The sequence below is a fragment of the Megalobrama amblycephala genome, linkage group LG1 (genome assembly GCF_018812025.1).
Source record: "Megalobrama amblycephala isolate DHTTF-2021 linkage group LG1, ASM1881202v1, whole genome shotgun sequence".
NCBI lineage: Eukaryota > Metazoa > Chordata > Actinopteri > Cypriniformes > Xenocyprididae > Megalobrama > Megalobrama amblycephala.
The window spans coordinates 75434479-75578657 of NC_063044.1; the positions used below are offsets into that span (position 1 = coordinate 75434479).

The 144179-nt window shown below is 38.9% G+C and overlaps 6 protein-coding genes and 1 long non-coding RNA gene across 10 annotated transcripts in view; 1 reads left to right on the forward strand and 6 right to left on the reverse strand.

Annotated features, from left to right (window-relative positions):
* Positions 1-16858: 16858 nt before the first annotated feature.
* LOC125247066 (zinc finger protein 501-like) lies at positions 16859-38469 on the reverse strand. 2 transcript variants are annotated; one of them, XM_048158234.1, is made up of 4 exons: positions 38250-38469; positions 21187-22607; positions 17384-17627; positions 16859-17048 (listed from the first exon to the last, which is right to left on the reverse strand). In XM_048158234.1, the coding sequence occupies exons 2-4, from the start codon at positions 22158-22160 to the stop codon at positions 17004-17006; spliced, it is 1263 nt and encodes a 420-aa protein (XP_048014191.1). In that variant the 5' UTR covers positions 22161-22607; positions 38250-38469; the 3' UTR covers positions 16859-17003. The 2 variants fall into 2 exon arrangements, with proteins under 2 accessions (XP_048014191.1, XP_048014198.1); XM_048158241.1 differs by lacking the exon at positions 38250-38469 and adding an exon at positions 23006-25384.
* A 7183-nt stretch (positions 38470-45652) lies between these two features.
* On the reverse strand, positions 45653-68942 carry LOC125246261 (zinc finger protein 665-like). Of its 2 annotated transcripts, none has more exons than XM_048157199.1 (9): positions 68775-68942; positions 68192-68371; positions 56919-58590; positions 51375-51618; positions 51125-51220; positions 50668-50898; positions 50568-50590; positions 50311-50486; positions 45653-46496 (listed from the first exon to the last, which is right to left on the reverse strand). In XM_048157199.1, the coding sequence occupies exons 3-9, from the start codon at positions 58583-58585 to the stop codon at positions 46009-46011; spliced, it is 2925 nt and encodes a 974-aa protein (XP_048013156.1). In that variant the 5' UTR covers positions 58586-58590; positions 68192-68371; positions 68775-68942; the 3' UTR covers positions 45653-46008. The 2 variants fall into 2 exon arrangements, with proteins under 2 accessions (XP_048013156.1, XP_048013160.1); XM_048157203.1 differs by having other exon boundaries at positions 50368-50486; positions 68775-68939.
* Positions 68943-75031: 6089 nt separating this feature from the next.
* Positions 75032-88769, reverse strand: LOC125246527 (zinc finger protein 252-like). Its single transcript, XM_048157474.1, has 7 exons — positions 87721-88769; positions 84037-84280; positions 83864-83959; positions 82594-82824; positions 82494-82516; positions 82294-82412; positions 75032-75880 (listed from the first exon to the last, which is right to left on the reverse strand). Exons 1-7 carry the CDS (start codon positions 88692-88694, stop codon positions 75495-75497), a joined length of 2073 nt encoding a protein of 690 aa, XP_048013431.1. The 5' UTR covers positions 88695-88769; the 3' UTR covers positions 75032-75494.
* Positions 88770-94546: 5777 nt separating this feature from the next.
* Positions 94547-96887, forward strand: LOC125248811. The gene is made up of 3 exons (XR_007180388.1): positions 94547-94889; positions 94993-95030; positions 95629-96887. It is a non-coding gene; the product is annotated as an uncharacterized LOC125248811 (long non-coding RNA).
* Positions 96888-98473: 1586 nt separating this feature from the next.
* On the reverse strand, positions 98474-110715 carry LOC125246273 (zinc finger protein 431-like). 2 transcript variants are annotated; one of them, XM_048157216.1, is made up of 7 exons: positions 105776-110714; positions 102412-102655; positions 102164-102259; positions 100847-101077; positions 100747-100769; positions 100547-100665; positions 98474-99391 (listed from the first exon to the last, which is right to left on the reverse strand). In XM_048157216.1, the coding sequence occupies exons 1-7, from the start codon at positions 107356-107358 to the stop codon at positions 98895-98897; spliced, it is 2793 nt and encodes a 930-aa protein (XP_048013173.1). In that variant the 5' UTR covers positions 107359-110714; the 3' UTR covers positions 98474-98894. The 2 variants fall into 2 exon arrangements, with proteins under 2 accessions (XP_048013173.1, XP_048013180.1); XM_048157223.1 differs by lacking the exon at positions 102164-102259 and having other exon boundaries at positions 105776-110715.
* A 4534-nt stretch (positions 110716-115249) lies between these two features.
* LOC125247646 (E3 ubiquitin-protein ligase TRIM35-like) lies at positions 115250-128363 on the reverse strand. Its single transcript, XM_048159060.1, has 5 exons — positions 124727-128363; positions 120499-120729; positions 120399-120421; positions 120199-120317; positions 115250-117961 (listed from the first exon to the last, which is right to left on the reverse strand). The coding sequence occupies exons 1-5, from the start codon at positions 124763-124765 to the stop codon at positions 117537-117539; spliced, it is 837 nt and encodes a 278-aa protein (XP_048015017.1). The 5' UTR covers positions 124766-128363; the 3' UTR covers positions 115250-117536.
* A 9654-nt stretch (positions 128364-138017) lies between these two features.
* LOC125246387 (zinc finger protein 271-like) overlaps positions 138018-144179 on the reverse strand; it is a 19883-nt gene continuing 13721 nt past the window's right edge. Inside the window, exons 5-8 of the mRNA XM_048157339.1 lie at positions 143143-143373; positions 143043-143065; positions 142843-142961; positions 138018-138833 (exon numbers count right to left, since the gene is read on the reverse strand). Coding sequence (XP_048013296.1) covers positions 138337-138833; positions 142843-142961; positions 143043-143065; positions 143143-143373 — 870 coding nt within the window. The 3' untranslated portion in view covers positions 138018-138336. The remainder of the gene's footprint in view (positions 138834-142842; positions 142962-143042; positions 143066-143142; positions 143374-144179) is intronic.

Consider the following 144179-nt stretch of genomic DNA (forward strand, 5'->3'; position numbering starts at 1 on the left):
AAACATGAAACAATCACACAAACGAACACAAAATCGCTCAGGTCTGAATGAATTCATCATATTTTCCTCACAGATCTCAAACTTTGACATTCAGTAACAGTTATTATTACTATAAAACATGAAACAATCACACAAACGAACACAAAATCACTCAGGTCTGAATGAATTCATCATATTTTCCTCACAGATCTCAAACTTTGACATTCAGTAACAGTTATTATCACTATAAAACATGAAACAATCACACAAACGAACACAAAATCACTCAGGTCTGAATGAATTCATCATATTTTCCTCACAGATCTCAAACTTTGACATTCAGTAACAGTTATTATCACTATAAAACATGAAACAATCACACAAACGAACACAAAATCACTCAGGTCTGAATGAATTCATCATATTTTCCTCACAGATCTCAAACTTTGACATTCAGTAACAGTTATTATCACTATAAAACATGAAACAATCACACAAACGAACACAAAATCACTCAGGTCTGAATGAATTCATCATATTTTCCTCACAGATCTCAAACTTTGACATTCAGTAACAGTTATTATCACTATAAAACATGAAACAATCACACAAACGAACACAAAATCACTCAGGTCTGAATGAATTCATCATATTTTCCTCACAGATCTCAAACTTTGACATTCAGTAACAGTTATTATCACTATAAAACATGAAACAATCACACAAACGAACACAAAATCACTCAGGTCTGAATGAATTCATCATATTTTCCTCACAGATCTCAAACTTTGACATTCAGTAACAGTTATTATCACTATAAAACATGAAACAATCACACAAACGAACACAAAATCGCTCAGGTCTGAATGAATTCATCATATTTTCCTCACAGATCTCAAACTTTGACATTCAGTAACAGTTATTATCACTATAAAACATGAAACAATCACACAAACGAACACAAAATCACTCAGGTCTGAATGAATTCATCATATTTTCCTCACAGATCTCAAACTTTGACATTCAGTAACAGTTATTATCACTATAAAACATGAAACAATCACACAAACGAACACAAAATCACTCAGGTCTGAATGAATTCATCATATTTTCCTCACAGATCTCAAACTTTGACATTCAGTAACAGTTATTATCACTATAAAACATGAAACAATCACACAAACGAACACAAAATCACTCAGGTCTGAATGAATTCATCATATTTTCCTCACAGATCTCAAACTTTGACATTCAGTAACAGTTATTATCACTATAAAACATGAAACAATCACACAAACGAACACAAAATCACTCAGGTCTGAATGAATTCATCATATTTTCCTCACAGATCTCAAACTTTGACATTCAGTAACAGTTATTATTACTATAAAACATGAAACAATCACACAAACGAACACAAAATCACTCAGGTCTGAATGAATTCATCATATTTTCCTCACAGATCTCAAACTTTGACATTCAGTAACAGTTATTATCACTATAAAACATGAAACAATCACACAAACGAACACAAAATCACTCAGGTCTGAATGAATTCATCATATTTTCCTCACAGATCTCAAACTTTGACATTCAGTAACAGTTATTATCACTATAAAACATGAAACAATCACACAAACGAACACAAAATCACTCAGGTCTGAATGAATTCATCATATTTTCCTCACAGATCTCAAACTTTGACATTCAGTAACAGTTATTATCACTATAAAACATGAAACAATCACACAAACGAACACAAAATCACTCAGGTCTGAATGAATTCATCATATTTTCCTCACAGATCTCAAACTTTGACATTCAGTAACAGTTATTATCACTATAAAACATGAAACAATCACACAAACGAACACAAAATCGCTCAGGTCTGAATGAATTCATCATATTTTCCTCACAGATCTCAAACTTTGACATTCAGTAACAGTTATTATTACTATAAAACATGAAACAATCACACAAACGAACACAAAATCGCTCAGGTCTGAATGAATTCATCATATTTTCCTCACAGATCTCAAACTTTGACATTCAGTAACAGTTATTATCACTATAAAACATGAAACAATCACACAAACGAACACAAAATCACTCAGGTCTGAATGAATTCATCATATTTTCCTCACAGATCTCAAACTTTGACATTCAGTAACAGTTATTATCACTATAAAACATGAAACAATCACACAAACGAACACAAAATCACTCAGGTCTGAATGAATTCATCATATTTTCCTCACAGATCTCAAACTTTGACATTCAGTAACAGTTATTATCACTATAAAACATGAAACAATCACACAAACGAACACAAAATCACTCAGGTCTGAATGAATTCATCATATTTTCCTCACAGATCTCAAACTTTGACATTCAGTAACAGTTATTATTACTATAAAACATGAAACAATCACACAAACGAACACAAAATCGCTCAGGTCTGAATGAATTCATCATATTTTCCTCACAGATCTCAAACTTTGACATTCAGTAACAGTTATTATTACTATAAAACATGAAACAATCACACAAACGAACACAAAATCGCTCAGGTCTGAATGAATTCATCATATTTTCCTCACAGATCTCAAACTTTGACATTCAGTAACAGTTATTATTACTATAAAACATGAAACAATCACACAAACGAACACAAAATCACTCAGGTCTGAATGAATTCATCATATTTTCCTCACAGATCTCAAACTTTGACATTCAGTAACAGTTATTATCACTATAAAACATGAAACAATCACACAAACGAACACAAAATCACTCAGGTCTGAATGAATTCATCATATTTTCCTCACAGATCTCAAACTTTGACATTCAGTAACAGTTATTATTACTATAAAACATGAAACAATCACACAAACGAACACAAAATCGCTCAGGTCTGAATGAATTCATCATATTTTCCTCACAGATCTCAAACTTTGACATTCAGTAACAGTTATTATTACTATAAAACATGAAACAATCACACAAACGAACACAAAATCACTCAGGTCTGAATGAATTCATCATATTTTCCTCACAGATCTCAAACTTTGACATTCAGTAACAGTTATTATCACTATAAAACATGAAACAATCACACAAACGAACACAAAATCACTCAGGTCTGAATGAATTCATCATATTTTCCTCACAGATCTCAAACTTTGACATTCAGTAACAGTTATTATCACTATAAAACATGAAACAATCACACAAACGAACACAAAATCACTCAGGTCTGAATGAATTCATCATATTTTCCTCACAGATCTCAAACTTTGACATTCAGTAACAGTTATTATTACTATAAAACATGAAACAATCACACAAACGAACACAAAATCACTCAGGTCTGAATGAATTCATCATATTTTCCTCACAGATCTCAAACTTTGACATTCAGTAACAGTTATTATCACTATAAAACATGAAACAATCACACAAACGAACACAAAATCGCTCAGGTCTGAATGAATTCATCATATTTTCCTCACAGATCTCAAACTTTGACATTCAGTAACAGTTATTATCACTATAAAACATGAAACAATCACACAAACGAACACAAAATCGCTCAGGTCTGAATGAATTCATCATATTTTCCTCACAGATCTCAAACTTTGACATTCAGTAACAGTTATTATCACTATAAAACATGAAACAATCACACAAACGAACACAAAATCACTCAGGTCTGAATGAATTCATCATATTTTCCTCACAGATCTCAAACTTTGACATTCAGTAACAGTTATTATCACTATAAAACATGAAACAATCACACAAACGAACACAAAATCGCTCAGGTCTGAATGAATTCATCATATTTTCCTCACAGATCTCAAACTTTGACATTCAGTAACAGTTATTATTACTATAAAACATGAAACAATCACACAAACGAACACAAAATCACTCAGGTCTGAATGAATTCATCATATTTTCCTCACAGATCTCAAACTTTGACATTCAGTAACAGTTATTATCACTATAAAACATGAAACAATCACACAAACGAACACAAAATCACTCAGGTCTGAATGAATTCATCATATTTTCCTCACAGATCTCAAACTTTGACATTCAGTAACAGTTATTATCACTATAAAACATGAAACAATCACACAAACGAACACAAAATCACTCAGGTCTGAATGAATTCATCATATTTTCCTCACAGATCTCAAACTTTGACATTCAGTAACAGTTATTATCACTATAAAACATGAAACAATCACACAAACGAACACAAAATCACTCAGGTCTGAATGAATTCATCATATTTTCCTCACAGATCTCAAACTTTGACATTCAGTAACAGTTATTATCACTATAAAACATGAAACAATCACACAAACGAACACAAAATCACTCAGGTCTGAATCAATTCATCATATTTTCCTCACAGATCTCAAACTTTATAATTTGTCTTGACATTCAGTATCAGTTATTATCACTATAAAACATGAAACAATCACACAAACGAACACAAAATCGCTCAGGTCTGAATGAATTCATCATATTTTCCTCACAGATCTCAAACTTTGACATTCAGTAACAGTTATTATCACTATAAAACATGAAACAATCACACAAACGAACACAAAATCACTCAGGTCTGAATGAATTCATCATATTTTCCTCACAGATCTCAAACTTTGACATTCAGTAACAGTTATTATCACTATAAAACATGAAACAATCACACAAACGAACACAAAATCACTCAGGTCTGAATGAATTCATCATATTTTCCTCACAGATCTCAAACTTTGACATTCAGTAACAGTTATTATCACTATAAAACATGAAACAATCACACAAACGAACACAAAATCGCTCAGGTCTGAATGAATTCATCATATTTTCCTCACAGATCTCAAACTTTGACATTCAGTAACAGTTATTATCACTATAAAACATGAAACAATCACACAAACGAACACAAAATCGCTCAGGTCTGAATGAATTCATCATATTTTCCTCACAGATCTCAAACTTTGACATTCAGTAACAGTTATTATCACTATAAAACATGAAACAATCACACAAACGAACACAAAATCGCTCAGGTCTGAATGAATTCATCATATTTTCCTCACAGATCTCAAACTTTGACATTCAGTAACAGTTATTATCACTATAAAACATGAAACAATCACACAAACGAACACAAAATCGCTCAGGTCTGAATGAATCCATCATATTTTCCTCACAGATCTCAAACTTTGACATTCAGTATCAGTTATTATCACTATAAAACATGAAACAATCACACAAACGAACACAAAATCGCTCAGGTCTGAATGAATTCATCATATTTTCCTCACAGATCTCAAACTTTGACATTCAGTAACAGTTATTATCACTATAAAACATGAAACAATCACACAAACGAACACAAAATCGCTCAGGTCTGAATGAATTCATCATATTTTCCTCACAGATCTCAAACTTTGACATTCAGTAACAGTTATTATTACTATAAAACATGAAACAATCACACAAACGAACACAAAATCGCTCAGGTCTGAATCAATTCATCATATTTTCCTCACAGATCTCAAACTTTGACATTCAGTAACAGTTATTATCACTATAAAACATGAAACAATCACACAAACGAACACAAAATCACTCAGGTCTGAATGAATTCATCATATTTTCCTCACAGATCTCAAACTTTGACATTCAGTAACAGTTATTATCACTATAAAACATGAAACAATCACACAAACGAACACAAAATCACTCGGGTCTGAATCAATTCATCATATTTTCCTCACAGATCTCAAACTTTATAATTTGTCTTGACATTCAGTAACAGTTATTATCACTATAAAACATGAAACAATCACACAAACGAACACAAAATCACTCGGGTCTGAATGAATTCATCATATTTTCCTCACAGATCTCAAACTTTGACATTCAGTAACAGTTATTATTACTATAAAACATGAAACAATCACACAAACGAACACAAAATCACTCAGGTCTGAATGAATTCATCATATTTTCCTCACAGATCTCAAACTTTGACATTCAGTAACAGTTACTATCACTATAAAACATCGAAACAATCACACAAACGAACACAAAATCACTCAGGTCTGAATGAATTCATCATATTTTCCTCACAGATCTCAAACTTTGACATTCAGTAACAGTTATTATCACTATAAAACATGAAACAATCACACAAACGAACACAAAATCACTCAGGTCTGAATCAATTTATCATATTTTCCTCACAGATCTCAAACTTTATAATTTGTCTTGACATTCAGTAACAGTTATTATCACTATAAAACATGAAACAATCACACAAACGAACACAAAATCACTCAGGTCTGAATGAATTCATCATATTTTCCTCACAGATCTCAAACTTTGACATTCAGTAACAGTTATTATCACTATAAAACATGAAACAATCACACAAACGAACACAAAATCGCTCAGGTCTGAATGAATTCATCATATTTTCCTCACAGATCTCAAACTTTGACATTCAGTAACAGTTATTATCACTATAAAACATGAAACAATCACACAAACGAACACAAAATCACTCAGGACTGAATGAATTCATCATATTTTCCTCACAGATCTCAAACTTTGACATTCAGTAACAGTTATTATCACTATAAAACATGAAACAATCACACAAACGAACACAAAATCGCTCAGGTCTGAATGAATTCATCATATTTTCCTCACAGATCTCAAACTTTGACATTCAGTAACAGTTATTATCACTATAAAACATGAAACAATCACACAAACGAACACAAAATCGCTCAGGTCTGAATCAATTCATCATATTTTCCTCACAGATCTCAAACTTTGACATTCAGTAACAGTTATTATCACTATAAAACATGAAACAATCACACAAACGAACACAAAATCGCTCAGGTCTGAATGAATTCATCATATTTTCCTCACATGCTGCACTAAATGTTTATTTCAGCAGGAAGATGACAGAAAAGAAGCACAAGTATCGCTGTGCTCGATGAAAACAACACAGAAATGAGCCTGTCGCTTGATCAAACTGTATAAAGTGTGTTTGATGATCATGTAAATATGAGAAATACTGCTCGTACGGTGTTCATATTAGGACTTCCTCACACCTCAGTCATACAACAAAAAGCCGTCACACTGAAAGGCTTCAGGTCTCAGGAAAAACGACGTCAGGTGTCAGTTCTTGTACAATTAGTCATCGAACTAAACGGCCTCAGACCAAAAGGCATCAGACTAAAATGCATCAAACTCAAAGGCATCAGACGAAACGGACTTAGAAAGAAGCGAATTGCCCCACCTCAATGTGATGTCACGTGCACACAGTTTTCTGTTAAATGTTACACTAAGTTGTATAAAACATATCCTACTGAGATTATTTTGTAAATTTGTATTATTCACTAGTTTTATTTGCATGTAGGCTATAAAAAGTTAGCAAAATAACACATTGCAACTATAGTAGTGGTCACCAACCCGTCGATCGCGATCGACTGGTCGATCTTTATCACTGTTCTAGTAACTCGCGAAAATAACAGAAATATGAGTACAAAAATACATTAGGCTACATTTCTCCTGTCTTTGTACTGTATTTTTGTATTTGTTTTTCTGTTATTTTCAGGAGTTACTGGGACAGTGATAAAGGTGAATAGCCCACATCATGTCCGAGTCTGTAAACGGCCGTTAACAAGAGGCCAGAAACAATTCCAGCAGGCAAAGCAGCTCTCTGTTCACGATGCTCGAAATATAGGAATAAAGTATAAATATTGAATTGGGGGTGAGGGGTTATATGAATGCATCTCTAAAAGGAGATCAGTCTTCAGAAAGATTTCGATGGCAATGGCATTTATTTTCCTCTTACCTCCGAATAAAGTAGCCAATAATTAGGCCTAGTGCATTTCAGCTTTATTTACAGCGGTAACCAAGGAAACACTGTATCACTGCTGCTCCATAAGCACCACATGCTGTCAGAGAGTGAATTTACATCCCATTCAGCCTGCTGGTTTATTTTATGCTTTTTGTGTGTGTGTGTAGCATTTATAATTTCACAAAGATAAAGTCAGACCGTTCTGTTTTTGCTTTAAATCTTGAAATTAAATCTAATTCAAATAAAAAAACAACTGCTCATGCAACATGTGTAGCATCTTTGTTTGGATTGTAATTACTAATTACTATGTATTTTTGTTTATTATAATAATTTTAATAATAAATATCTGCAACCAGTATCAGAATCGGCCAATGTGCTTGTAAAAATAAATAAATAAATAATCATAATCTACATTGGCCACGAAAAAAAAAAAAAATACTAAATACAATCTGGGCTGTCTTTTTCTATCAAGTAGATCTTTTCTTGGGCTTAAAAAGGTTGGTGACCACTGAACTATAGCTTGCATTGCAAACTATTGTGAACACATACGAAAATTAATCATGGTTAAAAGTGTGTTAACTATGATTTTTTTTTTTTTTTTTTTTTTGTCGGATTGATAGGCTACCATTTAATTTTACTACAAATACCTTAAACTATAGTGTAGCAAAACCATGGTTAATTTGTGGTTACCATGGTTAACTACAATAACCATTTTGTTTTATTTGTAGTAAAACCATGGTTCATTTTTATGAGAGGTATAAAAAAAAAATCTTTCGAGCTATTTGAATGCGTTGTTATAAGCACAGCTGATCTGTGTACAGCGGTTACCAAGGAAACGGCAAGGCAATTTTATTTATTTAGCACATTTCATACACAATGGTAATTCAAAGTGCTTTACATAAAAAAGGAAACAAATACATAAGAATAAAAATGGAATGCATAAAAAATAAAAATAACAATAAAAACAGAATACCACTATCTGGATGGAAGAGTCACATTTACATTTTCATTCAGCCCGTTTTTCTGCAGACCAATGTGAAAATCGCCATGTTCTTTTCTTTTCTTAGTCGCCAAGGGATTATAAATAGCCTACATGAATACCACCAACAGATAGATTCTACATAATTAACATGCACACACACACACACCTTACATCAATTTGAGAATAGTAACAGTAAAGAAAAAGACAACCGAAGGACGACATTCTGATGTGATAAAAGCCAATAGAAAGTTAGGCTATACAAAAAAAACAAAAAAAACAACATGATGCCGTGCTCGACTCACCTCAGAAGACTTGAAACTGAAACTGAATGAGGGAAGAAAACGCGCAAGCTGTGCTGTATTCAGCCGACAAAGATAGATGATCAAATCGCTCCTCAATCTGAAGGCTGCGTCCTTTTTTTTCTCAATTTCTCTGCTGTGTCCTAGCAAAGGTGCATATCTGCTCAATCATCAATCATCAAGCGCCGCTGAAGGCAGAGTGGAGCTTGAGTTGAAGAAAAAGGAAAAAAAAGGCTTGAGTGGATTCTTGATGGATCCTGTTCAATTCAAGCTATTCATAATAACAAAGTAAATGCAAACACACACACACACAGCAGATTTTATTTTGATTCAATATTTCATTTCTAAATATCAGGCACATTAGATACATGTTATTTTTTCCAAGTAAAAAGATCTCTCAACTAATGCTGTAAATGCCAGCTGGTATTATTAAAGGTTAAAATTAAGAACTTAAATTAATATAATGTGTTTTTTATAATAATAACTTTATAATATTTGTAATATAGTGCATATATACTCGTCTCTGTAGTTAATTTTACTAACATGCTATGGTTATTATGGCTTTCCTGAGGTAAATATGACATCACGTGACATATTGTAAAATAATTAGCGTCCCGAGGCGTGCCTCATCTCAGTCCTCTCAATTAGCAATTGAATGAAGCTCAGCTCTGAGGGAGAGTATAAAAGACTCGTCTTTGTTGTGTTTGTCTTGAGATCATTTAGATGGAATACAAGATGAGTAACATGGATTTAACCAATGAGAGATATATAACCTCAATTGTAGATATATAATTGTACATTGCAACTGTTTTGTGGTGTGTCTTTAAAAGCCTTTATTCTTTATTATTCTCAGGTTAGGTAAGTGAGTCAAATCTGATCTAAATTATAAGCATTTTAAGATACTCACAATCAGACAGAAGACTTCTCCGTGGTCTGTTCAGGCTCAGCGACTTAAATGAATGCCACATATATTCTACAAACATTCTATACAAAATCAAAAAGTTCTTTCAAAAAGAACAGATACCTCAGACTCCAGAGTGTTAAATAACTATAAATGTCTCTCTCTTTTTTTTTTTTTTTTTAACCACAGTAAGCTGCTTCATTTTAATGTCTATGTTTGAAAAAATAAATGTTACATATGAAAAGGAACTAAAGTATCTTGGCTCAGCACCAGCCAGCGTGAAAGCAGGTTTGAATTCCAGTAGGAGTAAAATCTAACATTCTAATCACACCGGTGTGATCATACGCGTCAAAGGGTTTAAATCAATCGCGTTTCGGCGGTGGAGGGGAGATGTTACTGGAAATAATATATATATTATGCTAACTAATAAATTATTTCTTATTAAACATTAAAAAAAAAAAAACATTTTTAACACATATAGTAAATAAATGTATTAATTATAAATTATAGAGACAATCAAATTCATTAATTAATTAATAGTTAATAATAAAATTATTGTATTGTAAAATCCAGAGTATTGTATCTAATAGATGAAGATCAGAATATACAGAAAGAAAGAACAATAATCAAGACATTTGCAGATAGGAGAGAAGAAGCAGAAGAGCAAAGGAGAAAAAGCCCCACTATCAACGACTCAGTCCATTTTACACCATAAGAATAGGAAAATTTACATCCCACTCAAACTTATGTTTTGTTCTAATCAGAAAAGGTCAAATGGATTTACCCAGTATGTCATAGACTGGTCAAGTGTCAAAATAGATGAAAATAGATATAGGGGATGTTTTGACACTCTTCAGGGAATTTTGCAGATCTTACATTATTACATGTCGGCAGAAATAATAACAGACATATTTTACACAAACGTATCAACATGACCTGTCACATCGGAACACTTTAAAAAAATAATTGAATATAACAAGCATACATGCTCTTGATATAGATTAGGAATTAAAGAAATCAAAATAAAATAAAAATAACCATAAGGGTACAATAACAAGTAAATACTTGATACTTGATATAGATTAGGAATACATGAATATATGAAATCAAAAGTAATAGCTTCTGTTTAACACGAAAACCAGAACCAGATAAATCATAAGCCAAAGAAATATCTCCCTTCCTCTGGTTTGAATTATCAACATAAAATAGTGTGTTCCTGAATGAACCAGAACACAGAAAACAGAAAATGCATGATCCCGCTGTATATGAATATTGACAGGACGAGACTTGGATTTGCAGTGTTTGGATTCACAGGAGCTTGGATCCAGATGATTTTACCAGGGGCCCAAAATTACTCGTTCTGTTGATCAAACAACTCTTGCTGTAAATGTAAATACTCAGTTATGTATATGTAACCCCTTGAATAGGGAATTAAAACGCCTCTGCTGTTGAAGCACATATGGCATTTAGGGGGGCAATGGGGTCCCTGCCTACAAGAGTAATGTTTACTGACTAGCGGTTTGTTGACTGCTCGAGACGCAAACAGAACTTCGGCTCTGCCGATTCTCAGATAGGGATAACTATAGAAGAATGGAAAGAGTGTGTGAGAACAAATACATGAAGGTGGCGATTTATGTGGCAAGAGTGAATGTCACCTTTATTTATATGCTTTTTACAATGTAGATGTGTGTTAGTTACATTTTGGCTGGATCAGAGAATGACACCGTTCCTCCATCATAAGCAAGCCAAAGGCAACAGCGGCAAGAACCCAAACTCAACAGGTGACATCAGGTGGCAAACAAGTGGCAAATAGGTATTAAAATGGAGAAAAAAACCTTGGAAGAAACCAGGCTTAGTCGGGGGACCAGTTCTCCTCTGGCGAACAGTGCTTTGTTCATTCAGGTTGCTATCATAAGAGAGATGATGGTTCTGCCATAGACCCTGAGCAGAGCAACCACTCATGATCGCCCCCTAGCCCGTGAGTGATGCATCTGTCGTTAGCATGACGCAACAACCGAGAGCTCCCAACACAGGTCCCTGGGACAGAAACCATGACCCTGATCACACAAAAAGGATTTCCCCTCTGTGAGAACCCCTTGGTTTTGAGCCACCACTGCAATGTCTCATGTTCAGCAGGCCAAAAAGTATCACATTGGATGCTGCTGCCATCAGACAAGTCTCTGAAACTGTTTGACAGTGAGTGACTGGCCTAGCTTTATGTCTGTAACAGCTGAGATAATTGATGCTATCCGAGCAGGCTACAGACGAGTACGCATGACATTCGAATCCCATTCCACACCTAGATAAGTGGTTCTCTGAGCAGGAGAAAGTACACTTTTCTTCACGTTTAGCCTCAACACCAACTTCTTCATATGAGCGAGAGCAACATCTCGATGTTGAACGGCCATATGCTGTGATTGAGCCAGAATCAACCAATCGTCTATGTAGTTTAAGATGCAGATACCCTGCATGCGCAAGGGTGTCAGAGCCACTTCTACACATTTGGTGAAGGAGCGGGGTGACAGTGCTAGGCCAAAGGGAAGAACCCGATATTGGTATGCTTCGCCCCCGAAAGCAAACCTCAGGAAATTCCTATGTTGCGGGAGAATTGATACATGGAAGTATGCGTCTTTTAGATCTATTGTGACAAACCAGTCCTCGGACCTGATCTGTGACACAATGTGTTTGATTGAATCTTAAATTTGAGCTTTGCTACCATTCGGTTTAGTTGATTTAGATCTAAAATTGGACACAACCCCCCATCTTTTTTTGGAACAATGAAGTACCGGCTGTAAAATCCTGACTCCCTGCTGAGAGGAGGGACCATTTCCATAGCCTCCTTTCACAGCATGCTTAGGGACCACAACTGTGGATAGAATCCTGCTGAATCAGGGTGGCTGTGTTCTGAAATGAATTGGATACCTGTTTTATATCATGTGTAGGACCCACTGAGATACAGTGGTGCTCAGAATTATTGGCACCCTTGGTAAATATGATCAAAGATGACTGTAAAAATAAATCTGCATTGTTTATCCTTTTGATCTTTAATTCATAAAATTAGCAAAAATCTAACCTTTCATTGAAGAAAAAGAATTGGAAGTGGGGGGAAAGTCACATTATGAAATAATTCCTTCATTCAGAATATCTCCAGATCCTTCAGATTTCCAGCTCAATGTTGATGCTTCTTCTCTTCAGTTCACTCCACTCATTTTCTTTAGGTTTCAGGTCAGGGGACTGGGATGGCCATGGCAGAAGCTTTATTTAGTGCTCAGTGACACATTTTTGTTTTGCTTTTGATGTTTGTTTTGGATCATTGTCCTGATGGAAGATCCAACCATGGCCCATTACTGGATTTCTAGCAGAAGCGGTCAGTTTTTGATTTTTTTTATCTGTTGATATTTGGTAGAATGCATGATACCATATATCTGAACAAGATGTTGAGGACTTCCAGCAGAAAAATAGGCCCACAACATTAAAGATCCAGCAGTATATTTAACCGTGGGCATGGGGTACTTTTTATCCACGTGTGCACCAAACCCATCTGGTGGGTTTGCTCCCAAAAAGCTCTTTTTTTAGTTTCATCTGATCATAGAAGCCGGTCCCGTTTTAAGTTCCAGTCATGTCTGACAACTGAATATGCTGGAGATTGTTTCTGGATGAGAGCAGAGGATTTTTCTTGAAACCCTCCTGAACAACTTGTGGGGATGTCGGTGCTGTTTGATCATTTCTTTTAGGCTTTCTGAGACTCAAGACTCAACTAATCTCTGCAATTCTCCAACTGTGATCCTTGGAGAGTCTTTGGCCTCTCAAACTCTCCTCCTCACTGCGCATTAGGGCGATTTAGATACATGTTCTCTTCCAGGCAGATTTGTAACATCTTTAGTTAACTGGAACTTCTTAATTATTGCCCTGATAGTGGAAATGGGGATTTTCAATGCTTTAGCTATTTTCTTACACTTTCTATATTGTGAAGCTCAACAATCTTTTGCTGCACATCAGAACTATATTCTTTGGTTTTACTCATTGTGATGAATGATTAAGGAAATTTGGCCTTTGTGTTTCCTCATGTTTATACTCCAGTGGAACAGGAAGTCATGGCTGGACAATTTCATGTTCATGATCACCCTGGTGTGCTAAAAAAAATGTAAATATCAATGGGAATATACTTCAGAGATATTTTACTCATAAAAATTCTAGGGGTGCCAATAATTGTGGCCAACATGTTTTGGAGAAAAACATTTATTTCATAATGTGATTTTCCCCTCACTTTCAATTCTTTTCCTTCAATGAAAGGTTAGATTTTTGCTCATTTTATGAATTAAAGATAAAAAGGATAAACAATGCAGATTTATTTTTAAAGTCATCTTTCATCATATTTACCAAGGGTGCCAATAATTCCCTCTTAGCAGCAATGACGGTCCTCAGATCCATCTTGCCTTTTGAGGACTTCACCTGCGAACATTCCCCCGCCTCCCAGCTCCCCGGAGGGGGTGTACGGGTGCGAGGAGCTCGTACTCAGCTTTGGCTGCTCCCGCCCAGCAGCCGCAGAGACCTGGGTTCGGCGGGGGAAGAAACTGCTGCAGCACTGCAGTCTGTTTCTTCGATTCTAGGAACCTCTCGGTGAAAGATGTAATGGCGTTACCGAAGAGGCCGGAAAGACTAAGTGGGGCATCCAGGAGGAATGTCTTATCCTTGTCTTTGATATCAGTCAGATTTAACCATAGATGTCTCTCCGTTGCCCCCAGGGCTGCCATTGATCGGCCGATGGATTTGGCAGTCTCTTTGGTGGCACGGAGAGCTAGGTCAGCTTACTGACAATTCCTGGAGGAGATCTGCCCCACTTCTTCACTGACATCCAAGTCTCTCAACAGGTCATCTTGGTACGCTTGCAAGATGGACATCGTATGCAAGCATGCCGCTACCTGACCTGCAGCCGAGTACACTTTGCCCACCAATGCCGATGTAGCTTTTAGGGGCTTGGTGGGCAATATTGAGTTTTTAAGGGACGATGCCAATTGTGGAGAGATATGGCTTGCAAGCGTCTCTTCCACTTTTGGCATCGCCCCATAACCATGTCTCCTCATACCCAACACATTACTGTAGGTGGAAGTTTGTGGGGTATAGACACGGTAGGAAACCTCTTCCGACACCTCGTGTGGAGGTTGGGAAAAAAAACGGTAAGCCCTGACGTGGAGGTTGAGCCAATCTAGATGGAAGGAAGCGCTGCTCTAGTTTGGTTTTAACCTGTAGCTCTTGTTTCTTGGCCGGCCAATCAATGTTTAATTTAGCCACAGCACGAGTCAACACCTCCACTAGGTCTTCACAAGTGAGAGAGTGAAGTGGCGAGTCTTCAGTCTCTCCATTTGTTACACTAACGACGTCCAATTCCTCAGAACTGGACACCATCAATGTAACTGCATCACCCGGAGCGGAAGAAACCACAATGCGTGCTTCCTGACTGTGAATTGACACATTGGATGCAGGAGGTGAAGGCTGAGATAGGGCAGCGCCCGTCTCTAACTCCTATCCCACATCCATTTGTGAACCCCACGACCTGAGGCACCACTCTGCCTCAGCAGAAGCGGGACCCGAGCCATGAGGAACGTGAGCCGAGCCACCCTCCTCTAAGAGGGCTCCGCTGTAGCGCAGCCTTCTTAATGGTAGCTGCTCACAGTCCTTTGAGAGCTGCCTGGGCATGCTGCACTCCCAAACAAACAACACACAATTGGTGTGTATCCCCACCCATAATGAAGCGAGGACAGGGATGAACACACTTCTTGAAATGCAGTTCGCTTGCCATTATAATAATATATATAATCAGACAGACAACAATAAATAGGACAGACAAGTTCACAGATAGCGCTGTGGTTTCCTGGTCGGTGACGTCACCCGACTATGACATTCTGTCACTCTATTGGACTGATTTCATACGTGCTTCATGACGCAATCATGCAGAGGTGTTCCCAAAAGCATTTGACGCAGTGCAAGTTCCCTTGAAAGAGAACTGTTAGTGTGTTTATGATCTTCAGCAGCATCTGATCATCTTCATTTTATTGATTCTTAGAGTCTGAGTACTGCTTTAAAATTGTTTATTCTTACTGTCTGTTGTGTTTGACATATTATGTTGGCTTGAAAAATTATTAATATTCTCTGGCTGCTTTATCTTTTATAACTGATTGGACTTCAGATTTACCTGAAAATGGTGATCAAAACTTCAAAAGTTTAAAACTGTTAAACTGACACAAATTTTAATCTAAACAGACAGAATCCGATTAGACTCAAATAAACTGCCATTATATCTAATATTTGTAATTATTCTCATTCTATCTATCTATCTATCTATCTATCTATCTATCTATCTATCCATCTATCTATCAGTTTGTGTCATTAAGCACCTTTAACTCTCCACCCATCCCTCATTTCCAGCTCAGATCTTCTGCAGTCAGACTCACTGTTTTGGACGATGTCCTGCATCTTCTTCCAGACTCTGAACGGCAGGTTGCCCAAGTAACGTGGCACATGAATCAAAGCTCCAGAAGCCATCTGTGGATCCGGCTGTGAGCTCTGGACTCTGGAAGAACATTCAGGAGTCAGAACTGCAGTGGCTTTGGATCAGAACCAGAGAGACCAGAGACAGGAGCAGATCACTCACCTTTCCATTGAGACTGGAAACTCCTGCAGAACAAACACACCATTTATCATCAAGAACTCAATCAATGAACCAATGATCAACCAATGATCTGAAATCAGACCTTCAGAAAGCAGACGTCATTGGCTTTCATCATCTCCTCCATGTCTTTGATTGTGTGTGAAAGAGTTGAGTGTCTGTTCATCTCCTCCAGTTTCTCCTTCATCATATGCTTCTTCTGCTCCTCTTCCTCCCTCAGAGCAGTGATTGTAGCTTCTTCTTCATCTCTGAGAAACTGATGAAGCTTCTCAAACCTGCTGTTTAATCTGACGCTCTGTGTGCTCAGCTTGAGACTGAAATCAGATCACATTCACTTCAATCATCTCAATCAACACACATCAACACTTCACATCATTAATATCAGAGATAAACTCAGATACCGACATATAACAGATCCAGAAGCAGATTGATGCTCGTCATTTACAGAAATAATAAACTGGAATCCATTATATTAAATATATCAGATCATAACTGTATATAGTGATCCTACAGCTGTAATGAAAATGACTGATTCTGTTTCCTCACCTTGATGACAATACAGTGAACTATGAAAACGTTTATTTGGTGTGAAAGCCCCCTTTATGACTCATTTTTATTTGACATGTGAAATAAGAGTCAGTTGTCTTACCTTATGTGATGAAACCACTTCACTGATGGGTCTGAATTTATGATTTTCATGTTTCTGTGAATCCCTGCACACTAAACACACAGGCTGTTTGTCCTCCAGACAGAAGAGTATGAGTTTCTCACTGTGTAAACTGCAGATCTCCTCAGATCCTGATGAACGCCTCTCATTTCTCTCCTTCAAGAACAACTCACACAAGTTTTGTGACGCTGGATTAAAGGGAGGTTCATCTCTTGAGGATCTTCTCCTGCAGAGAGGACATTCTTTGGTTTTCTTGGTTCTCCAGAACTGTTGAAGACACTCTTTACAAAAACTGTGACTACATGATAAAATAACAGTCTTGAAGATTTCACAGCACACAGGACAAATATAATCATCTTCAGCTGCTGAAGCCATTTTCACTGTTTGAAAAAATTTTCATTAGTGGAATTGCATTGTCATGGTTCAAATCATACTAATCTGACCGTAATCAGTTTGTAGTAGTAAACGAAGAGATGTCATATTGATCACGAGTTCAATATGGAGTACCGCAAGGCTCAGTACTAGGACCGTTGCTTTTCACTCTGTACATGCTACCCTTGGGAGATATCATTAGGAAGCATGGCATTAGTTTTCACTGATACTCAGCTCTATATTTCTTCGTGCCCTGACGAAACGTAGCAATTCACAAAATTAACAGAATGCATAGCTAATATAAGAAATTGGATGATCAGTAATTTCTTACTGCTAAATTCAGAAAACAGAGATTGTAATTTTTGGACCAAAAACTTCTTCACGTAATAATCTAGAATACTGTCTAACACTTGATGGCTGCTCTGTTAAGTCTTCGTCGTCAGTTAGGAACCTGGGTGTGCTCTTTGATACCAAACTTTCATTTGAAAGCCATCTATACCTAGAATATCAAAATCAACTGCAGGCAGCTGCAGTACCTATTTAGCACCTAAACTTTGGAACAGTCTTCCTATAGTTCAGGAAGCAAACCCTGGACTAAAAACACATCTGTTTAAACTTACATACCCATAAACCATTATCCACTTCTATAATTTAAATCATGTTAATTGTTAGACTGCACAGATTAGGTCAGCCGGAAATGGGAACACTTCCTAAAACACTTGATGCCTGCCAGATCCAGGCCGTATCCAGATGAGATGAAGGACCTGCATCTAGACATGATTATAACGCAGTCCTGAAAATTTCAGTCAGGATTCAGATCTCATCATAGCACAGAAACTGCACTCGTTAAAATTACAAACGACTTACTTCTAGCTTCTGACCAGGGTTGTATCTCAATACTAGTGTTGCTTGATCTCAGTGCTGCGTTCGACACTATAGATCATGAAATACTCCTAGACTACAACTATTACACTACGACTACAAAATTACTCTGGTATTCAGGGACAGGCATTACGGTGGTTTAGGTCATACCTATCAGACCGTCACAATTTAATCTATTTAAACGGGGAAAAATCTAAGATAACGATAGGAAATTATGGAGTGCCGCAAGGATCTGTGTTAGGCCCTCTGTTATTTTCAATCTACATGCTGCCACTCGGCAATATTATAAGAAAACATGGAATTTGTTTCCACTGCTATGCCGATGATACTCAGTTATATATTTCAACAGAACCAGACGAAATCTCTAAATTATCCAATCTGACAGAGTGTGTTAAAGAAGTAAAACATTGGATGACTAGTAATTTTCGTCTGTCAAATTCAGATAAGACTGAAGTATTACTTATTGGGCCAAAAACCTGTACACAGAATCTCTCAGGCTACAATCTGCATTTAGAAGGATGTACTATTACTCCATCCTCGACAGTTAAAGACCTGGGTGTTATATTACACAGCAACTTGTCCTTTGAAAATCATATTTCATATGTTACAAAAACAGCCTTCTTCCACCTCAGAAACATTGCTAAGATACGGAATATGTTATCTATTTCTGATGCAGAAAAGTTAGTTCATGCTTTCATGACGTCTCGACTAGATTACTGTAATGCATTATTAGCTGGTTGTCCTGCTTCCTCAATAAACAAGCTACAATTAGTACAAAATGCAGCTGCTAGAGTTCTTACCAGGTCAAGAAAATATGATCATATAACACCAATTTTATCATCTCTACACTGGTTACCTATTAAGTTCCGTATCGATTATAAAGTATTGCTAATGACCTATAAGGCTCTAAATGGTTTAGCTCCTGTGTACTTAACCGATCTTCTATCACCCTACAATCCTCCACGCTCTTTAAGATCACAAAACTCTGGACTTCTGGTTGTACCTAGGATAGTTAAGTCCACTAAAGGAGGGAGAGCGTTTTCACATTTGGCTCCGAAACTCTGGAATAGCCTTCCTGATAATGTTAGGGGCTCAGACTCGCTCACCCAGTTTAAATCTAGATTAAAGACGCATCTCTTTAGCCAAGCATTCACATAATGCATCTCATATCAGATCAATTGCACATGACTATCTTTGCTTAATGTTATGAACAGCAGCTACGCTAACTATTCTCCATTTGCTTTTCAGTTTTACCTTGGGACACCTGTCCCGAGGTGACTAGAGAGTACATTAGATATGTATCGTGAAAAGCGCTATACAAATAAATGTTAATTGAATTAAAATGAATTTTCAAGATATCTGAAACCCCACTCCACTCCCCCCAAAACAGGTGTTGGTGTAGTAAATATTTTCAACCCTTTTTTTCTGGTCTGTGTATATAAGGTAAAGCGTAAAGCAGTCATGTGGGATCTTCTGTGGTCAGAAACCTCATGCAGAGATTACATTAGTAAACTCTGCACCCTCTAAGAATCAGAACTGGCGAATTTGTGTCTGTGAGATCCACGCAAACCTGGGGCGTGTGATATGGGTCCATAATGAATGAATAATTGAAAGTATGGTATACCCAGAATAATCAAATATCTAAATGAATACATAACCAATGATTAATTTTTAATTGTGAACACAACCTAAGAGTAATAATCAATTGAAATTGATTATTCGCCCAAGCTTGTTGGATTCTACTTTTGGGCTGAAGGGGGTTTCCTACAACAATACTCTTGCACTCAACCATACATTACATTCAAATCAACTTCACTTGTGTGTAGCTTTTTTGCCATCTCATCAGCCTCTTCATTACCCTGGATCCCTATATATGCTGGAACCCACATAAAACCCACAGTGTATCCCATTTTTATCACCCGATTCAATGCAACAAGAATTTCTTATACTAAATTTGATCTGGTCTCACTCTTCCTACCCTTTATTGCCATTAGTGCAGCAGTGGAATCCAAACATAAAACATTTTTCCCAGGTCTTTGTCCCTCCACACACCCAGGGGCCCACAAAATTGCTACTAGGTATGTAAAAAGACTGACATGTCATCTGTTAATCGCAGTCCGAGTTTAATACGTAATTGAGGTATCCTGCTAAGTGTTGGAAGAGGGTGTAGTTTATGATCACATGGGTGATCACATGCACATCAAACAATATGCACACTCCCAAATGTCTATATATCCTAATTATTGTTAAAATGCAATTCATTTTTTTCCAGGAGCTCATTGCTTCTACCTTAAATTAAACTGCTAACAGTGATTGTAAATGAATTGCCTAAATTATTACATTATTAGCTAACTGCATTCTCTAAATTGTAATGTTGACATGCATTCTCTATGTATCGTGAAAAGCACTATACAAATAAAAGTGAAAGAAAAGAAACAACTGGAACTGTGCCTTATCAATCTATGAACCATTCAGCCTGGACGATGTAAAAGTAGGTTTTGTTTCTCAGCACATAAAGATTAACTACTTACTGTGATTTCAGACTGTTGTGATGTGGTTTCTCCACTGCATGGTTCTTCATGTGTATCTTCAGGTCACTTTTAAAAGAGAAACTCTTTCCACACTGATCACACGTGTGCAGCTTCTCTCCGCTGTGGATCATCTCATGTGTTTTCAGAGCTGCTAACTGACTGAATCTCTTGTCACAGTGTAAACACTTGTAAGGTTTTTCTCCAGTGTGAATTCTCTCATGTGATTTCAGAGGTCCTGACCGACTGAATCTCTTGTCACACTGTAAACACATGTAAGGTTTTTCTCCAGTGTGGACCCTCTCATGTCTTTTCAGATATGATAAATGACTGAATCTCTTGTCACAGTGTGAACACTTGTAAGGTTTTTCTTCAGTGTGGATCATCTCATGTGTTTTCAGATTTCCTGACTGAGTGAATCTCTTGTCACAGTGTGAACACTTGTAAGGTTTTTCTCCTGTGTGGATCCTCTCATGTGATTTCAGATTTGCTAACAGACTGAATCTCTTGTCACAGTGTGAACACTTGAAAGGTTTTTCTCCAGTGTGGATCCTCTCATGTGTTTTCAGATGTCCTGACAGACTGAATCTCTTGTCACAGTGTGAACACTTGAAAGGTTTTTCTCCAGTGTGGATCCTCTCATGTGTTTTCAGATGTCCTGACAGACTGAATCTCTTGTCACAGTGTGAACACTTGAAAGGTTTTTCTCCAGTGTGAATTCTCTGGTGCAGTTTTAAACGGCTTCCTGAAGTAAAAGTCTTCTCACACTCAAAGCACATGTACTCTCTCACATCATTATGAATTTTCTCATGCTCTTGTAAACTACACAGCTGCAAAAAACTCTTTCCACACACAGAACATGAATGTGGCTTCTCCTTCGTATGAACTGTCAGGTGTTTCTTCAGGTTTGATGCCCTAAGAAATATACTTCCGCAGTCATGGCATGTGTACGTCTTCTCTCCAGTGTGGATCTTCATGTGAAGCTTAAGATATTCTTTGGTCTATGAATCTCTTCCCACACTGATGACATACGAATAGCTTTTCTCCGGTGTGGATTCTCACGTGTATCGTTAGTTGTGTTGATTGACTGAAACTCTTCCCACATTGATGGCATACATAAGGCTTCTCTCGAGTGTGAATTCCCACGTGTTGATTAAGAGATGCTTTTTGGATGAAGCTCTTCCCACATTGATCACATGTGAATGGCTTCTCTCCTGTGTGGATACTCATGTGACGTTCAAGATTATGTTTGTATGTGAAACTCTTTCCAAACTGAGTGCAGGTTGTAGAGGTCTTGGCTCTTCTTTTCTCTAAAAATGTCTTTTTAGTCTTTGAGTGACTTAAATGTTTTTTTCCAGGTTTGACATGATGTTTCTCCTCCACTTCACTCAGTTCTTCATTCTCCTCGTTCTCTTCCATCAGGACTGAAAAGAAAGAAAAAAATGTCAATTTCATTTTCAGTACATCAAACCAATTCACAGAGAGGAATATTAAGAGAAAGGGCATAGAAGTGAAAGGACAATGTCAACCAGATCAAACTCAAGTTGGTGTCAACTCAATCTATGATTTCATTCAGGGATATAAATATAAACAAATTCCTATGATCGAACCTTGTTTAAATTAATCAATTAATGGTTAGCCTTAAAACACTGCTTCAAGAAGCTTCAAAGCTTTAAGAATCTTTTGTTTGAAATAAGTGGTTCAGTGCACCAAAATGCCATTATTTCCATAAACAAGGCTTTGTTATTATCATACCCCCCCTCCCCCCATTTCTGGAGAAGAAGTCAGCCACAGCCATCTGCACACCCGGCCTGTGGACCACCTGGAATTTAAAGGGCTATAATGCTAGATACCAACGAGTGATCCATGCATAGGTATCCTTCCTGTCTTGGAGCCACTGCGGAGGGGTGTGGTCCGAACAGAGGGTGAACTCCCGTCCCAGGAGATAATAGCAAAGGGTGAGGACAGCCCACCTGATGGCCACCTGATTCTCTATGGTGCTAAAGCGGTCCACCACATAGAGCAGCCTTCACTTGGATAAAAGTCTGATTACACAGCTCCATCCACTGGACCAGCTCTGGTGCTTCCTTTTTAGTGCAATCAGTCAGCGGGCTGGTGAGGTCAGAATGATTAGGCACAAACCTTCTTTAATATCCTGCCAGCACCAGGAACTATCTTACCTCCTTTTCGGTCTTAGGTTTTGGACAAGTTCCAACTGCTGCCATCTTATATATTTGGGGATGCACTTGTCCGTGACTCAAGTGGAAACCCAGATTCCTGACCTCCACACGCCCAACCGCACGCTTCTTCGTTTGCGGTAATCCACACTGAATCGAATCGAGCCATCTGTTTTAGGAACTAAAACTATCGGGCTCGCCTAATCACTGTTGGATTCTTCTATTACCCCCATTTCTACTTTTTTCTTGTGTTCAGGTAAACGATACGGCCGACTTCGTATTGCCAGGCTCGGTCTCAATATGGTGCTCAATGAGATTCGTTCGACCAGGTAGGAGCGAGAACACATCAGCAAATTCTGCTTGCAACTTGGACACATCAGAGAGCTGGGAGGGCGAGATATGATCTCCTCCCTGGGCCAATGCGAGAGATTGAGTTTTGGTGCTTACTTCTGGCCCAAGATCCTCTTCTCCACTCACTACCGTCGTCAGCACCACTGATTGCACCTCACTCCATGTTTTTAGGAGGTTGAGGTGATAAATTTGACATGCCCCGCTCCTATCTGACCGCACCACCTCATAATCGAGATCCCCGAATTGCTGTGTAACCTCAAACGGTCGTTGCCACTTTGCAAGTAATCTAGAATCCATCGAAAATGGAAGTAATACAAGCACTTTATCTCCCAGAGAAAATTTATGTAAATTGGTTCCGCTGTTGTACAGCAGGCTTTGTTTGTCCTGAACCTGTAACAAATTCTCCATAGATAGCTGCCCCAAAGTGTGGAGTTTTGTTCTCAGTTCCAGTACATAATAAATTTCATTTTTACTCTGTGAAGTTCAAGTCACCTTTATTTATATAGTGCTTTTTACAGATGTCTTTACTTGCGTGCTTGCCTCTTCGGTCAGCCCTTGTTAGACCAGGTGATTCCATGTGTTGGGTTCCCCTCTTGATCCCACGTGTGTATTCCACTTTAAGTCTCCTTTGGAGAGTATGTCTTCTCTTGGCAAGCCACTTTCCATCTCTGATGTGTAACTCCACCCTGTGGGTTGGTTCCCTCCGATTCTTATTACCGCTATGCGGTGCTGGAGGAACCCAGGGTTCTAACAGTGGAACTCATCTAAGGAAATAGCGCACGCATCCAATCTGTAGAGTGGAACGGTGCAGTAAGCGAATGACACAGAGCAGATCCAGCTAATGGCCCGAAGGGGTGAGTATACAGGAGAATACTCGCTCTACACTGAGATTATAAAATCTCGCAAATGTGTTAGGTGTCGCCCAGCCCGCAGCTCTACAAATATCTGTTAGCAAGGCACCGTGCGCCAACGCCCAGGAGGAGACTACACTCCTAGTGGAGTGAGCTTTCACCCCCAGGGGACATGGCAAGTCTCGAGCCTGGTAGGCTATGACAATAGCATCCACTAACCAGTGGGCTAACCTCTGCTTGAAGACAGCCTTCCCTTTCTGCTGACCTCCATAACAGACAAAGAGCTGGTCTGAGGTCCTGAAGCACTGAGTTCTGTCTATGTAAGTGCAGAGAGCATGTACTGGACAAAGCAGCACCAGGGCTGGGTCTGCCTCTTCCAGGGGCAGTGCTTGCAAGTTCATCACCTGATCCCTGAATGGAGTGGTGGGAACTTTGGGCACATATCCAGGCTGGGGTCTGAAAAACAGCCGGCCTGAATTCCAGGCACACTTCGTCAATGGAAAAAGCCTGTAGGTCCCCAACAATTGAAGTCAAGACCATCAGGAGCGCAGTCTTCAAAGATAGAAACTTCAGCTCAACTGAAAACAAAGGTTCAAAGGGAGCTCTCTGGAGAGTGGATAGAACCAGCGAGACGTCCCAAAAGGGAACTTGTGAAGGGCAAGGTGGATTAAGTGGATTGACCTACTCAAGGTGGATTGACCTACTCTCGTCACATTGGGCTTTCCTCACTCTCAACTCTTATTTGTATACGTAAACGCTGCTCAACGCTGCTGCCTGCTGTCTGACCTACGTTTGGAGCTTCGTGGAGTTTATCCTAAATCCTTCTCTTTATTCCTATTCACATAATATAACTTTCTTATTTTTCACTAGATTACCTATTGCATAATATTACTAAACGGAACGATTTATTACTAGTAATCTACCAGCGTAATCACCTAGTGTTAGCCATAGCCCGCTAGCCTGCTAGCTACCGTCTACTTTCTTTTTTCCTCTAAACCAACCTTCCTTGTCGATTTAATGGCGGATTTATCCGATGTATGTTATTCTGATCTGTCCTCGCCAGATCGGGAAGCGGTGGAGACGTTGCTGCCCGGCATTCATCGATCCACCGCGAGGTACAGCGTCCCGCACATCACCCTTGCCCCAGGCACCGGCAAGCGACCGAGACATCCAGCCAGCGAGTCCCGTGTGCGTTGCAGTTTTTCGGACGGCGTTCATCAAACACACGGTCAGTCATGTCCGACGATTATCATGTGTATTAAATGTAACATGTACAGCTTAGCTCTTTCTGTCAGCAGTGAGACTTACACATGTGATAAATGCAGGGATATTGTCAGGCTGACAGAGAGAATCTCAGAATTAGAGACACGCATCCAAACTTTAATTGAGGATAGTGAGAATGAAAGGGCCTTAGATACTGCTTTGGATGCGACTAGCCTAGTAAACACTGCACATTCGGTTCCGGTTGTAGAAGCCACGCAGCAGGCTAACTGGGTGACTGTGAGGCGGCATAGTGGCAAGAACAAACACCACTCTTCCGTTCCGATTAGAACATCAAACAGGTTCTCCCCACTCAGTGACGCACCCACTGAGAATCCTGTTGAAAGTGCCCTAGTTATTGGCGATTCTATTACACGGAACGTGAAAATAGAGACACCAGCCACCATAGTCACATGTTTGCCGGGGGCCAGAGCACCTGACATCAAAGCAAATTTAAAAGTGCTGGCTAATGCTAAACGTAAATATTCTAAAATCATTATCCACGTCGGCACAAATGATGTTCGACTTCGCCAGTCGGAGATCACTAAAATTAACATTAAAGAGGTGTGTGAACTCGCAAATTCAATGTCAGCAGAAGTAATTTGTTCTGGCCCTCTTCCTGTTCGTCGGAGTGATGAGATAGTTAGCAGGTTATCATCACTCAATGGCTGGCTGTCTAAGTGGTGTCCGCAGAATAATATAGGTTTCATAGACAATTGGAAAAGCTTTTGGGGCAGACCTGATCTGTTGAAAAGAGATGGTATTCATCCCTCCCGGGATGGTGCTGCTCTTCTATCTAGAAATTTGGCAAATAGTCTTAGAGCTAAACCATGACAAACCAGGGCCCAGATCAGGACGCAGACAAACTGGCTAAACCGACCGTCTGCTAGCCGCCTCACGTCACAGAACTCAGATAATTCACAGCACATAGAAACTCTTTCACCTAGATATTATCACATAGAGACTGTGTCTGTACCTCGAACTAGTAAATACAAAAAACTTCCGAAACCTTTTAAGGGTAAAAATTTAATTGATGTTCAAAAAATGAAAATCACAGATAAATCAGATAAACAAATGATAAAGCTTGGGTTACTGAATATTAGATCTATTTCTTCAAAAGCACTTATTGTAAATGAAATTATCACAGACAATAAACTAGACTTGCTGTGTTTGACAGAAACCTGGCTAAAACCAGACGATTACATTACTTTAAATGAATCTAGTCCTCAAGGTTATGATTATCGACACAATCCTCGACAGAAAGGCAAAGGGGGAGGTGTTGCTGTAATTTATAGTAATATATTCAGAATCATTCAAAAGAATTTCAAATATAATTCCTTTGAAGTGATGGTGCTTTATGTAACATTATGTAAGTTGACATTTGTGCTGGCTACTGTATACAGGCCACCAAGGCACCATACTGACTTTATCAAAGAATTTGCTGATTTTCTATCAGAGTTAGTACTGGCTGCGGATAAAGTCCTTGTTGTTGGTGATTTTAATATCCATGTAGATAATAATAAAGACGCATTTGGATTGGCATTTGCAGACATTTTAAACTCTATTGGAGTTAGACAACACGTGTCAGGACCCACTCATTGTCGTAATCATACCTTAGATCTAATACTGTCGCATGGAATTGATATTGATGCTGTTGAAATCCTACCGCAGAGCGATGATATATCAGATCATTATTTAGTCTCGTGTATAATACAATTAGCCAAGGCTACAAAACCACCACCCAGCCATAAATATTGTAGAACCATCACGTCTACCACTAAAGATTGCTTTATAAATAATCTCCCCGAGCAGTTTCATCGCCTTAGTATACCTGACAACTTAGAAGAACTCGATGCTGCAACAGAAACTATTGGCTCTCTAATTTCCAGCACATTAGATGCAGTCGCTCCTTTACGTCTAAAGAAGATTAAGGAAACTAATCCAACGCCGTGGTATGATGAGCACACTCGGGCTCTAAAACGAGCTGTTAGAAAAGCTGAACGTAGTTGGAAGAAAACAAAACTAGAAGTTTTTCGCCTTTCATGGAAAGAAAAAATGATTGAGTACAGAACGGCTATAAGAAATGCTAGATCTACTTATTTTTCAAATCTCTTAATAGAAAACAAACATAATCCTAGGTATTTATTTGACACAGTGGCTAAATTAACTAGAAACAGAGATTCAACTGCTGACGTTTCCATAGAGCACAGCAGTAATGACTTTATGAACTTCTTTACTTGCAAGATTGATAATATTAGAGAGAAAATTAAAAACATGCAACCGTCTACAGTTTCGCTTCAGACAGTGCACTGTAGTGTCCCTGAGGTAAAACTAGAATCATTCGCCGCTATAGGAGAGGAAGAATTATCTAAACTTATCAAATCATCAAAATCAACGACATGTATGTTAGACCCAATGCCGACTAAACTACTGAAAGAAATGCTTCCAGAGGTCGTAGGTCCACTTCTTGATATAATTAATTCATATTTAACACTAGGATACGTGCCAAAAACCTTTAAGCAGGCTATTATTAAACCTCTTATTAAAAAACCTCAACTAGATCCGAGAGATTTAGTAAATTACAGGCCAATCTCGAATCTACCTTTTCTGTCAAAGATACTAGAAAAGGCAGTTTCAACACAACTGTGCTCCTTTTTAGAAAGAAATGGAATCTGTGAGGATTTCCAGTCAGGATTTAGACCATACCATAGTACTGAGACTGCTCTCGTTAGAGTTACAAACGATCTACTCTTATCATCCGATCGTGGCTGTATTTCTCTATTAGTGTTATTAGATCTCAGTGCTGCTTTTGACACTATCGATCACAACATTCTTTTAAAAAGACTTGAAAACTATATTGGCATTAGTGGAATTGCTTTGGCATGGTTCAAATCGTACTTATCTGACCGTTATCAGTCTGTAGTAGTTAATGAAGAGATGTCGTATCGATCACAAGTTCAATATGGAGTACCACAAGGCTCAGTACTAGGACCGTTGCTTTTCACTCTGTACATGCTGCCCTTAGGAGAGATAATTAGGAAGCATGGTGTTAGTTTTCACTGCTACGCTGACGATACTCAGCTCTATATTTCCTCGCGCCCTGACGAAACCTACAAATTCACAAAACTAACAGAATGCATAGCTGACATTAAAAACTGGATGACAAGAAATTTCTTATTATTAAATTCAGAAAAAACTGATATCCTAATCTTTGGACCAAAAACTTCCTCACGAAAAAACCTTGAATACTCTCTAACACTTGACGGGTGCTCCATTAAATCTTCGTCCTCAGTTAGGAACTTGGGTGTGCTCTTCGATACCAATCTTTCATTTGAAAGTCATGTTTCTAGTATCTGTAAAACCGCCTTCTTCCATCTAAAAAATATATCTAAATTACGACATATGCTCTCAATGACAAATGCGGAACAGTTGGTTCATGCATTCATGACCTCAAGACTAGATTATTGTAACGCTCTACTGGGTGGTTGTTCTGCTCGGCTTTTAAACAGACTACAGTTGGTCCAAAATGCGGCAGCTAGAGTTCTTACTAGAACCAGAAAGTATGACCATATTAGCCCAGTTCTGTCAACATTACATTGGCTCCCTATTAAACATCGTATAGATTTTAAAATCTTGCTACTTACTTATAAAGCACTAAATGGTTTAGCTCCCCAGTACCTAAGTGAGCTCTTAATGCATTATAGTCCTTCACGTTTATTGCGATCTCAGAATTCAGGCCAGTTGATAATACCCAGAATATCAAAATCAACTGAAGGCGGCAGATCCTTTTCCTATTTAGCACCTAAACTCTGGAACAATCTTCCTAGCATTGTTCGGGAAGCAGACACACTCTGTCAGTTTAAATCTAGACTAAAAACACATCTCTTTGCTCTTGCATACACATAACACATTATCAATACATTAACATTTTTCAAATCCGTTAAAGGATTGTTACGCTGCAATAATTAGGTCGGCCGGAACCGAGAACATTTCCTATAACACTAGATATACCTGTACATCAGAATAAGAATGGCATCTACGCTAATATCTGTCTCTCTGCTTATCCCGAGGTTTTCCGGGTGCTGGATCCAGGCCGTATCCAGATCAGATGGAGAACCTGTGTCTGGACCTGACTACAACGCAGCCCAGGAGACAATGGGCCTACAGATCCAGTTCTGGCTGCATAGATTTTTAAATCCCCGTATCCGCTTACAAATATATATATATAATCTATTTTTAATCTCTATAATAAAAATGTATAATTCAGATTTTGATCTCCATATCCATTTACATATATTATATATATCTTCCAAGGGGTTTTTTCCCTCCTAGGACTTTTTTCCCACGCTGGGTTTTCTCCTAGGGGGTTTTTTTCCACCCCTGGGAGTCAGCCGACATTGGCTTAATGTAGCACCATCTTGTATATGTTACATATTACCACGCTTGTTTGTACAGCTTATTTTTAACCACTTCCCTTTTTTTCTGTGCGTCTAATATGTAAAGCTGCTTTGAAACAATTACCAATTGTAAAAGCGCTATATAAATAAATTTGACTTGACTTGACTTAAGTCCCCCCCAGGACTGTTGTTGTGAAAGCTCATTGGCTGCATGATTGAGTCGGCCCGGAATGTGAATGGCATGAAGTGGTTCTTCTGACTCCATAAAAAGGAGATGGCGGGTGAGTTGCGACATGCGACGGGAGCATAGATCACCCTGACAGTTGATGTATGCTACAGTCGCAGAATTGTCCGTACGGACCAGAACATGCTTGTCTCTAAGCAGGGCACCGAAGCAGTGCAGAGCAAGCCGTACTGCTAGCAACTCGAGGCAATTGACGTGCCACTAAAGTCGGGGTCCTGTCCAGGAACCCGACGCAGCATGCCCGTTGCACATGGCACCCCAACCCGTAGCTGAAGCATCTGTTGACACAACAACATGCCTGGACACTGGTTCTAGGGGAACACCGGCACATAGAAACGTAAGGAGAGAGAGCTTGATGGCAGGTCAGCTTAATGGTCACTTGGAGCATGCCTTGTTGCCATGCCCATCACGGGACTCTGCCGTGAAGCCAATGCTGAAACGGTCTCATATGGAGCAACCCCAGTGGAATGACAGCCGCTGTGGAAGCCATATACCCCAGGAGCCTCTGAAAAAGTTTCAGTTGAACTGATTCAGGCAATTCAGCAGAGACATTAGCTGCGTGTACATGGCGACAGAGTCTATTTCCATACCGAGAAAAGAGATCCTCTGCACAGGGGAGAGTTTGCTCTATTCCCAGTTGACCCAAAGGCCCAGATGGGCGAGGTCTCCAAGCACCATATCCCTGTGCTCACACAGCTGATCTCGAGAGTGTGCTAGAATTAGCCAGTCGTCAAGGGAATTGAGGATACGGACACCCTGGACCCTGAGGGAAGCGAGAGCTCCATCCGTGACCTTTGTGAATATGCGGGAAGACAGGGCCAACCCAAACGGGAGAACATTTTTTTACTGATATGCTTGCTCCTCGAAAGCAAAGCAAAGAAAGGGTCTGTGTCGAGGAAGAATGGAGACATGAAAGTACGCATCCTTCAGGTTGATGGCTGCAAACCAATCTACTGGATGAACACATTCGAAAATGATGGGCGTTAACATCTTGAACGGAAGTCTGTGAAGAGCTTGGTTCAAGGCCAGTAGGTCCAGGATTGGTCGCAACCCACTTGTTTTCTTGGGTACTATGAAGTATGGGCTGTAGAAACCTGACTTCATATCGGCTGGAGTGACCCTTTGCCAACAGGTTGGCAACCTCCGTACGCATGACAGGAGCATCCTTGCTGATCTCGGCAATGAGCAGGCTGATGTGTCTGAGCCGGCAGCGGTATAGGAGCAGCAGCTGGCCGCCGGGGCAGAATGTGCTTAATTGCTTCAGACTGCTTCTGGGCAGCTGAGAATTGCTGGGCAACAACCTCGACTGCATCGTCAAAAAGGCCGGTCTGGGGGGACACAATTGCTTTGCAACCAAGCGCTCCACTGGGGGTATCCCAGCATACCCTCTGGCTGCTGTGCCATCGAGGGAGGTGAAGGCGGAGGTAGCACCAGAACGGTTTCGGGCAGATAAGGGTGCCTTCCATGAACTGGTAACTTCCTCATGCACTTCCGGGAAGAAAGGAACGGGTGGGGGGGCACCAGCACGTGCAGCCCCCAGGAAACATGTTCAAGCGGTTCAGGACGGGGTAGAGGATTCCACTCCAACTCAATGTTCTCAGCAGCCCGAGCAAGCTTGGCCGTCAGCTCGGGATCTGGCTCGGGCAACGCTGACCTCCCAGGGGGAGGCAACGCAGCCAATCGTCATCTCCCGAGGACTCAAACCCGCCCTGAGATGCAGCCATCGACATACGGTCATCCTCCAGAGACCCAAACGAGATGCTGGGTCCCCCCCGGAATGGAATCAGCAAGCCTGTCCGGGAGCTCCACCGGCTGAGGTGCTTAAGAGGGGGAAGTGGCCCAAGGAGGTTGTTCCACACCTTAACCCTCAGATCACCCTGGCCAGCAGCCAAAGTAGCCCCCTCATGAGAAGAGGAACTAGATTGGGGTGTGGCAGAGGGGACTCGATACTGTTTAACCCTTGTGCGGTCTTCGTTTAAGGTACTACACTCGTGGTCTTCAGGGTCTCTGGAGACCCCAGCAACAAAATGAAATTTTGTAACAATATAATATATTTTTTAAAAACCAATGCAATTTTATTCTGTTTATTAATGTTTTTACCCAACATTTGTGCAGTTTTTGGAGGATTTGTGACATCTTTTAAATTTATATAAATAAATTACAAATATTTTTTAAATAGGTTTTTTTTATGTACAATTCACTTTATAAAAAGGCCCAGATTTCTAACTTTCATTCATTTTCATTCATTCATTCATAACATGGATAATTTGACATGGTTTAGTGTAAGATTTTTGTCCATTTTTTGGAAAATGCAGTTGTAAAAGTAAAAAAAAACTAACATTTTTACCAGTAGATGGCTGCAGAGGTCCACTATTTGCTATGTGCTATTTGAATGACTGAAAGATGTCTTTTCACAAGTTTTTTTCAGTTGGATTCATATCTAAATGTTATGAAATCACAATTATAACAATAAAAATTACTTTTTGTCAAAGTTTAGCATTTTTACGACAATTTTTACGACACAAATGGAGCACAAATGATTGAGACTATTTTGCCGACGTTTTGCGTTGGGTGGGGGGCCAACTTCACGCAGGTCTCTAAAAATCATCATTTAGAGATTCTTTTAATGGCACAAACCTGCACAGTTCGAGCACAAACGAACAATACCTGTTTGGAGCAATTTGGATGGCATGGGGTGGGGCGTTACATAACTGTTCATAAAATTTTTTGTTGGTCTTAGTTACAATATTTGTTTTAACAGCACAAACCGGCACAAACTGAGCACAAAGAAATGGCACCGGTTTCATGCTCCCGAATTATATTTGTTATTACTAAAGAGGAGAAATAGATACAGTGTTCATTTTAACAGCACAAATCGAGCACAAACGAACGACGCCAGTCTGGAGCAATTTGGACAGCATGGGGTGGAGAGTGACGTCACAGCTCCCGGATTATATTTGTCATATCTGTGGAAGGAAAACAGTTACAGTCAGGGGTGGACTGGGACAAAAATTCAGCCCTGGCACTGTAGCCACACCAGCCCACATTACCACACCCACAGACATGCACATTCCCAGGTGAAAAAACTACACTTCCATAATGTACTTAAAGTGCTCTATTTTCACACACTACACTTGTAGTACACTTGAACCTATAACACTACAAATACAGAGATAGTATGTTAAAAGGACATTTAGTTCTAATTCATGGTGTCTCAAAGTAGCACAGTTGAGTACACTTAGATGTTCTTAAAGGATTAGTTCACTTTTAAATAAACTTTTCCTGATAATTTACTCACCCCCATGTCATCCAAGATGCCCATGTCTTTCTTTCTTCAGTCGAAAAGAAATTAAAGTTTTTGATGAAAACATTCCAGGATTTTTCTCCTTATAGTGGACTTGAATGGGCACCAAACAGTTGAAGGTCAAAATTAGTTTCACTGCAGCTTAAAATTGTTCAACACGATCCCAGATAAGAAATAAGGGTCTTATATAGTGAAACCATCGCTCATTTTCTGAAAAAAATTTAAAATTATATAAGTATTAACCTTAAAGGTGGTAAAGAGGATGTTTTGTTTTATACATTTTTGCAATATTACTTGAAACTGTCTTTACTAACTGATAAAAGACTATTTATTAGGTGCACTGAAAGGAATATTATTAATATACATCATCTGTGCACGAGGTAGGGCCTTAAAAACATCAGCCAATCGCGTAAACGATTGGCCCTCTGGCTTGTCAATCACTGCCATGACGTTCCTTGTGAGAGACGCGCGGCTGCACGCTCTAGTAACTTTCCACACTACATGCGCCGCATGCAATGTTTTTGTCAGGAGACAGGAGTAACAACTGCAGATTATGAGGTGAGTCCGACATAATGAATCCACTAAGTGTGTGCGCGGCTTAACGATTGTAAGGCCGATTATGAATGTAAATTGATACTTATGACTGATCGCGCTCAAACGCGTCCAGTCAGAGCCAGTTGCGTTCAGTCTGCGATTACAGTCGGTGTTCAAATTCCATGTGAAAGTATATAAATCTGCTTCAGGAGCAGGAAACTATCGCTGTATGTTGAGCACAGTCAGAATGTTTTAGCTAGTCGTAAAATGTGTATCATTTCAAACGCTCATTTCAAAAACTCAGTCGACGAAAACATCCTCTATACCACCTTTAATTGCTCATCTTGAACTAGCTCTCTTCTTCTTCTCCTCTATTTGAATTCCAGCAGTGTAGACGCTGCTAATCGTATTACTGCCCTCCACAGGTCAAAGTTTGAACTAATTGTTATATGCAATATGCTAGTTCAATAGTATATAACAATTAGTTCAAACTTTGACCTGTGGAGGGCAGTAATACACTTAGCAGCGTCTACACTGCTGGAATTCTAATAGAGAAGAAGAAGAAGAGAGCTAGTTCAAGATGAGTATTTAAGGTTAAAACTTATATAATTTTAAATTTTTTTCAGAAAATGAGCGATGGTTTCACTATATAAGACCCTTATTTCTTATCTGGGATCGTGTTGAACAATTTTAAGCTGCAGTGAAACTAATTTTGACCTTCAACTGTTTGGTGCCCATTCAAGTCCACTATAAGGAGAAAAATCCTGGAATGTTTTCATCAAAAACTTTAATTTCTTTTCGACTGAAGAAAGAAAGACATGGACATCTTGGATTAAATTATCAGGATAAGTTTATTTAAAAGTGAACTATTCCTTTAAGATGATATTAAGTACTAAAGAAGAAAAAAAATACTATGGAAGTACAAAATTAAGAACAATCTATTAAGTACAAAATGAGTGTGCGAAAACAGAGCACTTTAAGTACATTATGGAAGTGTACTTTTTTCACTTGGGTTGCTATACATTTTTGACGTGTTTTTGACTATATTGCAAGTAGCATACAGCAGTCCGTTTATGCTAAATCCCACCATATCTGCTGATATTTCAGCCATGTAATTCAGTAACAGGCTAGCTAACACTAACAAATTATCACAAAGTAATGACATTTTAAAATACAGGCCTATTGGTATTGTATGCTATGCTTACAACTAGAGATGAACCGATTGCAGTTTTCTTGGCCGATTCCGTTTTTTTTTTTTTTTTTTTTTTGTGATCTGCCAATACAGATTTTTGCCGATTCTGATGTTTTTTCTAATTGACAAGATATACAAACAAAAATCTGTTTTTCTTCAAAGCAGTTTTATTTTCATTAAAAAAAAAAAAAAAAAACACATGTAAAAAGTCAGTAATGAATGATAAAAAGCTCAAATAAATGCAATAGAATAAAGAGAGCTATGAAACTAAGTTTTTCAGGTTAACTGGGTTTTTATTCAGGTAAGAAAATACTACAGAAATGAAAGTAATCAAATGTAAAATAACACATTCACATTGTTTTAATTTCTGTAGTCTTTATTGTAAATATTAATACAGATCAACACTTACCATTAAACTTATAAAACATATAACATAGTTGGATTTTCTAATAACTGCAATGTAATAAGATCATTAACATGTTAGTTTTGTACTGAAACTGATAATGATCATAAAAACTTGAAAAATGAAAAGCACCACAAAACAATGTTGTATTGTAATGTATATGTAATGTATTGATTTAAAATGTCTTGTGTGCTTTATTACAGGCAATGTAAAGTATTTAAAAGTATCTGTTCCAGTATAATTTAAAGTAAAGTAACTAATTTAAGAAAGTTTTTAAGTAAGAAATTTGATCTGCCAAAGATGTTAGTATAAATAAAATGGCGGAAGCAACACTTGAGATCGATTCACATCAATTCCCCTCACAGATCTCAAACTTTGACTTTTGTCTTGACATTCATTAGCAGTTTTCACTATAAAACATCGAAACAATCACACAAACGAACACAAAATCGCTCAGGTCTGAATGAATTCATCATATTTTCCTCACAGATCTCAAACTTTGACATTCAGTAACAGTTATTATCACTGTAAAACATGAAACAATCACACAAACGAACACAAAATCGCTCAGGTCTGAATGAATTCATCATATTTTCCTCACAGATCTCAAACTTTGACATTCAGTAACAGTTATTATCACTGTAAAACATGAAACAATCACACAAACGAACACAAAATCGCTCAGGTCTGAATGAATTCATCATATTTTCCTCACAGATCTCAAACTTTGACATTCAGTAACAGTTATTATCACTGTAAAACATGAAACAATCACACAAACGAACACAAAATCGCTCAGGTCTGAATGAATTCATCATATTTTCCTCACAGATCTCAAACTTTGACATTCAGTAACAGTTATTATCACTGTAAAACATGAAACAATCACACAAACGAACACAAAATCGCTCAGGTCTGAATGAATTCATCATATTTTCCTCACAGATCTCAAACTTTGACATTCAGTAACAGTTATTATCACTATAAAACATGAAACAATCACACAAACCAACACAAAATCGCTCAGGTCTGAATGAATTCATCATATTTTCCTCACAGATCTCAAACTTTGACATTCAGTAACAGTTATTATCACTGTAAAACATGAAACAATCACACAAACGAACACAAAATCGCTCAGGTCTGAATTAATTCATCATATTTTCCTCACAGATCTCAAACTTTGACATTCAGTATCAGTTCTCACTGTAAAACATGAAACAATCACACAAACGAACACAAAATCGCTCAGGTCTGAATTAATTCATCATATTTTCCTCACAGATCTCAAACTTTGACATTCAGTAACAGTTATTATCACTATAAAACATGAAACAATCACACAAACGAACACAAAATCACTCAGGTCTGAATGAATTCATCATATTTTCCTCACAGATCTCAGACTTTGACATTCAGTAACAGTTATTATCACTGTAAAACATGAAACAATCACACAAACGAACACAAAATCGCTCAGGTCTGAATTAATTCATCATATTTTCCTCACAGATCTCAAACTTTGACATTCAGTATCAGTTCTCACTGTAAAACATGAAACAATCACACAAACGAACACAAAATCGCTCAGGTCTGAATGAATTCATCATATTTTCCTCACAGATCTCAAACTTTGACATTCAGTAACAGTTATTATCACTGTAAAACATGAAACAATCACACAAACGAACACAAAATCGCTCAGGTCTGAATTAATTCATCATATTTTCCTCACAGATCTCAAACTTTGACATTCAGTAACAGTTATTATCACTATAAAACATGAAACAATCACACAAACGAACACAAAATCACTCAGGTCTGAATGAATTCATCATATTTCCCTCACAGATCTCAAACTTTGACATTCAGTAACAGTTATTATCACTATAAAACATGAAACAATCACACAAACGAACACAAAATCGCTCAGGTCTGAATGAATTCATCATATTTTCCTCACAGATCTCAAACTTTGACATTCAGTAACAGTTACTATCACTATAAAACATGAAACAATCACACAAACGAACACAAAATCACTCAGATCTGAATGAATTCATCATATTTTCCTCACAGATCTCAAACTTTGACATTCAGTGACAGTTATTATCACTATAAAACATAGAAACAATCACACAAACGAACACAAAATCGCTCAGGTATGAATGAATTCATCATATTTTCCTCACATGCTGCACTAAATGTTTATTTCAGCAGGAAGACGACAGAAAAGACGCACAAGTATCGCTGTGCTCGATGAAAACAACACAGAAATGAGCCTGTCGCTTGATCAAACTGTATAAAGTGTGTTTGATGGTCGTGTAAATATGAGAAAAACCGCTCGACTCACCTCAGAAGACACGAATGAAACTGAATAATTGAAGAAAAAGCGTGAACTGTGACTTATTCAGCTGTCAAAGATTGATGATCAAATCTGTCAAATCGCTCCTCCATCTGAAGGCTGCGTCCTATTTTTTTTTCTTAATTTCTCTGCTGCGTCCTAGTAAGGGTGCTGATGCAAAAAATGATTATGTCAGAAAGCATAGAGAAATTTACATCCCACTCAAACTCATGTTTTTGTCTAATAAGAAAAGGTCAAATGGAATTATCCATTATGTCATAGACTGGTCAGATGTCAAACATAGATGAAAATAGATATAAGGGTTGCTCTGACACCCTTCAGGGGGTTTTGCAGATCTTACATTATCACATGTCAGCAGAAATAGAAACAGACATATTTTGATCAGATTCAAATGAGCAACTAATTCTGAAAACACCATCACTTCTGCAGTACTTGGCAGGCGTCCAATATCTAACCACAAATGTGTCAACACCTGTCACACTGGAACACTTGAAGAACAACTGAATATATAAACAAGCATACATACTCTTAAAGATACCAGAAGAATAACCATAAAGGACTACAATAAAGAGTAAATGCTTGGAAATATGATGGGAATTAATATATGGAGTAGGAGTTATCAAACTCGGTTCTTTTTAGGTACCGAACGAATTGCCTCGATACTATCCAGTATTGAAAAGTGTCTTGTCATTCGGTAATAAATTGTTATTTATATCTAAACATATAAAAGTATGCGCGCGAGAGAGAGCCTATGTGCGAGAGAGCGAGTGAATCAACGGTTTCACTTTCAGTTTATCTCCGAAAAGGACGGGTGAGAGCTCCGGCTGTTTATGTGAGCAGCAGGTTCACTACAGATACTGTGAACAGAAAACTGAAGTGTTGCACTGCCTGCCAATGTTTTTAGCTTTACATCAGCGTTTGTTCCTCGAGTCTATGGATCGCGACCGGTTTGTGACGGGCTCTAGTTCGCCTGCACGAGCACAGGCTCTGGCTCCAGAACGCGAACAGTTCTGCTGGAAAAGGGGCACCAGCGTCCTCCTGATACTGCCATACTGCGATAATCTTAGATATCTTAACCATGCACCACAGCTCAAATTTCCCCATGGTTTGTGCCCTTATCCAAATTTACTAAATTTTAACCTAATCACATGCTTTCTTCCTAATTCTCCCAGCTCTTTCAACCAGACAGAAATATTTAAAATGCATTAAAAGTCAGAATAACAAGATGATACGTAAAAGATATATATATATATATATATGTAACGAATAACGAATGTAGCGGTTATTAATCAATTTATGGATGAAATATTGAATATAATAATTCATAAGGTTATGAATAAATTATGATTCATATATCGACCCAACGGGGAATTGAACATATATTGTGAATCAATTACAACGAATTATAATCAATTACATATATGATTAGTTCTGGTTTAATAATTATTTAGAGAAACTGTTCGTTTGACCAGCAAACTAAGTCCCTCACAGAATATTATAAACGGAGTTATTCTCTGGCCAAGAGAATATTCCTATTATAGCATCAAAGCATAAAACGATCGGAAAACGTTAAAGTGACTTGGTCTTCAGTTGAAAGAACAACAGAACAATTGAGCATGAATTAAGTGTTTAATATATGCAAACTACGAATACTGAGGTTATACGTCTAAATATATATACAAGAATATACACATATGTACAAGAGTGGAAGTAGAGAAGGAAAGAGAGAAGGCAAGTAGCAAACTTACAAAACAAGTCCTTGAGGCCAGCGCGGAAATCAGTTTCATCATCTAAGATTGAGAAACGGCAGTATACTTGCATTGGTTGGTGCGTGTCGAATTTCAGGTTAGCGCTGGTGCAGTTCGTTGGCTTCCTTCCGTTCCGCGGGAAGGTTTGAACTGAGGACTTGAGAGTGAGTTTCGCTGGAAGATGGCGGTCCCGAAGCTGAGCGCGATGGCAGCGCGTGGTCACCGGAGGCGTACCGGGAGAGACGAGTGAGACAATCGGGAGAACCCCACGAATGATTCAGGGCCGTCGGGAACACACCAGGAGAAGAGAGAAGAAGCCAAGAAGAAGGTGTGTGTCGTTGTTTTTATGGAAACCCAAGCTAACACACCTCCTGAATTTCAGCGACCAATAGATGCGCAGCACTATTTGGCGGGCAAAGTTCCTTTGTTTGGTCTCCTAGCTGAATTTGCATACTTAATGACTATCAGATCGGATTTCCAGATGTAGTACGTTCTTCACAGGATCATTAAACACATAGAAAAATGCATTTGTCCGTTTTGTGACATCTCTCAGTGAATAGCTCGAGTCCGGAGCTTTAAAACGAGATCAAACTCGATAGGTCAGAAAGGCATAGAAAAGAAGTTATGGTTTACAGACCAAATTCTATCATTAAAATGCACACTAGCACAAATACACTCATTTAAACACTAGGAAACATGCATAGGCCCTAAAATACATGATGAAATACATACATGAAATACATATATTTCAGCATAGTTGTATTTTACATATACAGTCAAAAATGTATGATTGTGTGTTTCTGTATGTGTCTGTGTGTGTGTTTTTGTGTGTCCCTGTGTGTGTGGGGTGTTGGAATGTGGGATCTGGTCAGTCTCTGGGGGGGGGGGGGGGGGGTGCTCCTTTTGAAGTCACCAAAGTGAGGAAGTTGCACTTTTCTGTTTACCCTCGCAGGTCCACAAAAGTGTCAAGTGGGCTCATCTTATGGCAGATCTGTTCAGAGCCGGCGATGAGGTTTTACAACCCAGTCCAGGCATTGCTAAAAGCGTTCTGAACATTCCAAAGTTTATTGATTATCCTGATACGTGTGCATACGCTACATATATATATATATATATATATATATATATATATATATATATATATATATATATATATATATTAAAAATGAAATAAAAACAGGAAAAGGAATTAAAAGAATAAAAAGATAATACGTATAAAATAAAATGCAAACAGTTTGGACATAGCACAGTGATCAATCCTGCGGGCCAAGTAATAAAAAATAACATTCCAATTAATTGCAGATGGATGAGAGATGAATAATTAAATTGATTTTAATGAAGACACGGAACTCTCATTTCAATGTAAACCGAATATTGAAGGCCAAAAGGGCCCAAAACACATGAATTTCAACACGTTAAATACGCGTGAAAAATCAATGCGTTAAATACGTGTATTTGACGTGTATTTCACGCGTTAAATGAGAACTTGGGTCAAACCATTTCTGTGAGCTTAAGGGGGTGTACCATTCATTTACTAAAATGCCACCATTTAACATGCTAGATCAGCTTATTCAGCCCTTTTATTTTGTCTTTTTTATAACCTATAGAAATAACATATTTAAATGGCCGTTTTATGAAAAAATAGATTTAATTTTTTCACTCATGCCATTTTTTTAACAACGCCCTTACACTTACTGACAATAAAATGCAGCATTATAAGCTCACTGAATGTGAGTATGCTCTCTCTCATATGACCTGCACAGTTTTTTCTCTGGTGTGTGTTGGAGTTGGACACAAGCTAACTGAAGTGTGTGAGATGATAGACCTGCTGCAGTTTTGTTCTAAAGAAATAGTGCGGGTTAGTAATATAATTTTAAACTGATAATAATGTACGATGCTCTCTCTGTGTTTGTGTCAGACCATGGGTGCGGAGCGCAAACTCTAACCCTTGTGACATAGTGGATTGAAAATATATTAAATAAATTATTTCTAGTTGACTAGTAGTAGTTCATTTAAGCCAATATTGACTAATTACATTTAAATTCATTTAATTTCTTATATACTGGACAGAATAAACCATAATAATGAGCGTTTAGGTAATATAGGCTATCTACTCAAGCACACGCATAAACCTTGCCATAAAGAACCAGCAAAAGTAATGATTATGAATGTGACAAAAAAACAGAAAGGAGACATTTTCAGACGTTTTCTGAATCAGTGTCGGCTGCAAAGATGTTGACATTGCTGACTCTCATCATCTCCGCAGAGATGCACATTTCATTCGAATTAGGCCTACATAATCAAGGCAAGGCAAGGCCAATTTTATTTGTATAGCACATTTCATACACAATGGTAATTCAAAGTGCTTTACATAAAGTAGAATAATAAAAATAGAACATAAGGAATAGAAATAACAGTAAAAACAGAGAATTTTGCTATCTGGATGGATGAGCTAGGAAGTCTTAGGGAGTTTTTTGTTGTTGTTGTTGTTGTTGTTGTCCGTCAGAGTGGATCTAAATGGATCTATGCATCAGAGCAGATCAGAATGGATCTTCCTCACACAACAGGACTGCTACCTGTTAAGGCACTTCAAACTGATACACAAAGTTTCAATCTCCCCTTTTGCCAAGACACCTCAAACTGCACCACACAGCCCTAATCCCCCTTCCGGAGATATCTTATCTATGCAACGCAGTTCAAATTTCCCCTTTGGAAATTTCCCCCCTTTGGAAAGAGTCCTGACTGTAATCCAGAGATATCTTAACCATGCACCACAGCTCAAATTTCCCCATGGTTCGTCCCCTTATCCACATTTACCAAATTTTAACCTAATCACAAATGCTTTCTTCCTAATTCCCCCAGCTCTTTCAACCAGACAGCAATATTTAAAATGCATTAAAAGTCAAAATAACAAGATGATACATAAAAGATATATATATTAAAATGAAATAAAAACAGGAAAAGGAATTAAAAGAATAAAAAGGTAATACGTATAAAATAAAGTGCAAACAGTTCGGACATAGCGCAGTGCTCAATCAGTAAATGCATAGATAAAAAGATGTGTTTTGAGTCTGGATTTGAATGTGGCTACTGTTGGAGCACACCTGATCTCTTCTGGAAGCTGGTTCCAGCTGCGGCTGGCGTAACAGCTAAAAGCAGACTCTCCTTGCTTTGAGTGAACCCTTGGTATTTGGTATAAGTGACTTGATCCTGATGATCTGAGTGATCTGTTAGGTTTATATTCTATGAGCATATCTGCAATGTATTGAGGTCCTAGACCATTGAGTGATTTATAAACAAGTAACAGTACTTTAAAATCAATTCTAAATGCAACTAGAAGCCAGTGCAAGTTCCTGAGGACTGGTGTGATGTGTTCATGTTTTCTGGTTCTGCTCAGAATCCTGGCAGCAGTGTTCTGTATGAGCTGCAGCTGTCTTATGGTCTTTTTGGGAAGACCAGTGAGGAGCCCATTACAATAATCCACCCTGCTGGTGATAATCAGAGAGTAGCCTATTTCTTTTCGCTTTGAATTATTTCGTTTAAAAGTAGACATTTCACGCTTTAAATAGATATACTTCCCATGTTTGCGAGTCAAGCAGCCCACACTCAGTTTTGGTTCATTCATGTAAGACCCGCTCTAGTTCACGCGCCAGTGATCGCGCCCACGCCTCCATGTCAGGATTATATTGTCATATATATTTGCTTCTTATTTATTAAATATAGGAAATTGGTTGATGAAACATTTATTAAAATTAAGATACAATTATTATTACTCATTAATGTACACACAGTACCCCATATTGACAGAAAAACACAGAATTGTTGACATTTTTGCAGATTTATTAAAAAAGAAAAACTGAAATATCACATGGTCCTAAGTATTCAAACCCTTTGCTCAGTATTTAGTAGAAGCACCCTTTTGATCTAATACAGCCATGAGTCTTTTTGGGAAAGATGCAACAAGTTTTTCACACCTGGATTTGGGGATCCTCTGCCATTCCTCCTTGCAGATCCTCTCCAGTTCTGTCAGGTTGGATGGTAAACGTTGGTGGACAGCCATTTTTAGGTCTCTCCAGAGATGCTCAATTGAGTTTAAGTCAGGGCTCTGGCTGGGCCATTCAAGAACAGTCACGGAGTTGTTGTGAAGCCACTCCTTCATTATTTTAGCTGTGTGCTTAGGGTCATTGTCTTGTTGGAAGGTAAACCTTCGGCCCAGTCTGAGGTCCTGAGCACTCTGGAGAAGGTTTTCGTCCAGGATATCCCTGTACTTGGCCGCATTCATCTTTCCCTCGATTGCAACCAGTCGTCCTGTCCCTGCAGCTGAAAAACACCCCCACAGCATGATGCTGCCACCACCATGCTTCACTGTTGGGACTGTATTGGACAGGTGATGAGCAGTGCCTGGTTTTCTCCACACATACCGCTTAGAATTAAGGCCAAAAAGTTCTGTCTTTGTCTCTTCAGACCAGAGAATCTTATTTCTCACCATCTTAGCAAACTCCATGCGGGCTTTCATGTGTCTTGCACTGAGGAGAGGCTTCCGTCGGGCCACACTGCCATAAAGCCCCGACTGGTGGAGGGCTGCAGCGATGGTTGACTTTCTACAACTTTCTCCCATCTCCCGACTGCATCTCTGGAGCTCAGCCACAGTGATCTTTGGGTTCTTCTTTACCTCTCTCACCAAGGCTCTTCTCCCCCGATAGCTCAGTTTGGCCGGACGGCCAGCTCTAGGAAGGGTTCTGGTCGTCACAAACGTCTTCCATTTAAGGATTATGGAGGCCACTGTGCTCTTAAGAACCTTAAGTGCAGCAGATTTTTTTTTGTAACCTTGGCCAGATCTGTGCCTTGCCACAATTCTGTCTCTGAGCTCTTCAGGCAGTTCCTTTGACCTCATGATTCTCATTTGCTCTGACATGCACTGTGAGCTGTAAGGTCTTATATAGACAGGTGTGTGGCTTTCCTAATCAAGTCCAATCAGTATAATCAAACACAGCTGGACTCAAATGAAGGTGTAGAACCATCTCAAGGATGATCAGAAGAAATGGACAGCACCTGAGTTAAATATATGAGTGTCACAGTAAAGGGTATGAATACTTAGGACCATGTGATATTTCAGTTTTTCTTTTTTAATAAATCTGCAAAAATGTCAACAATTCTGTGTTTTTCTGTCAATATGGGGTGCTGTGTATACATTAATGAGGAAAAAAATTTAATTTGAGAACTTAAATGATTTTAGCAAATGGCTGCAATATAACAAAGAGTGAAAAAATTAAGGGGGTCTGAATACTTTCCGTACCCACTGTACATGTATTGTCTCAAAATTTGCATCTGAATAGCGCTGGCTCCGTGGGCGTGGCCGCATTAGCAGATAATGAGCTGAATCACGGCCGTTTGACATGTGGTCTCTTTTCATACAAATTACATAAACACAGAATTTTTGTTTTCAATTTTGACTTATATGATTTAAAACCTGACATTTCAATGTTTCTTTAGACATAAGTCTAATTTTTTTGAGATTAGTATTTACTAAGTTACAGTTAATTTTCTGAGAACTATCAGATTGGACTTCATTCAAAGGGAGACGAGAGATCGCGCATCATGTTAGTTTTCTTTATTTTGCAAAAAGCACAACATTTTGTTTTTACTCTGAGTGTACACAAATAAAAGAAGATATTCCACAGATTAAAATGGTGTATAACTCTTAATTGTATGTGCAACATTGATGGAGTATTTTGAGTCTCTTTCACACTGGTAAGAAAAAAAACGAGGTGGTATTGCCAGCGTGACCGCCAACCCGAGGGAATTAAATCAATCATGTTTCGGGGGTGGAGGCAGGATGTTACTGGACATAATATTTATATCATGCTAACTAATAAATTATTTCTTATTAAACATCAAAAGAAAAAAGAAACATTCATCTGGAAGAAGGGGGGCCAAAATTATGTCTTGCATACCCCCCTTAAAACTGTTTATGGCGCCCCTGCCTACAAGAGTAATGTTTACTGACTATTGACTGCTAAGATTCTCAGATAGGGATAACTATAGAAGAATGGAAAGAGTGTGTGAGTGAAGGTGGCTGTGAATGTGTGTAGATGTGTGTTAGTTACAGGATCAGAGAATGACACTGTTCCTCCATCATAGTCCAGATACACTCTCACATGATCAAGCTTCTGTTTAACACGAAAACCAGAACCAGACCGTCCGTATCTCATACTCCACATATCATCAGTGCCAAAGAAATTATCTCCCTTCCTCTGGTTTGATGCTGTAGTTACACCAAGAATCCACCAGTAACTTTCTTTAACCTCCACATCCCAGCAGTGTGTTCCTGAGTTATACCCCTCTGAACCCAGAACACAGAAAACAGAGCTAAATCTCTCTGGATTATCAGGAAGAGGTTGTTTGATCCCGCTGTATCTCACACTGGTCAAATCATCAGACAGGACGAGACGTGGATTTGCAGTGTTTGGATCCAGAATCACAGGAGCTGATGAGACACATCAACAGATGATTTTATTTTGAAGTTCATATAATGATCAAGAGTGAACCCAACACAGATTATTATGAATCATGACACTCGTCCTGTTGATCAAACACATCAGACATTTACGCTGTAAATAAAAAAACATCTCTGTTATGCTTTGGGAATGCCTCTGCGTGATTGCATCATGATGCACGTACGAAATCATTCCAACAGATTGACGGAACGTCATAGGCGGGTGACGTCACCGTCCAGGAAACTATAAAGCCTAGCCGAAAACACATTAATTTAGCTTCGTAAACCTGAAGCTATGCATTCACGGGCATGCTGGGAGTATGGCAGGGGAACTCGCGCTGTGTCAAACGCTTTGGAAACGACAATGCCCACGTCACCATATGAGCAAGTGACCGTCCGTGTGAAGTCAATGCGCACACTAAGATGACAGCACCAGAGCCCCTGTAGTGGAGCCGAGGTCCAGCTCATAGAACCTCACGAAGGTATGCGGTGAGGACCAGCCTGCCGCATCACAAACTTTTGGAGAGAGACTCCTGACAATAAAGCTTTGGAAGCAGCCATACTCCGGGTCGAGTGAGCTTGGACAGCCAATGGTGAAGGCTGACCAGCCGACTCATAAGTAAGTGAGATGGCCTCAACCACCCACTTGCTCATTCTCTGCTTAGATGCAAGATGACCTTTTTAGTGAGGACCTTAGGAATATAACCCGGTCTTGGGTGCAAGAAGGCTTTAACCATGCCGGGCGCAAATTCCAAGCATGAGAGAGATACCAAAAGGGCTTCAATGTCTCCAATCCTCTTGAGAGACAAGATAGTAAGCAGAAATAGGGTTTTTAATGTGAGAAATTACTCAGGCACTTCTTCGATAGGCTTGGAAGGGGGCCAGAGCCGGTACCCTCATGTGAACTGCAGAACTCCCGGGAGCAGTGCAATCGGGGGAAATGGCCTTGGCCACGGCTGTACCATAGCGTCCAGCCCCAGAGGTGCTGGGTTTGTCATGGAGAACCATAATGGGCAGTGAGTCGTCTCTCAAGATGCAAACAGATCCACTTCGGCTCGGCCGAAGTTCTCCCATAGGAGCTTCACCACCTCGGGGTGAAGTCTCCATTCCCAGAGGCTCGGCCCCTGTATCGTCAGGATGTCTGCTCCCAAATTGAGGTACCCTGGGATGTGAACTGCCTTGATTGAAAGCAGTTTCCCCTGGGTCCACAGGAGGATGTGATGAGCCAGTCTGTATAACACGTGCAACCTCAGACCCCCCTGATGATTTATATATGAGATCACTGATGTGTTATCTGAGTGAACAAGCACATGATGGTCCCTGAGGTCTAGAAGGAAGTGTTTCAGGGCCTGAAACACTGCAAACATCTCCAGGGGATTTATGTGCCAAGAGAGATGATGGTCCTGCCATAGACCCCGAGCAGATCGACCACTCATGATCACCCCCCAGCTCGTGAGAGATGCATCTGTCGTTAACATGACACGACCACCGAGACCTCCCAACGCAGGTCCCTGGGACAGAAACCAAGGCTGTTTCCACATGACTAGGGCACAAAGGCATCGCTGCGTGACCCTGATCACATGAAAAGGATGTCCTCTCGGCGAGAACCCCTTAGTTTTTAGCCACCATTGCAACGGTGTCATATTCAGCAGGCCAAAAGGTATTACATTGGATGCTGCTGCCATCAGATCTAAATGTCTCTGAAACTGTTTGACAGTGAGTGACTGGCATAGCTTTATTTCTGTAACAGCTGAGAGATTCGATGCTATCCGAGCAGGTGACAGACGAGCACGCATGACATTCAAATCCCATACCACACCTAGATGAATGGTTTCCTGAGCAGGAGAAAGCACACTTTTCTTAACGTTTATCCTCAACATCAACTTCTTCATATGAGCGAGAGCAACATCTCGATGTTGAACGGCTATATGCTGTGATTGAGCCAGAATCAACCAATTGTCAATGTAGTTTAAGATGCAGATGCCCTGCATGGACAAGGGCACCAGAGCCATGTCTACACATTTGGTAAAGGTGCAGGGTGACAGTGCTAGGCTGAAGGTAAGAACCCGGTATTAGTATGCTTTGCCCCTAAAAGCAAATCTCAGGAACTTCCTGTGTTGTGGAAGGATTGATACATGAAATTATGCACCTGTTTGATTGTGAGCATCTTGAATTTGAGCTTTGGTACCGTTCGATTTAGCTGACGTAGATCTAAAATCGGACGCAACCTCCCAATCTTTTTTTGGAACAATGAAGTACCGGCTGTAACATCCTGACTCCCTGCTGGGAGGATGGACCCTTTCTATAGCCTCCTTATGCAGTCTCTACTTCTTGCGCTAATACCAGAGCCTGCTCGGGCCCACAACTGTGGGTAGAATCCCACTGAATCGGGGTGGCCATGTTCTAAATTGAATTGCATACCCCTTTTCTATCATGTGCAGGACCCACTGAGATACATTTGACAGACATTTCCATTCTGTCAGAAAATCTACTAAAGGAACCAGCCTCTCGAGGCTGGCCTCTGGTGTATTTTGGGCAGCCAGCAAAGTGCCCTGAAGAAGTGCACCGGCAGGGGAAAAACTGGCTTGGCTGCATCAGAGAGCGCAAATCACCCGGAACTACTGCGCCCCAGCATTGAGGCACCGTATAATGAAGTGAAGGCCGTCTGGCTTTAGAGGGTTCCCCCACCTCCCAGCTCTTTGGAGGGGGAGTACGGGTAGCAGCGCTCTGCTTCTGGTGTTGTCTGTGCGAGGAGCTTGTACTCAGCTTTGGCTGCTCCTGCCCAGCAGCCACAGAGACCTGAGTTCAGCGGGGAAGAAACTGCTGCAACACTGCAGCCTGTTTCTTCAATTCCAGGAACCTCTCGTTGACCAATTTAATGGTGTCACCAAAGAGGCCGGAAGGACTAAGTGGGGCAGTCAGATTTAACCATAGATGTCTCTCCATTGCCCCCAGGGCTGCCATTGATCGGCCGAAGGATTTGGCAGTCTCCTTGGTGGCACGGAGAGCTAGGTCAGCTGACTGACGCAACTCCTGGATGAGATCTGCCCCCACTTCTTCACTGTCACCCAAGTCTCTGAGCAGGTCCGATTGGCAAAACTTACAACATAGGGTGAACAAAAAACACAACAACAAAACACAAAAACAACAATAAAACAGCAATGACAGTACAAATGGGTAATAATGGGTAATAGTAGAAGTATTTAAATAGTAATAGCATCTATAATAATAATGATAATAATATTTTGTGATGACAGCAACAGTATCAGTATATCAGTAATAACACCAATATCAGTAATATCAGGGTAATGTTAGGGCTTTAAGGGACGATGCCAATTGGGGGGAGATATGGCTCGCGAGCGTCTCTTCCACCTTTGGCATCGCCCCATAACTGTGTCTCCTCATACCCAATACATTACTGTAGGTGGAAGTTTGTGGGGTATAGACACGGTAGGAAATCGGTGTGTTCCATGAACTCAACACCTCGGTGTGGAGGTTGGGAAAAAACGGTAAGCCCTGACGTGGAGGTTGAGCCAATCTAGATGGCAGGAAGCACTGCTCTAGCTTGGTTTTAACCTGTAACTCTTGTTTCTCAGCCAGCCAATCAATGTTTAATTTAGTCACAGCACGAGTCAACACCTCCACTAGCTCCTCACTAGTGGGAGAGTGAAGTAGCGAGTCTTCAATCTCTCCAGTTGTTACACTAACGACGTCCAATTCCTCAGAACTGGACACCATCAATGTAACTGCATCAACCAGAGCGGAAGAAACTGCAATCTATCTATCAGTTTGTGTCATGAAGCACCTTTAACTCTCCACTCATCCCTCATTTCCAGCTCAGATCTTCTGCAGTCAGACTTACTGTTTTGGACGATGTCCTGCATCATCTTCCAGACTCTGAACGGCAGGTTGCCCAAGTAACGTGGCACATGAATCAAAGCTCCAGAAGCCATCTGTGGATCTGGCTGTGAGCTCTGGACTCTGGAAGAACATTCAGGAGTCAGAACTGCAGTGGCTTTGGATCAGAACCAGAGAGACCAGAGACAGGAGCAGATCACTCACCTTTCCATTGAGACTGGAAACTCCTGCAGAACAAACATACCATTTATCATCATGAACTCAATCAATGAACCAATGATCAACCAATGATCTGAAATCAGACCTTCAAAAAATAGACATCATTGGCTTTCATCATCTCCTCCATGACTTTGATTGTGTGTGAAAGAGCTGAGATGTGTCTGTTCATCTCCTCCAGCTTCTCCTTCATCATCTGCTTCTTCTGCTCCTCTTCCTCCCTCAGAGCAGTGATTGTAGCTTCTTCTTCATCTCTGAGAAACTGATGAAGCTTCTCAAACTGCTGTTTAATCTGACGCTCTGTGTGCTCAGCTTGAGACTGAAATCAGATCACATTCACTTCAATCATCTCAATCAACACACATCAACACTTCACATCATTAACATCAGAGATAAACTCAGACACTGATCCAGAAGCAGATTAGCAGAGTGATACTCATTATTTACAGAAATAATAAACTGGAATCCATTATATTAAATATATTGGATCATAACTGTATATAGTGATCCTACAGCTGTGATGAAAATGAATTCTGTTTCCACACCTTTATGTGTTGAACTGTTTCCTCAAACTCTCCTTTCATTTCTTCATTGTGTTGAAGTTTCTCTTGTAAGGACTCCAGTGCTGTATTGAGCTCCTCCTAGAATTGACCAAAAAACTCATAAAACACCAGATTACAGTGAAGAGAAAAAAAGAAGACAACACAGTGAACTATGAAAACGTTTCTTTGGTGTGAAAGCCAACTTTATGACTAATTATTATTTGACATGTGAAATAAGAGTCAGTTGTCTTACCTTATATGATGAAACCACTTCACTGATGGGTCTGAATTTATGATTGTCATGTTTCTGTGAATCTCTGCACACTAAACACACAGGCTGTTTGTCCTCCAGACAGAAGAGTTTGAGTTTCTCACTGTGTAAACTGCAGATCTCCTCAGATCCTGATGAACACATCTCATTTCTCTCCTTTAGGAACGACTCACACAACTTTTGTGACGCCGGATTAAATGGAGGTTCACCTCTTGAGGATCTTCTCCTGCAAAGAGGACATTCCTGAGCTTCCTGGGTTCTCCAGAACTGTTGAAGACACTCTTTGCAGAAACTGTGACTACATGATAAAAGAACAGGAGTCTTGGCAAGGCAAGGCAATTTTATTTGTATAGCACATTAGGGGGCAGTCGTGGCCTAATGGATAGAGAGTCGGACTTGTAACCCAAAGGTCATGGGTTCGAGTCTCAGGTCCGGCAGGGATTGTTGGTGAGGGGAGTGAATTTCCAGCGCTCTCCCCACCTTCAATACCATGACTGACCCTTGAGCAAGGCACCGTACCCCCAACTGCTCCCTGGGTGCCGCAGCACACCCACTGCTCTGGGTGTGTGTTCACGGTGTGTGTGTTCACTGCTGTGTGTGTGCACTTGGATGAGTTAAATGCAGAGCACAAATTCCGAGTATGGGTCACCATACTTGGCCACATGTCACTTCACTTACTTACTCACTTACATTTCATACACAATGCTTTACATAAATAATAATAATAAAAAATAGAACATAAAGAATAGAAATAACAGTAAAAACAGAGAATTTTGCTATCTGGATGGATGAGCTAGGAATTCTTAGGGAGTTTTTTGTTGTTGTTGTCCATCAGTTGTGTTATGTTGTGTTGTTCCTCACACAACAGGGCTGCTACCTGTTAAGGCACTTCAAACTGATAAACAAAGTTTCAATCTCTCCTTTTGCCAAGACACCTCAAACTGCGCTACACAACCCTAATCTTTTGGAGATATCTTATCTATGCAACGCATTACAAATTTCCCCTTTGGAAATTTCCCCCTTTGGAAAGTGTCCTGACTGTATTCCAGAGATATCTTAACCATGCACCACAGCTCAAATTTCCCCATGGTTCGTCCCCTTATCCAAATTTACCAAATTTTTACCTAATCACAAATGATTTCTTCCCAATTCTCCCTGCTCTTTCAACCAGACAGCAATATTTAAAATGCATTCAAAGTCAGAAATAACAAGATGATACATAAAAAATATAAAATACATTAAAAATGAAATAAAAAGGAAAGGAAAGGAAAAGGAATTAAAAGAATAAAATAAAATGCAAAGAGTTTGGACATAGCACAGTGCTCAATCAGCAAATGCATAGATAAAAAGATGTGTTTTGAGTCTGGATTTTAATGTGGCTACTGTTGGAGCACATCTGATCTCTTCTGGAAGCTGGTTCCAGCTGCGGCTGGCGTAACAGCTAAAAGCAGACTCTCCTTGCTTTGAGTGAACTCTTGGTATTTCTAAATGACTTGATCCAGAGTGATCTGTTAGGTTTATATTCTATGAGCATATCTGCAATGTATTGAGGTCCTAGGCCATTAAGTGATTTATAAACAAGTAACAGTACTTTAAAATCAATTCTAAATGCAACTGAAAGCCAGTGCAAGGACCTGAGGACTGGTGTGATGTGTTCATGTTTTCTGGTTCTGCTCAGAATCCTGGCAGCAGCATTCTGTACGAGCTGCAGCTGTCTTATAGTCTTTTTGGGAAGACCAGTGAGGAGTCCATTACAATAATCCACCCTGCTGGTGATGAAAGCATGAACAAGTTTCTCTAAGTCTGAGTCTAAGTCTATTTCTTGACTGGAGACAAAGCATCTAATTCTTGCAATATTTTTGAGATGATAATATGCTGATTTAGTTACTGTCTTTACATGGCTACTGAAACTCAGGTCTGACTCCAAAATCACACCAAGATTCCTGACTTGATTTTTAATTGTTTGACCCCTAGAGTGAAGGTATGTGTTCACTTTGAGAACTTCATCTTTGTTTCCAAACGTAATGACGTAATGACAGTTTTGTCTTTGTTTAACTGAAGGAAGTTTTGTTAATTTCATCAATGCATTGGCACAGAGAGTCAATGGGGCTGTAGTCATTAGGTGATAAGGCTAGGTAAATCTGGGTGTCATCTGCATAGCTGTGATATGCAATTTGGTTCTTTCTCATTATTTGGATCAGTGGCAGCATATATAGGTTGAACAGGAGGGGTGCAAGTATTGAACCTTGAGGGACTCCACATGTCATGGATGTCCACTCAGACTTACGGTCACCGATACTCACATAATAACATTTCCCTTCTAAGTATGACCTGAACCATTAAAGGACCATCCCAGAAAGCCCAACCCAGTTTTCCAGCCTGTCAAGAAGTATGTTGTGATCGACAGTGTCAAATGCAGCACTGAGGTTGAGTAGAACCAGCACTGATAATTTACCTGAATCTGTGTTTAGGCGAATATCATTTATTATCTTTATGAGTGCTGTCTCTGTGCTGTGATGAGGTCGGAAACCAGATTGAAAGTTGTCAAAATATCCATTCAAGCTTAAGAACTTGTTCAGCTGATTGAAAACAACTTTTTCAGTGATCTTGCCTATGAAAGGAAGATTTGAGATTGGTCTGTATTTGCTCAATATGGTGTTATCCAGATTGCTCTTTTTCAGGAGGGGCTTAACTTTTCAGGGATTTTGGAAAAGTCCCAGAGAGTGAGGCGTTTACCACTTCTAGGAGATCTGCTTCTAAACATTTAAACACTTTTGTAAAAAGATGTGGGAAGTGTGTCAAGGGCGCAGGTTGATATTTTAAGGTGCTGTACTGTTTCTTCCAAAATTGTACCATCAATTGCTTCGAAAACAGACATAATAGCTACTTTCTGAGGTTGTGATCTGATCTGTTTTACCCCACATGATCACCTTTCTGATATTATTAATTTTCTCAGAGAAGGAGGAAGCAAACTCACAGCATTTGCTGTCTGAGAGCATTTGACTGGGAATCTGACTTGGGGGGTTTGTTAGTCTCTCTACAGTAGCAAAAAGAGTGCGGGTGTTGTTTAAGTTTCTGTTTATAATATTTGAGAAGAAGGTCTGTCTAGCTTTGCCTAGTTCCACATTGAAAGCATGAAGGATATCTTTATAGATGTTATAATGGATTTCAAGTTTTGTCTTTCGCCACATGCGCTCAGCTTTTCTGCATTGTCTTTTCATATTTTGCACTGCTGTTGAGTTTCTCCATGGTGCTTTTTGTCTGCCACTTTTCTTCCTGACTTTCACGGGAGCAATGTTATCAATAACGTTCTGTACTTTTGAGTTAAAAGAATCAAGGAGAAAATCAACAGAGTCTGCAGATATGCTTGGTGTTAAAGATATAGCCTTCATAAACAGTGCATTAGTATTCTCATTTGAGTATTGCTTTTGACCAAGATAGATCTAGCTTCAACAGTCGGAGAGATCAAAATATCAAAGAAAATACAGAAATGATCAGATAGTGCAACATCCTTAATGAAAATTGTTTAGACCCTTACTAATAATTAAATCTAGAGTGTGTCCACGATTGTGTGTAAGTCCATAGACAAGCTGAGTCAGATAAAAAGTATTCAAAACTGTTAGGATTTCTTTTGCCATATTGGATTCTGTATTTTCTATGAAGGTTCTTGAAGATTTCACAGCACACAGGACAAATATAATCATCTTCAGCTGCTGAAGCCATTTTCACTGTTTGGCATTAGTGGGACTGCATTGGCATGGTTCAAACCATACTTATCTGACCGTTATCAGTTTGTAGTGGTAAACGAAGAGAGGTCATATCAATCACAAGTTCAAATGGAGTACCGCAAGGCTCAGTACTAGGACCGTTGCTTTTCACTCCGTACATGCTACCCTTGGGAGATATCATTAGGAAGCATGGCATAAGTTTTCACTGTTACGCTGATGATACTCAGCTCTATATTTCTTCGCGCCCTGACAAAAAGTACCAATTCACAAAATAACCAGAATGCATAGCTGACATAAAAATTGAATGACCAGAAATTTCTTACTACTAATTTCAGAAAAAAAAAACAGAGATTCTAATTTTTGTACCAAAAACTTCACGTAATAACCTAGAATACTGTCTAACACTTGATGGCTAGGAACCTTCGTCAGTTAGGAACCTGGGTGTGCTCTTTGATACCAATCTTTCATTTGAAGGCCATCTATACCTAGAATATCAAAATCAACTGCAGGCAGTAGATCCTTTTCCTATTTAGCACCTAAACTTTGGAACAGTCTTCCTATAGTTCAGGAAGCAAACCCTGGACTAAAAACACATCTGTTTAAACTTGTATACACATAAACCATTATCTACTTCTATAATTCAAATCATGTTAATTGTTAGGCTGCACAGATTAGGTCAGCCGGAACTGGGAACATTTCCCAAAACACTTGATGCCTGCCACATCCAGGCCGTATCCAGATGAGATGAAGGACCTGCATCTAGACATGATGATAATGCAGCCCTGATGTTTCAACTAAACTGTCCCCTGTGAAGGCCCATTTCCCTTTCCTTTCCCTATGTATAGATAAAGCGTTTTCAAAATTATTCCAGTTCACATAAATTCTGCGGACAAAACAATTTTTTCTGTATTATGCGGACCAGCAAAGTAATTTGGCAAAAATAACTTTTTTTAAAAGACCAAGCTTCTGCGCACATACACACTCAAACACGCAAACCTATAGACCGAACATGTAAATGAACAGCAAGAATGCATTCAACGAAATTTAAGCAATCCATTACTACATGCTTCACAGATTCCATCTCTCCACACAAACATCTGCCATCTGGATGCTTGCCAACCATTGCTAGCCCATAATTCAGTGCACAATGTCCCAATCTTAATCTTGTGAATATCACACTATCCAACCTCTCTAATCTTGTGAATGATGTGTGCATTAATGTAGGCTGAACTGAAAAAAAAGCCTGTCTTTATTCCTTTCCTCCCATTCTTTCTGACATGGCCTCACTCTTCCTACCCTTTATTGCCATTAGTGCGGCATAAAACATTTTTCCCAGGTCTTTGTCCCTCCACCCACCCAAGGGCCCACAAAATCGCAATCTGAGTTTAATACATAATTGAGGTGATTCTGCAAAGTGTTGTAAGAGGGTGGAGTTTATGATCACATGGGTGTGCTCAAACAACATGTACAACAACCAACATGCACATTCCCAAATTTCTCTATATCCTAATTATTGTTAATATGTAATTCATTATTTCCAGGAGCTCATTGCTTCTACCTTTAATTAAACTGCTAAAAAAGATTGTAAACTGCCTAAATTATTACGTTATTAGCTAACTGCATTCTTTAAATTGTAATGTTGACATGCATTCTCTATGTATCGTGAAAAGCGCTATACAAATAAAAGTGAAAAAAAAAAAGAAACAACTGGAACCGTGCCTTATCAATCTATGAACCGTTCAGCCTGACGATGGAAAAGTGGGTTTTGTTTCTCAGCACATAAAGATGAACTACTTACTGTGTTTTAAGACTGTGGTGATGTGGTTTCTCCACTGCATGGATCTTCACATGTGACTTCAGGTTACTTTTAAAACCGAAACTCATTCCACACTGATTACACGTGTGAGGCTTCTCTCTGCTGTGGATCCTCTCATGTGATTTCAGAGATGATGACTGACTGAATCTCTTGTCACAGTGTGAACACTTGTAAGGATTTTCTCCAGTGTGGATCCTCTCATGTGTTTTCAGATTTGCTAACTGACTGAATCTGTTGTCACAGTGTGAACACTTGTAAGGTTTCTCTCCAGTGTGGATCCTCTCATGTCTTTTCAGATTTGCTAACTGACTGAATCTCTTGTCACAGTGTGAACACTTGTGAGGTTTTTCTCCAGTGTGGATCCTCTCATGTGTTTTCAGAGGTCCTGACAGACTGAATCTCTTGTCACAGTATGAACACTTGTGAGGTTTTTCTCCAGTGTGGATCCTCTCATGCGTTTTAAGAGTTGCTAACTGACTGAATCTCTTGTCACAGTATGAACACTTGTAAGGTTTCTCTCCAGTGTGGATCCTCTCATGTCTTTTCAGATTTGCTAACTGACTGAATCTCTTGTCACAGTGTGAACACTTGTGAGGTTTTTCTCCAGTGTGGATCATCTCATGTGTTTTCAGAGGTCCTGACAGACTGAATCTCTTGTCACAGTATGAACACTTGTGAGGTTTTTCTCCAGTGTGGATCCTCTCGTGCGTTTTAAGAGTTGCTAACTGACTGAATCTCTTGTCACAGTATGAACACTTGAAAAGTTTTTCTCCAGTGTGGATCCTCTCATGTGTTTTTAGATTTTCTAACACACTGAATCTCTTGTCACTGTGTGAACACTTGAAAGGTTTTTCTCCGGTGTGGATCCTCTCATGTCTTTTCAGATTTGCTAACTGACTGAATCTCTTGTCACAGTGTGAACACTTGTAAGGTTTTTCTCCAGCGTGAATTCTCTGGTGCTGTTTTAAACGGCTTCCTGAAGTAAAAGTCTTTTCACACTCAAAGCACATGTACTCTCTCACACCATTATGAAGTTTCTCATGCTCTTGTAAACTACACAGCTGTGAAAAACTCTTTCCACACACAGAACATGAATGTGGCTTCTCCTTCATATGAACTGTCAGGTGTTTTTTCAGGTCTGATGCCCTAAGAAATTTCCTTCCGCAGTGATGACATGTGTACTTCTTCTCTCCAGTGTGGATCTGCATGTGAAGCTTAAGATATTCTTTGTCTATGAATTTCTTCCCACACTGATGACATACGAATAGCTTTTCTCCAGTGTGGATTCTCACGTGTGTCGTTAGTTGTGATGATTGACTGAAACTCTTCCCACATTGATGGCATACATAAGGCTTCTCTCCAATGTGAACTCTCATGTGATAATTAAGAGATGCCTTTTGTATGAAGCTCTTCCTGCATTGAACACACTTGTACGGCTTCTCTCCAGTATGAACTCTCATGTGAATCTCAAGATGACATTTGTATGTGAAACTCTTTCCACACTGAGTGCAGGTTGTATATGTCTTGTCTCTTCTTCTCTTTAAAAATGTGTTATTAGTCTTTGAGTGACTCAAATGTTTTTCTCCAGGTTTGACATGATGTTTCTCCTCCACTTCACTCAGTTCTTTACTCTCCTCATTCTCTTCCATTATGTCTGAAAAGAAAGAAAAAAATGTCAATTTCATTTTCAGTACATCAAACCAATTCAAAGAGAGGAATATGAAGAGAAAGGACATAGAAGTGAAAGGACAATGTCGACCAGATAAAATTCAAGTTGGTGTAAACTCAATCTATGATTTCAACCAGGGATATAAATTTAAACAAATTCCCATGACCGATCCTTGTTTAAATAAATCAAATAAATCCGTGTGACCTCTAACGGTCCTTGCCACTTTGCAAGTAATCTAGAGCTCGAAGTTGGAAGTAATACAAGCACATAAATTGGTTCCCCTATTGTACAGCAGGCTTTGTTTGTCCTGAGCCTGTAACAAATTTTCTTAGATAGCTGCCCCAAAGTGCGGAGTTTTGTTCTCAGTTCCAGTACATGGTTTGTGTCATATCTTCTCATTTTATTACAAGAAGAAACCTCACCCAATCAAAGAGAATCTTAAACTACTGCTTTCACGGGCCCGAAAAGTTGTTTAGAATGCCTTTGGGATTCTTGCTGCACAATGGAGTATCTACCACCGGTTGATTGGAGTGAGCCCTGCAAATGTGGATGCCATTGTGAAAGCAACAGTGGCCCTTCATAACTTCCAGAGGTGGAACTCCACAGCAGAAGGACCTGTCCCACAGGAAGAACAGCACATCCCTGCACTTACACGTGCAAGGAGAGTGGGCACCAACAACTCCACCCAAGAGGCCATGGCTGTTCGGGAGTCCTTCAACAGGTACTTTTCTTCTGCCACTGGTGAAGTGCCCTGGCAACACAACATAGCCTGATCTGCCCACCTGTCATCTCTGCATCCCTCACCTGCTGCTGCCTTTCATAACACAAAGGCTATTTTAAGAGCCATTCACTTATTCTTGAAAGATCTGATTCCTGACTAAACATACACATTGCATGCACACATTACATCTGGCATGTGTTTTGATAGTTTGGAAAAAACATTTGCAACTGCAACCAGGGGCGCCGTTGACACGGGGGACAGGGGGGGTCAGGACCCCCGCAGTTTTGAAAAGAGAGAAATCGACCCCCGCACTTTTGATAAGGGCTTCAATTAGTCAAACTATATCATCTTTTAGCTTAGGATATTTTCTTTCAAATGAGTCCATTTTCACATTTCTGTAAATAATCAACTGTTTTGTCACGGATGTGAACAGGAAATGCGCTCTCGAACGGAGAAACAAGCGATCTCCAAGCAATCGATCAGAGCATGCTAACGTTTTAGGACAGGTCAATGGTATATAAATCATGCCCGAACGTTAGCGTTTGTCAGTCAAGCCAAACCGTCCATTCAGAAACCGAGAAATTTGACACTTTAAGGTAAGGAGGCTGATCTGTCAGGTTGATGCGCGAGCTGGATTGACTGAAGTTTTCGTGAGGATTTATAGTTTATGGACTGTTTCGATTTCGGTAATTACATCTAGAAAGGTAAAAGCATTGATGGCATCTATAAAAGAGATCTCTGAAAGCGAAACAAAAGTGATTATTGCCTCGACCAGCAACGCAGAGGGGAGGACACACGAGAGGAGCGTTTAATAGGTATGTGTATGGGCTACTGTAATACTGCATAATGCTTATCAGTGGCATGCACTTTGATTGCGAAAGTGAAAGTGCTCTTTGCGGTCGCATCGCGGTGCCCCCCGTGTTCCCATTTCTCCCGATGTGAACCGTGAGCTCCAGTCCATTACAATGTAAGGCGGTTAAGGCCCGGGCATACTTCATTTCCCACATTCCCACTAAGCCCTTCAAAGAAGCTCCTTTGCCCATGAGCGTGGAAAGACGCATGCACACGTGCACCGCCCATGGTGATTTACATGTACATTTATTCATTAACAACACCCCCCCCCCCCCCAATGCAGTTTGGCCCCCCCACTTTGAAAATGTCTCCTGCGCCCCTGACTGCAACTGCATCGTTCATACACTAAACGATGAATTACCACTTTACATCTGAATCAAAACACAATTCATGAACTCAAGTCTGTTACAAAATAACTGGATTTTTTAACAGTTTGCTTGGACAATGTTTGTCCTATACTTAAGTTACAGAAATAAGGCCAAAAAAATATATATTAAACCCATGTTCACAAGACTTCTGGGTATTGGAGGTTGTAGACTAGAGTTTTTGCTTCAAAATTATGTAAAAATTATCCTGCCTGCTTGTTCATATAAAACAATATATTGATTTACATTTTGTAAGACACTTTTTGTCATTAAAACAGTATGTGTGGAGGAGTGAATAATCATGATTAATGCTGCGATTCATACCTGAGAAGACAAAAGATTTGCATAATGACCTCTAATTACCTGCATATTAATGAGCTCTTTCAGTCAGGTAGGCTGTGAAAAAACCCTCTGTGATCATGCTGATAACAGGATTAATGTCCACTCTTAACAAAAAAACATGATTTTTGTGATCTTATGCCTGTATTATTGCACATCATGTGAAGAAAATGTTGTAGGCCTATGTTAAATTACACTACCAGTCAAAATATTGACGCATTACTAATGTTTTTAAAAGAATAAGTCTCAAGTCTCTAACCAAATAATGGTTTTCTATTTTAATATACTTTAAAATATAATGTATTTCTGTGATGCAAAGCATCTGAACATTCCTACCTCTATGGCATTTCACATAGGCTACAATATTTGTTATAATATATAGCCTAAATGTTAATGTGCAGGTGACAAACTATACATCATTGAAAAGATTCAAGACTCAAGCTTTACATTTTGACCTCTGTTTTACTCTGAAAATCTTATATTGACTGTAATTTCTTAATATGCTTATAAGCATGCACATTTGGAGAAATATTAATGGATTCTCATATGTTTATGTCAATTTCCTATACAGAGGAGTTATATTTATTCTATATTTATTGTCATCACTGTGAGCGCTGGATACTCTGTTTTCAATTCATACTTGCAGCCGGAGGGCGCTCTGTGCACCTTTAGTCCACAAATGCCTCCTAAAGAAGAACAGGCCATGTGACATTCTAGGAATTAACAAAGGCTTCCAGAGATTGCTAACCATGGCTTTAACCTACAGATAAACAATTTTCAAGACAATAAATACACGATAGAGACGATGTATACATGTATTGCCTCAGAATTTGCGTCTGAATAGCGCTCGCTCCATGGGCGTGGCTGCATTAGCCGATAATGAGCTGAATCACGGGTGTCTGACGTGTCTCTTTTCATACAGATTACATAAACAGATTTTTTGTTTTTGATTTGACTTACATGATTTAAAAACTGACATTTCAATGTTTCTTTAGACATAAGTCTAATTTTTTTGTGATTAGTATTCACTAAGTTACACTTCATTTTCTGAGAACTATCAGATTGGACTTCATTCAGAGGGAGATGACAGATCACGCATCATGTTAGTTTTCTTTATTTTGCAAAAAGCACAACATTTTGTTTTTACTCTGCGTGTACACAAATAAAAGAAGATATTCCACAGATTAAAATGGTGTATAGCTCTTAATTGTATGTGCAACATTGATGGAGTATTTTGAGTCTCTTTCACACTGGTAAGAAAAAAACCGAGGTGGTATTGCCGGCGATACCTCCGACTCGAGGGAGTTAAGGTAAGTTTTCAGAATGTGTGTATGTTATAGAATAAAAAAATTTAAGTATTCGAACATTAAAGTTGACATCAAGGAACAAATGATATCAAGAAGCTATTTCTCACGAAAACTCAGCCCTATGTAAAACAGACAAGAATTCCATTTCAACTTCACTTTTTTTTTTTCACGTGACAGGTTTCTGAAACGTGGAGCCAGACTTAAAAGAAAAAGCTCCTCCTCATCTGCAGACTAGTTGAGCACATTCATCAACTGATTATCAAACTCATCCTTCTGCCTCTGCCTTTTTTTGGTCTTCATTGATCTTTTTGGTGCTGGCGTAGGGTACTGCAGGTACATGCGATACATGGGGTGCTGAGGTAGATGGGGTCTCCCCGGTTTGAGTAGAAGGATCAGACAGACTCAGAGTATCAGAAGATTCAGTGGCCAGAACTGCAGGAGTAGATGGGGAGCTGGGAGACACATCAGTCAGGGTAAGGGTAAAGGTTTCAGTTGGGTTACCAAGTGGTGATGACTGAGCAGCCAGGGGTGATGAGGTAACCTGGAGGGCGTGGGGGCTAGAGGATCTCTCTTCTAGGGATGGGGACATATTGGAGGAAGTGGCCCTCTCTCTGACATGAGGCTCCAAGAAACTCATAATGGAGAAATACCTCCATGTGGTTTTCTATTCTGCCCCTGCACCACTCTTCCTCTCCCTCATGGCCTTTCTCTCCTTTATATATCTGTCCCTGAGATTTTTCCAATGCCTTTTACACTGATCCTCTAAATAAATGGAGGAAATGTGTTACTTTTTTATTAATACATTGAAAACTGAACCTCTAACAGGTATAGAGCTATCCATGGGGAACACTTATCAAAACCTAAACTATGTTAACACATATTGCCTACCAACATGCTACCTGACTGTAAAAACACACCTGACATGCCTACTTTAAATTTAAATCTGTATGTTTAGGATGGTAGCCCACTTGTAGTTTTTGGCAATTTCAACATTCATCTTGAGAAGCCTTATGCTTCAGACTTCTTCTCTCTTCTAGCCTCATTCGATCTCAATCGGCTTATCACCACAAGTACACACAAATCTGGCAACCAACTTGACCTCATTTACACATGCAACTGCATCACTGACAACATTTTGGTAAAACCTCTGCACATTTCCAATCATTTCTTCATTACTTTTAATCTACAACTCCCCATTTGTTCACCACCAACCCCTCTATCAGTTACCTTCAGACAAATCCTGCACTATCTTTCTTCTTCTCCTCTGTCCCCCTCCACCACCACCCACCTCCTCCCTACCTGCTGATAATTTTGCTAATTTTTTCACTGACAAAACATCTACCATCAGCAGTCAGTTCTCCGCTCCACACACACAGGAACTCAGACCAACCACACACATAGCCACACACCTCCTCTCTTCATTCTCCCCCCTCACCGAGACAGAAGTATCCAAATTTCTTCTCTTCAGTCATCCCACTACATGCCCTCTAGATCCCATCCCCTCACACCTTCTACAAGCTATCGCTCCCACACTTTTACCAGCACTTACACACATCATCAACACATCTCTCCACACTGGCAATTTCCCTAACACATTCAAGCAGGCTCGGGTAACCCCACTGCTCAAAAACCCACATTAAACACGTCTCTTGTAGACAGCTACAGACCTGTTTCTCTCCTACCATTCATAGCAAAAACACTTGAACGAGTTGTTTTCAACCAGGTGTCATCTTTCCTCTCACTGAGCAACCAATTGGACGTCAACCAATCTGGTTTCAAGAGTGGCCACTCGACCGAGACTGCACTACTGTCGGTCATGGAATCCTTGCGGATTGCAAAAGCTAATTCCAAATCATCAGTTCTCATTCGGCTCAATCTATCTGCTGCTTTTGACACGGTGAATCATCAGATCCTTCTGTCCACCCTCTCATCACTGGGCATCACAGATACTCCACTTCACTGGTTCGAATCCTATCTCACAGGAAGGTCTTTCAGGGTTGCCTGGAGAGGGGAGGTATCCAAAGCTCATCAACTGACCACAGGGGTTCCTCAGGGTTCAGTTCTTGGACCCCCCCCTCTTCTCCATTTACACTACATCACTTGGTCCCATCATTCAGGCACATGGTTTCTCCTACCATTGCTATGCTGATGACACACAACTCTTCCTTTCATTCCAACCAGATGATCCCACAGTAGCTGCATGAATCTAAAGCTGTCTGGCGGACATCTCGGCATGGATGAAAAATCATCATCTACAGCTCAACCTGGCTAAGACTGAGCTTCTCGTCTTCCCTGCCAATCTGACTCTACACAACTTCTGGTCCAGGCTCTGGTCATTTCTAAGCTTGATTACTGCTATGCTCTTCTGGCTGGACTGCCATCGTGCAATCAAACCTCTACAAATGATTCAGAACGCTGCAGCACATCTCGTCTTCAACGAGCCCAAAAGAGCCCACATCACTCCTCTCTCCATCTCTCTGCACTGGCTACCACTTGCTGATCACATCAAATTCAAGGCGTTGACGCTTGCTTACAGATCTACCACAGGCTCAGCACCCTCCTATTTCCACTCACTCTTACAAGTCTACACTCCTACCAGAAGCCTACACTTAACTCCCTCGGGTCGGCGGTCACGCCGGCGATACCACCTCAGTTTTTTTCTTACCAGTGTGAAAGAGACTAAAAATACTCCATCAATGTTGCACTTACAATTAAGAGCATACACCATTTTAATCTGCGGAATATCTTCTTTTATTTGTGTACACTCACAGTAAAAACAAAATGTTGTGCTTTTTGCAAAATAAAGAAAACTAACATGATGCGTGATCTCTCGTCTCCCTCTGAACGAAGTCCAATCTGACAGTTCTCAGAAAATGAAGTGTAACTTAGTGAATACTAATCACAAAAAAATTAGACTTGTGTCTAAAGAAACGCTGAAATGTCAGGTTTTAAATCGTCTCATCAGTCAAATCAAAAACAAAAATTCTCTGTTTACGTAATCTGTATGAAAAGAGAGCCATGTCAGAAATCCATGATTCAGCTCATTATCTGCTAATGCGGCCACACCCACGGAGCCAGCGCTATTCAGATGTAAATTCTAAATCAATACATGCATACATCGTCTCAATTGTATATTTATTGTCTTGAAAAGTGTTTATCTGGATGTTATAGCGATATCTGGCCTCTGTTAGTTCCTGGAGAGTCACAAGGTTGTTCTTCTTTAGATTCATTTGTGGACTAAAGGTGCACAGAGCGCCCTCCGGCTGCAAGTATGAATTGAAAACACAGTATCCATCGCTCATAGTGATGACAATAAATATTGAATAAATATTACTCCTCTGTACAGAAAATTGACAAACATATGAGAATCCATCAATATTTCTTTTAAGCTAAAAGGCTATATGAAATGCCACAGAGGTAACATAATTGTTCAGTCACTTTGCATCACAGAAATACATTTTAACGTATATAATAGAATACCATTATTTTAAATTGTAATAATATTTCACAGTATTGCTGTTTTTTCTGTATGTTTAATTTAAATACACCATGATGAACTTGAGACATGATTACAGAGGGTTTTTTCACAGCCTACCTGACTGAAACAGCTCATTACTTCTTGTCTATTTGTCTCGTCATGACGACTCGCTTGTTGTATTCCTCACTTGTAAGTCACTTTGGATAAAAGTCTCGGCCAAATGCATAAATGTAAATGTTTATGTGACAATCATTCCTACCATATGATATGTCTTTTAATTAAAAATTTTATAAAAAAAAACAAAAACAAACTTTTGTTCATCAGTGAACTGATAGACTGTAATTAATACTGTAGTATACTTTAGTTTTTACTACTGTAAACTTTAGTATAATATACCTTATAGTTGTAGAAAACTTTTATTGAGTATTGTTTATTGTACTATTACCACAGCAACTATAGAATTACCACAACAAATTAATTAAAGTATTTTACTACAGTATGTAGTTCAAAAACACTATAATATTTACTATAAATTACTATAGTATTTTTTCTGCCCTAAACCTCCCGGTCCATCCAGCTCCGGAACCTCTCGGAGTCCTCCTGTTGTGCTTGCACAATGCCGTACCATGTGTGCAGCAGTAATATTACGTAGTATCTCTCACAAATGTCTACATGGTTGCAAGGCATGCTATCTGTGCAAGCAGGGGTTTTAGCGCTGTGTAATATCATTGCGCCACTGCACCCATGGTACGGCAGCAAAGTTCCTTGATTATTACGCCACAAAATCGCAACTTTTAATTTTCCGTTGACCTTAGTAACTACAGAAGAGTCAAGTTATGAACAGAAAAATATCGAAACTCTTTGGTCATTTTTGAGTGAGATGCTAACGGTATAATCAGATTCAGTGAACTATGCTAAGCTTTGCTAAAAGTGGAACCGCCAGACCCGGAGATCGGCTGAATGGATTAGAAAACTGTAAAGCTCAACTGTTTAACTCTAGGGAGTTGGAAAATCAGCCTATTTTCAAAGTGGAGTGTTCCTTTAAACAAATGCATCCTACACAAAATAAACGTACATTTGCACAAAACAAAAGGATGCAAATATTTTTATACTAAATAACACATCTAAGAACGGTCTTAGAACAAACACTAATAACACTCAGCTTAACATCACAACATTATATGACCTCCGTGAAGTTGGCACCCCATAAAATGAAATAATCACCAAAACTATGTAATTCGTTTGTGCTATGTTTGTGCTGATTTGGTGTTCGAGATATTGAGCATTATTGTTTTGGTTGTGTGACGTCATTTTCCACCCCACTTTGTCTAAATCGCACAAAACCGGTGTCGTTAGCTACAAACAAACGAGACTATTTTGGGCGAAATTGGAGCATGTGGAGGGCTGTGTGACGTCATCGCCTATAATTCAAAGTCTAATATTTTAAAATCGAATCGGAGCAATTTGTACGACTTGGGGTGGAGAGTGACATAACTGTTCATAAAACATTTTTTTATATTTAAGAAGAGGTCTTAGTTACAATGTTTGTTTTAACGGCACTAATCGAGCACAAACAAATGGCACTGGATTCATGCAATTTAGACAAAGTGGGGTGGAGAGTGACGTCACAGCTCCCAAATTATATTTGTTAGTACTAAAGAGGAGAAATGGATACAGTGTTCATTTTAACGGCACAAACTGAGCACAAACTAACAACACCGGTTTTGTGCGATTTAGACGAAGTGGGGTGGAGAATGACATCACATGACCAAAAAAATAATGCTGAATATCTTAAACACCAAACCAGCACAAACGTACGTTTTTGCGGCTCCAAATCAGCACAAACGAATGACATAGTTTTGGGAGATTATTTCATTTTATGGGGTGCCAACTTCACGGAGATCATAATATGTCCATCTTCACATATCTTTAATCTTCTAATAACTGCAATGTAATAAGATCATTAACATGTTAGTTTTGTACTGAAACTGACAATGATCATAAAAACTTGAAAAATAAAGAGCACCACAAAGCAATAGTTAGCCTAATGTTTACATTGTAAAACTATTCAAATAACATTTATGTACAGTATTGATTTAAAATGTCTTATGTGGTTTATTACAGGCTCAAAGTAAAGTATTTAAAAGTATCTGTTCAAGTATAATTTAAAGTAAAGTAACTAACACATTTGATCTGCCAAAGATGTTAAAAGAGTATAAATAAAATGGCAGAAGCAAAACTTGAGATCGATTCACATCAATTCCCCTCACAGATCTCAAACTTTAACATTTGTCTAGATCATTCAGTAACAGTTATCACTATAAAAAAATCAAAACAACCACACAAACGAACACAAAATCGCTCAGGTCTGAATGAATTCAACATTTCCATGCTGCTGCACTAAAAGACACACAAGTATCGCTGTGCTCGATGAAAACAACACAGAAATGAGCCTGTCGCTTGATCAAACTGTATAAAGTGTGTTTGATGATCGTGTAAATATGAGAAAAACTGCTCGACTCACCTCAGAAGACTCGACGCTGAAACTTAATTATAACTTAAAAAAGATTGATGATCAAATCTGTCAAATCGCTCCTCAATCTGAAGGCTGCGTCCTATTTTTTCTTCATTTTTCTGCTGTGTCCTCGTAAGGGTGCATATCTCGACTGCTACGTCATCAAGCGCTGCTGAAGGCGGAGTGGACCTTGAGTTGAAAAAAAAGTAAAAAAAAAAAACAGTGTAGCATGAGTGGAATGATCCTTGATGAATCCTGTTCAATTCAAGATATTTCTAACCAAGTAAACGCAAACACAATGGTAAACCCTGAGAGAGGGCTGATAACTTTTGAGTTTTGCTTGGAGTGAGAATGATGGTGTTCATCAAAAAACCTTGTCTTTATTGTCTTTGTCTTGAGATCATTTAGATGGAATACAAGATGAGTAACATGGATTTAACCAATGAGAGATATATAACCTCAATTGTAGATATATAATTGTACATTACAAATGTTTTATGGTGCGTCTTTAAAAGCCTTTATTCTTTATTATTCTCAGGTTAGGTAAGTAAGTCAAATCTGATCTAAATTATAAGCATTTTAAGATACTTACAATCAGACAGAAGACTTCTCCGTGGTCTGTTCAGGCTCAGCGACTTAAATGAATGCCACATGAGGCCGAGTTTAGTTACAAACATTCTACAAACATTCTATACAAGTAAATATCAAAAAGTTCTTCAGTCATGGCAACATCAGCGTCCATATCAACTGTCCATATCATTACTTATATGCATTCTCACAGGCTATTAAAGCTTGTGCTGTCTCATTTCTGTCATCAGACACTTATTAGCTTCTCTCTGTGCAAATAACCTTTTGCTGTAGGTTTGACAAGTCACCCTTTGAAATCTTCTTTTAAATAAAGACTAAACTTTTAAATAAATAGTTTTCTCAATCTTTTTCCCTTTTTTCCCTAGCATGACTTTATGTAAAATCTGTAAATTACAGGCAGTTGCACTGTCTTCCTTTATAAACTACATTCTTAATAAAGCTTTTACAACAACCAAGTGTTTTGTCTATTTCTTAATAAACAATGTAAACGTATATATTCCTTCACAATGTACATTACAACCCATTTATACATCCATATTTCTAGCCATATACAATATAACAGCTTTATATAACACATTGTAGAAACTCATTTGATTTGTCACTTTTTCTAAAAAAAAAAAAAAAAATGTTGTCAATTGATTTATTTAAATATTATCATTCTGCATTTGTATCTTCCTTTAATAGTTTTGTCGTCCAAACAATTTGAGGTTAAATAAATGTCTCCTTATCTCTTAAATCTCTCCCCATAGTCCAGGTTGTTTTGGCCAGGTTTCTCTAGTTCTGTGTCTATATTATTGAAGCATGTTGTTTTATGAGTTTTCAGAGTCACCTATCTTCTGGGTGACAGGACTATACCTATATACATCACATTGGCTCAGAAGACTGATTCACTCCCATTGATTATTCATTAGAAAAACTCAGAAGCCCTTAAAGAACATTCTGGTTTTTATATAAATATTATTTAGATGTTTTAGTCCATTTCTTAATGCCTTTTATATGACTTTTAATCCTTTTTGTTCATAACTCTATATTTATGGGTAAGAGACATTAGTAAGCAGTTTATAAATCCACAGCTGTAAATGTTTTGTTCTTGATTTATAAGCATACCTATAATGTTTATTAATTGTATTTTCATAATTAATTATCAATTTATCATTTCTAAGTTATGTATTGCATTATTCACAAACCAGTTATTTAGGAGTTGTCAGTGGTTCGTAAGATCATTTATAAAGTGTAAGTAAATGATTAATAAACTATTTAAATGTACATTTATGCATCTTATTATTTAGACATAATTGCTACTAAATGCTTTATTAACACATATTCCTACTGCAATTCATGATTAACTTCAATAATTCAGGTAGTAATAAAACATTTAGTAGTTGTCAGTGAACCATTTTTGTGTGCTCATCTAAAGTGAGGACTATTGCATGCCTCGTAACGCTTTTACTAAAGGAGATTTAAAGGATACAGAACATAGAAATATTTATTTCAAGGCAAACTTAATATAAACTTGATATAAAAGCTTGGGTAACTTGATAGAAAATTAAAAATAATACTCTGCAATGTCACAGAATATCTCCACAAAAAAAAAAAAAAAAAAAACTGTGCTGTAAAATGAAACTAAGCCTTTGCAATATAATATAAAAATACATTTCTGTAAAGTGTAAACATTGCTAAATAAAATTTGACCAGTACCAACTCTGGATTACAGAAATGCCAAAATACAACAACATATTGTTTATAAAACAATAATAATATAATTAAATATTTCACAGTGTCAAAACTACCTCAGTACTAACTTTAAAACATTAGAGAACAGCAGTGCAGAATATAACAGCCTTCAAATCTCCTTTAATAAAAGCTTTACGAGGCATAAATAATCCTCACTTTAGATGAGCTCACAGAAATAGTTAACTGACACCTTATAAATGTTTTATTAATCATGAATTGCAGTAGGAATACATGTTAATAAAGCATTTATTAACACACTAATTATTACTGTCTAAATAATATGATGTATAAATGAATGTTTAAGTATTTAATCAATCATTTACTTACACTTCTCAAATGATCTTATGAACCAATTGTTAACTCCTATGTAACTAATTTATAAATAATGTAATAATTTAGAAATGATAAATTGATCATTTGTTAATCACATTATAGATATGCTTATAAACTGATAACAAAACATTTGTAGCTGTATTCTTAAACTGCTTATTAATGTCTATTAATGCTTTATAAACGATGAATTGACTATTTACTAATGCTAAACTAATGCTTTATAGCATGAGTTTTTATATTGTGTTACTGGTTTACGTATACTTTCAGAGCTTTTCTCCGTCTTTCGTTCTTCATAACTTCGTAAACTGTAGCATTCACTGTTTCTTCTAACACATAATTTTATCTTTTCTTCCATTCTATCACTTACTATTAACCATTTAACTTAATTTAGTAACTAAATCTTATTCTTGTTGTTATGCTCTCACTGATTTTGAGTGTATTTAAAATCCTCTAAATTCTCCCATATTTGTCAATTAATATTTGATCAATTTTTCATATTTAGTCCTGCTTTTTCTAAGCTTTTTTAAAGTTAATTTTATAGTCCGTGCATTGTCAATCAAATTCCATGTTAAACAACAATTATCTGTCAATTATTTCGGATCTTTGACCATCTTTACACATTTCTTTTTTTTCTTACTTTATAAAAACATTTTTCTACCATTTAATTAGTTCTTTTTTTCAATTTTGAACCTTATATCCATTACAAATTACATTTTTATCTCTTTTTTCTTTTATATTTCTTAATAGACTGATTGTTTTTGCATGTGTCTGTCTTATCTATGGTTGATATATAATGTCATCATTTTTCTTTTTCTTCTTACTCTGAGTCATGAACATTTGCAGCACATTTATGATGGAACGGCCTTTAATATCTTGATTTGTCATATTTCCATTGGTGTTTGGGAGCAGACAGATGATCATGTGACTTATTCTGAGGTCACTGCGTACAGTAAAAACCAAGACCAAAAGAAGAAGGTGAGAAACACTTCCTTGATGTTGTCCAGCTTCTCTCAACATGATAGTTTGTATTTTCTTCTGAATTTGTGTCATGAATTGAGCTCAAACCCTTGAAACAATAATGTTTTTGGTTACGACTGTAACCCTGGTTCGGCAACAGCCTATGACGTCATACTAGTGTAACCAGATAGTATAAAAAGGGGCGCCTAGAGATAGTGTTGCACGATATACCGGTACTAGAAAGGTATCTCGATACCCTGCTTTTAAAAACGGTCCGGTTCTTCATTTTATTAGTACCGGTACTTTGAGTACCAGCTGTATTTCCTAATGTGCGACAGCAGGGGGCAGTGTGCGTGCGGCGCGCTGCTTCTAAGGCAAATTGAGTGAGTGTTTATTCCTCTCAAATGCGCAACGGCTTTCATGGTGACGAAACGAGAGGTATGGTTGCAAATACAGGTGCTCTTGCAGACCGTCCACAAATTGTTGAGAAAGCAGATGCACAAAGCGAAATATGGCATTATTTTACTTACATTGCCGACAGCCAGGGCAAGCCCACGGACACCACAAAGCCCGCCTGCAAAAGATGTTACAAAATAACGCAAGCGAAGGGAGTCAAAAGCATCTTGTCGTCAAACATCCCGATTTGAACAAAGAATTTAAAGAGCGACAGGTTAGTGAATGTGATACCAGCATTATGTTTATGCTCTCAAACATTAAATGAGTGTTATTTATTTATTTTACTCGTGCACGCAGACCTCCGCAAAGAGGTGTATTATTGAGTCTAAGTTTAATAAGTGATATCTGGTTGCAAAAAATAAAATTAATTTAAAAATACATAAATATGTGAAGGGTATATACAGTTATTTTAAACTAATTTATGCTTTAATAACATTGCTCTAATTATTTACAGTAATATAATTTTTACAATAATCTTACCGTCAAAAACACCTAAATGTATAAAAAAAGCATAACAGCAAATAATTTACAATTTTACTGAGCATGAAAACAAACATTAAAAATTATATTAAGTCTAACTCTAACTTTATGTCATCCAGAATTGATCAGCCTGCACACTGGTGAAGAAAGAAGTTCTGTCATATGTTATTTATTTACTTTTCCTGCTGTTTTAGGTTTTTGCCATAGTATCGTTTAAGTATCGATATTGTCATATTTAAGTTGGGTATCGTATCGAAGTCAAAATTTTGGTATCGTGACAACACTACCTAGAGAACATGACACCTGCTATTTGTCTGAAGTGACTGTAGCAGGCAGCCCAGAGGCATGGCAACGAGATGCACTGTATCAATCCCTGTTCTCAGGGAACCAGGGTTACAGTCGTAACCGGAGACGTTCCCTTTCGAAAGGGAACTCACACTGTGTCCTAGAACGCATATGGGGAACAGAATACCCATGCCGCCATGCTGAGGGGAGTGCATGCTGGCTGAGAAGATAGAAGAGCACTCAACCCTGGTCACAGGCTGTCAGTGACATAACTCCCTACGGCCCACTGCCCAAGCTAAAAAGCCTCAAAGAGGCCTCCACAGAGTGAAGCTTCAAAAGCTTCAAAAGAAGGGGTTCCTTGTAAATCTCATTGCATTTGTCGGTGATTTCTTAAAACCTGTCGGCGAGCCAAAATCTGGGCTAAAATCGTGCAGTCTGAACTCGCCTTAAAGCATGCATGGGGTATAAAGCCTGAAAACAGAGAAAGAGGGATCCAGGGGATCCCAAAGGGACTCAAAGGAGCTAGATCCAGATGAATAATGGCCTCGACAGGGAAGAAACCGAAAGAGGTCGGCCATTCAAACCAAAACTTGAAACAAATCAAGGGGCCACTCACAATGAGATAACCAAGCTCAGAGAGCGGAGGCTTCAGTCAAAAAGCACACTCTCAAAGACGAGAGGAGGCCTGCAACGCTTAAACCGTCCACAGGGAGGCTGATAACAAAGCTCACTGCTTGTCACTGAGCTAAATGCTAAACACCACCAGGGAACCACATACTTAAACACTGCTAAAACAATTAAGTAGCAATGGAGTAAAGGAAACAAAGGGAGAGGAGAGAATGCTACTCACATTCTTAGTGTAATGCAGAAGGAGGGCCCCCGGACCAGAAGCAACCCTTGATGAGAAGACAGGCAAACATAAACTGAGCGACTAGCAAGGGAGGCTAAAAAAAGAAGTAAGCCAACACCAACTGCTGAAATTATAGTCAGAACAGGTTGACAATGAATGCTCTGGAGACCCCAAAGACACTGAGTGTAACCTTTTTTTCACACTGAAATAAAAACAAGATGATATTCCATTTTTTTTTTTTTAATTTGTAGATTTAGAAAGTGTTATCCACCATAAAAAGTATCAGTGTTAATTTCGTTAACAAAACTATGACGAAAAATGTTCCTTTTTTTCCACGATTAAGACAAGACGATGAGAGACGACACCAATTTAATTTAACGATAACGTGACTAAAACTACACGTGCAATATCGTTGACGAAAAAAGTCGAGACTGAAATTTGGCTAAAAGACTAAACACTTGACCAAAACGAATCGTCAATGATTCAATGATCCATTCATAAATACAGCCGCTTGATTTGATACTGAAAGAATGAATGACTCGATGATTCATTCATAAAAACAGTGACTTACCGCCACCTACTGGTGGTTTTAATACAATATTTAAAAATATCACTTCGATTTATCATCATATTTATTGCATTTTTTAAAAAGATATTTAAGGCATTATTTATTTTACAAAAGGTATTTATGAAGGTAAAAAATGCACTGGAAAAAAACGATTTGCAGTCTAAGTGGAAAAGAGAGGGTACACAGAAGGATGTTAAATCCCTCAGGCGGTACGACACTCTATTCTAGAAAGTTTGAGAACCACTGAAAGAGGATATGTACATCTGCACCAGCTGCTGTGTCAATACAGACTCTTACCTTGATTCAAATGTTTTAAAAACTTAAATGAATTGGTCTAAAGAGAAAAAAATATGATTTTTGTCTAGAGACTACATATTAAATAGCTATCAAAATTAATGTTGGTAACTGTAGTTTGACTAAATATAATTAAGACTTGACAAAAATGTGATGACTTTTCGTCGACTAAAACTAGACTAAAATATAAAAGACTAAAATGACTAAAACGTGACTAAGATTAAGGAGCATTTTCGTATTAAGATAAAGACTAAGACTAAATCAAAAATGACTGCCAAAATTAACATTGAAAAGTATCACGCCATTTGGACAAAGATAACTTTTTATTATTATTATTTTAGCAAACATAATTTGGGGTCAAAAAGACCCTAAAGAACATTTAATGCTGAATATTTAAAAATGAATGTGAGTTTTTGTGTAGTGTACTGGTAGTGTGCAAATGAATTTGCATCAAATCTACTTAACTCTTTCCTTGCCATTGTCAGAATTGTAATCCATGTTTTCACTGTTGTACGGTAGGGGGCGCTACTACAGTGTTGCTGTAGTGCTGGAAATCAGTCATGTGACCATCACGGCCACCGTACTGACATTCAGATTGACAGCAATATCAGAAACATGATGAAAGCAGGAAGATCCAGATTTACAGGAGTAACGTTTACTGACTATTGACCGCTAAGATCCTCAGAGAGTGAGAACAACTGAAGAATGGAAAGAGTGTGTCAGTGAAGGTGGTTGTGAATGTGTGTAGATGTGTGTTAGTTACAGGATCAGAGAATGACACCTGTTCCTCCATCATAGTCCAGATTCACTCTCACACGATCAAGCTTACGTTTAACAGGAAAACCACATGGTTCATCCAGTCCTTCCACATCATAATCCACACTCCAAACATCAGTGTTGAAGAAATCACATCCCTTCCTCTGGTTTGATGCTGTAGTTACTCCAAGAATCCAGTCTGAACTCTCTTTAACCTCTATATCCCAGCAGTGTGTTCCTGAGTTAAACCCCTCTGAACCCAGAACACAGGGATAACGGTCGAATCTCTCTGGATTATCAGGAAGAGGTTGATCGTTCCTGCTGTATCTCACACTGGTCAGATCATCAGACAGGACGAGGCGTAGATTCGCAGTATTTGGATCAAGAATCACAGGAGCTGATGAGACACAATCAACAGATGATTTTATTATATGGAATCAATAATGCAAAAGAAACAAAAGTCAAGTCACCTTTATTTATAGCACTTTTTACAATGCAGATTGTGTCAAAGCAGCTTTACAGTGATAACTGGTATATCATATTATTATTGTCCCCACAGCACCATTTATTTTCATTCTCTCTGGCCGGGATATGGCTCAAATATGTTTTAAAAAGAAAGACTGAAAATGTTCTTTAACTTTTCAAAACAAGACAAAACATAATAGCTCCTGGAAACGGGTGCATAAGGGTTAGTTAGCATATTAACATAGCAAATTAAAACACAATAGTTCATGATTAAAACCACATTTTTCCTCCGACAAGTTTTGGAAATAACTGTCTGTGATCTGATGTAACTTGATATAACAGAATGAGGAAGAAATTATTTACTTTTGTAGCATATTGTGATAAAGGTTATGTCGATTACTTTTGAAGTAAAAACCCTGACGATATTTAGTCATGCGCTTTCAAAATGACCATGCAAGAGTTTTTCTAAATTGATGCAGATTATCATATTTTATTTTAAAGTATTCACACAAAACACTGGGTTTGATTTGGTTCTTCTAAAGGTATGTAAAAATAAATAAATAAATAAATAAATAAATAAAATAAACAAGAAGTCACACTCGTGGTCTTCAGGGTCCAAACAGACCCCACATTAAAAATGAAGGGGAAAGTGAAATGTTTGTTAGCATTGTGTTGACAGTTTGAACATTCTTGTACCTATTTATTTATTTTCAAGATCTAATAATAATAATAATAATAATAATAATAATAATAAATATAGCTGCAAGCAGCAATTACGGGGCCAAGCACAAAAACGGTACATGAAGCCAGCCAACATGGCTGGGAGCATCAGACCAACAGCAGCAGTGAGCAATTAAAGACCTATTAAGATCATTTTAGGCAAAATAGCTGAAAAATGTTAAAAAATGAGGATTTACTGGTTCATCACTTTTGACCAATAGGTGGCGCTGTGACCAAATTAATGTGGTATGGTCAGAGTGAGGTGACTATGACACTTGCAAAGTTTGGTGTCAATATGTCAAAGCATTGCAGAGATACAGCTTCAAGAGTCGTTTTTGCATCATGCCTCAAATTCTTTGCTCTGGTATACGAAAACGGTTTGACGTATCAACTTGAAATCTATAACTTTTTGTCGGAATCGTCTGATGATAATACGGTTCGATTTTGGTGAAAATCGGAGCAACGATCTAGGAGGAGTTCGAAAAAGTAGGTTTTCAAAGAAAAACAATATGGCGGACAGGAAGTTCATCCGACTTTGGCAAATTTGATATCTATGTTCTCAGTATGACCCAAGGAATCTAATGAGACCAGTTTCATTACAATCGGTGAATATAGTCAAAAGTTATTAGCATTTTTGTAAATTTAGTTATAACTTTTGACCACAAGGTGGCGCTGGTCCAAAACTTCTCAGGCTCTTTCAGGGCCTTGTGCTGATGACCCATATCGAGTTTCGTAACGATACGCTAATGCGTTCGTAAAATACAGCGTATTAGCACAAAATTCAAAATGGTCGATATAGGAAAATTGGATATCATTAGACTCGGCATGATTCCCCAAATCCAACGAGACCAAATTTATGATTTTTGGACAAACCCATCAGAAGTTATAAGCAAAAATACTCATTTTTCATATCTCCGCACCAGTAGGTGGCGCTGCGCCGAAACACTGCATGGTGCCTCAGGTCATGCTTGTGATGACATGTACCAAGTTTGGTCTGAATACGATAAAGTGTTGCGGAGATACAGCCTTATGTCTATTTTCACAAGCACTACGTACAATTCGTTTGCGAGTTTTTCGAAAACTGTTTGAGGAATCAACTTGAATTCCATAACATTTTGTCGGCATGGTCTGAAGATGATCTGATTCAATTTTAGTGAAAATCGGAGTAACGGCCTAGGAGGAGGAGTTCGAAAAAGTAGGTTTTTCAGAAAATTCAAAATGGCGGAAAAATTTTCATGACGGAAAATGACGTCATAGGGTGCGATCGATTCGTCTTGACCCAAAGGAATCAGAGGAAAAAGAATTTTGCTTCTAGTCCTTACGGTTCAAAAGTTATTAGCATAAACATAAGTGCAAATTTGGACAGCTGGTGGCGCTAGAGGGATTGAGTTAGAGACTCCAAATTTGCTATGGACAAAGGTCAGACTGTCCTCTAACTGTGTGCCAAATTTCACAACTTTCCCACAAGCGGTTCTATGGGCTGCCATAGACTTCAAGAGCGGAAGAAGAAGAAGAAGAAGAAGAAGAAAAAGAAATCTAACAGATACAATAGGTGCTTACGCACCTTCGGTGCTTGGCCCCTAATAATAATTTTTATTTATATAGTGCCTTTCAACACCCAAGGTTGCTTTACAGAGATAGGTTAAGGAATAGGACAAGATAATCATATTAATATTCACTTACAAGGGTAAAGATGTACAAATTATATATATATATATATTATATATATATATATATATATATATATATATATATATATATATATATATATATATATATATATATATATATTATATTTAGTCAAGAGAAATGGAGTGTTCTCTTCCAAACAATTTGATAAAGATTTTAAAATATAATAAAAAGCAGAAAATTGCTGAACTTGGAGAATCTCTGGGGTCTATGAAGTTTTCATAAATGAGACATACAAAAACACATGCTGTGGGCTTGAGTGAAGTGTATATCACATCCTGTAGAGATGACAAATGTTGCATTATGTGTGTAGGAGAACATGGGTTCTGGGGGATAGAAGCATTGTTGTGTGTAACTGATAAGAATGAAGACAGTCAGGAAATAAATGTCTAGCAAGGTAGAAATCTGATAAAAATGTATATGTAGCAAATTAGCTCAAAATAAATATGAATAATTAATCATAACTAGTTATAATTAATTATTAATATTTTAATCAGTTAATAAAATTAACTTAATGTAATAAAATTAATATTACAATCAATTAACCTGTTGTTCAATGAACACACAGTGTTAATTGTTTATTAATTCTAAGAAATTTTCATTTCCAGGTTATGGGAAATAACAATCTTATTCTTCTAAAAGCCTGTAGTCAGGACCGACATGAATAGGGACTCCCGTATATGAGCGCAAAACACAGACAACCTTACGTGTGACATGAACAAGACTTTATTAACTAGACTAAACACTTAAACTACTCTAACATTCACACACATACATGCATACAGTTTACCGAGAGAGAGAGAGAGAGAGAGAGAGAGAGAGAGAGAGAGAGAGAGAGAGAGCTAAAGCAGAGTACAGGAAGCAAGAGGTTACAGCATTGTTGGACATTTCAGCAGATCAACAGCCTTGAGCAAACCATCAGTTTAGTTTTAACAGGCCCCTCTTTAAAAGGGGTAAGGATACTCAATGTATCCGATAATGAGACTAAGTTTGATACTTGCATGTCTCTCCAAGTTGAATTAAAACTGTCCTGATGCAATTTGTGGAGGTTTCTGTTGAATCTTTGCTGATATTGTCTTGATGAAAGAGAACCAGTTGGATTCAGAGGATCTTTGGTGAATGGATGGTCTAGGCCGAGGCCTGGCACAAGCTTGGGGTTCCTTAGAAGCTTCTAGCTTCTTACAGCATCATCTTGACGTCAACATTTGTCAGTAAAAGAAAAGAAGAGGAGGACGAGCAGGAAGAGAAGGGGTTCCTTGTGATCAGTGAATATAAGGGGTGAAGATGTCACACCCTCTTGAGGTGTCTGAGCCAATAAGGAGTTCCCCTTTCAGAGGGAAGTTTTACGAGTCTTTGTTCTGTAGCAAGATATTAGCATAAGACACTGGATTGGATGAATGAGAGAATAACCTTCTAGCTTCCTATAATTCTAACATGTCACAGAGTTAGTAACATGTAACATAAATTACCAAATAGGAAATTAAAGTTGGAGTCCGTAGATACCAAACATGCTGCCAATGTGATCTCAGTTAACTATACATTTGCAACTATGGAACATTAATACCAAAATAGTTCAAAAGAGAGAATTAATACATAGAATAAAGCCTATAAAAGGAAAGTCATGAGATGGGAAAATTGGATACATGTTTATACATTTCCCAAGTGGTTATATAGAGAATACATAGGATTAAGAGAGTTTATTTGTCCTTCTCAGGAAGAATGAGTCACTAGTCTCTCCAGAATTCTTCTGGATCATAAAAGTACCATATAACTGTAACAGGACACCTAGGTTGGCCTGTGTGCTAGCAACATTGGGATGCTGGTTACAGTTTTAGGGGATGAGTTCAAAGAACTTTGATAGTGAGAGTGAGTTTATGGGTAATTCATTAAATACAATGAATATTGTGTGGCTGATTGGTCCAACGTTAATAAATAAAAAAAATGTGTGCATTGCTTAAACCATTGACGCAAATATGAAATGCACTGACGCAAGTAAAAAAAAAAAAAAAAAAAAAGGTGATAGACAAGTAACCTAGCAATTGACGCATACAGGTAATATGTTAACGCAGGAAGAAACCACATGTGTAAATAGAGAGATAAAGTGTGTCAAAAGAGAATATAAAAACAGGGGCCTTTATAGCTCTCTGAGTAGTAGTAGGATTAGCAGTAGTAGTAGGAGTAGTAGTTTTGCTGAAGAAAGAAAGAGCTTACAAGCAAGCAGCAAGCGGAACCCGACACCAGACCACAACCCTCAGAAGATCAAAGAAGACACCTGATTTTCTTAGAGAAGAACATATACTGAATAAAGAAGAGGGTAAGCTTTAAAATGTAATTATTTATCTGGCCCATGGAACTTCCAGCTTAGCTGGCATAGAGTGTGTATTTAGCTTTTGCCTTTGCAAGAAATAATAAAATGAGAATGGGGACTGCCCTCAAACTCTGACAGTATTGTCTCAGTCTGTTTATTGTTGTAGAGCGAGAATCCATTTGGGGTATCAGGAGTTGACTGTCTGAAAAAGATAGATTTTTATAAAGATATCCCGACGGACTTTACAAAGTCAGTCAAGGTTGCCAACCAGTCGCAACAGAGTGGGCCGTGGGAGTGCATTAGCAGGCATAGCTGTCCTCTGAGGGCGAAGAGCCAGCTGTGGTGCACTGAACGGGAGGCTAACCCAGGTAGGCTTGGTTGATATCTGAACCATAGGCCTAAGAGGTACGGTAGTGATCAGAAGTAGACCCTGAGATAATATAATTTAAGAAAATATTATACGCCTATCTGACTCCTCCTGGATCTATAAAGGTAAACCTTTTACAGGAGTTGAGTAATATGAAGAGAGGAAGTGGCTTGTGACCAAGATAGTGTTACGTGGTTGCGGTAGAAACCACCCAGGGGGTGACGCGGCACAATATGTGTGTGTGTAATATTATATATATATATATATATAAAATTATTTTTTTAAAGACTATGAGCAGAGCAATAATATTTAGAAAAATGTGTTTTTAAGAGATATTCGAAGGAGAGAAGGCTGGATGCTTGACGGGTGTCTTGAGGAAGGGAATTCCACAACCTCGGAGCCGCAACACTAAAAGCCCTAGCTCCCACAGTCACCAGACTAAACTTGTTTATTAACCGCTAGAGGGCCAAAAATCGCGGACAGCAGCTTTAAGGAAATTTCCCTCAAGCCAATGCTTGAATTCCTTGATACAGGTTGTTAATGTAGGTGGTGGAAATACAGAGGTGGGAGGTATGCTAAAATAACTCTGAATGTCATTAACAGTGAAAGTTAAATATAAAATGGTAAATGGAGATATAAATGGTGAAAAGGAGATCTGAGGTGAATTAGCCAGTGTTGTTTTCATTACAGAGAAGCTGGGAACACAGAATGATAGGTAACACTTTATTTTCGGGTCTTTTAACTAGTTGCTTATTAGCCTACATATTACTAGAATATTGCCTGTTTATTAGTAATTAAGTACATATTAATTCCTTATTCTAAACAACCTTATTCCACATTCCTAATCCTACCCAATACCTAAACTTAACAACTAACTAACTATTAGTAAGCAGTAAATTAGGCGTTTGAGGAAAAAGTCATGATTAATAGTGAATACTTGTTCTCTATACTGAAGTGTTACCGGCTGATATTTAAACTCACAATAGACACTTTTAACATTGAATAAATCAAATAAACAGTACCTTATATTATAATTGCCTTATCCCAACATATCTAGTGTTGCTTTTCCAGCCGCAACGTCGCAGAGAAATAGAAACGATTTCTAAACTAGAATTGTTGCCGTTGTGGCTGGTTAGGATAATAACTCAGATTAACATGGAGAAGATGCCTTTTATCACGTCTATCAGTTTGTGTCATGAAGCGCCTTTAACTCTCCACTCATACATCATTTCCAGCTCAGATCTCCTGCAGTCAGACTCACTGTTTTGGACGATGTCCTGCATCTTCTTCCAGACTCTGAACGGCAGGTTGCCCAAGTAACGTGGCACATGAATCAAAGCTCCAGAAGCCATCTGTGGATCCGGCTGTGAGCTCTGGACTCTGGAAGAACATTCAGGAGTCAGAACTGCAGTGGCTTTGGATCAGAACCAGAGAGACCAGAGACAGGAGCAGATCACTCACCTTTCCATTGAGACTGGAAACTCCTGCAGAACAAACACACCATTTATCATCAAGAACTCAATCAATGAACCAATGATCAACCAATGATCTGAAATCAGACCTTCAGAAAGCAGACGTCATTGGCTTTCATCATCTCCTCCATGTCTTTGATTGTGTGTGAAAGAGCTGAGATGTGTCTGTTCATCTCCTCCAGCTTCTCCTTCATCATCTGCTTCTTCTGCTCCTCTTCCTCCCTCAGAGCAGTGATTGTAGCTTCTTCTTCATCTCTGAGAAACTGATGAAGCTTCTCAAACTGCTGTTTAATCTGACGCTCTGTGTGCTCAGCTTGAGACTGAAATCAGATCACATTCACTTCAATCATCTCAATCAACACACATCTGTATTTGTATTTATTTATAGAGCACTTTCCAGGCTACTCTGGAGCTCCAAAGTGCTGTACTTTGAAAGCAAAATCAATAATTAAAATACAAAAAAAAACCAAAAAAAAAACAAACAAACACACAACAAAACATCATCATCATCATCATCAATAATAGTCCTCATCAATAATAAATACTCCTGTGTAAAGTAAAAATGCCAGAGAATGCAGATGTAATTTTAAACAACTCTTGAAGATACCTAATGTAGGGGACGATCTAACCTCGAAGGAAAGCTTATTCCATAATCTTGGAGCAGTGACAGCAAAAGCTTGGATTTAAGACGTACTCTTGGGATCACTAATAAAAGTTTGTTTGAGGATCTCAACATTGAATGTGATTTATATGGCTTAATGAGCTCCACCAAATATTCTGGCGCCATTCCATGTAATGCCTTAAAAACATATGTCAAGACCTTGAATTGGATCCTGTAATACACTGGTAACCAGCCTAATGAAGACAACAGCGGAGTAATGTGATCCGTCTTCTTAGCCTTCATAAGCATTCTAGCCGCCGCATTTTGTACAAGTTGGAGATGTGCAACATAAGTCTGACAGGTTCCAGAATAAATAACATTACAGTAAATATATCCAGGAGAAGATAAAAGCATGGATGACTTTTTTTAATGTTTCATATAAGTGATAAGAGATACCATATTTTTTTTTTAAATTAATCCCAATGGGAGCATATACATTAAAAACAAAATAGGGCCCAAAATGGACCCCTGGGGAACCCCACTAGTAAGATGTTCCGGATGTGACGAGAAATTACCAACCATCACTTCACATCAACACTTCACATCATTCATATCAGAAATAAACTCAAATACCCATTGTAAACGGATCCAGAAGCAGATTGATGCTCGTCATTTACAGAAATAATAAACTGGAATCCATTATATTAAATATATCAGATCATAACTGTATATAGTGATCCTACATTATGTTTCCTCACCTTGATGTGTTGAACTGTTTCCTCAAACTCTCCTTTCATTTCTTCATTGTGTTGAAGTTTCTCTTGTAAGGTCTCCAGTGCTGTATTGAGCTCCTCCTTGAATTGAACAAAAATACTATAAAAACTATGACTAATTATTATTTGACATGTGAAATAAGAGTCATTTTTCTTACCTTATATGATGAAACCACTTCCCTGATGGGTCTGAATTTATGATTGTCATGTTTCTGAGAATCTCTGCACACTAAACACACAGGCTGTTTGTCCTTCAGACAGAAGAGTATGAGTCTCTCATTGTGTAAACTGCAGATCTCCTCAGATCCTGATGAACGCCTCTCATTTCTCTTCTTCAGGAAAGACTCACACAAGTTTTGTGACGCCGGATTAAATGGAGGTTTTTCTCTCGAGGATCTTCTCCTGCAGACAGAACATTCCTGAGTTTTCTTGGTTCTCCAGAACTGTTGAAGACACTCTTTACAGAAACATCTCGGTTATGTATATAACCTTAGTTCCCTGAATAGGGAAGGAGACGCTGTGTAATCTGTATGGGAAAGCCTCTGCGCGATGTCGTCGTGAAGCATGTATGAAATTTGTCCAATAGGGAGACGGTACGTCATAGGCGGGTGATGTCACTGACCAGGAACCATAAAGCCTACCCGAAAACACTCTCATTTAGCTTCTGAAATGCTGAAGCAAGTCGATTACGGGCATGCCGGGAGTATGGCAAGGCACCGCAGCGTCTTGTTCCCTATTCAGGGAACTAAAGTTAAATACATAACCGAGACATTCCCTTTCAAGGGAACTCGCGCTGCGTAATCGCTGTGGGAACGACAATCCCAACGTCGCCATATGAGCAAGTGACCGTTCATGTGTAGTCGAAGCACACCACTTACAGTAGCACCTGCACCCCTGGAGTGTAGCCGAGGTCTAACTCATAAAACCTCATGAATGTATGCGGTGAGGACCAGCCTGCAGCATCACAAACATCCTGCAGGGAAACCCCTGAAATAAAAGCCTTAAAGGCAGACATACTGACAGCCAAAGGTGAAAGCTGTCCAAATGACTCATAAGCAAGTGAGATGGCCTCGACCACCCACTTGCTCATTTTCTGCTTGGATGCAGGGATACCCTTCCTAGGTGCCCCAAAACATACAAATAGCTGATCAGCTTGTCTCCACATGGCAGCTCTGTGGACATATGCATCCAATGCCCTAACCGAGCACAGCAGATTTAACTTTTTCTGGTCTGAGGAAATAAATGGAGGAGCACAGAAGGCATGCAGCACAATATGTCTCATAGCATTAGTGAGGACCTTAGGAAAGTATCCCGGTCTGGGATGAAGGAAAGCCTTAACATTGCCAGACACAAATTCGAGGCACGATGAAGATACCGACAGGGCTTGAATGTCTCCAATTCTTTTGAGAGACATGATAGCGAGCAGAAACACTGTTTTTAGTGTGAGAACCTTTTCTGGCACCTCTTCGATGGGCTCGAAGGGGGCCATAGAAAGGCCCTGTAGTACAGTGGCCAGATCCCAAGCCGGTACTCTCGTGCGGACTGCAGGTCTAAGCCTCATAGTACCACGGAGGAAATGAGTAATAAATGGGTGTCTCCGCAAAGATACCACGCTCCTTTGAGTGGGGTAAGCAGCTAAGGCCGCCACGTGCACCTTTAGTGTGGAGGGGGATAGCCCTGTAGAAAATCTTTCCTGCAGGAATTCCAGCACTGCGCCAACGGGGCAGTTGACCGGGTCCCACTGGTGATTTTCACACCATGAAGTGAATAATCTCCACTTCAAGGAGTAAAATTTCCTCGTGGAGGGAGCTCTGGATTTGGAGAATGGTCTCAACAACCTTGGTTGAGAGACCGGAGCTTATGAGCTATGCCCCCTCAGAGGCCACGCCCACAGCTTCCATAACTCCGGGTGGGGGTGAAGGATCAACATGCTCGCCTGAGAGAGAAGGTCCCTCCTGATCGGAATCTCCATCGGAGACCCATCCAGAAGAGATACCAGGTCAAAGAACCACACTCGGGCCGGCCAGAATGGGGCTACTAATAACAGACGGGCCCCGTCCCGACATACTCTCTACAGAACTCCCGGGAGCAGCGCAATCGGGGGAAATGCGTACAGCGGTAGCCTCGGCCACGGCTGTACCATAGCATCCAGCCCAAGAGGTGCTGGGTTTGACATCGAGAACCACAGTGGACAGCGAGTCATCTCTCGAGACGCAAACAGATCCACTTGGGCTTCACCGTAGTTCTTCCATAGGAGCTTTACCACATCTGGGTGAAATCTCCACTCCCCAGGCCTCGGCCCCTGCCTCGACAGGATGTCTTCTCCCACATTGAGGTACCCAGGGATGTACACTGCTCTGAGGGAGAGCAGTTTCCCCTTGGACCACAGGAGGATCTGATGCGCCAGTTTGTATAACGGCGCAATCTCAGACCACCCTGGTGATTTATATATGAGACAACCGATGTGTTGTCTGATCGAACTTACACATGATGGTCCCTGAGGTCTGGAAGGAAGTGTTTCAATGCTAGAAACACCACCAGCATCTCCAGGCAGTTTATGTGCCAAGAGAGATGATGGTCCTGCCACCATTTGGTGAAGGTGCGGGGTGACAGTGCTAGGCCGAAGGGAAGAACCCAATATTGGAATGCTTCGCCCCCGAAAGCAAACCTTAGGAACTTCCTGTGTTTTGCGGGAGGATTGATACATGGAAGTACGTGTCTTTTAGATCTATCGTGACAAACCAGTCCTCGAATCTGATTTGTGACACGATATGTTTTATTGTCAGCATTTTGAACTTGAGCTTTGCTACTGTTCGATTTAACAGATGTAGATCTAAAATTGGACACAAACCCCCGTCTTTCTTTGGCACAATGAAATAGCGGCTGTAAAACCCTGACTCCCTGCTGGGAAGAGTCTCTACTTCTTGTGCCATCACCAGAGCCTGCTCGGGACCCACCACTGTGGGCAGGATCCTGTTGAATCGGGGTGGGCATGATCTGAACTGAATCACATACCCCTTTTCTACTGTGTGCAGGACCCACTGAGACATATATGACAGACCTTTCCACTCTCTCGAGGCTGGCCTCTGGTGGAATATGGGCAGCCGGCACAGTACTCTGAAGCAGAGCCCCGGCAGGGAATGACTGGCTTGGCTGCACCAGAGAGAGGAACTACTGCGCCCCGGCATTATGGCAGAGCACCCCCCTGAGCTGTTTATCACCTTGCTAAAGACACAGAAGCTGAATGAGTGTGTTTTTGGGCGGGCTTTATAGTTCCTGGTCAGTGACATCACCCGCCTATGACGTACCGTCTCCATTTATATATGTGACCAAATTTAGAGTGTTACAGTGTTATTATTATTATTTCTTTTATTTGAACAGGGACAATGCACAATAAAACATTAACCCTGTTTATAACAGGGAGAGATGCATTGCACCAGGTTTTAGCAACTTGCTATTTTCCACCCGTAGTCCCTGGGCAGGTAGATAAAACATAATTAAATGAACAGTTACTAAATTCAGAGTTATACAAACTATCAGTTACAAAGTTATGAATACACATATTTCCACATCATTATGGAGAATGATCACATATTTATTTTAATTTCATCATTAATTTGTGTTTATGCCACTCAAATCGCTTTTCTGCATCACTTAGCCAGCTACAGAGAAACTGGTAGTGTGCCAAGAAATCCGGACCGAGACCGTTTTTAATAGTGCTGTACTGTACCAGACTCAAGTGGAAACACAACTGGAACTGTGCCCTACCAATCAATGAACCGTTCAGCCTGACGATGTAAAAGTGGGTTTTGTTTCTCAGCACATAAAGATGAACTACTTACCATGATCTCAGACTGCGGTGATGTGGTTTCTCCACTGCATGGATCTTCATGTGTGACTTCAGTTGACTTTTAAAAGAGTAACTCTTTTCACACTGATCACACGTGTGCGGCTTCTTTCTAGTGTGGATCTTCTCATGTCTTTTTAGATTTGCTATCGCACTGAATCTCTTGTCACAGTGTGAACACTTGTAAGGTTTTTCTCCGGTGTGGATCCTCTCATGTGTTTTCAGATTTGCTAACTGACTGAATCTCTTGTCACAGTATGAACACTTGTAAGGTTTTTCTCCAGTGTGGATCCTCTCATGTATTTTCAGATTTTCTGACAGACTGAATCTCTTGTCACAGTGTGAACACTTGTAAGGTTTTTCTCCAGTGTGAATTCTCTGGTGCAGTTTTAAACGGCTTCCTGTAGTGAAAGTCTTCTCACACTCAAAGCACATGTACTCTCTCACGCCATTATGAAGTTTCTCATGCTCTTGTAAACTACAGAACTGTGAAAAACTCTTTCCACACACAGAACATGAATGTGGTTTCTCCTTCGTATGAACTGTCAGGTGTTTCTTCAGGTGTGATGCCCTAAGAAATATACTTCCGCAGTCATGGCATGTGTACGTCTTCTCTCCAGTGTGGATCTTCATGTGAAGCTTAAGATAGTCTTTGGCTATGAATTTCTTCCCACACTGATGACATACGAATAGCTTTTCTCCGGTGTGGATTCTCACGTGTGTCGTTAGTTGTGATGATTGACTGAAACTCTTCCCACATTGATGGCATACATAAGGCTTCTCTCCAGTGTGAACTCTCATGTGAATCTCAAGATGACATTTGAATTTGAAACTCTTTCCACATTGAACACACTTGTACGGCTTCTCTCCAGTGTGGATCTTCTCATGTCTTTTTAGATTGGCTATCGCACTGAATCTCTTTTCACAGTGTGAACACTTGTAAGGCTTCTCTCCGGTGTGAACTCTCATGTGAATCTCAAGATGACATTTGAATTTGAAACTCTTTCCACATTGAGTGCAGGTTGTAGATTCTTTGGCTCTTGTTTCCTTTAAAAATGTCTTTTTAGTCTTTGAGGGACTGTGAGGTTTTTCTCCAGGTTTGACATGATGTTTCTCCTCCACTTCACTCAGTTCTTCACTCTCCTCCTTCACTTCCATCAGGACTGAAAAGAAAGAAAAAATGTCAATTTCATTTTTAGTACATCAAACCAATTCAAAGAGAGGAATATGAAGTAAAAGGACATAGAAGTGAAAGGACAATGTCACCCGCATCAATTCAAGGTGGTTTCAACGTGATCTATGGTTTCATTCGGGGATATAAATTTAATCAAATTCCCATGTTCGATCCTTGTTTAAATTAATCAATTAATCGTTAGCCTTAATACTGCAATATGCGTCTACTGCAGTGGCATATAGTCAACAGCATGACAGAGTATGCAAATGTTGCTCAAAACGAGAAAGTCTAAATAAAGGGCTAGAAGGATATTAAATTGAGTCATGATTTGACAATTTAAAGCGGAACTCAGTAAGATTTGCGAAGCTCCCCCTACAGTTTCCTTCAGTGAATCACACTGTCGTAAATACTCCAAGCGCAGCTCTGGACTACAACGACTACAACGCTCACCAGTGCAGTAGTTTTGCAAATACAGTACAAGAAAGAGGAGGTGGGTAATTTCCAAATACAGTACATAATATATACATTGTTTTTGAATTACCGTAAAGCATTTTGTCACTCTCGAGTGAACGTGAACATGAGGCGAGATTGTGTCGGGTCGATGCAGCTCAACTTGCAAGTGCTGTATTCTGGCGTAGACGTGCCAGAGGGGGTTAGTGCTCGCCTCAAACACACCACTACAAGTCAATTAACCATCGTAAGGACTTAGAAAACTATTTATGAAGGTAAAAAAAAGTTACTTAGTTCTGCTTTAAAGGGTTAGTTCACCCAAAAATGAAGTTTCTGTCTTTAATTACTCTCCCTCATGTCGTTCCACACCCGTAAGACCTTCATCTTCAGAACACAAATTATATTATTTTTGATGAAATCTGACAGCTCAGTGAGGCCTGCATTGAGAGCAATAACACTTCCGTTTTCAATGCCTAGAAAGCTACTAAAAACATATTTAAAACAGTTCATATGACTACAGTGGTTCAACTTTAATATTAGCAACGAGAATACTTTTTGTTGTTATTTTTGGCACACTTTTCAACAATATCTAGTGGTGGCCGATTTTTAAACACTGCTTCATGAAGCTTCAAAGCTTTAAGAATCTTTTATTTGAAATAAGTGGTTTAGAGCACCAAAATCCCGTTATTTCAGTAAATGAGGCTTCGTTACATCATTAGCGTTTTGAAACTTCAATAGTTCACGCAGTTTGATACGCGCTCTGAACAACTGATTCAAAACAAAAGATTCGTAAAGCTTCGAAGCTTCATAAAGCAGTGTTTTGAAATCACTAGATATTGTTGAATAAAGTCGTATTTTGCAGCACAAAAAGCATTCTCATCGCTTTATGTTGAACCACTGTAGTCACATAAACCGTTTTAAATCTTTAGTAGCTTTCTGGGCACTGAAAAAGGGAGTGTTATTGCTCTCAATGCAGGCCTCAGTGAGCCACAGGATTTTATCAAAAATAGCATAATTTATGTTCTCAAGATGAACAAAGGTCTTACGGGTGTACAATGACATGAGGGTGAATAATTAAAGATAGAAACTAACCCATTAATTAAATTACACATTTAATAATCTGTTTGCGTGTGTCTCGACAGTTACAATTAAAGCCACAATAAGCTCATGAAGCAAACTTGTCAATCAATGGCTGCGTCCGAAAACCTAGGCAGCTGTCTTGCTGCCTCGCTGTCTTATAAGAGAATGACTTGTACGGCAGTGTTTGTTCATGAAGGCACCTCACGAAACTGATTTCGGACAGACTTCTGAGGCAGCGTAACAGTTTAATGATCTACTACAGAAATATAGCGCGAGCTTTGGTGAGAACTACACAAATATTTAATTACTACAGTAGTAATTTCTTGATAGAAAAGATATCAAAATTGAAATATGTTGGCCAAAATCGTACATTTATACACAAACTGAGCAGCAAACGCAACTTTCGGATGCCATCTTTATTTTTCTAGCTCAACTGTCACAGAATGGAAAGCACAGGATTGTGGGATATCAAAGGCAGCTAAGGATACATCTATGCTTCCTTCAGAAATCGATCTGAGGAAGGTATCTCATGAAACAGGAAGTGAAGCTAACATTGGATTCGGACATGCCTTGATGCCTACCTACCTTGAAATGTGTCCTCAGAAGGCAGCATTTTCCAGTTTACGGACGCAGCCATTATTTTGATGGATGACGCAGAGAAAACTCTGACCAATAGATGTACTCGCATGTGACTTGCCTAAATGCATTTTGGTACGTTTTGAAATGTTGCCATGTGAAAGCGAACCGAACCAAGAAGAAAATGCAACATTGTAACAAATTTAGTCCCCTTTCGGAACAAAACAAGGGATCCATAGGTGTGAAAACACCCTCAAACTGACTTATTCCCTGACATTCAGTATCAGTTCTCACTATAAAACATTGAAACATCACACAAACCAACACAAAATCGCTCAGGTCTGAATGAATTCATCATATTTTCCTCACAGATCTCAAACTTTGACATTCAGTAACAGTTATTATCACTATAAAACATGAAACAATCACACAAACGAACACAAAATCGCTCAGGTCTGAATGAATTCATCATATTTTCCTCACAGATCTCAAACTTTGACATTCAGTAACAGTTATTATTACTATAAAACATGAAACAATCACACAAACGAACACAAAATCGCTCAGGTCTGAATGAATTCAACATTTTCCTCACAGATCTCAAACTTTGACATTCAGTAACAGTTATTATCACTATAAAACATGAAACAATCACACAAACGAACACAAAATCGCTCAGGTCTGAATGAATTCAACATTTTCCTCACAGATCTCAAACTTTGACATTCAGTAACAGTTATTATCACTATAAAACATGAAACAATCACACAAACCAACACAAAATCGCTCAGGTCTGAATGAATTCATCATATTTTCCTCACAGATCTCAAACTTTGACATTCAGTAACAGTTATTATCACTATAAAACATGAAACAATCACACAAACGAACACAAAATCGCTCAGGTCTGAATGAATTCATCATATTTTCCTCACAGATCTCAAACTTTGACATTCAGTAACAGTTATTATCACTATAAAACATGAAACAATCACACAAACCAACACAAAATCGCTCAGGTCTGAATGAATTCATCATATTTTCCTCACAGATCTCAAACTTTGACATTCAGTAACAGTTATTATCACTATAAAACATGAAACAATCACACAAACCAACACAAAATCGCTCAGGTCTGAATGAATTCATCATATTTTCCTCACAGATCTCAAACTTTGACATTCAGTAACTGTTATTATCACTATAAAACATGAAACAATCACACAAACCAACACAAAATCGCTCAGGTCTGAATGAATTCAACATTTTCCTCACAGATCTCAAACTTTGACATTCAGTAACAGTTATTATCACTATAAAACATGAAACAATCACACAAACCAACACAAAATCGCTCAGGTCTGAATGAATTCATCATATTTTCCTCACAGATCTCAAACTTTGACATTCAGTAACAGTTATTATCACTATAAAACATGAAACAATCACACAAACGAACACAAAATCGCTCAGGTCTGAATGAATTCATCATATTTTCCTCACAGATCTCAAACTTTGACATTCAGTAACAGTTATTATCACTATAAAACATGAAGCAATCACACAAACCAACACAAAATCGCTCAGGTCTGAATGAATTCATCATATTTTCCTCACAGATCTCAAACTTTGACATTCAGTAACAGTTATTATCACTATAAAACATGAAACAATCACACAAACGAACACAAAATCGCTCAGGACTGAATGAATTCATCATATTTTCCTCACAGATCTCAAACTTTGACATTCAGTAACTGTTATTATCACTATAAAACATGAAACAATCACACAAACGAACACAAAATCACTCAGGTCTGAATGAATTCATCATATTTTCCTCACAGATCTCAAACTTTGACATTCAGTAACAGTTATTATCACTATAAAACACGAAACAATCACACAAACGAACACAAAATCACTCAGGTCTGAATGAATTCATCATATTTTCCTCACAGATCTCAAACTTTGACATTCAGTAACAGTTATTATCACTATAAAACATGAAACAATCACACAAACGAACACAAAATCGCTCAGGTCTGAATGAATTCATCATATTTTCCTCACAGATCTCAAACTTTGACATTCAGTAACAGTTATTATCACTATAAAACATGAAACAATCACACAAACGAACACAAAATCGCTCAGGTCTGAATGAATTCATCATATTTTCCTCACATGCTGCACTAAATGTTTATTTCAGCAGGAAGACGACAGAAAAGACGCACAAGTATCGCTGTGCTCGATGAAAACAACACAGAAATGAGCCTGTCGCTTGATCAAACTGTGTAAAGTGTGTTTGATGATCGTGTAAATATGAGAAATACCGTGAACTGCTCGACTCTCCTCAGAAGACTCGACGCTGAAACTGAGTGAGGGGAAAACGCGCGAGCTGTGACGTCATCAGCCGCCAAAGATCACCAACTGCAGAACCATACGTCATGACAGTCTGAGGACGACAGCGCCAGACTAACAGCCTGAGGCCGGAAGTGGGCGGAGTAACAGTCAACGTCAGATGTGGGCGGAGTTAGCGACAAACAAGCAAACAATCATGGCGGAAGAAGAGGTAAAAAGTTTCTTTGTGTTGTGTTTTTAATCGATCACGTTTATGTGTTGTGTACTTATTCGATCGTTAACACTTAACATGACATAAATATTTTGTAAATGGGCTTCAAAGTCACTTTATCACGTCTTTTGATATTTTACAAATCGTCTCACGTTGCTTGCGCCCAGGTGAAAAAAATACTATAGTAATTTAGTAAATACTATAGTGTTTTTGAACCATACTATAGTACTATAAGTACTTGAATTAATGTATTGTGGTAATTCTATAGTAGCTGTGATAATATAACAACTATAATAATATAAACAAATTACCCAATATTGTACTAAGCTTTCTACAATTTTAGGGTATATTATATTACAATATACACTACAGTTTACTGTAGTAAAAACTAAAGTATACTACAGTATTTATAACAGTTTATCAGTTCACTATAGTTAATACTATAGTATTCTGTAGCATTCATTAGTGTTGTAAATACTATAATATATACAGTATACAAAAATGTACTACAGTATGGTTCAAAAACACTATAGTATTTTTTCACCTGGGTGTTTACATATTCATGGTTTGTGATTTTTGTTGTTGGTGCTGTATTTTATTTCATTGGTTACATTTTTCATTACTGATCAATGTTTTTGTGGATTTTAGAGGCATATTAGTGTTGGAAGATGCTCCGCTTTACTTCATTTACAGCGATGCAAAACGTGCTGCAACATTTTCCACTGTCCAGTGCTCTTAAACCGACCAGACGGCACGGGTTGAATGAACACCTTCAAATTCACTTCAAAAAGGCTGTTGTTCATGACTTGGGTAAAGTTGGTTTTATATTGGCACATTCGGACATCCGTATTCAATAGCCTTGTTAATCACACTACATTGGACATTCAGTGGACATTCACAAGTAAATATGCCATTAAATCAACACTTGCCTATTTTGATCGACTGTGAAAAATGTTGTAAGTTGACAATCGTTGGTTGTCAATATCATGTCTCTGCTTAAAATTCGCAAACATTAATTTATTGCACATTTATTGGAAAGTCTGAATTTATCAGAAGACCGAATGTGCGCATATAAAACCAACTTTACCGAAGTTTGTTCATGGAGGTATGGACGTTTCTTTTGTATTCTGAATTTAAAATGTTGTTTTTGCAATGCAGTAAGTAGTAATTTTGACTTTAGAAGAACGAAACTTGTTTCTTTTATGCAATTTTTATGGTTAAATATTTAAGTTTTTCTGTTTTGATTTTGCAATGCAGTAAATTGACAAGCAGAATCAACCCAGGACAGTGGAAGCTGATCAAAAACAAGGTTAGTTTCATAAGACTTTCATAAACACATAAGCTGCAGATGGTGTGTTGTTATATCTGTCACATCATTTCAGGAATAGCTTAATAATATTGTATTGTTTTAGAAACAGTTGACCGGCTGTGTGGGATCTTCATGTTAATGGTAAGAAAAAGAAGGAAAGGTTAAAAGTTTTTAAAAATGTATGAACTTCTCTTTTCATTAGAATGAAACATATATGAGGGCTTTTCATACTTGAAATAGTTAACCCAGGGTGATTGTTAACCCCAGGTAAACAGAATCCTGGGATATCTTGATTCATGTTTCACACTGATCATCATTTACCTGAGGTTAACAATTAATTCTAAGTATTCATACGCAGCGTTTCACACTGTACATCACTAAACCCTGGTTAACATCCTTATTTGCATATTTGCAGTGTCAGTGTCACTGATTGGATGAACAAAGCACACAATATGTTTACATAAATGCTCAGGCATTGCACATCCTCATTACATACAGTCAACTTCACCATCAAGTTTGTCTTGAATGGACATTTCAGACTATAAAAGAATTAAATAGTATTTTCTGCACTGCAACTGTTGCATTTTCTGTCAGCATTTGTTGTTTTATTCTTTTCAATGCTGAATTTTCTATTTATATTCAATGCACAGTGTCTTCAATATATAAACATGAGAAAAACGTATTGTTAAGTACACCTCTAACATTTCATCCCATTTGTTTGTACCCTTCTCTCATGAAGGAGCCGTGGATCACATGATCTCTGCGCTGCACAACAACCAAACGTCTTCAAGGGTTTAGTGGAAGAGCTGTGCTTTCTGATATTGAAAGAGGAAGACCAGGAACAAGCCCTTCTTCAACTTTCACAGGCTGAAACGGATGATGACACACAACTGGCCAAAGAGCCTTTAGTGTTTTGCTTACAAATTAAGGATGATATGGACATTTTTCTTAATGAGTGTGTGGACAAAAACAGTCTTGTAATTAATCGCAAATTAAGTCTCACTTACAGCGGCTTTGTTGCTAAGAACTTATTTATTTAACCGAGTGCAACAGACACAGTCTCAAACCCCATGTCTCTGGCTACTGGCTTCAAGTCCCGCCCCCTCTTACTCTCTGATAGGTTGTCAATCACCATATGTAATTATCTAATCTCGATGACACCTCCCCCTTTAACTTTTCCTAAAGAAACACGTTATTGTAACCGTAATTTTTTATTTACTAACTAGCACTTGCCCCTATTCATTTTAACTATAATGAACATTTTAAACATTTAACAGTTTTCTTTTTATCAAATAAACATTTAACATCGCATTCATTTAAGATGCATAACTCACATCCACTACACCTAATCTGTTTATCACCTGCGCTGTCATATTTAGTCTATTTTCATTCTTTCTCTTAATATGTCTAATGTAACAAGTTTTATCCTTTATCTTTATTTTTATTAAATTTCTTAAGTTTATATTTACATTTCCAAAATGTTTGATTTGTTTCGAGTTAATTTTATATAGCTTATATTTTATTTAAGTTTTAATTTTCAGTACATTTATCCTATTGTAAGTCATTACGCCACTTTTAATTATTTTCTAAAACACTCATTGCACTTCCTAAGACAACCCTGTTTTCTTTTTACTAAATAGCTTCACAAAACAATAATGCTTTCTCGCTTATTTTCAGTCTTATATCACTTTATAATGACCCTTTTGATTAGTTCTATTTTTTATTGTACTTTTTTTGTACAAACAACTCTGACATATTACATACATTTATTGATATACCTTTTAATCGAAAAAAATACATATTTCATTCTTATTGTCACTAATCTGATAAAATGTTCATCTAATAGTTTTATTTTTGTACTTTTATTTCTTTATCATTTTTTTCTAAGCAGCTATTATTTATTATTTATATATATTTTTTTCTAAAAGTTTCATTTCTGAATTAGTAATTAGTTTCTATACAGTTATTAAATGATCTAGATCTAGTTTCATTTTCTCATTTTTTCAGTCTCTCCTTAGACTTTTTTTTCCCTATTCTTCATTTTTAATTTTTTTAGATGTTTTAGTACATTTCTTAATGTCTTTTATATGACTTTTAATCCTTTGTGTTCATAACTCTATATTTATGGGTAAGAGACATTAGTAATTAGTTTATAAATACAGCTGTAAATGTTTTGTTCTTGATTTATAAGCATACCTATAATGTGTTTATTAATTGTATTTTCATACTTTATTAATGATCAATTTATCATTTCTAAGTTATGTATTGCATTATTCACAAACCAGTTATTTAGGAGTTGTCAGTGGTTCATAAGATCATTTATAAAGTAAGTAAATTATTAATATAATTATTAATAATTTTCCACCAGAGCTTTAGCTAGCTGGCTAACGTTGCGTTCTCTCCTGCTGTGTTCAATGACTCCATTCATCAAGCTGTAGCTAACGTTAGCTAAGTCTATGTCAACAGAGCTCCTGGGGAACTTAACTTAGATATACCAGAAAATATTAAAATTATTGAAACTATCCAGGGCCGGATTGGGACTCATTTTCAGCCCTGGAGTTTCATGCCTTAGACCGGCCCACTTTAATTCACGACTGACTATATTAAAATAATGTAATTAAAACCTCAGTATATAAGTCTGCAATAGTGCACTGTTCTCTACAGCCTTGTAAATAATTGTATTTTTCAAAAATATCTTCAAATACCCATGATAGTACAAAAAATGCTAAAATTTGATATATAGTTATTTTTATAGTTATAATAATGATTTTATAATGTGAACCATTGATTAATTCTCTAGCCATCTAGTGGCTGCAGTTAAAAATTCATGTTATTTTAATTTTAATTTAATTAAGTGTTTGCTTTCCAATAGATGGCAGTAATCGTCCACTAAACCCAGGCACATTTTTCATGTCTATCACTTTGAATGAAATTTAGAAATGTAGATCTTTATTAAAGTGAATTTAACATAAAATTTTGCTATTATAAATAAATGTATATATTTAAATTATTACAAATTGGGGCAAATAAAAAAAACAAAATACCATAAATCCTACAAAATTGCACAATTTTACAGTAAAATATTAAAGTAGGCTATTACGTTTGTTTAAAAAAAGTTACATGTTTCAAAATCACATTTTACTGTCTGGTTAAGCTAGTTGGACAGAAAAATGAATATTGTTGGCCAATGTGTAATAGCATAGCAAGCAACATAACATAAGTGATAGGCCATGTTTTATTATTTGCCTACTATTATTATTACGATATGAGTAAGCCTTTATCTTTTGCATGTTTTCCCCTCTTCCTTTTATTTATTTACGTTACTTAAATCGGCCTCTGGTGGCTTAGACCTTTTGCCTTACCATAATTTTGTGTTGATTTAGAACTTGTCCCGCTGTCCCTACAGACGTCACCTCATCCCTTCTTCTCGTATACTTTTGAGTGAGTTGTCTTCTCCGAGCGCACACTCCGAGTCCAGGTTAATTTACCCACCGAGTGACGATATCATTGACAATGAATGCTCTGGAGACCCCAAAGACCCTGAGTGTAACCTTTTTTTTTTTCACACTGAAATAAAAACAAGATGATATTCCATTTTTTTATTTGTAGATTTAGAAAGTGTTATCCACCATAAAAAAAGTATCATACCATTTCAACAAAGATAACTTTTTTTTTATTATTATTATTTTAGCAAACATAATTTGGGGTCAAAAAGACCCTAAAGAACATTTAATGCAGAATATTTAAAAATGAATGTGAGTTTTTGTGTAGTTTACTGGTAGAGTGCATATGAATTTGCATCAAATCTACTTAACACTTTCCTTGCCATTGTCAGAATTGTAATCCATGTTTTCACTGTTGTACGGTAGGGGGCGCTACTACAGTGTTGCTGTAGTGCTGGAAATCAGTCATGTGATCATCACGGCCACCGTACTGACATTCAGATTGATGGCAATATCAGAAACATGATGAAAGCAGGAAGATCCAGACTTACAGGAGTAACGTTTACTGACTATTGACCGCTAAGATCCTCAGAGAGTGAGAACAACTGAAGAATGGAAAGAGTGTGTCAGTGAAGGTGGTTGTGAATGTGTGTAGATGTGTGTTAGTTACAGGATCAGAAAATGACACCGTTCCTCCATCATAGTCCAGATTCACTCTCACACGATCAAGCTTCTGTTTAACAGGAAAACCACATGGTTCATCCAGTCCTTCCACATCATAATCCACACTCCAAACATCAGTGTTGAAGAAATCACATCCCTTCCTCTGGTTTGATGCTGTAGTTACTCCAAGAATCCAGTCTGAACTCTCTTTAACCTCTATATCCCAGCAGTGTGTTCCTGAGTTAAACCCCTCTGAACCCAGAACACAGGGATAACGGTCGAATCTCTCTGGATTATCAGGAAGAGGTTGATCGTTCCTGCTGTATCTCACACTGGTCAGATCATCAGACAGGACGAGGCGTAGATTCGCAGTATTTGGATCAAGAATCACAGGAGCTGATGAGACACAATCAACAGATGATTTTATTATATGGAATCAATATAATGCCACATCCCTTTGCAAAAAAAATTATTGCAAAGGAAAAAAGTATTGAGCAAATGGGGGTTGTCCCCCTCAGATTTTGTGTGACTCTGGCTGTTTTATTTTAACTGGTGTTACAGCGTAGGTGAAAAAAAGCTGTCTTTACCACTTTACTAATGTGGCCATTAAATGAAAGAGTGCAATCAATGAGAACACCAAGATTGCGAACAGTTGTAGAGGGCATTATCATGTCACCATCCAAATGTTTATGTTGACCAGAGAATTCAGAAACAATGGTTTTAGAGCCGATCAATATTACCTTGGTTTTATTTGAGTTAAATTTAAGGAAATTTGCCTCAAGCCAATGCTTGAATTCCTTGATACAGGTTGTTAATGTAGGTGGTGGAAATACAGAGGTGGGAGGTATGCTAAAATAAATCTGAATGTCATCAGCTTAACAGTGAAAGTTAAACCCATAACGTTTGAAAATGTGTCCAATTGGTAGCATATAAATGGTGAAAAGGAGATCTGATGTGAATTAGCCAGTGTTGTTTTCATTACAGAGAAGCTGGGAACACAGAATGATAGGTAACACTTTATTTTCGGGTCTTTTAACTAGTTGCTTATTAGCCTACATATTACTAGAATATTGCCTGTTTATTAGTAATTAAGTACATATTAATTCCTTATTCTAAACAACCTTATTCCACATTCCTAATCCTACCCAATACCTAAACTTAACAACTTACTAACTATTAGTAAGCAGTAAATTAGGCGTTTGAGGAAAAAGTTATAATTAATAGTGAATACTTGTTCCCTATACTGAAGTGTTACCGGCTGATATTTAAACTCACATTAGACACTTTTAACATTGAATAAATCAAATAAACAGTACCTTTTATTATAATTGCCTTATCCCAGCATACCTAGTGTTGCTTTTCCGCAACGTCGCAGAGAAATAGAAACGATTTCTAAACTAGAATTGTTGCCGTTGTGGCTGGTTAGGATAATAACTCAGATTAACATGGAGAAGATGCCTTTTAACATGTCTATCAGTTTGTGTCATGAAGCGCCTTTAACTCTCCACCCATCCCTCATTTCCAGCTCAGATCTTCTGCAGTCAGACTCACTGTTTTGGACGATGTCCTGCATCTTCTTCCAGACTCTGAACGGCAGGTTGCCCAAGTAACGTGGCACATGAATCAAAGCTCCAGAAGCCATCTGTGGATCCGGCTGTGAGCTCTGGACTCTGGAAGAACATTCAGGAGTCAGAACTGCAGTGGCTTTGGATCAGAACCAGAGAGACCAGAGACAGGAGCAGATCACTCACCTTTCCATTGAGACTGGAAACTCCTGCAGAACAAACACACCATTTATCATCAAGAACTCAATCAATGAACCAATGATCAACCAATGATCTGAAATCAGACCTTCAGAAAGCAGACGTCATTGGCTTTCATCATCTCCTCCATGTCTTTGATTGTGTGTGAAAGAGCTGAGATGTGTCTGTTCATCTCCTCCAGCTTCTCCTTCATCATCTGCTTCTTCTGCTCCTCTTCCTCCCTCAGAGCAGTGATTGTAGCTTCTTCTTCATCTCTGAGAAACTGATGAAGCTTCTCAAACTGCTGTTTAATCTGGCGCTCTGTGTGCTCAGCTTGAGACTGAAATCAGATCACATTCACTTCAATCATCTCAATCAACACACATCTGTATTTGTATCTATTTATAGAGCACTTTCCAGGCTACTCTGGAGCTCCAAAGTGCTGTACTTTGTAAGCAAAATCAATAATTAAAATACAAAAAAAACAAAAAAAAACAAACACACAACAACAAAACATCATCATCATCAATAATAGTCCTCATCAATAATAAATACTCCTGTGTAAAGTAAAATTGCCAGAGAAAGCAGATGTAATTTTAAACAACTCTTGAAGATACCTAATGTAGGGGACGATCTAACCTCGAAGGAAAGCTTATTCCATAATCTTGGAGCAGTGACAGCAAAATCTTGGATTTAAGACGTACTCTTGGGATCACTAATAAAAGTTTGTTTGAGGATCTCAACATTGAATGTGATTTATATGGCTTAATGAGCTCCACCAAATATTCTGGTGCCATTCCATGTAATGCCTTAAAAACATATGTCAAGACCTTGAATTGGATCCTGTAATACACTGGTAACCAGCCTAATGAAGACAACAGCGGAGTAATGTGATCCGTCTTCTTAGCCTTCATAAGCATTCTAGCCGCGGCATTTTGTACAAGTTGGAGATGTGCAACATAAGTCTGACAGGTTCCAGAATAAATAACATTACAGTAAACTATCCAGGAGAAGATAAAAGCACGGATGACTTTTTCTAAGTCATTCTAGTTTAGAAGATAAAAGCATGGATGACTTTTTCTAATGTTTCATATAAGTGATAAGAGATACCATTTTTTTTTTTAATTAATCCCAATGAGAGCATATATATTAAAAACAAAATAGGGCCCAAAATGGACCCCCGGGGAGCCCCACTAGTAAGATGTTCTGGATGCGACGAGAAATTACCAACCATCACTTCACATCAACACTTCACATCATTAATATCACAGATAAACTCAGATACCGACATATAACGGATCCAGAAGCAGATTGATGCTCGTCATTTACAGAAATAACTGGAATCCATTATATTAAACATATCAGATCATAACTGTATATAGTGATCCTACAGCTGTAATGAAAATGACTGATTCTGTTTCCTCACCTTGATGTGTTGAACTGTTTCCTCAAACTCTCCTTTCATTTCTTCATTGTGTTGAAGTTTCTCTTGTAAGGACTCCAGTGTTGTATTGAGCTCCTCCTAGAATTGAGCAAAAATACATAAAACACCAGATTACAGTGAAGAGAAAAAAGAAGACAATACAGTGAACTATGAAAACGTTCCTTTGATGCGAAAGCCCCCTTTATGACTAATTTTTATTTGACATGTGAAACAAGAGTCATTTTTCTTACCTTATGTGATGAAACCACTTCCCTGATGGGTCTGAATTTATGATTGTCATGTTTCTGAGAATCTCTGCACACTAAACACACAGGCTGTTTGTCCTCCAGACAGAAGAGTATGAGTTTCTCATTGTGTAAACTGCAGATCTCCTCAGATCCTGATGAACACCTCTCATTTCTCTTCTTCAGGAACGACTCACACAAGTTTTGTGACGCCGGATTAAATGGAGGTTTATCTCTCGAGGATCTTCTCCTGCAGACAGGACAGGAGAAGATCTTGGTTCTCCAGAACTGCTGAAGACACTCTTTACAGAAATGTCTCGGTTATGTATATAACCTTAGTTCCCTGAATAGGGAAGGATACGCTGCGTAATCGCTATGGGAACCCCTTTGCGTAATGTTGTCGTGAAGCACATATGAAATCTGTCCAATAGGGAGATGGTACGTCATAGGCGGGTGACGTCACTGACCAGGAACTATAAAGGCTACCCGAAAACACTCTCATTTAGCTTCTGAAATGCTGAAGCAAGTCGATTACGGGAATGCCGGGAGTATGGCAAGGCGACGCAGCATCTCGTTCCCTATTCAGGGAACTAAGGTTAAATACATAACCGAGACATTCCCTTTCAAGGGAACTCGCACTGCGTAATCGCTATGGGAATGACAATCCCAACGTCACAATATGATCAAGTGACCGTTCATGTGTAGCCGAAGCGCACCACTTACAGTAGCAACTGCACCCCTGGAGTGTAACCGAGGTCTAACTCATAAAACCTCATGAATGTATGTGGTGAGGACCAGCCTGCAGCATCACAAACATCCTGCAGGGAAACCCCTGAAATAAAAGCCTTAGAGGCAGACATACTCCTAGTCGAATGAGCCCTGACAGCCAAAGGTGAAAGCTGTCCAAATGACTCATAAGCAAGTGAGATGGCCTCGACCACCCACTCGCTCATTTTATGCTTGGATGCAGGGAGACCCTTCCTAGGTGCCCCAAAACATACAAAAAGCTGATCAGCTTTTCTCCACATGGCAGCTCTGTGGACATATGCATCCAGTGCCCTAACCAGGCACAGTAGATTTAACTTCTCCTGGTCCGAGGACGTAAATGGAGGAGCAGTATAAGTGAGAACTTTAGGAATGTATCCTGGTCTGGGATGAAGGAAAGCCTTAACATTTCCAGGCGCAAATTCGAGGTACGATGGAGATACCGACAGGGCTTGAATGTCTCCAATTCTTTTGAGAGACGTGATAGCGAGCAGAAACACTGTTTTTAGTGTGAGAAACTTTTCTGGCACCTCTTCGATGGGCTCGATTGTCAGCATTTTGAACTTGAGCTTTGCTACTGTTCGATTTAACTGACGTAGATCTAAAATCGGACACAATCCCCCGTCTTTCTTTGGCACAATGAAATAGCGGCTGTAAAACCCTGACTCCCTGCTCCTTTCTATAGCCTCCTTTCACAAGAGAGTCTCTACTTCTTGTGCCATCACCAGAGCCTGTTTTTGACCCACCACTGTGGGCAGGATCCTGTTGAATCGGGGTGGGCGTGATCCGAACTGAATCGCATACCCCTTTTCTACTGTGTGCAGGACCCACTGAGATATACTTGACAGACCTTTCCACTCTGTCAAAAAATCTACTAAGGGAAGCAATCTCTCTAGGCTGGCCTCTGGTGGAATATGGGCAGCCAGTACAGTGCCCTGAAGCGGAGCCCCGGCAGGGAACAACTGGCTTGGCTGCACCAGAGAGAGCACGCCACCCTCGGGTGACACGCAAGGAACTACTGCGCCCCGGCATTGTGGCGGGGTTGGCAGAGCACCCCCCTGAGCTTTTTATCCCCTTGGGATGCTCCTGCCCAGCAGCCGAAGGGACTTGGGTGCGGCAGGGAAGAAACTGCTGTAAAGCTGCAGCTTGTTTCTTAGACTCCTGGAACCTTGGTGACGGTGGTGATAGCATCACCAAAGAGGCCAGAAGGATTTAGTGGGGCGTCCAAGAGAAACGTTTTATTTTTGTCTTTGATTTCAGTCAAATTCAACCAAAGATGCCTGGTGGCACAGAGGGCTAAGTCAGCTGACTGACGTAACTCTTGGATCATATCCGCACCCACTTCATTACTCTCACCCAAGTCCTTTAGCAGGTCAGCCTGGTATGCTTGCAAAATGCTCACTGTATGCAAGCATGCCGCAGCCTGACCTGCAGCCAAGTACGCTTTACCCACTAGCGCTGATGTTGTTTTCAAGGGCTTAGTGGGTAATGTTGGGGCTTTGAGGGACGATGCTGCCTGGGGAGAGAGATGGCTCGCAAGCGACTCTTCCGCTTTTGGCGTCACCCCATACCCGTGTCTCCTCAAAACAGTAACGTTACTGTAGGCAGACGTTTGAGGGGTGTAGACACGGAAGGATACCGGTCTCTTCCACGACCTCGACACCTCAGTGTGGAGGTCTGAAAAAAAAACAGTAAGCCCCGACGTGGAGGATGAGCAGACCTAGATGGTAGATAACGTTCATCAAGTTTACTTCTAGTCTAGTGCTCTTGCTTCTCAGTCAATGTTCAGCTTGGCAACGGCTCGAGTAAGCACCTCCACGAGCTCCTTGCTCGCGGGAGAGTGAAGTGGTGAATTTTCAGTCCCCGTTGTCACACTGACAACATCCAGCTCCTCAGAACTGGACGCCATCAGCGATGACTGTGTCAACCGGAGCGGAAGAAACCACAGCGCGTGCTTCCTGACTCCAGACAGACACTTTGGATGCAGCAGGTGAGGGCAGAGATAAGGCTGGGCCCATCTCTAACCCCACTGCTACATCCATTTGTGAACCCCAGGACATGAGGCGCCGCCCTGCCTCAGCAGAAGCGGGACCTGAGCCCTGAGGAACGCGAACCGAGCCACTCTGCTCGAAGAGGGCCCGGTGGGAGCGCAGCGTTTTCATGGGTAACTGCTCACAGTGCACGCAGGCAGCCCCGTCGAGAGCTGCCTGGGCATGCTGGATGTAGCGTTTTCTGAAGACACAGAAGCTGAATGAGAGTGTTTTTGGGGCGGGCTTTAAAGTTCCTGGTCAGTGACGTCACCCGCCTATGACGTACCATCTCCCTATTGGACAGTCTACTCTTTAAATATATATCTCTCTGCTCTTGGATGAATGGATCCCCTTCATTTATATATGTGACCAAATTTAGAGTGTTACAGTGTTATGGAGAATGATCACAAATTTATTTTAGTTTCATCATTAATTTGTTTATGCCACTCAAAACGCTTTTCTGTATCACTTAGCCAGCTACAGAGAAACTGGTAGCCTTACCAATCTATGAACTGTTCAGCCTGACGATGTAAAAGTGGGTTTTGTTTCTCAGCACATAAAGATGAACTACTTACCGTGATCTCAGACTGTGGTGATGTGGTTTCTCCACTGCATGGATCTTCATGTGTGACTTCAGTTGACTTTTAAAAGAGAAACTCTTTCCACACTGATTACTCGTGTGTGGGTTCTCTCCGCTGTGGACCCTCTCGTGTGTTTTCAAATGTTCTGACTGATTGAATCTCTTGTCACAGTGCGAACACTTATAAGGTTTCTCTCCGGTGTGTATCCTCTCATGTGTTTTCAGATTTGCTAACTGACTGAATCTCTTGTCACAGTGTGAACACTTGTGAGGTTTTTCTCCAGTGTGGACCCTCTCATGTGTTTTCAGAGATGATGACCGACTGAATTTCTTGTCACAGTGTGAACACTTGTAAGGTTTTTCTCCAGTGTGGATCATCTCATGTGTTTTCAGATGTGATGAAAAACTGAATCTCTTGTCACAGTGTGAACACTTGTAAGGTTTTTCTCCAGTGTGGATCATCTCATGTATTTTCATAGATAATGGCTGCCTGAATCTCTTGTCACAGTGTGAACACTTGTAAGGTTTTTCTCCAGTGTGGATCATCTCATGTGTTTTCAGATGTGCTGACAGACTGAATCTCTTGTCACAGTGTGAACACTTGTAAGGTTTCTCTTCGGTGTGGATCCTCTCATGTCTTTTCAGATTTGTTAACTGACTGAATCTCTTGTCACAGTGTGAACACTTGTAAGGTTTTTCTCCAGTGTGAATTCTCTGGTGCAGTTTTAAACGGCTTCCTGTAGTGAAAGTCTTCTCACACTCAAAGCACATGTACTCTCTCACACCATTATGAAGTTTCTCATGCTCTTGTAAACTACACAGCTGTGAAAAACTCTTTCCACACACAGAACATGAATGTGGTTTCTCCTTCGTATGAACTGTCAGGTGTTTCTTCAGGTGTGATGCCCTAAGAAATATACTTCCGCAGTCATGGCATGCGTACGTCTTCTCTCCAGTGTGGATCTTCATGTGAAGCTTAAGATATTCTTTGGCTATGAATTTCTTCCCACACTGATGACATACGAATAGCTTTTCTCCAGTGTGGATTCTCACGTGTGTCGTTAGTTGTGATGATTGACTGAAACTCTTCCCACATTGATGGCATACATAAGGCTTCTCTCCAGTGTGAACTCTCATGTGAATCTCAAGTTGACTTTTGTATGTGAAACTTTTTTCACACTGAACACACTTGTACGGGTTCTCTCCGGTGTGAATTCCCATGTGTTGTTTAAGAGATGCTTTTTGTATGAAGCTCTTTCCGCATTGATTACATGTGAATGGCTTCTCTCCTGTGTGGATTCTCATGTGTATCTCAAGATGACATATGAATTTGAAACTCTTTCCACACTGAGTGCAGGTTGTAGATTTCTTGGCTTTTCTTTTCTCTAAAAATGTGTTTTTAGTCTTTGAGCGGCTCGAAGGTTTTTCTCCAGGTTTGACATGTTTCTCCTCCACTTCGCTCAGTTCTTCACTCTCCTCCTTTACATCCATCAGGACTGAAAAGAAAAAAAAAAATGTGAATTTCATTTTCAGTACATCAAACCAATTCACAGGGAGGAATATGAAGAGAAAGGTCATAAAAGTGAACGGACAATGTCACCCGCATCAATTCAAGGTGGTGTCAACGCGATGTTCCCATGTCCCCATTTTCGATCCTTGTTTAAATTAATCAATTAATCGTTAGCCTTAATACTGCAATATGCATCTACTGCAGTGGCATATAGTCAACAGCATGACAGAGTATGCAAATGTTGCTCAAAACGAGAAAGTCTAAATAAAGGGCTAGAAGGATATTAAATTGAGTCATGATTTGACCATTTAAAGGATTAGTTCACCCAAAAATGAAGTTTCTGTCATTAATTACTCACCCTCATGTTGTTCCCTTTCAAAGGCTACACTCTAAGCTGTGCTTTTTTCAGCGCTGGGGGAACGCATTTAGTCGTGACCAGCTGTGAATATATGTGTAAAACAACGTCAATGAAATTGACCTATATTTATAGCCTTGCATGACGTCATTGGAATGTGCCGTGAGCGAGTCTGACCTGCTAATAAGGCTCAAAAGCAGGCAGTGACGAGTTGTGCTTCCCCTCATAAATCTGGGGACCAGCTCGTCACGTTCAGCAGCCTCATAATATCTACCAAACTCGCCCCTTCTTAATATCTTCACATAAACCCTCCTTCCCCGCCACCTCTGGTGGTTTCCGTTGATTCCTGTAACACATCAGGACACGGAACATACGACATCCCCTCAAAGCGAAGTATCAAAATTAGTGCCCATTTCAGAGAACTTTGCAGCGTGGAAACTACTGCCAGGGATTTCTGCGTGGGTTCTAAAGACAGTAGAAGGATACAGAATCCAATTTATTCATCGTCCTCCGCGTTTCAATGGCGTGGTCTCCACTACCATGAAGCCAGGGCAAGTGACTTTACTGTCATAAGAACTGCAATCTCTTCTGAAGACAGGGGGCCATAGAGCATGTTCCCCCTCTAGAGAGAGTCAGGTTACTACAGCAGATACTTCTTAGTTTCTAAAGGACGAGGGGCTGCATCCAATCTTAGATCTTTGAGGCTTAAACCATTTAGTCAAAGCTCTCAAGTTCAAGATGTTAACCATAAAGATGATCGTGTCACAAACCAACATCATGATTGGTCCGTCATGATCGATCTCAAGGATGCATATTTTCACATAGAAATATTGCCACAACACAGGCGGTTCCTGAGGTTCGTTTCCATCTTCCATTCAGCCTAGCCTTATTACCCCGCCGCACATACACAAAATGCATGGATGCAGCATTGGCTCCATTGTGACTCCAGGCAATTCGCATTTTGAATTACATGGACGACTGGCTAATACTAGCACAGTCACAAACAATGGCGTTACAACACAGATGTCGTACTAGCCATTTTCTTGTTTCTCTAGGGTTGAGACTAAATGAGAAGAAAGCGTTCTCTGTCCTACCCAGGGAATGACATATTTAGGGGTCATATGGTATTCGACCACGATGTGGGCACAATTGTCTCCCGCTCGAGTCGAGTCCATCCTAACCACCCTGAACAATTTCAGGCTAGGCTAAGATTGCACTGTTCTGCAGTATCAAGAAATGTTAGGTCTCATGGCATCAGCGTCCTCGACGGATTCCTATGGGCCTCTTGCATATGAGACGTTTCAGTTGTGGCTCAGAGTCAAGAGGTTTTGTCTAAGCAGTTCCCCACGGCAAAAAGGGGCAAGGGCATGCGCTGAGTGCTTTGTGCCCTTTCTAAAATCCATGTTTATGGTAAGTCACGCGCTAATGCTTCATGCACTTTCTAAAATCCATGTTTATGGTAAACAGTAATGTCCACCCGCATTAGGACATGGTAACCCCTTAACTGGTGGAGGAAGTACTTCAGGGCCAGAAATACAGCCATCAATTCAAGGCAATTGATGTGCTAATCGAGATGATGATCTCACCATATCCCTTTGGACTGGACGGCCACCTAAGGCCTCTCCCCAGCCCGTACGGGAAGCGTCTGTTGTTGGCATCTTGCAACATCAACGCATATAGAGTGGGACCCAAGGTGAAGAACCGGGGTCTGAGCCACATAGAAAGGGAACGAAGCCGCAGCGCGTAATGCGGTAGCGTCTAATATGAATCGCCAGGGTGGACTGCGTTTGCGATGTCTAGACAGGCTAGTGCAGCGCATTTTGCTCTAGGCTCAGGACAAGTTCTTGTCCCTTAAGGTGATCCCCAGAAATCTGTCCAGACAGAGCATACCAACGGGGGAGTAGAATCTCCACCTGAGGTAATCAGACAAATCTGGTAAAGATTTTATGAAACAGATGGACCTCTTCGCCCCCAACAGGCAGTGCAATGTTCACTCTATTTCTTTCCGAGTCACCCAGTTTCCCCTGGGTCTGGATGTGATGCGCATATGTGGCCCAGAATGTGCCTGTATGCGTTTCCTCCAGTTTCTGTGCTCCCAGGAGCTCTAGCCAAATTTTGCCAACAAGGGGCTTGCCCCTTTCTGATAGCACCACGTTGGCTGAATGGAATATGGATTAGGCCTCACTCAAGAACCAGGATCCCTTCATGGGACCTAGCAATAGTCCTGGAGGGCCTGGTTGAGACCCCCTTTGAACTGTTAGAGTCAGTTTCTGACAAGCTGTTAACTCTGAAAATGGTTTTTCTTATGGCTATAACTTCTCTTAAAAGAATTGGGGATCTGCAGGCTCTTTCCACTGTGCCATCCTGCTTAGACTTTGCCCCAGGAATGGTAAAAGCTATTTTGCATCCTCATCCTGACTATCTGCCTAAGGTTCTTTTCTCGAACTTGCATCCGGTCACTCTTGAAGCCTTCTGCCCTCCGTCGTTCACTACGCCGGAGCAGGAGAGACTTCACAGACTGTGTCCAGTCCATGCTCTTCAGACTTATGTCCACCGCACCAGCCAGTGGCATAAGTCAGAGCAACTGTTTGTTTGTTATGGTGGCCATAACAGGGGTGCGGCCGCCAAGAAACAGACCACGTCACATTGGGTGAGAGATGCTATTGCCCTTGCCTATAGGCGCGTGGTCACACTTCGCCAACGGGTATTAGGGCTCATTCCACCAGGGGAGTTGCCTCTTCTAGAGCTTTGGCAGGGGGCGCTCCCTTGCAACATGGGAACACAAATTAAGATATTTTTGATGAAATCTGATGGCTCAGTGAGGCCTGCATTGAGAGCAACAACACTTGTTTTCAATGCCTAGAAAGCTACTAAAAACATATTTAAAAAGTTCATGTGACTACAGTGGTTTAACCGGGTGTGTCTCATATGTCCTGGTGGCTGGATGCAGTACAGGTCATAAACCTCGCCCTCTCTATGCAAACGAATGGGACTTGAGTCAAAACATAAAAATAAATTCTGCTTCAAATAAAACTTCGAAAGATGGGTTTGGTCATTTAAGGTAGTTGTCATCATGCTGACATATATTTCAATTTTTTGTTTTTGTGATAAGTTTGATTTTAGCTAGCAATTTGATGCTACAAAAATGGGGCGTGTCATCATGATTGACAGCTTCTCTGAGGACTGTCGGAGCTTCGAGGGGAGATTGAAGATATACAACTAAAATTTTCAATTTCTGTGTTATTTCACACCAACAAAATGAGTTGTTCATCAGTAAACTGTCCTAACCGACCTACAGGATCTGACGGATCACTAAACTTTTTTCGGTAACGTTAAACGTGGGCTTTATAAGCTAATTAATAAATGTTATTAGTTAAGATAACACGCCTAACGTTAGCCATGTCGGGAAAAAAACAGGTGATCATTATCTGGCAGTTACTAATTATTTTTATGGGTATAAAATAATAATTAGCAGGACAAAACTAATGATAGCCTACTCTAATTACAGCAATCAATCTCCTGTAATGTTAGGAATAAACATTAAACGTTAGTTTAACCTTATTTAAAATGGCAGGACCATTTCTGACATTTTAGAGTTGTTTCTAGTGGCATATTATATTGAGTTTATCTACTGAATTTGCCGTTTCAAAAATCTTATTGCTCAAGAATCAGAATAGCCTATTATGTTATAAGTAGAATTTTAAATTGTGTATATTTTTTAAAAAATACTTTTAAAATACATCAATAGTGACGCAGTCATCTGGGCGGAAGTTTGATACCGCGACTCCGGGCTCCACTGACGATTCCTTCTGCGCATGCCCAGGCTCCAAAACTGATGTTTTTGCGTAACGTGTCAGCAATGAACTTTTTACATTCAGTTCATTACAATGGAAGGAAGTGCTGTCGCGTCGTCAATCTTTTTTTACAGTCTATGTGTTCAACTTTAATATTAGCAACGAGAATACTTTTTGTTGTTATTTTTGGCACACTTTTCAACAATATCTAGTGATGGCCGATTTTAAAACACTGCTTCATGAAGCTTCAAAGCTTTAAGAATCTTTTGCTTGAAATAAGTGGTTCAGAGCACCAAAATCAGTAAATTAGGCTTCGTTACATCATTAGTGTTTTGACACTTCAATAGTGATAGCACGTGACTTTGGCAGTTTGATACGCGCTTAGAACCACAGATTCGAAACAAATGATTCGTAAAGCTTCGAAGCTTCATAAAGCAGTGTTTTGAAATCACTAGATATTGTTGAATAAACACAAAAAGCATTCTCATCGCTTTATGTTGAACCACTGTAGTCACATAAACCGTTTTAAATCTTTAGTAGCTTTCTGGGCACTGAAAAAGGGAGTGTTATTGCTGTCAATGTAGGCCTCACTGAACTATTGAATTTCATCAAAAATATCTTAATTTATGTTCTGAAGAAACGAAGGTCTTACGGGTGTACAATGACATGAGGGTGAGTAATTAAAGACAGAAACTAACCCATTAATTAAATTACTAATTTAATAATCAAATATAACGACAAGTCAACACGTCACCAACACCGCCTCAGATGCATGCTAGTCAGAATGTGTACGCCTGTTAATAATTCACAGCAATTTTATTATATTGTTCTCTTTATAATGTTATTTAATATTACCGTCCCAATCACAGTTATCTTGCATTGCTGTTTGAGCTGTGCTCGCTGAAGCTTACGATGGTCACCGGCGTGCCTTATAATGTGTTAATTCTTAAAGTCAGCATGAACCGGAAGTTGCAAACGACTTTTCTCCAGTGTTGTGACGTATTTCCAAGTGAAACGGGATATTGAATAGAGGGCAGAGTTTTATTTTAGCGCTCCTCCTCTCCATCTCTCACTTATATGGTCAATTTTGATTTCATGTGTACTTTAACCAAATGCATCCTAGTATATGAGATAAATCAGATGGTTAGGTCTACACAAAATAAACACAATATTACAACTTACATTTACACAAAACAAAAGGCTTCAAAAGTTTTATGCTAAATAACACATCTAAGAACTGTCTTAGAACAAACACTAACAACATTCAGCTTAATATTACATCATAATATGTTCATCTTAACATAGTTGGATTTTCTAATAACTCATTGCAATGTAATAAGATCATTAACATGTTAGTTCTGTACTGAAACTGATAATGATCATAAAAAAGCAATAGTTAGCCTAATGTTTACATTAGATTTGATTTAAAATGTCTTACGTGGTTTATTAAAGGCTCATTGTAAAGTATTCAACAGTATCTGTTCCAGTATAATTTAGAATAAAGTAACTAACACATCTGATCTGCCAAAGATGTTAAAAGCATATAAATAAAATGGCAGCAGCAACACTTGAGATCGATTCACATCAATTCCCCTCACAGATCTCAAACTTTGACATTCAGTAACAGTTATTATGACTATAAAACATGAAACAATCACACAAACGAACACAAAATCGCTCAGATCTGAATGAATTCATCATATTTTCCTCACAGATCTCAAACTTTGACATTCAGTAACAGTTATTATCACTATAAAACATGAAACAATCACACAAACGAACACAAAATCGCTCAGGTCTGAATGAATTCATCATATTTTCCTCACAGATCTCAAACTTTGACATTCAGTAACAGTTATTATCACTATAAAACATGAAACAAACGAACACAAAATCACTCAGGTCTGAATGAATTCATCATATTTTCCTCACAGATCTCAAACTTTGACATTCAGTAACAGTTATTATCACTATAAAACATGAAACAAACGAACACAAAATCACTCAGGTCTGAATGAATTCATCATATTTTCCTCACAGATCTCAAACTTTGACATTCAGTAACAGTTATTATCACTATAAAACATGAAACAATCACACAAACGAACACAAAATCGCTCAGGTCTGAATGAATTCATCATATTTTCCTCACAGATCTCAAACTTTGACATTCAGTAACAGTTATTATCACTATAAAACATGAAACATTCAACAAACGAACACAAAATCGCTCAGGTCTGAATGAATTCATCATATTTTCCTCACAGATCTCAAACTTTGACATTCAGTAACAGTTATTATCACTATAAAACATGAAACATTCACACAAACGAACACAAAATCACTCAGGTCTGAATGAATTCATCATATTTTCCTCACAGATCTCAAACTTTGACATTCAGTAACAGTTATTATCACTATAAAACATGAAACAAACGAACACAAAATCACTCAGGTCTGAATGAATTCATCATATTTTCCTCACAGATCTCAAACTTTGACATTCAGTAACAGTTATTATCACTATAAAACATGAAACAATCACACAAACGAACACAAAATCGCTCAGGTCTGAATGAATTCATCATATTTTCCTCACAGATCTCAAACTTTGACATTCAGTAACAGTTATTATCACTATAAAACATGAACACAAACGAACACAAAATCACTCAGGTCTGAATGAATTCATCATATTTTCCTCACAGATCTCAAACTTTGACATTCAGTAACAGTTATTATCACTATAAAACATGAAACAATCACACAAACGAACACAAAATCGCTCAGGTCTGAATGAATTCATCATATTTTCCTCACAGATCTCAAACTTTGACATTCAGTAACAGTTATTATCACTATAAAACATGAAACAATCACACAAACGAACACAAAATCGCTCAGGTCTGAATGAATTCATCATATTTTCCTCACAGATCTCAAACTTTGACATTCAGTAACAGTTATTATCACTATAAAACATGAAACAAACGAACACAAAATCACTCAGGTCTGAATGAATTCATCATATTTTCCTCACAGATCTCAAACTTTGACATTCAGTAACAGTTATTATCACTATAAAACATGAAACAAACAAACGAACACAAAATCACTCAGGTCTGAATGAATTCATCATATTTTCCTCACAGATCTCAAACTTTGACATTCAGTAACAGTTATTATCACTATAAAACATGAAACAATCACACAAACGAACACAAAATCGCTCAGGTCTGAATGAATTCATCATATTTTCCTCACAGATCTCAGAAAGACTTTGACATTCAGTAACAGTTATTATCACTATAAAACATGAAACAATCACACAAACGAACACAAAATCGCTCAGGTCTGAATGAATTCATCATATTTTCCTCACAGATCTCAAACTTTGACATTCAGTAACAGTTATCACTATAAAACATGAAACAATCACACAAACGAACACAAAATCGCTCAGGTCTGAATGAATTCATCATATTTTCCTCACAGATCTCAAACTTTGACATTCAGTAACAGTTATTATCACTATAAAACATGAACACAAACGAACACAAAATCGCTCAGGTTATTATCACTATCTGAATCACACAAACGAATTCTGAATGAATCATATTTTCCTCACAGATCTCAAACTTTGACATTCAGTAACAGTTATTATCACTATAAAACATGAAACAATCACACAAACGAACACAAAATCGCTCAGGTCTGAATGAATTCATCATATTTTCCTCACAGATCTCAAACTTTGACATTCAGTAACAGTTATTATCACTATAAAACATGAAACAATCACACAAACGAACACAAAATCGCTCAGGTCTGAATGAATTCATCATATTTTCCTCACATGCTTCACTAAATGTTTATTTCAGCAGGAAGACGACAGAAAAGACGCACAAGTATCGCTGTGCTCGATGAAAACAACACAGAAATTAGCCTGTCGCTTGATCAAACTGTATAAAGTGTGTTTAATGATCGTGTAAATATGAGAAATACCGTGAACTGCTCGACTCTCCTCAGAAGACTCGACGCTGACTGAAATGACGAGCTGTGACGTCATCGGCCTGAGACGCGCCAGTGTTTACAAACAAACATTGGTCACATATATCTGTCCATTGATTATTATTAGCTTTTTTGCCCTTAAAGCATTTTTATTCACAGTAAATATTATTTAATAACAATATTTACTAACATCAGTTTCATCAGGTTTCCTCTACCTGTTCTCTCATTTTGTATTTATTATATTCCACACTGCCCTGTGCAAATAACCTTTTGCTGTAGGTTTGACAAATACACCCTTTAAAGTCTTCTTTTAAAATAAATAAATATTTTTTCTTAATCTTTTTCCATTTTTCCCCTACCAGACAACATGTATCTGTATTACAGGCATGTGGTTTTACTCTGCAGTTTTAATAAAACAAAATGTAAATGTAAACATACATATTCCTTCACATTGTACTTTACAATTCATTTATACATCCATATTTCTAGTAATATACAATATAACAGCTTTATATAACACATTGTATAAACTCATCTGAATAGTTTTTGTCGTCCTTTTGAGCTTAAATAATGTCTCTATATCTCTTAAATCTCTCCCCATATTCCAGGTTGTTTTGCCAGGTTTCTCTAGTTCTGTGTCTATATTATTGAAGCATGTTGTTTTATGAGTTTTCAGAGCACCTACTCTTCTGGGTGAAGGACTAACCTATAAATCCTGCTCAGAAGACTGATACACTCCCATTTTTTCAAAGAAAAACTCAGAAGCCCTTAAAGAACAATCTGGTTTTTGCACACTTTATTGCAACCCTAACCCTAACAATTTGTTCTATGTTGTTTGCATATTCTAATCTAAATACTTGTATTGCCTAATATTTTCCTAGGACTTTCATTATTATTAATTCTTTCATTCTTATTGTAATTCCATCTTCCATTGTTAGATAAATAAAGATCACTTTCAAGATGCATCTGTTTGCTTGGCAGCCATATTTGTAATGCTTCTGTGTATCCGTTTCAAACATTTAAGACAAAGTTATTTGAATTGGGGATTCTGAAATCTCAAAAACTGCTCACCGAACTCTTAATTACACTATTACATAATATTATGTACCAAATCAGCAACTAATTTTGGCATTAACTGTCCCTTAAATTTTGTTTCTTATACTTAAGTAGAGTTAAAAAGGCTTATTTTTTAGGCTAGACCAGCCAATGCACATGTGCAGTCCAAGCTCATGTTATTCTTAAAACATAATTGAGTTATCTAATTAGTTAAACTTTATATGTTCTCAAACATATGTTCTCTACATCTCTAAAAAACATTCTATGGCTTACTATACTTAATAAGGTTAAGTCCTGATGTCCTTTATTTTCAGTCATATCTACATCTTGGGCTGCTTGACAAAACCCAAACCTTTCCTCATAATGTATTTGCTCCATATTGTTTACTTCTTTCTTAATTGTCTGAATTGCTACTTAAATGCTTATAAAGGCTAAATCCTGCTTTCTTTATAGTAATAATTGTTAGTTGTAACTACAATTATTTTACACAGGCAGGATTTTCATTATCTTTGCATTATATCTGGCTCATTGCCCATCTCTCTTTCATTTTGTTTCACTGTGTCCATTTTATGCCAACAGAAAGTTTGACCCTTCTGTTTCTCTGGTCATAAATCTTCACACAGAAACCTCAACATACTCACAGACTGGAATCTGTGTTCCAACAACAGTCATTAGATTAACTATTGCTTTAAAATCTGTCAACTAGAGCGAGAGAGCAAGAGCGTTATATGAACATCAGACGCGCGTTTGGGTTTACGGAAGTCGTCGGCAGCGCTGCACAGGTCACTGGACCTCACGAAATCAACAATGTCACCATAGAAGTGTGTTTTTGGTTGTGAGGGAAAGATAACCTTGCTTCCCAAAGAACACAGCGTTATGTAAAGCTGACAGTTTTGTGCTCACACATTTAATTGATGCGCTCTCGACATGTGTTATTAAAATAACCATAGAAACCTATAGTTGCAACCAATTTTTTATTGGTTAAAATGAATGGAGAATATCTCGTGTTTTTCCGAGGCTGCTCGAGCCCTCAGGATCGGCGCTTTGTGAATGTGTGTAGATGTGTGTTAGTTACAGGATCAGAGAATGACAGTGTTCCTCCGTCATAGTCCAGATACACTCTCACACGATCAAGATCCTGATTAACACGAAAACCATAACCAGACCGTCTGTATCTAATACTCCACATATCATGAGTGCCCAAGAAATCATCTCCCTTCCTCTGGTTTGATGCTGTAGTTACTCCAAGAATCCACCATGAACTCCATTTAACCTCTATATCCCAGCAGTGTTTTCCTGAGTTATACCCCTCTGAACCCAGAACACAGAAATCCAGGTCAAATCTCTCTGGATTATCAGGAACAGGTTGATCAATCCTGCTGTATCCCATTCTGGTCAGATCATCAGACAGGACGAGACGTTTATTCGCCGTGTTTGGATCCAGAATCACAGGCGCTGATGAGACACAATCAACAGATGCTTTTATTCTGATGTTCATATAATGATCAAGAGTGAACCCAACACAGATTATTATGAATAGCTTGTTTGCAATCACATGATTCTGATGACGTGTGACATTCAGATGGAGGGCAGGAAGTGAAAAGCAGAATGGATGAGATGGAGGAAAGTGCTTAATGTACTGGTTTAGAAGCTATTACAAGAGAGGTATAAACAGAAAATCACAACATATGTTTGACGTGATCCTTATGTTATAAAGAGGAGCGATTTTTCTACTGAATTGTAATATTTTTGTCTATCGTTGTGACGGTAGCAACTTCTCCAGTGCCTGGTTGAGTTAAGCACCTCAAGTCTTTAAGGTGCCATCGAACGTTTTTTTACAAGATGTAATATAAGCCTAAGGTGTCCCCTGAATGTGTCTGTGAAGTTTCAACTCAAAATACCCAATATTTTTTAATACATTTTTTTAACTACCTATTTTGCGGCATAATTAGAAATGCACAGATTCAGGGTTGCGGCCCCTTTAAATCTGGCGCTCCCCCGCCCACGAGCTCGCGCTTGCCTTGAACAGCATAAACAAAGTTCACACAGCTAATATAACCCTCAAAATGGATCTTTACAAAGTGTTCGTCATGCATACTGCATGCATGCATCGGATTATGTGAGTAAAGTATTTATTTGGATGTTTAAATTTGATTCTGAATGAGTTTGATAGTAGCTAGGCTGCAGCTAACGGGCTAAAGCTAACATTACACACTGTTAGAGAGATTTATAAAGAATGAAGTTGTGTTTATGAATTATACAGACTGCAAGTGTTTAAAAATGAAAATAGCGACGGCTCTCTTGTCTCCGTGAATACAGTAAGAAACGATGGTAACTTTAACCACATTTAACAGTAAATTAGCAACATGCTAACGAAACATTTAGAAAGACAGTTTACAAATATCACTAAAAATATCATGTTATCATGGATCATGTCAGTTATTATTGCTCCATCTGCCATTTTTCGCTGTTGTTCTTGCTTGCTTACCTAGTCTGATGATTCAGCTGTGCACAGATCCAGACGTTAATACTGGCTGCCCTTGTGTAATGCATTGAACATGGGCTGGCATATGCAAATATTGGGGGCGTACATATTAATGATCCAGACTGTTACGTGTTGAGATTCGCCTGTTCTTCCGAGGTCTTTTAAATAAATGAGATTTATATAAGAAGGAGGAAACAATGGAGTTTGAGACTCACTGTATGTCATTTCCATGTACTGAACTCTTGTTATTTAACTATGCCAAGATAAATTCAATTTTTAATTCTAGGGCACCTTTAAGTATGCAACTTTAAGGCGTCATTTCCCTTTACCTACAGGAATGTCTAAATAAATATGTGAATGTCTGTATTATATGTCTATATACTATATAGAGTCTTTAAAATAATCCCTTAAACAGTTCTCTAAGGTTGTAAAATGATATTGTTGCCATGGACACGTTATTTGTTAATACAGATAGGGAATGCTATGTTTGTAATTTCATCAATGTTTATGTGAATAAAAGCATAAATTAAAATTTTTAGCACATAAAGTGGCGGATTAAAAGACTTTGATTGAACCTGCTCGCTCTGTGTGTAACATTTAAGGTGAAGTTTTACAGAACATGTTATACTAAGGAAAATTACACTTAAGGTGCTTTATGCAAATGGGCACGGGCATCATTCTACTCCAGAAAACAAATGAAAGCATACAATAACTTTTTTGTTAGTGGGTGCATGAGTAAGTTGTATTAACTTTTGACAAAGTGGCCACAGTACACACAAGCATTATCTGACTCAGCTCCTCCTGACCACAGACTTAGGATTACAAGCCACTTTTTCTTGTGTTGTTCAGTCAATTTCTTGCATTTTTCCCCCTGATAAACAACAACTTTTGGTACACGATAAAAGCTCAATTAGAGCAAAACACAGGCATTTCATAGTGTTTCCTAATGTAGAAAATCACTTCCTGCCCTCCATCCGTATTTCGTGCCACCCCGTGATGTCATGTGCAAACAACCTTTTATGACACTCATCCTGTTGATCAAACACATCAGACATTTTCCTCTGATCACTGTCAGTGCTGTTATTAGTTTCACACTCATTTTATCATCAACTACACACATCTATCTATCTATCTATCTATCATGAAGAACCTTTAACTCTCCACCCATCCATCATTTCCAGCTCAGATCTTCTGCTGTCAGACTCACTGTATTGGACGATGTTCTGCATCTTCATCCAGACTCTGAACAGCAGGTTCCACAAGTAACGTGGCACATGAATCAAAGCTCCAGAAGCCATCTGTGGATCCGGCTGTGAGCTCTGGACTCTGGAAGAACATTCAGGAGTCAGAACTGCAGTGGCTTTGGATCAGAACCAGAGAGACCAGAGACAGGAGCAGATCACTCACCTTTCCATAGAGACTGGAAACTCCTGCAGAACAAACACACCATTTATCATCAAGAACTCAATCAATGAACCAATGATCAACCAATGATCTGAAATCAGACCTTCAGAAAGCAGACGTCACTGGCTTTCATCATCTCCTCCATGTCTTTGATTGTGTGTGAAAGAGCTGAGATGTGTCTGTTCATCTCCTCCAGCTTCTCCTTCATCATCTGCTTCTTCTGCTCCTCTTCCTCCCTCAGAGCAGTGATTGTAGCTTCTTCTTCATCTCTGAGAAACTGATGAAGCTTCTCAAACTGCTGTTTAATCTGACGCTCTGTGTGCTCAGCTTGAGACTGAAATCAGATCACATTCACTTCAATCATCTCAATCAACACACATCAACACTTCACATCAATAATATCAGAGATAAACTCAGATACCGACATATAACGGATCCAGAAGCAGATTGATGCTCGTTATTTACAGAAATAATACACTGGAATCCATTATGTTAAATATATCAGATCATAGCTGTATATAGTGATCCTAGAGCTAGAGCTTAGAGCTAAACCATGACAAACCAGGGCCCAGATCAGGACGCAGACAAACTGGCTAAACCGACCGTCTGCTAGCCGCCTCACGTCACAGAACTCAGATAATTCACAGCACATAGAAACTCTTTCACCTAGATATTATCACATAGAGACTGTGTCTGTACCTCGAACTAGTAAATACAAAAAACTTCCGAAACCTTTTAAGGGTAAAAATTTAATTGATGTTCAAAAAATGAAAATCACAGATAAATCAGATAAACAAATGATAAAGCTTGGGTTACTGAATATTAGATCTATTTCTTCAAAAGCACTTATTGTAAATGAAATTATCACAGACAATAAACTAGACTTGCTGTGTTTGACAGAAACCTGGCTAAAACCAGACGATTACATTACTTTAAATGAATCTAGTCCTCAAGGTTATGATTATCGACACAATCCTCGACAGAAAGGCAAAGGGGGAGGTGTTGCTGTAATTTATAGTAATATATTCAGAATCATTCAAAAGAATTTCAAATATAATTCCTTTGAAGTGATGGTGCTTTATGTAACATTATGTAAGTTGACATTTGTGCTGGCTACTGTATACAGGCCACCAAGGCACCATACTGACTTTATCAAAGAATTTGCTGATTTTCTATCAGAGTTAGTACTGGCTGCGGATAAAGTCCTTGTTGTTGGTGATTTTAATATCCATGTAGATAATAATAAAGACGCATTTGGATTGGCATTTGCAGACATTTTAAACTCTATTGGAGTTAGACAACACGTGTCAGGACCCACTCATTGTCGTAATCATACCTTAGATCTAATACTGTCGCATGGAATTGATATTGATGCTGTTGAAATCCTACCGCAGAGCGATGATATATCAGATCATTATTTAGTCTCGTGTATAATACAATTAGCCAAGGCTACAAAACCACCACCCAGCCATAAATATTGTAGAACCATCACGTCTACCACTAAAGATTGCTTTATAAATAATCTCCCCGAGCAGTTTCATCGCCTTAGTATACCTGACAACTTAGAAGAACTCGATGCTGCAACAGAAACTATTGGCTCTCTCTTTTCCAGCACATTAGATGCAGTCGCTCCTTTACGTCTAAAGAAGATTAAGGAAACTAATCCAACGCCGTGGTATGATGAGCACACTCGGGCTCTAAAACGAGCTGTTAGAAAAGCTGAACGTAGTTGGAAGAAAACAAAACTAGAAGTTTTTCGCCTTTCATGGAAAGAAAAAATGATTGAGTACAGAACGGCTATAAGAAATGCTAGATCTACTTATTTTTCAAATCTCTTAATAGAAAACAAACATAATCCTAGGTATTTATTTGACACAGTGGCTAAATTAACTAGAAACAGAGATTCAACTGCTGACGTTTCCATAGAGCACAGCAGTAATGACTTTATGAACTTCTTTACTTGCAAGATTGATAATATTAGAGAGAAAATTAAAAACATGCAACCGTCTACAGTTTCGCTTCAGACAGTGCACTGTAGTGTCCCTGAGGTAAAACTAGAATCATTCGCCGCTATAGGAGAGGAAGAATTATCTAAACTTATCAAATCATCAAAATCAACGACATGTATGTTAGACCCAATGCCGACTAAACTACTGAAAGAAATGCTTCCAGAGGTCGTAGGTCCACTTCTTGATATAATTAATTCATCGTTAACACTAGGATACGTGCCAAAAACTTTTAAGCAGGCTATTATTAAACCTCTTATTAAAAAACCTCAACTAGATCCGAGAGATTTAGTAAATTACAGGCCAATCTCGAATCTACCTTTTCTGTCAAAGATACTAGAAAAGGCAGTTTCATCACAACTGTGTTCCTTTTTAGAAAGAAATGGAATCTGTGAGGATTTCCAGTCAGGATTTAGACCGTACCATAGTACTGAGACTGCTCTTGTTAGAGTTACAAACGATCTACTCTTATCATCCGATCGTGGCTGTATTTCTCTATTAGTGTTATTAGATCTCAGTGCTGCTTTTGACACTATCGATCACAACATTCTTTTAAAAAGACTTGAAAACTATATTGGCATTAGTGGAATTGCTTTGGCATGGTTCAAATCGTACTTATCTGACCGTTATCAGTCTGTAATAATTAATGAAGAGATGTCGTATCGATCACAGGTTCAGTATGGAGTACCACAAGGCTCAGTACTAGGACCGTTGCTTTTCACTCTGTACATGCTGCCCTTAGGAGAGATAATTAGGAAGCATGGTGTTAGTTTTCACTGCTACGCTGACGATACTCAGCTCTATATTTCCTCGCGCCCTGACGAAACCTACAAATTCACAAAACTAACAGAATGCATAGCTGACATTAAAAACTGGATGACAAGAAATTTCTTATTATTAAATTCAGAAAAAACTGATATCCTAATCTTTGGACCAAAAACTTCCTCACGAAAAAACCTTGAATACTCTCTAACACTTGACGGGTGCTCCATTAAATCTTCGTCCTCAGTTAGGAACTTGGGTGTGCTCTTCGATACCAATCTTTCATTTGAAAGTCATGTTTCTAGTATCTGTAAAACCGCCTTCTTCCATCTAAAAAATATATCTAAATTACGACATATGCTCTCAATGACAAATGCGGAACAGTTGATTCATGCATTCATGACCTCAAGACTAGATTACTGTAACGCTCTACTGGGTGGTTGTTCTGCTCGGCTTTTAAACAGACTACAGTTGGTCCAAAATGCGGCAGCTAGAGTTCTTACTAGAACCAGAAAGTATGACCATATTAGCCCAGTTCTGTCAACATTACATTGGCTCCCTATTAAACATCGTATAGATTTTAAAATCTTGCTACTTACTTATAAAGCACTAAATGGTTTAGCTCCCCAGTACCTAAGTGAGCTCTTAATGCATTATAGTCCTTCACGTTTATTGCGATCTCAGAATTCAGGCCAGTTGATAATACCCAGAATATCAAAATCAACTGAAGGCGGCAGATCCTTTTCCTATTTAGCACCTAAACTCTGGAACAATCTTCCTAGCATTGTTCGGGAAGCAGACACACTCTGTCAGTTTAAATCTAGACTAAAAACACATCTCTTTGCTCTTGCATACACATAACACATTATCAATACATTAACATTTTTCAAATCCGTTAAAGGATTGTTACGCTGCAATAATTAGGTCGGCCGGAACCGAGAACATTTCCTATAACACTAGATATACCTGTACATCAGAATAAGAATGGCATCTACGCTAATATCTGTCTCTCTGCTTATCCCGAGGTTTTCCGGGTGCTGGATCCAGGCCGTATCCAGATCAGATGGAGAACCTGTGTCTGGACCTGACTACAACGCAGCCCAGGAGACAATGGGCCTACAGATCCAGTTCTGGCTGCATAGATTTTTAAATCCCCGTATCCGCTTACAAATATATATATATAATCTATTTTTAATCTCTATAATAAAAATGTATAATTCAGATTTTGATCTCCATATCCATTTACATATATTATATATATCTTCCAAGGGGTTTTTTCCCTCCTAGGACTTTTTTCCCACGCTGGGTTTTCTCCTAGGGGGTTTTTTCCACCCCTGGGAGTCAGCCGACATTGGCTTAATGTAGCACCATCTTGTATATGTTACATATTACCACGCTTGTTTGTACAGCTTATTTTTAACCACTTCCCTTTTTTTCTGTGCGTCTAATATGTAAAGCTGCTTTGAAACAATTACCAATTGTAAAAGCGCTATATAAATAAATTTGACTTGACTTGACTTGATCCTACAGCTGTAATGAAAATGACTGATTCTGTTTCCTCACCTTGATGTGTTGAACTGTTTTCTCAAACTCTCCTTTCATTTCTTCATTGTGTTGAAGTTTCTTCTGTAAGGACTTCAGTGCTGTATTGAGCTCCTCCTACAATTGACCAAAACACAGAAATCAGCAGATAACAGTGAAGAGAAGAAAAGACAGTGATATGATCATATATTGATGCGGAAACATATGCCCCATCCTGATTTCTTCTGTTTTTGTTAACATCTCAAACTAAACTGATTCAGAAATCAAGTGAAGTTCATACACGTAATTTAGCCCATCTAATCTTCCAATCAACAGCCTGAGTATATAAGCAGCCGCTTACCTCTCTTCAGTCTCAGCTGTTCCAGCATCCGGTAGTGCCGTACTGAACAATGTCCGACACCACGGAAATTCCACCATCTCCCTTCAGACGACAAACAGTCACATCTCGCGTAAGATCGGATCTCACAGATCCAAACACAGATGCTCTTTCTGAGCGTTCATACAGACCATGCTCCGGATGACCACTCTCTCCTACACCCTCAAGATCGCCCGTTTAACTGCACATCATCAGTCTTCTTCACAGACTTCATCTCTTCATTCTACACCAATTCTACCAATTTCAAATGGTTTGCCAACAGCCAACGTCAAGTCCTCTCCAGCTCTGGAATTAATTTCTCCCGCAGATCATCAAAAGCTAAACTCTACGATCTTCTTTCATTCAACAGTTCCAGCATGCCAAAAAAACACTTCAACATCATAAAAGCAAGACTCAGAAGTTTCTCTTTCGACCTGGTGTCCTGAACATAAACATTTACAGCACACTAATCTACAGGCCGCCGCGGCACGCACGCACTTCCTCATCTGCCGTTTTTCTGCACGGTCAACAACAGCGGCCGCAAAAACAGTCCCGCTGCTTTTCCAGCTCTTCCCACATGCAGTTCCACTCTTCAGGCAAGAACTATCCAAACTTACTCCTGTGTCTCGTACTGTACTTCCTTCTATGGATTATGAAGTGAAGCCTCTTGAATCTTGAAGCTTTAAAAAATAAATAAATAAATTTACAGCAGCCATAAACCAGCCAGTGCAGCCAAAGAATATAGATGTACAGCTCAGTCATTCCATTAAGCAAATAAAAGCCTGGCAATGTTAAACGTGTAGTTTTCTGATAATGTAGTTCTTTTTTATCTTTTTCATGATAACCCATGCGCCAGGATGCCTTCACAGTTGGTTATTTTTCTCTCACCCCCAAACTAACCTAATCAGAAAGCAGATCCTAGCGTGAGGCTGCCTCCGCTAGTGGTCCCTCACCCTCCCTCTATCCTTCTACTACAATTTGCCTCATTCCTCTCCTCCCTTCTGTTCCCCAATTTCTTCTAACATTCTTCATTCACAGATCCTAGCGTGAGGTTGCCTCCGCAAATGATCTCAACACTCCTTTCGCCCACCAACCAACTCCTTTCTCTCACTTCAGCCATCTTGGACACCAGTCAGTAATGGAGCCCTCCTCCCAGCATCCATCTTTTTCCAACACCAAACACTTCTTCAGGTCTGAGTCGCTTGCCAGCTCATTCTCTCGCAACAGCAGTCACTCTTCCAGCTCCTCCCAATGCAGTTACCATGGAACAACCTCCATTCTCAACCCATAACCATTCCCTAATTCCAGGTGCAGACATTGATCTTCCTCTTTTGGAGCAGTCATTTTTATATCTACCTCAAGCTTTGCAGCTAAGTTTGCTGCCTCTCTCTTCTCCAATCATTATTTCCCAGTTAGTTAGTGAAATGGACACAATCCAGACAAAAATTTCCAACCAGTTATTTCTTTCAGGCCTGACAGAACATTTCAGCCGCAGTCTGGAAAGTATATCTGACTCCAGCTTGATCTGCAATAACTTATAATCCGCAACAGCTGGACACGATATAGTGGAAGGCCTCATCAAAAAGAACTAGATTCCGGATTTATGATCTGCCCCTTTTGATTTTCCACCTTTGTAATTATTCAGCATAAGCCCAATTGGAGTAACCAAATTAGATGAATTCTCCACCACCACAACATAGACCAAGCAATCATTCTCAAAAACCTGTATCACATAGTAGCAGCCTATCTATGGGATTCTGAAATGTTAAATACCCCTTAGAATTTCCGCCTGTTACCAGTTCATCATCATAGATGAACATATCCCAGGTCACCAAAATAAAATCACAGATGCTTTATCTCATTTTTCAAATTTAGAACATTGGCTCTGGAAGCAGACTCCATAACAACTCCAATTCCTCCTGATTCAGAACTCACATTCATCTGGCCCATTCCCTCAAGACATCTTCATACCACATCCACAAGTACCATACTGCAAGCCGTTTCTCCCATAATGCCCCAAACCTACCGAACAGCTTGGAGTTCTATCAAAAAACTTCCACAGAGCTTACAACATGGTTTTTCCCAGAGTTTTCCCTCCTCTCAATATCCTCCTTCATCTCTTACCTCCATTATACCAATTCAATTCAGCCAGGAACAATCAAAGTCTACCTCAGTGGCATCCATTGCTCTCCAAGTTCATCCATGGCCAACAGTGCCCCGACTTTTCAAGTCCCCAGATATCTCTCCTCATCAAAGGTTTACAAAACCAATCCCCCTCAGCCAAACACCAGACAACTTTTAACCATCCATTTTTCTTCTCATCTTTCTGCATAGATGCAGCCATCACAGCAGCCCAGAGCCCAAATTAAAATGACCTGTCAATGGTGGTCGCACGCCTTTAAAACAACATATGTTCGGATCTACATCACAAACACTAGCATCTTTCTGAGTCTCCCTACTATTTTTGCATCTCCCTGCTTACAAGCCCCACAGGGCTCGTATTCATCTGGATGCAGTGAGAGCTCTCCCTTTTCGGATGTGTGTTAGCTACCACTCCTGGAGTGGGCTTTCCCATTCAAATTGCTGTGTAGGCTCCCCCGTCCAGATACTGTGCAGGCTCTCCTGTTCGACTTGCAGAGTGAGCCTCCCATTTATTTATCAGGGGCTCTCTCCTTCGAAATGCAGCGGGAGCTCTCCCGGTCGAATCGCAGTGTGAGCTTCCGTTCAGGCACCGTGGGGGCTCTCCCTTTCTGAATCGCAATGTGATTCTTCATGTTTTTAACCATGGAGGCTCTCCCTTTCAGATCGCTGTGTGGGCCCTCCTATCTGAACAAGCGGACTGGAGATACCAAGGATCGTATGTCCCATAAGGATCGCAGCGGGCCCTCATGTCCTTATGTGATGACAAACCACCTTGGAAGGACGGTAGCTTTGCATTTTATCTATATACCGTAGGCTCCCTTTTTCTGCGGCAGGCAGGTTCGCTCTGGATATCAGTGGCCCGTTTCCCTTTAGGGACGAGGACCTCCTTCCCTGTCTGTTGGCATCCAGGGGCCCCATGTACTTCTGAATTCATGTACTTTTGAATTCATGTTGCGGACGTTGCGGTGGGGCGTACTCCAACCATGTACTCAAACCTCCAGTCCCAAAAATTACTCCAGCAGGAGTAATTTTAGAAGTCACTGCGCAGCAGTGCAGTGGCGAGATGCATCCTAGTCAAACTTCTACAAGCCTCATGCTGTTCACACAGCAGCAATGAACACAAGCTCCTGATGGAGTTCTTTAAATAATACTGCCGCAGCAGAAGCCTGCTCATAGCTCCACATGGTGGACATAGTAGGGCGAATTGTTCCAGCCCAGCTCCCGCAGGAACCTCTTACATCTCTTTCACAGCAGTGTTCATTCATGAATCCAGGCCGATTAAACACAGCTTCCCCATGTTCCGGCGTAAGAAACACTAGTGCCACTCGACACCTCTCACCTCTATTCTTCATTCCGCTTCAATCTTTCACTCCTTTTGGGGGGTAACAAGCATTAAGCATCTGGGTATCCCATATACTTTAAATCATTAAGCATTTTCAACCATGCTAAATCCAACTTGCTGTCCCAAATTTATTCTGCACTTTTTGATTTTTGGGGGGTATATCAGAGCTCGAGTTGAAGCTGCTTCATCGAGCACCTCCTCAGTGGACAGCAAGCCAAATTAGCTAGCCTAATAAGATTAAATGGGCAAACTAACTCGTTAAAATCTACTATAAAACAAAGGCAGTCTGAGTGAACACAAAGTACAGTTTGTAAATGACAATGTTATTTATTGAAGTAAAGTTATCCAATACCAACTGGATCTGCATGAAAATGTATTTGCCTAATGCATATAACTTTCCATAACAAGTAACTTAAGTAACACAATTAGTTACTTTCATAGGAAGCAGGGACATCGCTAGAGGGACAGAAGGTGGTGATGTTTCTAGGGGCCTCCCTCCAAATTATCTCTTTACATGTGAAACAAGAGTCATTTGTCTTACCTTATACGATGAAACCACTTCACTGATGGGTCTGAATTTATGATTGTCGTGTTGTTTTGAATCTCTGCACACTAAACACACAGGCTGTTTGTCCTCCAGACAGAAGAGTTTGAGTTTCTCACTGTGTAAACTGCAGATCTCCTCAGATCCTGATGAACGCCTCTCATTTCTCTCCTTCAGGAATGACTCACACAAGTTTTTTAATGCCAGATTACATGGAGGTTCATCTCTTGAGGATCTTCTCCTGCAGACAGGACACTCCTGAGTTTTCTTGGTTCTCCAGAACTGTTGAAGACACTCTTTACAGACAGTGTGACTACATGATAGAAGAACAGGAGTTTAGAAACAAATGTCTCAAAAATCCTTCTGTAAAGTTTTCTCTTCATTCTCCACTGATCGCTGATTCTTTATTGATTTTGTCGAGAAAGTCAGTAAGACAGAAAAAAGAAATAATGAGTCAGTCTCTTCCTGACTTTTCCTAAACAAAGTGTATTCAAAATGAACTTGCATTGAAATGTTCAATTATTACAGTGTAAACCCTTGGATAAAACACAAAAGAACAATAAAAATTCACATATATTAATAATACAAGACCTCAAAACCCTCATTTTATTTATTACTCTTTATTTGTCTCAGAGTTTCTTAGAGTCTGTCATGATCAAATCTTTGTCAGAATGATTTCTTCTAGGGGTGACCCTGAATAGTCAACGATTCAAAGCTTCGATAGGAGGAGCCTGATTCGACTACCAATCTCACAGTCGAATCTTCGCAGAGGTGTTATGAAACGAGATATGGGGATGCTCAATATCTGATTTCACATAGATGTACCAGTTCTCTCCCAATAGGTTAATATACAGCCTATTATGATAATGCTATAAATAAAACATGTGAAAAGAAAGAATCTGTTAATAAATATTTTTAATGTGCGTGAATAAATCCAACCACCCCGTGACAGAGTTAAGTTTCACTTCCATGATCTGTGACCGACAGAGGAGCATCTTGGCGGCAGGGATTAAATCTCAAACAATGTCTGGGATAAGAAAATCTAAAGTGTAGAATTGGATGCACTAAAAGATGATCCAAAAAAGTGCGGCGAACTTCTGCCGGCCAATGTTAACGAGCTGACTAATGTTAGCTGACTAGCGCACTGCGCACTATTTGATAAGACTCAAATGAACTCAGGCAGATCGCGTGAAAGACTGGATTTTTTTTTCAATCACGCAGGGGAAAAGTGATTTCAAAACATTTCAGCTGGTTCTGATTTGATTTTTGGATGCTGTGAATGTTTAGCTAAAAAGACTGCCACTCCAGTTTAGCATTTATAAACAATATTGTCTCTGCAGTTAAAAGGACAAAGTTGACAATTCTGGCTATACTTTTGTTATTTTAATAATTTAAATTTATTTATTGATCACTCTGGGTTATCTGATTTAACTATTTGTGGCTCGTGTTTTGATGTTCCCTTGCACTTTAGGCATTTTGCACTTGTGACTTGATTATTGTAGTAGATGTCCCAAAAAGGGACCGATAAAAGGCGCGCATGCACACACTAAGCAGTTCAGTAAAAAGCCAGTCTAATGCATCAGCTGTCATGGATTTATTACTACATGGTGTCAGAAGATTTGATATAGTAATAAAGGGACACTGGGCGAACACGTCTGATATTCTTTTTACGGATTTATTTACAGATTACAAAGAACTTTGCATTGTTTACATCATGTCTGAGAACGAAGCGCCAACTCACACACACGGAGAGTTTTCATGTCAGTGCTCCGGACAAATTCGATTGTGCTAATGGCAAAGATTGGCCGAGATGGATCAGACGTTTCCGAAGATATCGTATTGCATCGGGATTGAACAAGAGAGATGACGAATTCCAGGTCAATACTCTAATTTACTTTATGGGTGATGAAGCAGAGGATATTTTGAATGCTTCCACTTTAAATGCAGAAGAAAAGCTCAACTACACGGCAGTGGAGAACTGTTTCAATAGCCACTTTGTGGGGAAACATAACGTCATCTTCGAGAGAGCTAAGTTTAATATGCGTAAACAAGAACCCGGCGAGTCAGCGGAGAGCTTTATAATGGCCGTCCATGAGCTAGCAGAAGATTGTAGATTGTAATTTTGTCGTGTTAGTGTGTGGTAAAGATAAAGCACAGCACGACGAGCGACTAACTGGGGTCCTGTCCAGACTTCAGAAGACAAGCTTAAATGTTCTTTTGCACAGTCTGAAGTTTTGCTTGTAGGCCACAAAGTGAACTCAGAAGGAATAGCACCAGATCCAGAAAAGGTGAGGGCAATTGTAGACATGACTACAACCCAAAATGTGGCTGACGTTAGACGCTTCCTGGACATGGCCACATATATGCGTAAGTTTATGCCCCATTTCACTGACGATACAAAACCACTGCGGGATCTGTTAGCCAAGCAGAATGAATGGATTTGGAGCAGTGTGCAGCAAGCAGCTTTTAAAAAAATAAGATCTAACTTGTCATCAACCCAATTATTAGCACAATACAAGCCTGATGCAAAAACAAGAGTGTCTGCTGATGCATCCTCTTTTGGATTAGGAGCAGTCCTTACTCAAATGCAGAATGACGAGGAATGGCGTCCTGTGGATTTTATTTCACAATCTCTGTCGGAGACAGAACAGAGATATGCCCAGGTGGAGAAAGAGGCGTTGGCAGTAGCATGGGCTTGTGAAAGACTCAGCTCATACCTGATTGGCCTTCATTTCACTATAGAGACGGACCACAAGCCATTGTTGGCACTCTTGGGAACGAAGGCATTGGATGACTTACCCCCTAGGGTTCAAAGATTCCGTCTAAGACTTCTGAGATACTCATACAACATAGTTCATGTTCCAGGCAAGGCATTGGTCACGGCGGATGCACTGTCAAGAGCCCCAATAGTCAGAGATAAGTGAAGAAAAGGAGCTGGAAAGAGAAACACAGGTTTTTGTAGATGCAGTACAACACTACTTGCCAGCTTCAAAGTCAAAACTACAACAAATAGCGGAGGGACAGCAAGATGACATGATCTGCAGGCAGGTGATGGAGCATTGTAAGATGGGGTGGCCAAGACAGAAGGAACTAAAAAAGACATAAAACCTTACTGGGTCCATCAAAGTGAGCTGTACATTGCAAATGGCCTCTTGATGAAGAGCCAAAGAGTGGTAATCCCAGAGAAAATGCTGACAGAAATGTTAGCCCGGTTGCATGAGGGACATATGGGTATATCCAAGTGTAGGGCTCGAGCACAGCAGTCAGTGTGGTGGCTGGGCCTAAGTAGCCAAATTGCTAAAATGGTTGCGCAATGTGAGATACGTTTGAGACATCAACCCCAGCACATTGAACCTATGATACCATCCCCATTGCCCAGACTGCCCTGGCAAAAACTTGGGGCTGATCTGTTCTTCCAGAAGGGCACAACCTACCTTCTGGTCATCGACTACTTCTCAAGGTACATTGAAATCGAGAAGATGCCCTTCACTACAGCTAAAGGTGTGATACAAGCACTGAAGGCCATTTTCTCTAGACACAGAGTGCCGGAAACACTTATAAGTGATAATGGCCCACAATTTGCATCTGCGGAGTTTTCAGCCTTTGCTGCAGATTATGATTTTATTCACATAACAAGTAGCCCATACTTTAGCCAAAGCAATGGGGAGGCAGAAAGAGCCGTGAAAACAATTAAGAACCTGCTGTTAAAGAATCACGATCCTTACCGTGCATCGTTGGCCTACAGAGTTACACCGCTGCTACATGGACCCTCACCGGCTGAAATGTTAATGGGCAGGAAATTGAGATCTCCGCTGCCACAGGCAAAATCGCAACTCGAGCCACGGTGGCCGAACAGGCGAGTATTCAGCTGAAAATAACACAGACACTGAACTTTAACAGGAGACACAGAGCCACTGAGAGGCCTGAGCTGAAACCAGGACAAGCAGTATGGATCTCTAAATCGCAACAACCAGCAACTGTGCTTGGCAAGGCAAATACACCAAGGTCCTACATAGTTCAGGCAGAAACAGAGGAACTTAGGAGAAACAGAGCCCACCTTCATGCTCAACCAGAGCTCTCTGTGCCAGCACCAGAGGTCTCAGGGTCACAGAGGGACACTACAATAGTTCAACCAGAGCTCTCTGTCAGAACGCCAGAGACTGCAGTGCTTGGTTGAGAAACTGAGGTGGAACAGGTGCCTGAAACAGCATGCACAGAGAGAGTACACCTTGAGAAAAGGAGAGAGCCTCCAAGAAGACAAGTGAACCCACCAAAGTGGCTTAGAGAGCCAATCAAAAGGATGTCAAAAGAAGAAAAAAAAGTGCACTTGTATTCTAACATGTTTGTTTACTTGTTCTCAGAAAATATGTTTACAGAGATGTTCAAAAGTTAAGGTTGCCCCTGAGGAGGGGAAATGTAGTAGATGTCCCAAAAAGGGACCGGTAGAAGGTGCGCACGCAGCTAAGCAGTTCAGTTCACATTGCCTTTCATTTCAGTTTAAAAAATATTAATCATTGTCAGTTTCATCTATCACTTCACAGGCAGTTTGGTTGCTTTATTAGAAAGTTGTTTCTCTGTGCTGTGTGTGAGAGAAAATAAAAAGTTGTCTTAAGGCGCGGGTATAGGCCTTACTTCATTTTCCGCGCCCCGCTCCATCTGCACAGCCTTTCAAAGCAGCCTATTCTCCTTTGGCCTAGAGCGAAGAAAGAGTTTGTACGCGGAAAGAGTCCCCTCCCCCCACATATATATGATTTGACTATCAGTCGAATATAGGCAATCTGATTCGACTATGTAAATCCGTAGTCGAGGACACCCCTAAAAAGAACCAAACAGATTAACAGATTAAAGTCCTCAAACAGGAGAAACGGAGATGTGACAAAAGTTAGTGGTCTCTCTTTATGTAGTATTTCTGGTTAACTGTGATAAATATACTCACTTCAAGGGACGTGCACAGACATTTTGGGGGGCAGGGGCTCAAGTGGAAAAAAGGGCACTTCTCATAATTATTTATTTAAAAAATAATGAACCCTTAAATATATTAAGACAACTTTGACTTCCCTTACACTCACGCAATTGTTTTATACTCCACAGATTTCTACAAAATAATCAGTTCACACGCAGAGACATGGTCTTCTTTAGTATTCACTAGGTTTATCACAAGAGAAGTCAACACCAACTATTTTCAAGTAGCTATATATATTTAGAAAAAAATGACTGCACCAAGGAGAGGGACATAGTTTCACTAATAATTTGTTTAAATCAATAAATCGTTTTAATTTTTTTGGTGTTATTGGAATACTTCTTTCATGAAATGGACAATTTTAAGATTTTGGTCATGTCTTTTACTCTAATGGAAAGAAAACTTAACCCTAACCCTACACATTTAGATGGAGTTTGTTTTAAGCCTACTACCATCCGTCAGTTTGCATCTGTAGATTTATTCTAAATTAACCAAGACAAGCTAATCTGCATATTTAAACACATCAATATTTTTTTTTCCTGAACTGTTAATGCTTAATGCATTATATATTATAACAAATGCCTGCAGAGGGCGTCAAAAGTCTGCTGATTTTTGTTGTTAGACAGCACAGCACAATCAAATCCACGATCAAAGCCAACCATGATTAAAAATATATTATTAGTTAAATAATAATATTCGGCCACTTCTTTGTGATAGAAATGCTACAGCCACTGTAATTTCGCCAACAAGAATATGTGGACATCAAACATGCAAAGACAGAGCGAGGGTTTAAACTTTTATTGATGTATTATCCTGTGTAAGCGTAGATTTAAGAATAGCATTATGTAGCTAATGCTGTTTTATGATTTTTAAATAGTTTTAACAAACAATGCATCCTTAGAAAACTGTCTAATAATGTGCGTCCATGGAATGATCCTCTTCTGGTATTGACAGCCCAACAGATATCTTCACCATGGTTCAAAACACAATGCACAGCACAATAAAATAACTGAAATTATAATATGACATAAATTTCATTAGTATCAAATCAGGCAGATGTGTTGATGGTGGTCAAACTATTAATGCAGCGTTAAATGTATAAATAACCCTTAAATAGCCAAAACTTTCAGGTTTGTGAATATATTGGCTAGCCTACCTGAAAGAAATGCACGGGATGGGTCCATCTAGGGCTTTTTTCTTTTTCGCTTCTCATCGCCAGACAGCAGTTGTATTTTCGCGGGAATAATTGTCACAAGTTTTCAGCCAGCAGCAAACTCGAGGTGAGGTGGGGCGTGGCGCGCGAGCATGAATGGCGTGTCACGGAGGGAGGACATCTGAACTCGACAAAGCCGACTTGATATAGTATTTTTTTTATTCAGTAAATATATTTGTTTGACAGGGAAGCTGTGCGCAAACAGGAATATATATTCATTTATTTAAAAAAAAAAAAAAAAAAAAAAAAGAATGGCGTCGTCTGTCATAAACTGACGAAAACACGAGCAGAAATAACGCATCATGACGTCATCATCCGCACAAACTGACGAAAACACGGGCAGAAATAACGCATCATGATGTCATCATCTGTCTTAAACCCCGGGAAACAGTGTGAAATGATGACAAACAGCCCAGGATGAAGGGTTTCCATTCAGTTTAGTGTAGCCTTTCACAATGTCATCCAGTAATCCTCATCCATAATGGATTATACAGCATCTGCTTTCAGACTGTTGTTTTTAACCTCACTAAAGACAGCAAAGCTGAGACAGGATTAATTTATTTAATTAAAGAATATTACACACGTTTTATTTTTATTAAATGTATGTTTTAAATACATGTTTTTGTCTTCTCAATATTCTAATTTCAAGCAAACTAGTGAACAATAATGAGATGGTTATTTAAAGGTTGGTTAGTTAGTACAGCTGGTTAAACTGGACTCTTACCTGATCTGTTCTCCGTGTCTCACCAACGCCTTGAAGATTTCGAAACTGAAACTGACGAGCACGAATAAAGCGCGCGCGCGCGCGCCCCCGTGTGGACTCGATGTCCTGACAGGCTGGAGCTCGTGCAACCTCCACAAACACAATCATTTACCATGACGATGAGTAATTAACACACTGACCCACTGCCGCTCCTGCTGAATAAAATACTCTGCAGTGAGTCTGCGCAGAGCCGGTGTTCTGAAATATTCCGTGGTGACACTGGGCGGAGCTCACATGAATATTCACGAGTTTACTGTTTTGTGTTAAAATATTTGTGCATGCTCCTTGGCTTACATTAGTTTTGGTGACTGTTTGCACACTTTGAACTACTTTCAGTTGATGGTACCAATACAAATTTTTTCTTCCTTAAGTTGTAGTGAAATTGCTGTCTCAAATCCTCCTTACGAACTTAGACGTTAACTATACTGTCACACTACTGTGCCCATTCGTCCTTATTAGTTCATTAGAATACTAGAGTGATACAACGGGCTACACTTAGTATTTATGCAATGTATTTCCAAGTGAGACGGAATATTGAATAGAGATTTACTTCAGCGCTCCTCCTCTCCATCTCTCGCTCATAGCAGACTAACGGCTGGAGGGAAGCGGTTTAGGCATTTTCAACAATTTTCAACCCAAGCTGTCAAACGGACTTCATCAGAGAAGGAACGCTATTCCAGACCGGAAGTAACTTTTCAGAATTTAATTAAAAATTACTGCAACAAACAAATTTTTTCCGGTGTATAAACTTGCACAGATTAATAGTTCAACACAAGACTAGTAATAATATGCACTAACAACGTAAATAGGGTCAATTTTGATTTCATGCTGATTTTAAAGGCATAGTTCACCCAAAAATGAAAATTCTGTCATTTATTATTCCCCCTCATGCTGTTCCACACCCGTAAGACCTTCGTTCATCTTCAGAACACATGACATCGATTTCAAAACACTGCTTCAGGAAGCTTCGGAGCATTATGAATCTTTTGTGTCGAATCATGATTCGGATCGCGTGTCAAACCGTCAAACTGCTGAAATCACGTGACTTTGGCACTCCGACATGCTGATTCATAACGCTCCGAGGCTTCATGAAGAAGTGTTTTTAAATCGGCCATCACTCGTTAGTCGTTATTTTTTTGCTGCACCAAAAATATTCTTGTGGCTTTATAATATTAATATTGAACCACTGTACTCACATGAACTGATTTAAATATGTTTTTAGTACATTAATGGATCTTGAGAGAGGAAATGTCATTGCTGGCTATGCAGGCCTCACTGAGCCATCGGATTTCATCAAAAATATCTCAATTTGCGTTCCGAAGATTAACAAAGGTCTTATGGGTGTGGAAAGGCATGAAGGGGAGTAATTAATGACAGAATTTTCAGAATTTGGGTGAACTAACCTTTTAAAGGGGTACACACACCAAATCAGAGCATTTTCCATCCCACCCCAAAATAGGCAGATAAAACATGGTATAATAAAAAATCTATGGGGTATTTTGAACTGAAACTTCAGACACATTCTGGGGACACCTTAGAGTTATATTACATCTTGTGAAATAGACATTCTAGGGTACCTTTAAAACTGCATTTTCCAAAAAATGGGCAAAAATCTTACACTAAATTGCCAAATTATCCTTGTTATTCTTATGAATGAAAGTTAGAAATTTGGGTATTTTATAAAAAAAAAAGAAAAGAAAAAAAAAAAGTGAATTTTACATAAAAGCTGTTTTTGTATTAAAAAAACATACAAAAAAAGCTGCTTTTGTATAAAAAACTATTTAAAAATATATATTTTTAAAATTTATTTGTATAAATTTAACAGATATTATAAATCCTCCAAAAACTGCACAAATGTTGAGTAAAACACATTAATAAACAGATAAAATGTTTTTTTGTTATTTTGTTACAAAATGACATTTTGTTGCCTCTGGAGACCCCAAAGACTCAGTGTAACCTTTTTTTCACACTGAAATAAAAACAAGATATTATTCCATTTTTTTATTTTTTTTATTTGTAGATTTAGAAAGTGTTATCCACCATAAAAAGTGGACAAATTTTATTATTATTATTATTTTAGCAAACATAATTTGGGGTCAAAAAGACCCTAAAGAACATTTAAAGGGGTAAATACACAATGTCAGCTGTTCAAAAATGATCTTCTCCTCAACCGCTTGATTGTGAATTTTTGTGTAGTTTACTGGTAGTGTGCATATGAATTTGCATCAAATCTACTTAACTCTTTCCTTGCCATTGTCAGAATTGTAATCCATGTTTTCACTGTTGTATGGTAGGGGGCGCTACTACAGTGTTTACTGACTATTGACCGCTAAGATCTTCAGAGAGTGAGAACAACTGAAGAATGGAAAGAGTGTGTCAGTGAAGGTGGTTGTGAATGTGTGTAGATGTGTGTTAGTTACAGGATCAGAGAATGACACCGTTCCTCCGTCATAGTCCAGATTCACTCTCAAACAATCAAGATTCTGTTTAACAGGAAAACCACATGGTTCATCCAGTCCTTCCACATCATAATCCACACTCCAAACATCAGTGTTGAAGAAATCACATCCCTTCCTCTGGTTTGATGCTGTAGTTACTCCAAGAATCCAGTCTGAACTCTCTTTAACCTCTATATCCCAGCAGTGTGTTCCTGAGTTAAACCCCTCTGAACCCAGAACACAGGGATAACGGTCGAATCTCTCTGGATTATCAGGAAGAGGTTGTTTGTTCCTGCTGTATCTCACACTGGTCAGATCATCAGACAGGACGAGACGTAGATTCGCAGTATTTGGATCAAGAATGACAGGAGCTGATGAGACACAATCAACAGATGATTTTATTATATGGAATCAATATAATGCCACATCTCTTTGCAAAAGAAAGTATTGCAAAGGAAAAAGGTATTGCAAAAAAAAAAAAAAAAGTTGTTTTGCAAATAAAAATAAATAATTGTAAAAGAAAAATAAGTAGTGCAAAAATAAAGATATAATTAACTGCAAAAATGAATAGCCAGGATATGCTGTTTATCTCATAGTGCAGTTTTATACTGTTTATTTTTATTATTGTTTTATTTCATTTTATTTGTAATTTAAAAAAAAAAAAAAAAAAATATTATTATTGTCCCCACAGCACCATTTAGTTTCAGTCTCTCTGGCTGGGATATGGCTCAAATATGTTTTATAAAGAAAGACTGAAAATGTTTCAATGTTGCATAAGGGTTAGTTAGCATATTAGCATAGCACATCAAAACAATATGATTAAAACCACATTTTCTTCCGTCGAGTTTTGGAAATAACTGTCTGTGATCTGATGTAGCTTGATGTAACAAAATGAGGAAGATATTTACTTTTATAGTATATTGTGATAAAGGCTATATCGATTAGCATTGCATTATAAATACTCATTATTCTTATGCAAGTACCCAAGAAGATGGCTTGAATAACAGTATAAATGAAACAAACATCACATGCCAGTGTTTCGAGCTCTGTAATACTCGTATCGCCTCATTTTGGATAAAAATTAAGAAATATTACTCCTCTTTATAGGCAATTAAAGTAAACGTGAGAATTCATCACCATTTCTCCAAAATATTCAAACTTTTGAAGTAAAAACCCTGACGATGTTCAGTCATGCGCTTTTAAAACGACCATGCAAGAGTTTTTCTAAATTGATGCAGATTATTATATTTCATTTTAAAGTAATCACACAAAACACTGGGTTTGATTTGGCTGTTCTAAAGGTATGTAAAAAAAACAAATTTAACAATTATAGCGCCACCTACTGTCCGATCTACACAAAAATTGGTGTGCTTCTTTAGAGTCATATGGTGCATGTGCTCACCTATTTTTGTGAAGTTTTGAGTTTTTGTTTAGGTTTTATAGGCTTTTGGGTATATTTAGCCACGCCCACTTTCTAAATTACCCTGTTATAGTGACCCAAAGGGTAAAATTCAACCTTTTAATGATAATTATTGTTCTAGAGAGTCCATAGAATCCTACACTAGTTTCGTTCTGATCGGGTGAAAAACCTAGGACTAGTTCGCAAAAGTAGGTTTTTCACATATTTGCGAATAATTAATGAACGATTAACAGCATTGATTAACAGCATTGGTTCTTGAGGCAAAGTTGTTCAGTATGAGGAGATCTATCAGATTATATGCATATTGTGTGGTTTTGTAAAACACCACGTGATTATCGAGGCATAAAACTTGTTAGCACCAACTTGTGGCTGATTTCTTTCAAAATTCTTACAGACCTCTAGGACCATGAGTCGAACATGCCCATCGAGTTTCGTTCCAATCGGTCTCCGTTAACCTTGTCTAATAGGTGCTCAAAATTCATTGGCCGATGGCGGCCATGTTTTTTGAGATACGCCAATGTCCTCATAGACCATCATGCCCCCTTGGACCAAGATACTACATACCTAATTTCAAGTCAATCGAACTAACGGTTGTGTCGTTACAGCTGTTTTCATGTTTTTTTGAAGTTATAGCGCCATTTTTTTTTTTTTTTACGTGTACCGTGTTTGGTGCAAATATCTTATTTCGTTCTTGAGTTATAGCCATTTTAGTAAAAGTAGCTCCGCCCTCATCATACTTTTTGGCAGCCCTTAGCGAACGTGAATAAAAATTTCAACTTTTTTTCATTAATTATTGATATTCAGACTCCAGAGAACATTTATGCATTGGTTTGGTTCCGATCGGGCAAAAAACCTAGGACTAGTTCGCAAAAGTAGGTTTTGGACAAAATTCAAAATGCCGGAAAAATTTGCATATCGGAAATGAAATCAGAGATATATGTTTTGTTCGTCAAGGACTCAGCTTTCCAATGATATAAGACACATGAGTCCGAGACAAACGGTCTATGAGTTATGAGTCATTTTGCGCTTTTGATCTCTGTAGTGCCACCTATTGGCCAATTTGGGTCATACTTTGTCAACCTCTCCTCGATTTTTGTACTATCATCTGACAAAAAGTTTCAAGTCTCTAGGCCTTCTCTAGGCAACATTATGGACTCTAGCAAATGTTCGACAAGACGGGCCGGGGGAGCGCATCCCTCCTCCTCCGGCTCGGTATGGACGGGACGCACACTTTGTTGTTTAATCTGGTCGATTGGAGCATGTGATGCGCCAGGGGTCAGGCCTCTGCCTGGTCGGAGATGACCACCGTGGGCAGACGGAACCTCCCTGTCTCACGCGTCCCTGGTTCCCTCGTGCGGCCAGGTGGGGGTCCCTGTCCAGGTCCCTGGTTCCCTGAGTCAGCCAGGGGGGACCAAGCAAGGTCCCCTGGAGGGTTTGGTGGTGACGTTTGGAGCTCAAAGGCAGCTGTCATTTAACACATTTAACGGTCAACTGTCATAGCAACTTGTGACATTTTTGCAAATTTATTCAACATTATGGACTTTAGCAAATGTTCGACAAGACGGGCCGAGGGAGCGCATCCCTCCTCCTCGGGCTCGGTATGGCCAGGACACACCCTTTGTTGTTTTATCTGGTCGATTGGAGCATGTGACGCGCCAGGGGTCAGGCCTCTGCCCGGTCAGAGACAACCGCTGTGGGCAGACGGAACCTCCCCACCTCATGCGTCTCTGGTTCCCTGAGGCAGCCAGGGGGGCCAGGCCAGGTGGGGGTCCCTGCCCAGGTCCCTGGTTCCCTGAGGCAGGGTCCCCTGGAGGGTTTGGTGGTGACTTTTGGAGCTCAAAGTCAGCTGTCATTTAACGCATTTAACGGTCAACTGTCATAGCAACTTGTGACATTTTTGCAAATTTATGCAACATTGCAGAAAAAAAAAAAAGACAGTTCAAAAGACTTTAAATGAAAAACAAACTTTGTCAAAACACACATTTTTAAGGCACAGAGCATTTGGCCACTTCCAGAAAAATGAATGAATGTCCACAGTCCTCTGCTGGACATATATGGTCAAAACATTTTTCTTCTATAGCTGCAATTCCTACACTTTTTCTCTCTAACCAGCAGATGCCTCTAACATTTAAACAGTATCCAGAAACAACTTATATTTAGTTTAGATCATCATTAAAGTTTTCTTTTCCATAAAAATGTAATATTTTATATGCAAGGTAATGGTTATTAAAAAAGTATATTTTATAGAACTTTGTAAAAAATTGTAACAGTAAGTGTAAACTGGAAACAAGGAGAATATGAGGGTGAAAACTAGCAGTCCTAAGAGTCCTCCCGTGGATTAACAGGTTAAGCAAACACTGGTAATACACAATTAGTTAACTAAATGAAACATTACATAAATAAACATTTTAATGCTAAAGTGCGCACACTCACACAGAGAAAAGGACAACAGATGCTGTTGCCTCAGAGACTACTAATAAACACCACTGATCCCTAACTTCTTAACTTAAGCAAACGGAGGCAATACACATTTAATTAACAAAACAAAAAGGTTAGCTGAAGTGTATTGGAATGCTCAGCATTATTCAATGATGTAATTTCAATTGAAACAGGAAGACAGGGCAATATATAGTAGTCAACATTTGAAGTGGATCAAAACCTTTCATCAAAGTTGTCCTAAAACCTTCTTCTTAGGACAACTTGGTTCTTAGGACAACTTTGATTAACTATTTTGATCCACTTCAAATGTTGACTACTGTATATCTGTCTGTTGTGTTTAACATAATTTCTAACGTAATTTCTGATGTAAATAATTAAGAAATTATTATTTTGAAACTCAGATTAACATGGAAAAGATGCCTTTTATCATGTCTATCAGTTTGTGTCATGAAGCACACAAACATGATTAACTCTCCACCCATCCCTCATTTCCAGCTCAGATCTTCTGCAGTCAGACTCACTGTTTTGGACGATGTCCTGCATCTTCTTCCAGACTCTGAACGGCAGGTTGCCCAAGTAATGTGGCACATGAATCAAAGCTCCAGAAGCCATCTGTGGATCCGGCTGTGAGCTCTGGACTCTGGAAGAACATTCAGGAGTCAGAACTGCAGTGGCTTTGGATCAGAACCAGAGAGACCAGAGACAGGAGCAGATCACTCACCTTTCCACTGAGACTGGAAACTCCTGCAGAACAAACACACCATTTATCATCAAGAACTCAATCAATGAACCAATGAGCAACCAATGATCTGAAATCAGACCTTCAGAAAGCAGACGTCATTGGCTTTCATCATCTCCTCCATGTCTTTGATTGTGTGTGAAAGAGCTGAGATGTGTCTGTTCATCTCCTCCAGCTTCTCCTTCATCATCTGCTTCTTCTGTTCCTCTTCCTCCCTCAGAGCAGTGATTGTAGCTTCTTCTTCATCTCTGAGAAACTGATGAAGCTTCTCAAACTGCTGTTTAATCTGACGCTCTGTGTGCTCAGCTTGAGACTGAAATCAGATCACATTCACTTCAATCATCTCAATCAACACATCTGTATTTGTATCTATTTATAGAGCACTTTCCAGGCTACTCTGGAGCTCCAAAGTGCTGTACTTTGTAAGCAAAATCAATTATTAAAATACAAACCCAACAAAACACATCATTATTAATAATAGTCCTTATCAATAATAAATACTCCTGTGTAAAGTTAAAATGCCAGAGAATACAGATGTAATTTTAAACAACGCCTGAAATTACATAATGTAGGGGACAACATCTAACATTGAAGGGAAGCTTATTCCACAATCTTGGACCAGTGACAGCAAAAGCGCGGTCTCCCTTGGATTTAAGACGTACTCTTGGGATCACCAATAAAAGTTTGTTTAAGGATATCAACAATAAATGTGATTTATATGGCTTAATGAGCTCCACCAAATATTCTGGTGCCATTCCATATAATGCCTTAAAGACATACGTCAAGACTTGAATTGGATCCTGTAATACACTGGTAACTACTCTAATGAAGACAACAGTAGAGTAATGTGATCTGTCTTCTTAGCCTTCATAAGCATTTTGTAGCAAGTTGGAGACGTGCAACTTATGTCTAGGTTCCAGAATAAATATCATTACAGTAATCTATCCGGGAGAAGATAAAAGCATGGATGACTTTTCTAAGTCGCTAGTTGACAGGATTGATTTTAACTTAGCTACTGCCCTCAGATAAAAGAAACAATTCCGAACTACAGTTTTTATTTGACTGTCAAATTTTAGAGATGAATCGAAGATGACTCCTAGGTTTTTCACTCTGTCCTGC

What these genes read in the sequence shown, in the direction of transcription:
- LOC125247066 (XM_048158234.1), bottom strand. Translation starts at nt 22,160, where the DNA reads ATGAAGATCCACACTGGAGAGAAGACGTACACATGCCATGACTGCGGA. An exon ending in CACAACAGTCTGAAATCACA is followed by an intron (nt 17,628 to 21,186) that starts GTAAGTAGTTAA and finishes TCCTCTCTGCAG; the next exon opens with GAGAAGATCCTCAAGAGATG. An exon ending in AAGTGGTTTCATCACATAAG is followed by an intron (nt 17,049 to 17,383) that starts GTAAGACAACTG and finishes ATCTGATTTCAG; the next exon opens with TCTCAAGCTGAGCACACAGA.
- LOC125246261 (XM_048157199.1), bottom strand. Translation starts at nt 58,585, where the DNA reads ATGGAAGAGAATGAGGAGAGTAAAGAACTGAGTGAAGTGGAGGAGAAA. An exon ending in TTTCCAGTCTCAATGGAAAG is followed by an intron (nt 50,487 to 50,567) that starts GTGAGTGATCTG and finishes ATGTTCTTCCAG; the next exon opens with AGTCCAGAGCTCACAGCCAG. An exon ending in GGATGAGTGGAGAGTTAAAG is followed by an intron (nt 46,497 to 50,310) that starts GTGCTTCATGAC and finishes GTGTCTCATCAG; the next exon opens with CTCCTGTGATTCTGGATCCA.
- LOC125246527 (XM_048157474.1), bottom strand. Translation starts at nt 88,694, where the DNA reads ATGAGAGTTCACACCGGAGAGAAGCCTTACAAGTGTTCACACTGTGAA. An exon ending in CACCGCAGTCTGAGATCATG is followed by an intron (nt 84,281 to 87,720) that starts GTAAGTAGTTCA and finishes TTCTGTCTGCAG; the next exon opens with GAGAAGATCCTCGAGAGAAA. An exon ending in AAGTGGTTTCATCATATAAG is followed by an intron (nt 83,960 to 84,036) that starts GTAAGAAAAATG and finishes GTTCAATTCAAG; the next exon opens with GAGGAGCTCAATACAGCACT.
- LOC125246273 (XM_048157216.1), bottom strand. Translation starts at nt 107,358, where the DNA reads ATGACCTTTCTCTTCATATTCCTCCCTGTGAATTGGTTTGATGTACTG. An exon ending in CACCACAGTCTGAGATCACG is followed by an intron (nt 102,656 to 105,775) that starts GTAAGTAGTTCA and finishes TCCTGTCTGCAG; the next exon opens with GAGAAGATCCTCGAGAGATA. An exon ending in AAACAGTTCAACACATCAAG is followed by an intron (nt 101,078 to 102,163) that starts GTGAGGAAACAG and finishes ATCTGATTTCAG; the next exon opens with TCTCAAGCTGAGCACACAGA.
- LOC125247646 (XM_048159060.1), bottom strand. Translation starts at nt 124,765, where the DNA reads ATGAAAGGAGAGTTTGAGAAAACAGTTCAACACATCAAG. An exon ending in AAACAGTTCAACACATCAAG is followed by an intron (nt 120,730 to 124,726) that starts GTGAGGAAACAG and finishes ATCTGATTTCAG; the next exon opens with TCTCAAGCTGAGCACACAGA. An exon ending in GTGACGTCTGCTTTCTGAAG is followed by an intron (nt 120,422 to 120,498) that starts GTCTGATTTCAG and finishes TTTGTTCTGCAG; the next exon opens with GAGTTTCCAGTCTCTATGGA.